The sequence below is a fragment of the Chenopodium quinoa genome, unplaced genomic scaffold (assembly GCF_001683475.1).
Source record: "Chenopodium quinoa cultivar QQ74 unplaced genomic scaffold, ASM168347v1, whole genome shotgun sequence".
NCBI classification, from domain to species: domain Eukaryota; kingdom Viridiplantae; phylum Streptophyta; class Magnoliopsida; order Caryophyllales; family Amaranthaceae; genus Chenopodium; species Chenopodium quinoa.
The window spans coordinates 2,157,750-2,271,799 of NW_018744151.1; the positions used below are offsets into that span (position 1 = coordinate 2,157,750).

The 114,050-nt window shown below is 34.1% G+C and overlaps 8 protein-coding genes and 1 pseudogene across 14 annotated transcripts; 2 read left to right on the forward strand and 7 right to left on the reverse strand.

Moving 5' to 3' along the window:
- Positions 1–10,789: 10,789 nt before the first annotated feature.
- Positions 10,790–12,604, reverse strand: LOC110693396. Its single transcript, XM_021870517.1, has 3 exons — positions 11,982–12,604; positions 11,257–11,862; positions 10,790–10,910 (listed from the first exon to the last, which is right to left on the reverse strand). Exons 1-3 carry the CDS (start codon positions 12,602–12,604, stop codon positions 10,790–10,792), a joined length of 1,350 nt encoding a protein of 449 aa, XP_021726209.1.
- A 426-nt stretch (positions 12,605–13,030) lies between these two features.
- LOC110693397 (glutathione S-transferase T3-like) lies at positions 13,031–14,014 on the reverse strand. The gene has a single exon (XM_021870518.1). The coding sequence runs from the start codon at positions 14,012–14,014 to the stop codon at positions 13,031–13,033; it is 984 nt and encodes a 327-aa protein (XP_021726210.1).
- Positions 14,015–16,802: 2,788 nt separating this feature from the next.
- Positions 16,803–24,324, reverse strand: LOC110693551 (annotated as a pseudogene).
- A 19,496-nt stretch (positions 24,325–43,820) lies between these two features.
- Positions 43,821–49,233, forward strand: LOC110693552 (PAP-specific phosphatase HAL2-like). 2 transcript variants are annotated; one of them, XM_021870676.1, is made up of 4 exons: positions 43,821–44,482; positions 46,378–47,065; positions 47,604–47,952; positions 48,209–48,979. In XM_021870676.1, the coding sequence occupies exons 1-3, from the start codon at positions 44,140–44,142 to the stop codon at positions 47,905–47,907; spliced, it is 1,335 nt and encodes a 444-aa protein (XP_021726368.1). In that variant the 5' UTR covers positions 43,821–44,139; the 3' UTR covers positions 47,908–47,952; positions 48,209–48,979. The 2 variants fall into 2 exon arrangements, with proteins under 2 accessions (XP_021726368.1, XP_021726367.1); XM_021870675.1 differs by lacking the exon at positions 48,209–48,979 and adding an exon at positions 49,011–49,233 and having other exon boundaries at positions 43,822–44,482.
- Positions 49,234–57,018: 7,785 nt separating this feature from the next.
- LOC110693553 (cold shock domain-containing protein 4-like) lies at positions 57,019–57,936 on the forward strand. The gene has a single exon (XM_021870677.1). It carries the CDS (start codon positions 57,117–57,119, stop codon positions 57,543–57,545), a length of 429 nt encoding a protein of 142 aa, XP_021726369.1. The 5' UTR covers positions 57,019–57,116; the 3' UTR covers positions 57,546–57,936.
- A 1,715-nt stretch (positions 57,937–59,651) lies between these two features.
- LOC110693554 (secretory carrier-associated membrane protein 2-like) lies at positions 59,652–66,975 on the reverse strand. Its single transcript, XM_021870678.1, has 13 exons — positions 66,715–66,975; positions 64,635–64,700; positions 62,827–62,940; positions 62,653–62,715; positions 62,298–62,331; positions 61,519–61,641; positions 61,134–61,196; positions 60,941–61,034; positions 60,805–60,850; positions 60,647–60,714; positions 60,505–60,553; positions 60,169–60,234; positions 59,652–60,053 (listed from the first exon to the last, which is right to left on the reverse strand). The coding sequence occupies exons 1-13, from the start codon at positions 66,769–66,771 to the stop codon at positions 59,967–59,969; spliced, it is 930 nt and encodes a 309-aa protein (XP_021726370.1). The 5' UTR covers positions 66,772–66,975; the 3' UTR covers positions 59,652–59,966.
- Positions 66,976–69,585: 2,610 nt separating this feature from the next.
- Positions 69,586–77,126, reverse strand: LOC110693555. 4 transcript variants are annotated; one of them, XM_021870679.1, is made up of 16 exons: positions 76,616–77,126; positions 75,151–75,248; positions 74,934–75,050; positions 74,681–74,716; positions 74,475–74,573; positions 74,044–74,127; positions 73,840–73,958; positions 73,204–73,305; positions 72,781–72,897; positions 72,630–72,695; positions 71,764–71,830; positions 71,188–71,241; positions 70,662–70,751; positions 70,400–70,426; positions 70,240–70,314; positions 69,586–70,023 (listed from the first exon to the last, which is right to left on the reverse strand). In XM_021870679.1, exons 2-16 carry the CDS (start codon positions 75,214–75,216, stop codon positions 69,868–69,870), a joined length of 1,275 nt encoding a protein of 424 aa, XP_021726371.1. In that variant the 5' UTR covers positions 75,217–75,248; positions 76,616–77,126; the 3' UTR covers positions 69,586–69,867. The 4 variants fall into 4 exon arrangements, with proteins under 4 accessions (XP_021726371.1, XP_021726374.1, XP_021726373.1 ...); XM_021870682.1 differs by having other exon boundaries at positions 70,240–70,311; positions 76,616–77,124; XM_021870681.1 differs by lacking the exon at positions 76,616–77,126 and adding an exon at positions 75,898–76,364.
- Positions 77,127–84,966: 7,840 nt separating this feature from the next.
- Positions 84,967–96,101, reverse strand: LOC110693556. Its single transcript, XM_021870683.1, has 5 exons — positions 95,304–96,101; positions 89,750–89,799; positions 88,931–89,008; positions 86,438–87,053; positions 84,967–85,736 (listed from the first exon to the last, which is right to left on the reverse strand). Exons 1-5 carry the CDS (start codon positions 95,457–95,459, stop codon positions 85,182–85,184), a joined length of 1,455 nt encoding a protein of 484 aa, XP_021726375.1. The 5' UTR covers positions 95,460–96,101; the 3' UTR covers positions 84,967–85,181.
- A 1,950-nt stretch (positions 96,102–98,051) lies between these two features.
- LOC110693557 (katanin p80 WD40 repeat-containing subunit B1 homolog) lies at positions 98,052–110,220 on the reverse strand. Of its 3 annotated transcripts, none has more exons than XM_021870686.1 (17): positions 109,518–110,220; positions 108,880–109,010; positions 107,758–107,875; positions 107,268–107,494; positions 107,065–107,167; positions 106,088–106,158; positions 105,513–105,587; positions 105,239–105,382; positions 104,929–105,112; positions 101,794–102,414; positions 101,327–101,463; positions 99,760–99,885; positions 99,510–99,584; positions 99,289–99,401; positions 98,927–99,043; positions 98,725–98,793; positions 98,052–98,497 (listed from the first exon to the last, which is right to left on the reverse strand). In XM_021870686.1, the coding sequence occupies exons 1-17, from the start codon at positions 109,540–109,542 to the stop codon at positions 98,431–98,433; spliced, it is 2,403 nt and encodes an 800-aa protein (XP_021726378.1). In that variant the 5' UTR covers positions 109,543–110,220; the 3' UTR covers positions 98,052–98,430. The 3 variants fall into 3 exon arrangements, with proteins under 3 accessions (XP_021726378.1, XP_021726377.1, XP_021726376.1); XM_021870685.1 differs by having other exon boundaries at positions 101,327–101,466; XM_021870684.1 differs by having other exon boundaries at positions 101,327–101,607.
- Positions 110,221–114,050: the final 3,830 nt, after the last annotated feature.

Consider the following 114,050-nt stretch of genomic DNA (forward strand, 5'->3'; position numbering starts at 1 on the left):
GCTTAGTTTTTTCGTTGTTACTTTGGTATGTATATTTAAACGGCCTTTTGATTGCTAATATATTGCCCATTTATGTGAGTCCTCTTTAACTTGTGTTGAAAATTGGCGTTCCTGTTATTCTTCTACGAAATTTGTCGCCCTCTAAAGGCATGTGTAATGGAACTCGCCTTATTTGTAGACGGTTCCTTCCTAATTCTATTATTTGTGAAATTGTAACGGGGCATTATAAAGGCACATTTTATTTCGTACCTCGAATCAACCTAAGTCCTTCGGTTTCTTCTAAATATCCTTCTCAGTTTGAGCGGATACAATATCCATTAAAACTAAGTTTTGCTATGACTATTAATAAGTCTCAAGGCCAGACACTTGGTCTGGTATTAGTGTACCTTCCACAACCATGTTTCTCTCATGATTAGTTATATGTTGCTCTTTCTCGTGCCAACAAATATGATAAGGTGATTGTCTATATACCTCAGCCGTTAGCAGCTATTCATAAAGGAAGTATTAGAAATACTGTGTCATATGATGTGTTACGCTTAGCTAATATAATTTATAGTGGTATTTTTTTGCATAGGCTTATATTTTTATTTAATTAAGGACATTGGATTTGACATACTGTAATTTATAATAGCTATGTTGTTTGTTTCACAAAATTGGTCATATTTTGGTACTCATCTATAATAAATTGTTTAAATAGTTTAATCTAAATGGCTACATTTCTATTTAGTATATCTATACTTTAGATTTGTTCAATCAAGGTGGATGTAAACAAATAATAACATATTTCATGTTATAATTTAAAGTTTGAGTATATCGTGTAGTTTACATTACTATATCAATGAGAAACAAATGATGCATTATATATACTAATATTAGAGAATTTAAGTAGGCAAGAGGGGAAAAAATAATAAAAAGGAAGTGTAAAACAAGTTATGATTTCTTGTTATATTTTGATTAAATTTTAAAATAAAAGGACAAAATGTTGTCCATTTAAATTTACCTAGGTCAAAAGAGTAGTCAAATCAAGTTAATCAGATATCTTAGTAAAGTAAAGTAAATCTCAGTTACTTGTATCAATGTAGAATTGAGAAATGGGAAGCTATTAATATCCAATAGAAATGAACAAAAGCTATTTTCCACTGGATATTACACATGATTGTTTTTCCAGCCAATTAAAATGGTACACCTATTAAAATAAGTTCAGCTTGTTGAAGTTTCTGTTCTATATAAGGTTATTTTATCCTACCAGCATGTACATCTAATCCTCTTTTGCGTTTGAGCTCCTTTGCAGACTATACTCTCTGATATTCTTCTGCTAAGGTAAGCACATTACGGGCTGGCCTGCGCGGGCTGGTGCAGTTTTCATTTTTTTTTTTTTTTTTTTTTTTTTTTAATGACAACATTATAAATTAATAAGTTTATAATGTATATAAGTTATAAAATTATAATTATAAGTTTTATAAGGTAACTTATAAGTTTATAACTTATAAGTTATGAATTTTATAATTATAAGTTGAATATTTATGTTTTATAATTTGTATATTCAATATTTATATTTATATATTTACTTTATACTATTACTTTAAAATTTAATGTTTATGATTTATTAGTAATTGGTATAATTTTATTTTTTTTTAATATGAATTTACAAATTGTAACAAAACGGGGAAAAAAGGCAAATTGGACTTTGGATGTGAATAATGCGTACTTTATATTATTATTACTTGAGTTGAGAAAATTGTACAATGATAACAATGATAAAAATCATACAATGATGGTATTAAACAAAAATTGGAAAATGATAAAATTGATATTTTTAAAATTGTACAATATACAATAATTGTCTATTCTTCTTCTCCTTCTTCTTGCTCGTCTTCGTCTTCGTCTTCGTCTTCGTCTTCGTCTTCGTCTTCATCTTCGCCTTCGCCTTCAAGGTCATCGGCTAGTTGCATAGATTGGGAACTAGCCGAACCCGAACCGGAAGCGGAGGTTCCTTCTTCGTTGTCGTTGTGGTCGTAAGAACGGTCTTGTGAGCGATTTTCCGCATCCAACCAATCTTTGAAACACACGCACATTTCTAGTGTTTCGGGTTTTAGACTTGTTCTTCTATCGTCTAAAACCCTTCCGGATGCGCTGAAAGCTCGTTCGGAGGCGACGGAGGAAACTTGGATAGCAAGAATGTCTCGTGCCATTGCCGCCAAAGTTGGATGCTTCGAGCTTTGTTGTTTCCACCATGCAAGGAGGTCGAGGCTGTTTTTCTCATCGTCGTCCATGCCTTTGGTGAAGTCGTAACTCAGGTACATCTGCAACTCCGAGACGTCGCTTTGCGTTCTCCTGACTGATGAATCACCTGAAAACCTTGAAATCAAGTTAGTAGCTTGTCAAAATAAATGTTTGGCCTTCTTACTTACGTTTTTGGATGGTTGGGAAGGCCCTGAGCGAGGAACGGTGACATATTTGGCTTCATAGACTCTATATAAAGCAAAAAACTGATCCTTCACATTAGTCTTATAGTTTTCTACATCATCGTCAAGAAACATGCATTGAAAGTAAATGTCAACTAACATAAATGTGTTTTCATACTTTTGCCTAGGATCTAATATGGAAGCAAAAATATAAATCAAAGGAATCTGACTATAATATTTACGCCACTTTTTTTCCATTGCTGGAAGATACTGATCATAATCACTTTGATCGCGATGATCAGCGAAAAGTTGGGCGAGTAAGCATGCATTAGAAAGAAAGTTTTGAGCACAAGGATTGTAAACAGTAGAAAAACAATACGTCATGTTATATAATAACTGTAAAAATTGCATATATCTTTCACAGTTATTCCAATCATCATCATACAAAGCATTTTGTGGAAATTTTTGGTTGTAAAATAATGTTAACGGGCCCTTGTACTCAATTGCCTTTGTTAACATGTCATAGGTGGAATTCCACCTAGTTGGGCAATCGGTTCTAATTTTTATTACCCTTATCTTTTGTTGTTTTAGAAAACTCTTCCATTCTTGGTATCTCATGTTAGAGCTATTAATAGACATAATAGCATCTCTGATTTTGCTGTAGTATGGGCCAATTGCCCGAACTCCATCCTGTACACATAAGTTAAGTACATGGCAAACACATCTAGTATGAAGAGCTTCACCGTCTAATAGTACATCGGTTAAGTTTTGTTTGATAAGATTAGCTGTGTATGTCATAGAGGTTGCATTATCAAAAGTCATAGACATCATTTTATCTCGAAGGTTGTATTCGTTTATTGCTTGCATTAAATGGTGAGCAATGTTAATGCCGGTGTGTGGGTATTCCAGCATTTTGAAATGTATTATTCTTTTTTGTAACATCCATTGATCATCTACCCAATGGCAAGTCACACATAAATAGTGATATTTATAACCACTATCCCAAGAATCGGCTGTTAAAGATACTCTACAGTTAAGGTTACTCAATTCGGCTTGTAACCGGACTTTGTACTCTAGGAAATTTTCATTGCGGCGGAACGAACGGTTTTCCTAGAGATTCTTTTATGTTGGGGTTGTAGTGCTTTGTTAATGTAGGTGTTGAATGCGTCACTTTCCGAGAAAAGAAAAGGTTGTTCGGCGTGTACTATCATTTTTCCTAGTTCATCCCTATCCCTCTCATAGTTGTATGTAAAGCCGTATGGATGGAATTGGGAAATTTTGGGCTGGGTTGGATCACTAGCTGGTTTTGCACAAGCTTTCATGTGTCTAGATAAGTGTCCCGTCCCATTTTTGGTAACTGCCGTGAATACACTATTACATGTTTTACATTTTGCCCATTGTTCACCATCTTTACTTAGGACAAAATAACGCCATACCTCACTCCTTCGGTTTTTCAAAAGTAGCATCTCAGTTTCGGTTAACCATTCATGATGTGTGTGATGGTTACTAGTGGGAGTGGCAGTAGAAGGGGTAGAACCGGAGGGAATTCGGGTACTTTCTTGGCTACCTTGGCTAGAACAATAGTTTTGTTGATTACCGATATAATTAGGTGGAAATTGGTATGGTGGTAGTGGAAATTGGTTTAGTGGTGGTGCTGGAAATCCCGACGTATTATATGGCTCATAGCCCGGGGGGAAGTAAATGGGGTCATTGGTTTGACTCGTAATTTGGGGGCTCGTTGTATTTGGTGGTTCCCTAGAACTACTACTACGGATAAGTCGGCCTTTCCCCCTAGACCTAGATGATGGGTTGTTCGATGCCATAATTAACAATTAATTTTTTAATAAAAAGTGGTTAACTATAATAATAATAATTAATAACAACAATTTTAACAATAAAAATATCAATAATATTAATTAATAACAACAACTATAACAATAACAATAACAACAAAAATAAATAATAACAAGAATTGTAACAATAATAATAATTAATAACAACAATTATAACAACAACAATAATAATTAACAACAATAATAATTAAACAAGATTATTCTAATAATAACAATAAAACAATAATAAATTTAAGATTAGTTTAGATCTTACAACCGTGCTTCAACGCTCCACTAATTACGATTACGAACTTTTTAATTTTTTCCGATATTAGGAAAATAATTAGAGAATTTAAGAGAATAATTAGAGAATTTAAGAAAATAAGGATTATTAGAGATTTAGAGAATATAAGAGATAAGAAGAAGAGATTGTGATTTTGTGATTTGGGAATGAAATGGAGGTGAGTATTTATAGAATTTTTGGCAAAAAACTAGCCGTTTTATTGCCGTTGGCCCGCGGGCCGTGCCTGCGGGTCGTGCCTGCGGGCCAGCACGGCGGGCCATGCCTGTGCTCGTGCCGGGCCGTGCCTGGGAATTCTCAACCGTGTCCGTGGCACGGCCCGTGGCACGGAAGTTGAACTTCGTGCCGTGCCGTGCTTGACTTCGGGCCGTGCCGGGCTGCGCCGAACGGCGGGCCGTGCCGGGCGGCACGCGGGCCAACCCGGCCCGTGCCCAGGTTTATTTGTATGTATAAACTTACAAAGAGTCACAAAGAATTGAGATTTATGATATGGTAAATTGTATATTTATTATAACTAAACATGGTTATGGAACGTGTCTTAATAACCTTAAAGTCAACCCAAAAGAAAGGGTCGAAATTTTGGGAACAAAGGGAATATATATGAATTTGGGTTCATTAACAATTAATAATCAAATTTATCGCTATTAAATCAGGGGGCGTAAGTAACAAAAGCTAAGTAATAATCTAATTATTGATCCAATATTAATGATGAAAAAGATGTGTTATCTTTTAATAAAGTCGTAAGCTTTATTTTATGCAATTGAAAGAAGAGGCATGCTTTGTTTGAAAGTGAAATATTTAAAATTAATTAAGCAAGTTGCATAAAAATCACGTTGTATTATAAGCGTTAAGGGTCTGCCATTAATTTAATAGATTTATTCCAAGTAGCAGCCAACTCCTGTGTATTAATAATTGAAAAGAATCAATGTTTTTCTTTTTTTCTTTTCTTTTTTTTTTTTAAACAAAATTTTCTACGTTACTTTTTTTGTTTTTTTTAGGTAGTGGAATTTAATTTTGATAATTCTGGTTGGACTAAAAAGCAAAATTTGTCATTTCGTTCTTTTATTTTTTGTTGGTGAAAGTCATGATTTACATATTTCACAGTCAAAAAGATGTAGATAGAATTGAGTTCAGATGCATGCATGGAGGCTTATTAATATTATGAGATTTTGACTACTTACTCATAGAATTATGAACAACTTTAGCCAACTTTTTTGAAAAAGAAATGATATATGAATTTTATTTTTATTTTTATTTTTGTAGCAAATTTGATGAATGAAAATGACTCTAATTGTAGAAGTTTCCTGTAGAAAGAAATTTAGAAGTTGTTGCTCATAACCACTTACAATCTTATTTTAACATGTATGCTCATGTTAAACTTATCCCAATTAGGTTCATTTTACTAGTTTAGTTGATCCCTAATCCTTATTGATTATATCTTATCTTACATACTTTCTATGTAACACTTATCAAATGTGCCCATGTTTTAATAAGTGTACACTGTTACACTATTATTATTATTATTATTATTATTATTATTATTATTATTATTATATTATTATTATTTTTTTTTAACAAAAAATTACATTTTAATATTATATTTTCTCCTTTCATAGTTTCACTCAAACTCACTACTACTTTTCTACGTAGTATTATTTTTTTCTTCTCATATTCATATAACTTTTTAATAAACAATTAACCCCTCAATTATTTTAATACTCAAATACCGTACTTATATGTGCCATGGCATACTCTATTAGCTTCGTCCCAGAATATTTGGGACGTTGGAATTTTTTCACTTTTCATGTATTAGCTTTGATCCTTTGACCATAATTTTATAAAAAAATATTTTATAACAAAATATGTTGTTAGATAGGTAACATCAAATATGTTGTTAGATAGGTATTAATACAAAGTTTCATAACATAATTTTAAAAATAATTTTCATTCATATTTAATATATAATTATAAAGGCAAACTAGCTTAATTAGTGCTTTGGTTTGTGTGCAAAATTGACTGTGTAAGATATTCTAGGACATGAAGAGTATTTTATTTAAGTCAATTAAATTGCCTAAAACTATATATATCGGGTCAACATGTAACGGTACACTTATTAAAACACGACGGAGCTATAAAGCATAGGGCTTGTTTACATTTACTACGTACTAAATTGAGTTGAACTAAACTGAACTCAACCGAACTGATTGGAGCTGAACTGAACTGAACTGATTGGAGTTGACTGAACTGAACTAATTGGAATTGAAATTAAGGTGAAGTGAACAGGCCCATAGACATTGGTCAAAATAATATATATGAATAGTGCTAAAGTTAAATTGGGACACCCAAGTTAAAACGTGGAGAGTATAATAAAACTGCATCCACATAAAATAACCCGCATCAAACCCCATACTTTGTGAAAAATTAAAACTAGTTAATCCAAATTGAATTTGAACTAAACATCATATTTGATTCATACGAAGTAGCTGCCACCTTAAAATGGTCGGTTTTGTTCGTCTATTATCATGTTAAAAAGTGAGAAAATGTTTGAAATTGAAGCATCATTAATGTTGTCACTTGCGAAAAGACTGCGATTGCTATATTCCACAATTCCGTATGCATCTAGAAAGTGACTTAAGATTGTAAAGATAGATAAACAAAAAAATCTTCACAATTCACACTAGTCACGAGAGTTGGTAAATCTTACCAAGAATTGACCTAATAAAGTACAGTACTTCTTCACATAGTTGGTAAATCTTTCCAATAATATAATTGGACAATCTATATATAGCTGGAAACTCTATTTCTATTATCCAACTTTCCAATAATAGGAAGTCCATTGAAATTTAAGTTAATCCACTTATTAGTACTTGATATTATCTTTACCAAGGTCCAGCAAATATATATTGCACTATAATGACATTATTTCATGTCGTATTCAATTTTTTAATCATATTTGTGGAATATGGAAATACTTTCAAAAATCATATATAGACGGCTACTTCATAATCTAGAATGTTTTCTGTAAAATTTTGGCTTTTGAGATACAAATTTAATCAAAATATACGTAGTACAGTCTAACAGGCTTTTTGAGAGAAAAAGAAGGATAAAAGAGTCACCAAATTTAAAATTTATGGATGAGTTTGATATGAAACAGAAGGATAAAATTTAAAATTTGAGTGCATCTAGGCACATAGGGCCTAATATGTATTTGGCAAGTACATAGGAGGACAATCTAGGATTCGGTGGTACATTTTTTCTCTTAATGGTATAGTGGTACTTTGTGTACTATTATACATGTATAATGTACCATAAAAGTATAAGTTGTCTGTGTAGTATTTTTTGTGTATTATTATGCATGTAGTGATACTTTTTACCATCATATTTTCCACCCTTAAGTTCCCATTATTTATAAAAATGTCATTCTATTTGAATGCTAAATATATAGGACCTATACGCCAATACTTCTTCATGATATTTATTTGTATTAGGGCATGTTCTGATTTAAGGTATGTTTTCATACGATTATTTTCAATTTAGTTGAGTTCAGTTCAATTCAGCTCTAATAAGTTCAATTAACTTCAGCTCTAATAAGTTAAGTTCAGCTCCTAATTTCCTTCTCTTATAAAATTTTCATTTCAGTTCAGCTCAGCGCTCAGCTCAGTAAGACTGAGCTAAACTACTAACTGAACTGGATATTTTATAAGAGAAGAAACTAAGCTGAACTGATTGGAGCTGAACTGAAAAACAGCTATCACCTATGACTGGGATACAAATGATGTTGCTCGGATTTGCTTGCTTGTGTGAACACGACCGTGTGTGTGAACACAAAATTGTCTTGTTACTCTTGGATTGTGGGGCATCAGTGCATGACCCTAATTTTCTATTGATGACCGTCAATGGTCAACAGTCACTTTCAAAAGCATTGACCTTGAATAAGTGGTTTCACATTGCTTTTGAGGTTGTTATTATTATTTCTATAATCATGTTATGGTCAGTAGCGTTTCTATAGTTTTAAATAAAAGCCGCCAAGGTTAGGTTAACTAATTATGGATTAAGCTTATCTACATGATTTATATACATAACCTTAATCAAGTACGAATACTCTGTAATCAGTGATTAAGATTCGCAATCTAATTTTTAATTCTGATCACTAGAGTCCTTATCTCAAAATATGATCTGATGATCGTGGATAAGGGTAAAAAAAAGTGCTTTAATTTTTTATTTTTTTTTGAAGCATCTTGTAGTAGATCTTCGTTTATGCAGGAATTGGAACTTTTAGAGTACCCACAGCCATTAACTATTTGGGTGGTTATTAAGAGAGAGAAAATGAAAATATTAATAAAATATTGAGGAGAGAGAAATTATTGGGGTATCAATTGAATAACCAGGTTATTCAAATAACCGGTTATGTATATGGTCATGCAATTTTTTTTTTTGCTTTTTGGTTGACATGGATGGCTAAGATTTTGACACGTAATACAAATATCAATGGTTGAGATTTGCTCTGAATTTATAACCGTTGTAATTTTTGTAACGGCCATAATTTTTAAAATACAATTCTGAAAAAAAAAAAATACACCAACGGCTCTATTTTATTTTTCTCTATAAAATGAGCCCAATATTGAAGTATTTTGAAACAACTTTTTTTTAAGTGAAAATTACTCTTCTTATTGGCAAATTGTGTTAAGATGAACATTCCAAAATCTAACAGAAAAAAAAAATCCACAAAATCTCATAACTCATCACAGCCCCAAAATAATCCAAATCCTCAACCTTACTATTCTAATCTTCCAATTGATCTCAACTCAGATTTAGATACAAATTTTCAAAATTTTCCGAATTACGGTTCACAAAATCTCAATTTCTCAAATCCAAGTACTTTCACTCCGTTTCCTTTTCAACCACCACAAAATCCTAATTATTCAAATTCTCCAAATGTTATCCCATCTTTTGAAAATATTTAAATCTCTCAAATTGATTCAACATTTCCCATGTCTCAACATTTTTCTATGTCACAAGGTGATGGTGCATTTCCGAGTTTCGATTGTTCATACACATCGAATGCATCAGATGACGAAAATGAACCAGAAGTTGAAGAAGGCGAAGGTAATGAAAGAGGTAATGAAGGAGGCAATCAAGATGGAAGGAAATTTTTTTGGTCAAAAGCTGAAGAAGTGGTTCTTGTGAAGGCTTGGCTTGAGGTTAGTCAAAATAAAAAAACTAACACTAACCAAAAGGGGGATGTTGAACATATGTGGCTCAAATTCGGTGTTCAAAGTAGGGACAATAATATGCATTAATAGATGTGTAATCGCAATATTATATCATTGTGTTTGTACTTGTTCGCGGTTCGTTATTATCTTTCAAAGACTTTTGTCATTTGATAGAATATATATGTATGATTTTTATTATTGTGGAATGTAGTAGGGTTACAATTATTGTTTGTGTCTTAATTAACGACTAATTACGTACTAATTAATATCAAAATTGCATTATTTTTAGATTTTTGAGATTTTATCTAATTAATGTATGCTAATAAATAATTATTAATTTTGAATGATTATTACCAAATGCATTATTTAATAATAATAGAATTTAAGTAATAAATTGTGTGGTGGGGTTGGGTAAAAGTAGGAGAGAGAAAATGTATAACCAAAATATTATGGTTAACTATTGGCATACATTGGTTATTAAATGGTTATAAGAGTGGTTATAAGTGAGGTGGAAGATGGATAAAATAATAAAATAATCAATAACCAAGATGGGGTTGGGCAACCATTGTGTATGCTCTTAGAAAATTAGGAGTGCGCCATCTTATCATCTGGATTCCTAAAAAATATTTAAGTTATATGTTGTTTGCCTAAAATAAGTTATTAATTTGAATATTAATAGTCAGGTTTGATCAAATTTTTAAAATTTTGATTTAGCCGTATTGTTGTATGTTAATATATGTATTAGAAAAATTATCAACCGGGTTGTACAGGTCTTGTAACCGTCTAAATGTGTATTTTTCAATTATCTATTTTCAATATATTATTGTAAAGAACTACTAATATTTTCAATATGTAAATGCAAACACGTGATATACCGTCCATGTAGATTGGTATTTGGTTTGGATTAAAACCGCTAGCAATATTAGCGGTTTTGTTTTTGTTTTTGTTTAAAAAAAAAAAAAAAAAAAAAAAAAAAAAAGCAAAGAGACCCGTTATTAATGAAATTAGGTCTCTTTGAACTTAGTCATAAGAGCATCATTAGTGTTGGGGATACTTATATCCTTTCCCAGTTTCTCTCTCCTTTCCTACACTTGACACATCACTTTCTCTTTCCTCCACATCACTTCCCACTATTTCCATCCTTTTACTCATCCTTTCCCTTCAAAATTTTTAACATCAATGAGTATCCTTTCCCACTTTCTCTCTCCTACTTACATATACCCCACAATTTATTCCTTTTTCAAATTACATATATTTATTAATATACTTAATTATTATTATTGTTGAAAATGTTGTTAATAATAATTAATAATAGATCGTTCTATTAACCGACACATTAATTAAATGAGACGAATTCAAAAACATAAAATTCATTGATTAAAAACATGAAATGCATTGATTAAACGACACGAATAAAAAAAAACATGAATTACTTTGATAAAAATAGCAAAGAAAATAACAAACATAAGTTTAAAAATAACTGAAATGTTTAATTTTCATTGGACCTCATAGACTGTGCCCTTAAATGCTCGATCAAGTCGTTCTTCAAAGCCATATGGACGTCTCTATCACGAATTTCCCCTCTCGAAGCTATCAATCTACCGAAATTATCTGGATCATACTGTCCGGGAGTTACGGTGAGTGTTGTTGCATTCCTAGTTGAGGACGACCCCGGCATATTCTCAGGCTGTTCATCGGCAAACTCGAGTGGATCCTTATAATTTAAATATGTATCACGCTCGTCTTCAACAATCATGTTGTGGATAATGATGCAAGTCATCATAATTTTCCACAACAGATCTACACTCCATGCCAAAGCAGGCTTCCTGATTATTGCGAAACGAGCTTGTAACACACCAAAAGCACGCTCAACATCCTTTCTCGCACTCTCTTGACCTTCAGTAAATAACATATCCTTAGCTGTTTGAGGGGCAGTAACCGCATCTATAAATGTCGACCACTTTGGATAAATCCCATCGGTGAGATAGTATCCTTTTGTGTAAGTGTTTCCATTAACTCCGAACAGAACTTGTGGAGCACGATTATTTATTATATCATCAAACACAGGAGAACGTTGTAGTAAATTAATATCGTTGCACGACCCAGGAGTCCTAAATAAGGCGTGCCAAATCCATAAATCCCTAGATGCAACCGCTTCCAAGATAACAGTGGCCGTTTTAGATCGGCCTTGATACATTCCTTTCCATCCAGCTGGACAATTTTTCCATACCCAATGCATGCAATCATGCCGGGGAAGTTTCTGTCCTCCCCTTCTCTTAGAAGACGCTGGATATCTTCCATTGTTGGCTTGCGGAGGTACTCAATTGCAAACTGAGCAATAACTCCATCGACAAATTGTGAAAGACATTCTCTAGCAGTACTTTCACCAAGCTTTAGATATTCATCTACTTGATCAGCTGAACAACCATAAGCTAACATACGTATAGCCGCGGTGCATTTTTGAAGGGGTGAAGCACCAAGACGCATGGTAGCATCGGGACGTTGTTGGAAATAGCGATTACTTGCACTTAATGTGTCCACAATGCGAAGGAACAGGGGTCTCCTCATACAAAACCTCCTTCGAAATACTGTATCATTGTATACCGGTTGATTACTAAAGTAATCTGCAACTAGATTGTCGTGAGCCGCTTCACGATTTCTAGGCACAGTTACCCTTCGTTCTCTCGGACGTTTTTGCTTTTCAGGTTGTAATGAATTAAGCACTGAATTTTGCATCGCAACTAAACGTTGACTCTCATTTATAAAATTCATGACCATGTGATCATAAATTTTATCAGTTATACTTGAGGAGGAAGAGCTTGAAGAACTTGAAGAGATTGAATCTAAGCTCATATTGTGCTTGGTGTTTTATTTTTGGTGTGTTTGTTTGTGACACTAGAAGATAGAAATCATGTACTTTAAATAGACAAAAATAGGATATTGTTGGTCAGAAGATAAGATTTTGTTAAAACATAATTGGCGCACATAAGATATGGATAAGATAAGGATTGTATGGTGAGAATTATGACTAATGCATGCAGAATTTTGTAAGGTCAGTTTTTTTACCAATGCATGCATGAGTCTTGTCAAAAGGTAAAAGAGACATCATAGTTTTAAAAACAAATTAAAATACACTAATATTAATTTAATACATAAACAACAATAACAACACTACATAAACATCAACATTACTAGTAGCACAAACAATTTAAAAAAAAATAACTTGCGTACCTTACAATACTTAATTAAAATACAAACATTGCAAATACTAAAATGAAATTAAAGCGAAAACCTACTACTAAATTCGTCTCTCAGTTTGTTATACATTGCTAATTCCTTGTCATCAAGAACGGAGTTCTGCATTAACCTTTCTAACATTCTGAACTTCATGGCCTCCTCCTTCTGCCTTTTCTTTTCTTCTACCCGGGCCTTTTGTTCTTCATCTCGTTCTCTCATCTGATCAAGTAGTCGCTCTCCCAATTGACCCAATTTCTCTCCCATGTCATTAAAATTTGTATTTAAAGAGTCAAGATTTACACTTGACGAAGTACTTGATGCTTTACCTTTCATCTTTGTCTGTTTTATGCCAAGAGGTCTTTTAGCCCTTCCGCCAACCTCACACTGTGAATCGGGTTGGGATCTTTTACCGCTCCCCCCACTATCTGTAGATGCTTGACCACCCGGTAACATATCGGACTGAACTTTGGACAAGGAGGGATCCCATTTGGGGTATTTCCTCATAATTGCAAAACAATGCAAATAACAAAACATCTTATTGTTAGTTGCTTTGTAATCTATGTGAGCGAATCTCTCCAAATTTTGCTCAGATTCACCACTACCCTTAGTTCGAAAATGATAACCGTAGGCGTCAACCCATTTACTTACATGTTCATTTATGTGATCCCATCGATTTTGCAAAGATTTAACGTGTCTTACCTTAATCTCATTGAGATTTTCAGCTCTAGCCTTTTCGTACTGGTTGTGAATTTCTGCCCATAATCCGCTTCTCTTGGTCTTGGTTCCCCTCTCCACATCGCCTCCTGCATTTATATAGGCTGATACAAGAGCTTTGTCTTCGGCGATACTCCATGCTTGGTTTTTCCTTTGTGCAGATGTATTGAGTTGCACTTCTGGAACAATTTCGACTTCAGCATTGTCAATCTCTTCAAGATGTTGTGCTCCCGCTAATTCTTCAACATGTTCACCACTTAACTCTATTGGAGTAGCATTGCTACTACAAACTCCACCTGGAGATTGATTCATATTTTGAGTTAAATGTTCTGATATAGGGAAAAAGGGGTATTACCAAAAGCTTGTTGATAGGATTGGGAATTATGAGGAAAATTTGGTTGTATTGGTGGAATATTATTGAAATTTGTTGGTCTTGGTTGACTACTACACCATTGAAAAAATGCAGCTTGAATTTGAGGATTACTCAACAGATTAGGGTCAACAGGAGGATTAGATTGGTTAAATTGAAAGTTTGAATTGTTAGGAAAATTCGGGTTACGAACGTAATTATAATTATTACGATCCATATAAGACTCTAAGAAATTGGAAGTGAAATGGAGAAAAATAAACTTGAAAATATGGAGATTAGAATAATTTTGTGTTTAAGAGTATTGTACAAGTGAAACTGAAATTTTGTGAAAATATAGCAAATTTATACTCATTTTATAGACAAAAAATTTTTATGACCGTTGGTGTTTTCGGATTTCAAAAATAAGTTACCGTTTGCAAATTATAGCCGTTATAATATTTTGGAGCAAAAAAAAAATAAAGAAACAAGATGTTGACAAGTGTCAACAAGTTGAGCGTTGGATGATTTCCAATATAGCCGTTGTATGCTTTTGTTTGTGATTGTTGAATTAACATGGCACTTGGGCCGAGGCGAGATTTCCTTTCTAGAGAAAGGATACTACAATATCCTTTCCCTAACAGTTATCTTTCCCAAGTAATAGCATCCATCACGATTGGGAAAGGACACCAAAAAGCCACGGAAAGGATTGTAAAAGGCCTTGATGCTGGTGCTCTAATGTGGGCATTCTCTTTCCTGTTGTTGGCTAAGACATGGTTTTAGAAAAAAGACCTCCTTTTTTTTATTGAAAGGTCTCTTTGCCTCCTTACTTTTTAAAAAAAAGGTTAAGGAAGAAAAGAGACCTGTTTATTGAAATAGGCGGTCTCTTTTCTGAAAACGTTAATAACAGTAGCGGTTTTAAAGCTATAACCGCTATTGTCATTAGCGGTTTTAAGGTGAAAAAAAAAATCACACCCAACACCGATCCTACATGGACGGTATCTAGGGAATTAGTTTCCAAATCGACGCACAAAGGGTATTTATTTTTATTCTAGCATTATTGTGGGAAATTACTCTGTATATTTTTAAAAAAAAATCGAAAATTCGGAAATGTATAAGTTGATCTTATTCAGAATTTTAAATTATAGCTATAACTAATTTTTTGCTTAAATTAGGTAATATCCACTATTGTATAAGTCAAGGATATAACATTGCAAATTGCAATCTCATGGGACATTTGATAAAGATGGTCTTTGCCTTTTAAAGCCATCATAGATTAAAAATGAACCGGAAAAAATCAAGACCTACCAAAACAAAGATAGTTGGAGAAAATCCTTTCACATGAATTTTATAAATATAATAATGTTAATTTGGTATATATCCTATTTGTCACTATATGTGGGTTAATGTAAGCCCCTCAGTTCTTTGCATGATGATAATTGATAAACAAAGTGAAATTTACTTCACTTTATTTTTACTGAATTAAACTAAAATTATTTTCACTAAATATGTTTTTATTTAAGGTAAATTGAACAAGGCCTAACAGAAGTTACGAGGCTACAATAATTTCATAAATTATTAATCAAACTCAAAACCTTGTATTTTTACTTTTATAGATCATATATGGTACTTTGTATGAACCATTATGTAACTTCCCTTAACCTAGACAAGTTAAACAAAAAGTCTCAATATAAAAATGAAATCAAGACCAATAATTTGCTGCATACTAAATTCATATCCCAAATTCCAACCTCAAGCAATTTTAATTCCTTAAAAAATAACCTAATCTATGTACATAAAAGTATCATAATAGTGAAAAAAAAATAGAGCTAGTAATAATCAGCAATTCAGCATGATTCACCGAACAATAGAGGTACGTTGATGAGATAAAGAGAAAATAGAAGCAACAGATTGAACTAATCCTTTTACAATCTCAACTTTTATTTGCCCTCTCTTTGGAATCAAACGGTCAGAATTTGACTGCCTTTTCTGTGATTGGTTGATCATCATATTACACTGTCTTTCCTCAGCCATTTGATCTCTTTTCTTGTTTTGAAGTAATGTTTTTGTGTGTGTGTGTTTTGAAGTAGATTGCTCTAAAATGGATGATGTGTTGAAGTTTATATATAGCAACTTCTTAGAGATATACAAGTTTCCAAAAAGGCTCCTTTGTTGGTAATTGACTAATTGGTATTTGGTAGTATTATAGAAGTATATTATCCCTATAAATAGAAATAATGTTGTTGACTAATGATTTTTTAGGTGCCTAATGACAATAGGCAAGAGCCATGGTGTGCTTTTATGAAATGCCCCATTATCTTTTTGCCAAATGTTATGTTAATTATTACAAGTTATTAATTGTCGCTTTCGCGTTTAAAGATAAACTTTAAACAATATTTTTTTATAATTTGGTGATAAATGTATAGATTAATAATGCATTTGTATCACTTAGAGAATAACTTTCGCATCTATGACAAATGAGCTATATTAATATATATATATATATATATATATATATATACATATATATATATATATATATATATATATATATATATATATATATATATAACACGAACAACATGGTTATTAAAAACTCCCCTTATAAAATTACATTGAAATTGATTATATTATAAACACATTGAAAAAGAATATTATACTTGTAGATGATTTTCAAAGTTCAATAAACTAATAAATCTAAAAAGTAGTAGTACTATATTATAATAGGTTGAGTAAAATCATATTGTACTCAAATCGAAATTATACTTAAAAAGATAAGACCTACTCGTACCATATTTTAAAAGAATGTGGCACAATAACATATATCTATGAGTAGTAATAAGTAATAACTAATAAGTGATTATTGGTGGTTGGAAGGTCATTAGCAAGTTGCAAATTAATCACATGTTAATGTATATTTAAGTAAGCCAAATCTATATCTATACTTAGTATTTAAAAAGACAAACCACAATCATCTATATGACACATGTCATCGTAATTCACCTATATGCCACATAACACATCCATTAATATTTCCTCTTTATACTCCCTTTCAAAGTAAAAGATAAAGTAAAATGTTATTGAATGCTAAAGTCTTTATGCATTCCGAACTTGCAAATTTGAGTAAGAAAATGGAGTGTTTTATTTTCACTATAAAAAAAGTTGTACTCCTCTCTATACCCCTTTTAACGTAAAAGTTAAAATAACAATTATTTAATGTTAAAATTTTTATGTATTCCTAACTTGTAAATTACAAGTAAGAAAATTAAGCAAATTATTACAAAAAATCACCGACACATACAACACAAATAAGCAACACATTTCAAGAAAAATAAAATGAGCTACAACCCGTTCGTTGAACGGGCCAAAAAGCTAGTTAACTTTTAAAGAAGATGGGGGTGAATATGAAGCTGCCATGTATTGGGGAAAGGTAAAAGGAGCGTTATTAGTGGCAATGGAATTCAAATTAATTTAATTGTTATATATAAAGGTCCAATTTATTTAAGCAGATACATGCATGTGGAGCAATTTATGCCTTCAAATTTATTTTTCTTGATAGGGATCTTTCATAGATAGGGATATTTCATAATTAAAGTGATTATAAACTAAACATGTAGTGGCTTAGTGATGATATTAAAATAATGGTCCTACACTCCTACTCTTTTGCAAGAATTAAAATTTTATTTGGATATTTCATTATTAGGTCGGATTTAACTTTAAGTGGTGCAACCAAAGAAAGAAACATAATATGATAGTGGCCCATTTTCTCACCGTAATTCTCAAAAATTATGCGAAAAGAAGAAAGTACTACTATCTTAAACTTTCATCTTCCCCCCAAAAAAAGAAATTTTCTAAAATTGGTAACATTAATATACATAGTACTACCTCCGTTATATATTATTTGCAAAGATTAAACATTTTTAATCCATTTTCAAATATGAATTTTTGCATATATTTTTATATATTTCGAATCTTCGAGATACACTTCTTCGTACTCATCTATAATATTCATGTAAAACTACAATTATAATGATTCAAATACGTATATGGCGTAATTGTTAAAATTAACTTGAAGTAATACTATTTTATACATTAAAACTACAATTTCAATTATTGAAATAAGTAAATGGAGTTGTTCCAAAAAAAAAAAAAGGGTAAATGGATTAATTGTTAAGAAATAAATTGAAGTAATACTATTTTATAAAGTTTTTTATTTTAAAAAAGGAAACTACCATTGCAAATTTGCAATTATTCAAATAAGTAAGTGGAGTATTTGTTTTTTTTTTTTTTTTTTTTTTTTTTTTTTTTTTTTTTACGGGAAAGTGGAGTAATTGTTAAAAAAATAAATCGAAGTAATACTATCTACTGTAATAAAGATTTCTTGAAATGGCTTTAAAAAAGAGGAAGAAAAATGGCTTAAAAAAAAGAAGTAAAATAGTTACTACAAGACATACTACGCAAAATATTGTAATTAAACTGATTTTTTTTGGGAAATGGGGCGACAGCCTTGTCCCATGCTGGCTCCGCCAGTGTCTAGTATTAGCACACTCCAAAGGGAGCTTGTCACCAAGGATCCATGGGTGTGAATCCCAGAAATCGTCATCGATTATGTTACAGTGTTCAATCACAATTTTCTTTTTAGAATCTTCAGAATAACTTACCTCCATAATTGCCTTGTTTTCCTACAAATAGAAACAGTTGCCTTAGAGAACATTCACGCCATACTAATGAGCAGAATTGATTTAAATTTCACGCAAATTGCAAAAGAAGATTATGTGCGTGAAATAGATAAAATTGTAGAAAAGATGAAAGGCTATACCATACATCACTGAAGGCAGACAACAAAAAAGGAGGAGAGCCATACCTTATCCCGAAAGATATATGAGCCTCGACGAAATATATCTGGTAACGCATTATAATCGATACCATTTTGAGCAAGCAAGTCATTCTTTTCTTGTGTTTGCGTGCCCTGCATATTACAAGAAAATGTTTTCAAATTACAAGCAACTACAAAAGAATTAAGCCAAGAGGCCCAAGATATATCGACACTCTATTATCTCATACAGAATGAAAATTGCATTAAACAAGCAAACTAAGGGAAAATCGCCTACGTTGGTTTGGGCATGTAAGATGGAGACCTGAGGGTGCACCGATACGAAGAGTGGAAGAGTGGAAAACCGAAAATGACTTGGTTGGAAGGAGTTAGGAAGGATATAAAGTATATGGATTTGCATGAGGCTGAGACATTTGATCGTAAGGGATGGAGGAGTTTGTCGGTGACTACACGGATAATCACTTTTGATTCATGTAGCCGACCCAACTCATGGGATTAAGGCTTCGATGGATTGAATAGTGCGATTAGAAGTTGTTCATATACACAGTTAATATTGTAGAAGAATTGGGAAACGCTTTCCAATCTACCACACAAGAGTACATATAAAATGGCTAGTTTAAAAGGATCTAAAATGGAATATGATTATGATTCTAAAACAAACATAAAAACCCACTAGACAAAGCTATAAGTATGAGGCTCTGGAGTCATTCACTCATTCATGCAATGTTATTTCAATGAAATGAGTTAAGAATAGTCAATAACAAAATGCCAGTAGACCACAGCTTGGTGGATTTTGAAATTTATATCAATGCAAAAAGGCTTATCCATCAAATTATAGAAACAGATAAAACATAAAATCCAGAAAACAGTAGCAGATGTGCACCTGAGTCTTGAAAAGACAAGTTCCTTGTCGTAACATTGGATGGAGAGTCTTATAATTAAAGTGAAATTCCTGGAAGAGAAGCTCATTTTTTTCCTTTTTTTGTGTTCCCTGTAGTTACAGACATGACACAACAGATACATCAAGGAGAGTTATCAGAAAAGAATATATGCAATGACTATTATAACACACATGGATCTAGTAATTTTAAAACTGTCAACCTCAGATATAGCTCTAACAATGAAAGCAAGAGACAGATTACAAATCTAGGAAAATATAGTAGTCACCTCATTATCACTCAGATTATCAGATTTTAATTTTAATATTGGCAAACAGAGATGCATAAAAGTAAGATGAAAATAATTGTAATGTATAAGTGTCAGATGTTAGGGTAAAGAAATTTATAATAACTAATGCTCTACAGCGTGGTTAACTTCTAAGATATGTAAACAGTGAAGATTAAAAAAAGGTTTTATCTCTATAATCCCATAACAGAATATGTGGCTCAGATTGCATATAGAATCCCAAACAAACGCAGCACCTTATTACCACAACCAATACCCCAGATTCCTAACTCACAAAAGAAATTACGAGTGTTACAGATGAAAGACAATACTGCTAAGGATAAATCAAAATAAATGGATGAATAGTAAACATAGTTAATATATGCGTCAAATGCACCAGAAATCCATTACCCCAGTATACAAAAACTGTATGCATACAAAAATAAACTTGGCAATACCTTGAGACGTCCATGGGCTTCAGATTCACTCTTTCCACTTTTAATCAGTGTCCAAAAACATGTATCATATAAATTGTTGAGGTGACCTATGAAACAAAGAGAATACATACATTGAGGTAAAAGCACCCATATAATAATAGTATTCATAGCTTTTGAATGAAATATCAGAGCTTCAGAGCAATTAGCCATGAGGTAAATTACTTACAATCATTCTGCCTCCATGCAAGATAATTTTGGAGAACCTCCAAAGTTGGACACCGAATAATGTGTGCATGAAATGAAGGCGCATAAAGCAATTTCTGATGTGGAAAGAATTCCTTCCATTTTAAGGTATATACAGAAGTGAAGAATGACACAAGTAGGGACAGTATCTTACTGCAAAAGATATGTTTGGAAGTTTTAAGAATTTCTATTGAGAAAGAAAGAAAAAAGAAATAGAAAACGAAAAATCTTATTTACATTACTACTGAAAATATAATGTGATATCAAGCAACAGATCAACATTTAAACCAGAAAGCACTATATCTTAAACTACTAAAAGGGGAAAATAAAGCAATATGAAACAGCAATTAAAACATCAGTATGTCAACAAGGAAATTTGTGAATCCCAGGTACTAACATCTTAATGTAGATTCAACCACAAACCTTTCACGTCTCTGGTAAAATATGGACTCCTTTTTTTATACAAAACTGCAAAGGGCAACAGCAACAACCAGTTGATAAACATCAAATTCAACTATTCAAATTGAAGCAAGCGAGTAAATGAGATTTACAAGTACCTAAATTCATCGCTATATCCATATGAAAATATTATGTCAGCGTATTTCTCCATGACAGCATTTGCACATGAAATCATCAACTCCAAGGCTTTTCTATCACGAGGCTTCTCAAATTTATGAGCTTCAGAGAACCTGTTATATCAAGTTCACAGGTAAGAGAATTTTTGTTAAGTACAAGGGACAACCAACCAGCAAAAGATAAAAGGGTGTGTGGGTGGGGGGGGGGGGGGGGGGCTGGACGCTAGGTTTTTAGAGGGGTAGTTAAAAAAATACAAGCCTCAATGTTTTCATTACATAGACAGTGTGAATATAACTTTGTGACAATCAATGTAATTTCAACCACTCGAGAAAATGTACCAAGTAAATTCTAGCAAAGAAAGCTCCATGATCAGGTTGTGAAGAAATTAATACTGCGTTCATAATGAAGGGAGTTGAAGGTTGTAGAGAGCATAAACTAGAAAGCCCTCAAATCCATTAAAGCTATGGAAATAAGCTTATCTACACTTCTTAGATGTTGCACGAGACGCTGATAAATGGAAGAAAAAAGAGTAAGTTTGGAAAATTAAATCAAATGTTGCATTGATTGTTCTATCTATATTATGAAAAAAGAGGAAAATCCCAACAACAACAATAGGCCTCCATCTCAATCATCAATGGACCTGTTGTGATTTACTGAACTAAGCTGTGGCTGAGCAGAACTGAACTGATTGGAGCTGAATTGAATTGAATATAGCTGAATTGAATTGAATATAGCTGAAATGAATTGTTTATGAGAGAAGGAAATTAAGAGCTGAAGTGAACTCAACTGAAATTAAGTTGAAGAGATCAGGCAATAGGCAACAAATACGATAACTATAGGCACTAGGTCAGTTGGGAAACTGAGGCCAGCATGCCCGTTGAAGAGGGTGTGCAAAGTGTGCAACTGCACAGGGCCTCTCATTTTTGAGGGCCCAAAAATCCGAAATTTACTTTAATCGAAGCCCAAGTGAGAAAAACACTGAACAAAGCTGTCATTTACTCATTTACTACCTCCGTTACAGGTTATGTGCAACGATTTGACATAAATCAAAAAAGGGAAATGTCTAATCGTTGCACATAACCTGTAACGGAGGTAGTATTACAGCTAATCTAATTCTCTCTCCTCTGAAACTAGGTAGTGTGAATGCGTAATATATTCTTGAAAATATAAATAAGTCATCTTCTCTCTCCTAAGCAATACTTTCATTTATTATAATTAACATAGGATAAGCCCATTTATTGATTAATTTATCTTTCTCCCCTCTAGTAAACACACTAAATACTTCATACTTTCATTTTTCATAGTAAGAAGTTGAGAATTTGTCAAACAAAAGACTCCAAATTTCTAGCAATGTACTCGTAACTAATTCCTTCAGGTTTTAAAGTCTTTTGTCCAATTCCTTGATTATTTATGATGGCAACATCAAGTACTCATTCTACTGATTTATTTTTTACTTAAGGTATTTTAATTTGTACGTGTTGTTTGCTTTTGTTGAAGAAAGTTTAAGCTCTTAGATTTCTCTTGTTGAAGATTAAAGTGTGCATTTGTGAATTTTTTGAGACTAAAACGTCAATTTTTTAAAATTAATTATGCTTTAGGCCTGATGTTATAGAATAGTGTATTTTTGAATTGACAAATTTTGTGTATCTAAGGAGTAGCTTTAAGTTTGATTTTTATAATTAGCACAGGGCCTCCAAATTCCCTAAGACGGCCCTGGAGGCCAGAGATCAGTCTTAAAGATCATACAAAACATCAAGCAGAGAGAGTATATGATAGTATGGAAGCTAACACTAATGTCGTGTGGATACTCTTGTTGAACACTATCTGTGGAATGTATATGAATCTTGGTAAAAGAAAACGGCAGACAAGATTAACAAACATTCAAGTCATTCATGATTGCCAACATTCAAACCAAAATGAGCATCAGCAATGTCAAGCTATTTAATAAACAGATTATTAAGTAGCTATTATAATCAAGCAAGCGAGGATATATACTCAAATAAGTTGCTATTATAATCAAGCAAGCGAGGATTTATACTCAAATAAGCGGCTATTATAATCAAGCAAGCGAGGATATATACTCAACTACGTGGCTATTTGTAAATTGTAATCAAGCAAACGAAGTTATATACTCAAATAAGTGGATACTGTAATCAAGCAAGCGAGGATATATAATAAAGACACCCGAATCATCTGTATAGAAGACCATCTTCAAAGGAAGTAATAAAGAGAATCACCTTCGAAAATTCCGGCCATCAATGACAACAACCATCAGAGTGGGCAGCATAATTTTGTCTTGAACTTCAAAGGACTTAACATACTCATGTTTGCTGTTTGCCATGGACTTTTCAGCTGAAATTATTTTTTTTCATATAGTTCAGTAATTCAGACATCAAAATAAAATTAAATTAATTAGTAAATTCAAAATCAATACTTGTATGTAAAATTAATCAATACTTGTATATAAATTAATTAAATTGCAGCTAAAATGAAAGCCAAGGTTAATAAACAACAATTGCAAAAACACTGAAAAAAAATTCAAGGGTTTTGCAACACATTAGCAACCAAATTTGAGTCAATTATCAAATTGTATAGATAAGAATTAAATAATAACCAAAAAACAGTGTAATTGATCAATCAATTGAAGTAAATTAAAGAAAGACTAACACTAGTCAATTGAAGTAAATTAAAGAAAGACTAACACGAGACTATGATTAAGGAAAACCATGTTACCTGTTTCAATGAGGGAGAGAAAGTTTACTCAACAGAATTCAATGAGAGAGACAGGGAAAAGGCTCCGGGCTTAAAATATTGAAAACATACGTAAACAAGGTATCGGAAAAGGCGGTTTCAAAAAAAAGAAAAATATCGGAAAAGGCTCGGATTTCCGGATATCAATATATTTAGATTTATTTTATGTTATATATTTAGAGAATATATCGGATTTATGATTATGGTTCATTGGTTCTATATCTTTTAGAAATATTGTTTCCTATAAAAGATCGATACAAGCTATTCTATTCTATTTCCTATCTAATTTGTCAAACTGACTCGTCTCAACCCGTCAAGGAGAGCCCGACCCTTTTGCAATAAGTTCCACGCTTGTTTTTTAACACCTCTCGTAATTTACTTTGACCAATGGACGAAATTTAGGGCTTGTTCTCTTCACCTGAAATAAAGACATTTGGTCTGATTTTATTAAGGTTTGATTTGAATTTTTTCTAATCTGGTCTGATATGATATAATTCAATAATTTGACTAAACTTTGACATCATTTTAATATTAATCTATACAGAAAAACATTATCAAAATAGGTTAGTTAGATTCATTTCATTATGAACTTTTCAAATATATAATTTTCATAAATTTTATTAATACGCAATTAACGATATTTAGCAATAAGTAAATGATAATTAAAAGTTTTAATCTAATTTGATCTAAATATTTCTGGTCTAATCTGATTAAAATTTATTAAATAAGGAATAAGTATCTAAAATAAGTTGAAGAGAACAAGTCCTTAAATGTAGTATTTTAATCAATTTTCTTTTTTACTTGAACCATTTTGACTTTTACACTATTTACCACTCCTCCGTTAATCGTCTTTTGTGAATAATATAAGGAAATACAAATTCATGTGGGATATTTTTAAATTCGTCTCAATAAGTACTATCATAATATATAACTTTTATAATATATAATTTATGGAGATTTAAAGTTATTGATAGTCAAAATTTTACATTGACAAGCGTGATAAAATTAACATGTCAAGTAAAAAAGAACAGAAAAAAGTATTACTCTTTCGTCTAGATTTACTCTTTCGAGTTAAGCTAACAATAAGGGATTAACATCTCTAATTTCTCACATTTTGGAACTCAATTTCCTTTCCTTTAAAAAAAAAAAAACCTTTTCAAGGGACTTTTTTTATTTTGATTTGGTGTGGTTTCAGGGGGTAAGGGTGTCCGTTCGGTTTTCGGTTTGGATTTAGTCCAAATCCGATCCAATCCGAAATATAATTCGGTTTTCAATTTTCCAATCCGATCCGATCCGAATTTCTCTCTTGATCCAATCCGATCCAATCCGAATTACAATTCGGTTATTTGGATCCGATCCGAAAATCCGAATTATAATACATTATTTTTTTAGCGCCTAATACAATTATAAAAATAAAGCTTTACTATAAATAAAAGTCTTCAAAATCATGATTAAAATACATAGTTCAACGTCAAGTCATTAATTAATTAATACAAAGTCTCTCTAATTTATTTTATGTAGTATTAAGTATTTGAGTTAAACTTCAAAATATACAGAAATCCATATTTATACAAGCTTAATTTTACAATTCGGTTTTCGGTTTGGATTGGATCCAATTAGGGTTAATCCGATCCAATCCTAAAATCCGAATTTCCAAAAAATCTCAATCCGATCCGATCCGATTTAAAGTTCGGATCCGATCCGAATTGATAATTCGGTTTGGATTGGATTGGATTTCGGTTTTTATCCGAATTATGGACACCCCTATCGGGGGGGGGGAGAAATTTGGATGAAGGTGTAATTAAGCCAACTCTACTCATCATGTAGTTATTATTTTATTAAAGGTATGTGCCTTGCGGAACACTTTGACTACTGTATTATATTATTATTAAAAATTATTAGGAACTACCTATCTAATAAGTTATTTTGTCAACAACTATTCGCTTAAAATTTTTATATAAAAAAACTATCCTCTAAATTAAAAAATTTGAGTAGCACTACCCATTTTAGTTTTCCACTAACAAAATTCGGCCAACTAACAAAATCCGGCAAGTGTGGCCGAATTTTTTTTTTTTCCTTCCAAAACTTAAGCATTATAATATCACGACTTTTGAAATTTAGAAATTTAACTGACTTATGGTAAAACAAAATACAATATATATACTTATATATTAAAAAGCGTTCTTAAAAACGTTTATGTGTCACATCACCACTCAATAATCAATGGCATCGTGCCACATCACGATTCAATATTTCATGGCAATGTTAATTAAAAAAATTGCATAGAAAGAGGTTTGAACCTATAAGATCATAAATATCACATGTCTTGCCATCTTAACTAGCAATAATTTATGCTTCATTCATCCACATAAATGTATATAAACGTAGAATACAAAAAAGCACCCAAAGTAAAAACAAATGAAACTCATATTACTCTTTCAATTCTTTTCAATATTTTAACATTATATTTCTAAATTATTAATATTGAAAAATTCAAACACTTTATTTAAAAAAAAAAAAAATCTAAGCAACATTCCAGGGCAACGCCTGGGTCAACACACTAGTTACCAATTATTTTTTGTTCACGTGGAAAAAAGAAAAGAAAAAAAAACTTGTAATCAATGAAATAACGACAATTAAATACCCAAACATTATTCAATCAATTAACATTTTTTTTTATACAACAACAAAAAACTGTCACTAATATACTCCAATACAACAACTACCTTTACAAAGTTGAAACTCTACATTATAAATCTTACAATTTCCTAAAAAAACGTGGAAAATCTAACATTTCACTAAAAGAAAAAAAAAATTGAAGTAAAAAGGTGAAAAAGCCCTAATGTGCATGATGACGAGCAACACGATGGGAGAAGATTGATGCAACGGAGTGTACCAACACCAATACGATTGCCACCTTCACTTGACCTCTTTTCGGAATTTGACGGCTACAATTTTTTTGTGTCCCTGCACTCGCACCCACTAGATCACAACTCCTTGCACTAACCATTTTTTATTTTTTTGTAGAAAAATGTTTTCAACTTGAATGAAGGAATTTACAAAATTAGAATGGTACTCGTGTGACAAAAATTGTGGATGGAGATCGAGAGTATGGTATACATATATATAGTAGTAGACATTGGTGTGAAAAAGACGAAATTACCCCTAGTTTAAATTACCAAACTAAAAGCAAAGTAAAAAGTCGTCACATATAGTAGAATGATTAGATTCAATGCAAGTGCAACATTATTTAGTTCAAAGTTTTGTTCGAGTAGCAAGTTTTTATTTATTTACATTGCACTAAATGGCTTGTGCTTAGCTTGACCTCCCACGGTTTGGTACAAAACCATCACCACTTGTGTTAATTTTTACAAGTGACCACAATTCACCTACCCTACTTCTTAGGAGGCTAGGTGAAATGCAAGACATTGGGTGATTAACTAATGTGTTCCCAATTAATATAATGTTTTTGACATTTACATGTTTCGATCGTTTATAGGCTACATACATGTAACTTTGATGTTAAAAAGAGGGTGTTGCTCACAAGTCCTACCTTCAAGTAGCGTGTAAAATATATGTTAGAATCTTTAGTGGATATTGGACATATAATTAATTTTATCATGCTTAGACTAAATTCAGTTTACTGGTGTGATATGATATGAATTTGTTTTATCTGGTTCAATTATATGATGAGTTAAATGAATTTAAAATAAACTTTTTACACATATGGAAAAAATTATGAAAAACTTTTGTATACATCCGGTTTATACTAATATTAGTGTACATTGAGCAGTATAGGGGTAACTTTAAGCCAATTTAGGGTAACTTTTTGCCTTTTTTTGGGTAACTTTGAACATAATATGATTTTTTTTAAAATCGAACAAGAAAAGTTTTATAAGGGTGATAAAATTACTTTCAATCACTAATAATTGAATGTTAGTCATTTAAAATGTGATTCTTTACCAATAAAACGTAGATTATTTTTACTTGTATTGGGTTACTTTTATACATATTAGGGTAACTTTTATTTATTTTAGGGGTAACTTTTGATCACTTTAAGTGAGATTTAAAATGAATGTACAATAATTATTGTACACCCGATTTTTTTAAAAGTTTGTGAAAAACTATATATCAAATAATATATCATCACATATCATTAGACTTGTATCAATGCATATTTTCCTAAATAACTAGCTAGATAATTAAAGAAATTTAATGGTATGACGAGAGGGTATAAATTACCATGTAGGTTAGTAAGCTACCATTAAAAAATTGTTTAGAAAAATTGGTATTTTAGTGGTGTTAGTTTCTGCCTAGGACTATCATTCATCCTATATTCCTATCGCTAGACTTTTGCCAGCAGTAAGCCCATTCATTGTTTTTGATCAAGTTCAAAGTTTTCAAATCTTGTATTCTAAATAATACTACCACTTCCATCTCATTCTTCATAGAAATCGTGGAAATCCAACATACTCTTATTGTTATGAGACTACTATTTGTGTGTTCAAATTCATCTGATTTTCCCTTATCTAAACTTACCAGAATTTGTTACTCGTACATCTTAATTATCAAAACTTATTTTAGTTGTAGTTTGTATTGAACAACCTTTAATTTATTATAACTTATGATTTTAGAATTTATTAGACGTAAAATAAGTGAAAATAAGATGAACAAAACATGTTTAACTTTAGAAGGGCCTGTTTTGTTCACATTGTTTAGAAAAATATACATCGGGTTTGTTTGGCATCATTTTTAGTTTTTAATTTCCTATTTTTTTGAAAACTAAAAACCAAAAACAGGAAACAAAAAAAAAAGTGTTTCCACTTTTTTGTCGTCGGTTTTTAAAATTATTATGATTTTAATAAGTTTAAATAATTTTTTATTCATTATGTGACATATATCATATATTTTTATACAACAAAAAACCAAAAAACCGAAAATCACAGCAATGCCAAACGGTTAGAATTTTTATTTATTTTTTTAATTTTGTTTCATATATGTTAAATTGAAATACAGTACTCATAAATAGTTAAAACGTATCATTAATGAATCTTGTTTTAAAGCATTTTTGTAAAACGAATTTTATGATGCAAAAAATACAATTTTATAAGATATACGAAGTAAAGTATATGTATTGAAAATATTAAGTAAAAATTATGTATCTGATAGATTTAAAGTTTATCAAAAATAAAACTCTAAATTAACTTTTTTTTTTCTTTATCCTAAAACAAGACATTTGATATCGCCGAGCTAACATCTAACGTGTCATGTTTATGCATAGTTATTGTCACCTATGTAGTGAAAACTTGAAATGTCAATCGTCGATGTCTCATGGCCTGGCTATAATAAGACTCGATTTTATTTTATACTTAGAGCCTGTTCTCATACGTTTATTTTCATTTCACTTCAATTCATTTCAGTTTAACTATAATATGTTCAGTTTAGGGCCTGTTCATATTTACTGAACTGAGCTGAACTGAACTGAACTGATTGGAGCTGAAATGAACTGAAATGATTGGAGCTGAACTGAACTGAACTGAATTGAAAAATTAAAATGCATAAAACTGAACTGAACTGAACTGATTGGAGTTGAACTGAACTGAACTGAACTAAAAATAAGTAAATATGAACAGGCCCTTAGTTCAGCTCCTAATTTCCTTCTCTTATAAAATATTCATTTCAGTTCAGTTCGGTTCAACTCTAATAAGTTCAGTTCAATTCAACTGAGTTCAGTCAATGAGAACAGACCGTTAGTGATATTTACACTATACTAATGGTAGGAATAGAATGAATTGTTAATGTATGTATGAACCTGGTTCACGATAATATTATTGTTTGTGGACTTGTGATCCACACACGTCATCCAATTATAACATAAACTCTCATTATAAAATATACATTAACCTTTATTTTAACATAATAACCTTTATTTTGACATAATCACCCCTTTTTGTATTAATATATTGACCGTTAATTTATTTTTGATAGAATATAAAGACCTTTATTTAAATAGCAATATTTAAACTTCATTAATAGTGGCCCATAATATATTAATGTGAACCAAGTGCCTTTAAAAGTTTATACAAATCAAGTTGAGTTTTTCTTACTTTCACATGCTCCATTATTTACCCACTTAGGGCCTGTTCTCTTCCGTTGAAATTCAGTTCAGTTCAGTTCAGCTCTTAATTTACGTCTAATGATATTGCTAATGATATAAAGTCAAATTTCATTCTTTTAAACTCTTATTACAACGACGACGACAACAACAACAACAACAACAACAATAATAATAATAATAATAATAATAATAAGTAATAAATAATAATAATAATAATAATCATCAATAAATAATAATAATAATAATAATAATTGTTTCGGGGTTTTCTGATGTCCTGCGGGAGAGTTACAATTCCGAGACTGGAACCGGACGCCTGTACCTGCAAAATAACGGAGACTCCTGAGAGCTCCGCCTCCAACGGTCAAGTTAGTACCTGATTAAGGAGTAATGATTACGGAAATTAAAGTAATAAGGTCTCTCTAGGTGAGAGTGTTTGATGTATAATCCGTGAGTGATTAGTGTTCTGTCACTTTTTCTCTCTCTGATTCTCTCTTTTCCGTCCTCCTCTTAATGAGGATTAAGAGGAGTATTTATAGTCTTGAGAAGCGTGCCACTCTCTAGGTTTAGGGTAAACCTAGGGCTGACCGGGCCTCTAGACAGGATTGGGCCTTGGTGGCCGGTTTTCCCATTTGGCATGGGCGGACACATGGCGTGTCTCAATTGGTCCACAGAGGACGTATCTGTGATCGACACGTGGCAGGCTCCTATTGGCCTACGTGAAGGACACGTGGCGGAACCTGGTTGGTCCACTTGTCAGACGGTGATTGGAGGATAAAAATCCCCTAATCATTTGCCCCTCACAGGTGGCACGTGACTGGTCACGTGTCGCCTGTGACAGGTGTCGCATGGTGACAGGCGACGGCCTGCTACAGGTGTCACCTTGCAAACGGCCGAGAGACTTTCCCGCCCATATTTTGAATTTGAAGGCGACCATTCGCCTTCTCACTTTGCCTATATAAGGAAGTGCTGACTTCGGTCATTTTCACATTTGAGAACTTTGCGAGAACATTCGGACCCCTGAACTTGCTCTGACATTTCGGACATTTTCTGCCTACCGCCTGTTCTGACAAGCCGACTGACCCGGATTTCCAGAACTTCATCGACCGTCACTCGTTCAGGTAACTCAGTTCTCTTACTCTTAATTTTTCTTTTTATTTTTTGAAATGGCACCACGGAAGCACACGACACGACCTAAGTTAGTGATCAGCCGGTCACCGGGGACGGCTGAATCTAGGACTAGGAGTGCCGCCTGCCCTTTTCTGGACCCATCTTTGCCCTTTATACGAAGTCCGACTGTATCTGTGTCTATGCAGAACGTGATGGCCAGAACGAAACAGATTGCTATGATATCAAAATCGGACGGGTCCTCCCAAAGAGTGCTCCTTAGTGAAACATCTGACCAGGCGCCAGATGTAGAATTGAAACGAGGCGACTGCCAAGCCGACAGTTCTGAGAGAGGGGCCAAGGTGGTCCCTTCCCATCTTACCGTCGACATGTCTAATTTTCCTCCTGCCCCTTCTAAGGGAGAGGAGGCGGGCCCCTCTGGGAGAGGGGAGGAGTCGTCCTCTTCGGACTCATCAGAGGACGAGTCCGAGTCCAGCTCTTCTGGCCAAAGTTCTCCAGGCTCAGAAGAAAAACATAGCCGCCTACAAGAGGCGAGACTTTCTCACGCAGTTGAGAAGGGGGACAATTGGGCGGAGCCGTCCGCCTCTTACAGAGAGGAAAACGCCCCCTACTACTGCAAGGTGCCCCGGGGCCGGATCGCAACCATGCAAGACAACGTGGCGAGCTTTATTGCCAACCACAGAATGGGCCCGGAATTTTTACTGTTCGTGCCGGATCCAGAAGACACTGTCGTCTGGCCGGCTGGTACCAGCTATGATGACGGCTGCTTTGGCTGCTATGTGGCGGCCATCAAAGCTGGACTGCGCTTCCCATTACATCCGGCTGTTCAGCGGATTTTAGATGGGTATGATTTGGGGTTATGGCAGTTAGCCCCCAACTCTTGGGTAAACGTACTCGGCTATGTGGCCGGGTGCGAAATGTACGGGGTGGAGCCAAGCTTTGAGGCTTTCGCCCACATGAACTATCTCAGCCGGACCCCTAAGTCGGGAGGTACCGGCTGGTATCAATTAACGAGCCATAGGGGTTACCTCATGACGAGAGGTAAAGCGAACAAATGGAAGGATTGGCGGAACACCTTCCTTATCATTGAGGGTTCAGACACGGAGCTGAACCAACGTTTTAACAAGTGGAATAGGGATCCGCCTCTTCTCGCAGGCGGCCGCAGCATGCCGCCTGTTCCCCCAAAGGCTAAAAAAGAGATCCTAGACAAAGGACTCTTCAAAGTAGAGACTAGGGTGAACTCTACTTCAGGGGTACGAGAGCAAGTACCCCTAAACTGCGTTCCGAGCTTCAAGTGGCTCTATGACGAGTACTTTTTGGCCGCCTGTGGCCTCAGCAGTCGGTGCTCCAGAGGTAGCCGGCCTGACAAATACTCTGTTTTTTTTTTTTTTTTTTTTCACGCCTTGTTTACTTGGGATTTTTACTAACTTTGCTGTTTATTCCTTGCAGCTGACGCCATGAGTAAAATAACATCATCCAAGACTGCGGCGGCCATGTTGCGGGCCTCGCTCATGAAACAGTATTATGCCGACTCCCCCAACAAGGGGGCACCCTTGGTAAGCTTCGAAAACTCTTCCTCTTTTAGTTGTCTTATGCATATACTAACTCTTTTTGTTTTCAGTCTGGCACTCCAAGGGCTTCTTCCTCGCAACAGCCGGACCCCAAGGCCCGGAGGACGACTGTTGCAAGCTCTCCTGGGTCTTCCAGGAAAACGGTGGCGGCTGAGAAGCAGCCGGCCACTTCTTCAAAAACCCCGGCGGGGCCGCCTAGTAGTATGGACCCTCACTTGTAAAAACTCACTCTTGCTTCCTTCTTGACTAGGTCTAACTTGTTTTTCCTTTCGCTTAATGCAGCCGGCCCTCAGGGGCTTGACTTGGTTGAGGTAGCCAAGTCCATGGTTAAAGTAGTTCCTCCATCTGACAGGGAGGCGGTCAGGGGTGCCGGCACCCTTGACCTTGATGGGATTTCAGGGATCCTTGCTGAGGTATACTTGAGTTTTTGAGTTCCAGGACGCCTGTTATCTTTTTTTTTTTTTTGCTTGGAAGCTGACGCCTGTTTTTCTTTGTACTTAGGCCCTGCTCCGAGTCAACAGCCTTCGCAAGCCGATTGATCGGAAAAACAAAGAGGTAAAGGCCGCAAAAGCTATGGCCGCCTCCAGCTGTGATAAGGCAATGTTTCAAATTGCCCAAAATGAAGTACTGACCATTGATCTTCTTTATTATCAGGCGCAGGCTACCGCCGCTGTTCGGGCTCAGTTAGAGGCGGCCCAGAAGAAGGTTGACGAGCTGGAGGCGACCGTCACAAACCTTAAGGCCGAGCTGAAGCCTCTTCGCCAAAAAATGCACTCTTACGAAGCCATGGAGAAATCTTTGGCCAACGTAAAAGAACGCCTGGTGAACCAAGAGAAGAGTCTTACCCAAGAGCTCTCGGAAAAGGCCGAGCAAGAGAAGAAAGAGCTCGTCCGGGAGATGGTGGAAGACTCCGCTCAAATCCAGCGCATGACCTGGGAACGACTGTTCCCCAGTGCCGACTTTGCCTCCTGGGAAAGAACGTACCGCCAGTGTTCGGAAACATATAATCAACAGATCCTGGCGGCTGCTGAAGAAGAGGCATTGGAAGGTGCGTTGGAGGAGGAAGAGCCGGTTGTGGCGCTTGTGCCACTTGGGGGTAAGGCATCAAAAGAGGGTGCAGCTAAAGCCGAGTCCAGCAAGAAGAGTGCTGACCAGGCGGCAGCTGCTGATACTGAACTGCCCCCTTCTTAAGCTTTAAGTATTTTTTCCACGGCCTGCGTGCCGTTTGCTTTTGTAATTACCCGGCCAGGGGGCCGGGGTTCTGAATATTTTTATCTATTAATGAAATCATTCTTTGCTTGAAATTTGTCTAAGTGTTGAATATTTGATATTGCATTGTACACTATATCGACTGTTTTTCATGGCCGATTGTAGATAAGTACGGATGGTCCGCCTATGCCCCTGGACGACTGGTTGTCTGTTTCCAAGCTGGGCGATCAGTCGGCCATTTATTTAATCGGTCTGACCAAGTAAAAAGAGTGTTAGTCGCAAAGGAATTAAGTAGGATAACAAGCGGCGTGTACCGGTTGTTTCCCTTTATTGCCAATGTTGGCTTTTAACTCGTAATTTGTTAACCCATAATTTGTTAACCCAGCAAGAGTAGTGGTTGAGAGCCCCTGTTTGTTAAAAACAGGCGGACGACTCATACCTTTTAGGCTCCATACTAAGTTTGAGTGACTATTAAGTTAACATAAGAGTTACTTAGTCTTCGTCACATTCTAGATTGAGTAGTAGAGGTACCAGGCGGCGGAAGCCGGCTGATCCCCTTGATTTGCCAATGTTTATTGGCTATTAACTCAATAGGTTACCAGGTAGGAATAGGGATTTGAGTGCCCCTGTTTGTTTAAACAGGCGGACGACTCCAACCTTTTAGGTTCCATACCAAGTTTGAAGGAGTGACTATGAGTTAACGTTGGAGTTACTCAGTCGCCGCCACTTATGTTTGAGAAGTAGAGGTACCAGGCGGCGTAGGCCGGCTAGTCCCCTTGATTCGCCAATGTTTGTTGGCTATTAACTCAATAGGTACCCCCTGCATTTATCCCAAGTAATACAGGCGGTTATCTGACTCAGATGTCAACTGCTACCACTGGTTTGGTTAGTGATAGAGTTATCCTTGTCTCAAAAACGGCTACGTGGTTGCCCTTGGGGACAGTCGTATAGGTGCCGTGTAATTAGTTTATAGAACAATGTTCCACCCAAAAGGGAGCTGCTCTCTGCGACGAATTTCATCCGGAGGGATGCCGTCGGACGCCTGCTATGATGTTGGGACAGGTCGTATTAGTTTTATAAATTGATCAGTTGGCTTGGCGCCTGGTCTGATCACTCGGCCTGTGGCCTTGGTAAGTTCTTGGTGAACGTAGGTGCTAAGTAAAAGAAGGGTAGCCGCCTGTTAGACACAGGGTCGGCCAGGCCCTAATCTTTTTAGCTAAGTATTGTGAGTAAAATACTCAATGGAGGGTAGCCGACTGTAAAGGAACAGACGGCATGCCCCTCTGAAGATAGAGTGAAAAACTCAATGGAGAGTAGCCGACTGTAAAGGTACAGACGGCATGCCCCTCGTAATACAAAATTTGAATAGTAAGTGCGAACTTTATTAAGTAGTTCTTTACTTTACATCATTCAGAAGAAATATTTTTTAAGATTATCTACATTCCAAGTTCGAGGCAACGGTTGTCCGTCTGGTGTTTCCAGACGGTAGGTACCGTCCCTGACTTCCTCATAGATTCGGTAGGGTCCTTCCCAGTTGGGAGTTAGTTTGCCAGACTCATTAGCCCTACCAACTGCTTCCATTTTTCTAAGTACAAAGTCCCCTACTTTGAGTGGACGCCTGTGCACTTTTCTGTTGTATGATCGAGTCATTCTCAGACGGTAAATCTCATGGCGTAAGACAGCATTGCCTCTCTTCTCAGGGAGTGAGTCTAACGCCAGGCGCATGGCTTCCCAGTTTGCCTCTTCGTCATATAGCATTACTCGAAGAGTCGGCTCGTAGTGTTCTATTGGAAGAACAGCCTCCGCACCGTAAGTTAGGAGGAATGGAGTTTCTCCAGTCGCCCCTTTTTCAGTCGTCCTAATGGCCCAGAGAACATGTGGTAATTCATCCGCCCATAGGCCGCCTGCTCGTTCAATCTTTTTCTTGAGACCGTCTGAGATGATTTTATTAAAGGCTTCTACCTGGCCGTTTGCTTGTGGACGGCCGACAGAAGCAAAGTAGTTTGCAATTCCTTGGTCACCCAACCAGCTTTTGAGAACAGGCGTCTCAAATTGGGGACCATTATCAAAAACCATAGACATGGGAACCCCGAACCGAGTGATGACATTTTTCCAAATGAATGAAATTACATCTTTCGTCTTGATTCCCTTTACAGCCTCCGCCTCTACCCATTTAGTGAAGTAGTCAACGGCAACAAGTATATACCTTCTGCCGCCTGTAGCAGGCGTGTATGGACCCAGAATGTCCATGCCCCACTTAGCAAACGGTAGTGGGCTTTGAATAGTAGTGAGGTCAGTAGCCGGACGGTGAATTAATTTGCCAAACCTTTGGCACTTGTCACATTTTTTCACCATCTCCATAGCATCAGCTTCTAAGGTAGGCCAGAAGTAGCCCTGGCGCCTTGCCCTTTGAGCAAGCGTTCTTCCTCCTATATGTGAAGCACAGTAACCAGAGTGGAGATCATCTAGTATCTCTCGTCCCTTTTCAGGAGTAACACACTTTAAGAAGGGTTGTAGGTACCCCCTTTTGTGAAGTTCTCCCTTTATAATTTCAAAATTGGTGGCTCGTCTTTTCAGTGCTGCCGCCTGTTGAGGATCATCCGGCAGCGTACCGTTTGTAAGATATGCCCTGATTGAATCCATCCAGGTTGAGCTTCTGTCTAAGATTCCAATAGGGTCTTCCTCGATGCTTCTCTTCTCCATTACTTCCCAAAAAACAGTTCGTGGAGTATCGGAGGAGGCGGATGATGCTAATTTTGACAGTGCATCTGCCTGGTTGTTTTCTGATCTCGGCACTTGGATTAGATGGAAATCCTCAAGGGAGCCGACTGCTTGTCGGACCGCCTGTAAATATTTGATCATGGCCGGATGAGTTGCTTCGTATTCGCCATTGTACTGACTCACTATCAATTGTGAATCAGAACAGGCGTCTATTTTTCTTGCCCCTGCCGCCTTGCACATGCGGATCCCGGCTAGTAAAGCTTCATATTCTGCCTCATTGTTTGAAGCCTGAAAACTGAAGCGTAGAGCATACTCGAACCTGTCGCCCTCTGGAGATTGACATACGACGCCTGCTCCACAACCATTTGAAGTAGAGCTTCCGTCCACATATACCTTCCAGACTTGGTCTGGAACTTGAGAGTCAGGAGGACGAGTCATCTCTACAATAAAGTCAGCAAAGGCTTGCCCCTTCACTGCTTTTCTAGGCTCGAAAGTAACTTCGAGGCTTTGAATTTCTATGGCCCATTTGATCATTCGTCCTGACGACTCCATGACGGTAAGGGGCCGCTTGATAGGTTGGTCTGTATACACGACGACTGCATGTGCCAAAAAGTAGGGCTTCAATTTTTTAACAGCCATAAAGAGTGCAAGACCAAATTTCTCCACTAGGGGATACCTCAACTCGGCATTTTTCAGTACATGACTGACAAAGTAGACCGGGAGCTGACAGCCGTCCCTTTCAGCAAGGAGCACAGCGCTTAACGCATGATCAGAGACGGCCAAATACATGTAAAGTACTTCTTTGGGCAAAGGGCTGACCAGCCTCGGCAAGGAATGCAAATGAACTTTTAATTTCTGGAAGGCGGTCTCAGCATCCGGCCCCCATTCAAACCTTGCCTTTTTCTTAATTGCCTGGAAAAAGTATAGGCATTTGTCGCCTGATCGGCTTAGGAATCTCCCCAAGGCAGCCAGACAACCTGTTAATTTCTGAACCTCTCGGACGGTACGGGGCGACTGCATGTCGATGACCGCCTGTACCTTCTCAGGGTTCGCCTCTATTCCTCTCTGATTGATAAGGAATCCGAGAAATTTCCCAGACTCAACTCCAAATACACATTTCTTGGGATTGAGCATGACATGGTGCCGCCTGAGTGTGGCGAAAGTTTCTCGGAGGTCCGACAGATGATCTGTCTGTAGTTTAGACTTGACAATCATATCATCAATATATGCTTCGACATTTCTCCCAAGTTGATCAAAGAACACAGTGTTTATCATACGTTGAAAGGTGGCTGGGGCATTTTTAAGACCAAACGGCATGACCGTGTAACAGTATAACCCTTGATCAGTGACGAAGGCCGTCTTCTCCTGATCTTTCTTCCACAAAGGAATTTGATGGAAACCAGAGTAGGCGTCCATAAAGCTCATCAACGCATGGCCGGCTGTTGAGTCGACTAGGCTATCAATTTTAGGCAGAGGGTAACTGTCTTTGGGGCACGCCTTATTCAAGTCTGTGTAGTCTACACACATTCTCCAGGTACCATTCGGCTTTTTAACAAGCACCACATTTGCAACCCAGTCTGGGAAGTAACATTGCCGAATGAATCCTGCATCAAGTAATTTTTTAACTTCGGCGGCTGCCGTCTGACTTCTTTCTTCGCCATGGTTCCGCTTCTTTTGCCGTACCGGCTTCTTTTTCGGATCCACAGCGAGTTTATGTACTGCCAGATCAGGACTAATGCCTGGCATTTCATGGACTTCAAATGCAAAGATGTCCTTGTATTCTTTTAATAAGTTGTGAAAGTCGTCACCAAGGTTTCTCAGAGCAGTCGTCCCAACTTTGACTGTTCGGTCAGGACGTGAATCGTCTAAGATCAGGTCCGCATGCTCACCAGCCGGCTGAGGGCGGAACTCATCCGGCCGCTCCTCTGCCAATGATTGCTATTTTCTTGCTTTTCTTGCGGACTCTGACTGTGACGCCTTTCTCTTTTTGTCGCCTGTTTCTTGAACAGGCGCACTCTCCTTGACATTGTCAAGGTCTGTTTTTTCTCCACTTGACCCAGTGGCCATAACAGTGGGCTTGACATCCGAGAGATAGCATTCTCGGGCCATCCTCTGATCTCCCCTTAGGGAGCCGACTGTTCCATTATCCCTCTCAAACTTAAGCAGCATAAGAGACGGGATTATAACAGCCTTGGAATTATTCAGGGTTGGTCGACCCAGGATCATGTTGTAGGCCGAGAGTTCCTCTACTACTAGGAACCGGACTACCATGTGTCGTCCTTCCCCTTTTTCGCCTAGGCGAATAGGTAAATCTACTCGTCCCAGTGGGTGGACGACTCCTCCTCCAAACCCTATTAAAGGGTGGGAGGCCGGATGTATGCAGTCCGTCTGATATTTCAGTTTTGACAGACATTTGCTGCTGAGAGATCTGAGGAGCTCCCGGTATCTATGAGGATTCGGCCAACTCTCTGGTTGGCCACTTTACATTCAATAACAAGAGGGTCATCATGCGGCCCCCTTACCCCTCCTAGATCCTCTTCAGTGATGACAATCTCAGGAAACGTATATTTGGACGGCCGTTCTTGGTGAACGGAATTTACATCTAACCGCCTTATATTATCTTTGTTGCCCCTAATAGTGGGGCCGCCTCCTGAGAAGCCGCCTGCAATAGTGTAGACGACTGCATCATCTGTATCGGAACTGTCGGCCTGTTGATTCTTTTTGGCCGACTGCTTTTTTGAGGAAGTATTCCCCGTAGATTTCTTGACATAAGTGTCAAGATCACCTTGCTCAGCCAAGCGGTCTAGGTACCGCATGAGACTGATGCAGTCATTGGTGTGATGACCAACGTCATCATGATAAGCACAGACTTTGTCTTGGTTCCGGTTGGTTGCAGAACCCTTCACGGGGAGCGGCTTCTCAATTGAAAAACGTCCCTTTATTTCTTTTAGGATAAACTGGTTATCCTTGTTAAACACATACTTTGGGGAGTATGGTTTGAATTCTTTTTTCTTCTTCTGGGCCGGCTGTTTAGAGGAATCGGCCGCCCAGACCTCTTTTCTTTTCTCCTCTTTATGAGACGACTGTTTTTGTCGTCCTTCTCTTTTGTCGAACCTTTTCCCGTCCGACTGTTTTATCGTACACAGATCAGTCGCCTGTATATAGGCTTCTGCTTCAATCAAGGCCTCTTGAAGAGTCGCCACCCTTTTTCGAACTAAGTCAAATTTGAAGGTAGACCCGTCTTTGAGACCTCTAAAAAAGTCAGTATAGGCTACCTCATCCGGTAACCCTTGAATCTGTATTCTCATCAGGTTGAACCGCCTGATGTAAGAACGAAGCCCCTCCTTCTCACCCTGCTGAATTGTTCCCAAATCAAGGGTCGTTTTCTTTGCAGGGATGTTCATGGCGAAGTTGGAGGCAAACAAGTAAGCAAGCGTCCTGAAGCTGTTTACACAACCAGTCGGCAGGTTGCCGAACCATTGCTGTGCGATTCCCTTGAGAGTCGCTGGGAAACACTTGCACCAAGTGGGATCATCCAACCCTTGAAGGTACATCAGGTTGGTGAATGCCATCAGATGGTCTTCCGGATTAGTAGTGCCGTCATAGGCGCCTACTAGTACATTTTTTACTTTGGCCGGCTGAACGGCTTCAGTAATTTCCTTGGAGAAAGCCGACGGCTGTTCACCAAGTCTAAGCAACCGTAGCTGCCAGTCCATAGGTTGGACGTTTTTTGCTGCAGGTCCACCAAATGGAGGTGGCTGCATAAAATACTGTTGTTGCGGCACAAATGGTAAGTTTGGTACCGCTTGGGCACTATGAAAGCCGGACTGACGGGAGGTACCGCCTGACTGACTCTCATGGTACGATTGTGTATGCCTCATGGAGGTATTTTGTAAACTTTCTTGAAAATTTGAAGTAGAGGCCGACTCTGACAGTCGATCACTCTTCTTCTGTTCTAACAGCAGACGAGCGTCTGTGTATGTTTTCTTCGACCCGTCCGCCTGAATGTGACGAACAGGTTTCCTATTTCCCGTAGGATAACGGAATTTTGTGAAATCAAGAGCAAGTGGCTCCCGCTTCTTGGATTTAGGATGAGGAGTCGCCTCTCGCCCTTGAACTGGCTTCCTCTTCAGTGAAGTGGAAGGTTTTTTGGCCGACTGCTCTCTGACTGAAGCAGGCGGCTGTTTGTTGATCAATTCTTGAATCTCTCCCTTGAAGCCCCTCATGAAGGTCATGAGTTCGTTCCTTGTGATGGGAGCAGACCCATCAGTCGGCTGTTGCCGAGCAGGCTGGGCGCCTGCTGGCTCGCTTCCTGTTTGAAGATGCTCCCGTTCCCCCCTTTCGGTATGACGGGTACGTCGGGCCCTTAGGGTCCCGTCTGGAGCTGTATGAGTTTCCACTTCAAATTCACTTTCGGTGTCATGGTCCGACTGAACTTGAGGGTCGTCTAGGGGACGCCTCTCTTCAGGAGTCGGTACAGACTTGGATGCCATCTCAGAAGTACTCTCCCCACAGACGGCGCCAAATGTTTCGGGGTTTTCTGATGTCCTGCGGGAGAGTTACAATTCCGAGACTGGAACCGGACGCCTGTACCTGCAAAATAACGGAGACTCCTGAGAGCTCCGCCTCCAACGGTCAAGTTAGTACCTGATTAAGGAGTAATGATTACGGAAATTAAAGTAATAAGGTCTCTCTAGGTGAGAGTGTTTGATGTATAATCCGTGAGTGATTAGTGTTCTGTCACTTTTTCTCTCTCTGATTCTCTCTTTTCCGTCCTCCTCTTAATGAGGATTAAGAGGAGTATTTATAGTCTTGAGAAGCGTGCCACTCTCTAGGTTTAGGGTAAACCTAGGGCTGACCGGGCCTCTAGACAGGATTGGGCCTTGGTGGCCGGTTTTCCCATTTGGCATGGGCGGACACATGGCGTGTCTCAATTGGTCCACAGAGGACGTATCTGTGATCGACACGTGGCAGGCTCCTATTGGCCTACGTGAAGGACACGTGGCGGAACCTGGTTGGTCCACTTGTCAGACGGTGATTGGAGGATAAAAATCCCCTAATCAATAATAATCATCAATAAATAATAATAATAATAATAATAACAATAATAATTGAAATAATAATACTAATAATAATAATCAATAAATAATAATAATAATCATCAATAAATAATAATAATAATAATAATAATAATAATAACAATAATAATAATAATAATCAATAAATAATAATAATAATCATCAATAATTAATAATAATAATAATAATATTGTTAATAATAATATGTACATTTGTATATACACATATGTATAGTAATAAATAATCAATAAATAATCAAAGATCATTAATCCGTAGTTAAAAATCACTAATTAATAAGTTCAGTTCAATTCAGTTCAGCTGAGTTCAGTCAATCGGAACAGGCCCTTAATCCATCAGAAGAACAATATCATTAATAAATAGCTATGCGTAGTATCGACAATAATAATAAAAAAGATTTCTAAACCAAAGATTTAAAGATAATAACATAAATTTTACAACCATAACTATTATATTTGGCAAACTCACACTCCACCGCTTCAATCTTGACGGTAGCAGATTCACATCTTTTCAAGTGAGAGGCCTTTGCAATCTGCATGCTAATGATAAACCGTAAACCTATAAGAATCCAAATCATCGTTCCAATTATTATTAGAATTCCTAAAATAACATTTTCCATCCATAAACGAGAATCAAAATCCCAGAAATTTGAGTCAGACTCTCACAAATAAAGAAAACAAACAAAATCAAAGCAACAAACAAAATTAAATTACCGGGAAGACTAAAACCCTAGTGAAGAGAAAAGAGCAAATCTATATTTATACCAATGTGTGGTTCCTACAGACATGGGGGGTACCTTGTATCGTACCATCGTTTCACAAAAAGAACATATTATACAAATGTAAAGAACATACAACTGCAAAGAAAAGAAAATACTATTGCAATGTAAAGAACATATACCTAAAGTAAAAAAGAACATGTTTGCACCAAACAAGAGTGAAAAGAACATATTTTTATTCGTGATATATTGTTCATTTCTTATTGTGAAATGTTCATTGAATTTTTTCTTAAAATTACGGTAGATATATATAAATACTGTTCATTACATAATATTTTCATGTTCTTTATTAATATTACAGGTGTTCTTTATATATACAAAAATAAATAAAATTAGATGTTCCTTAGAGCATTCACATCAGTGAGCATTTTTTTGCTCATGAGCAAAAATGGTGAGCATATTTGGTAGAAATGGTACTACATCAATGAGGAAAATGAAAAATGCTCATGAGCATTTTAGAATTTGCTCATAGGATGAGAAAATTTCATGATGAATAGTAATCTCGTGGGCCCCAACATTCATCCAAAATTGATGAGCAAAAATGGTATAAATGTTACTACATCAATGAGCAAAATAAAATATGCTCATGAGCAATTCAATTATTTTTTGATCACTAGTGGGATAAAATTTCCTCACCAAAAATGCTAATGAGCAAATTGGTTGGGAAGAGAGAGAAAGTAGCTAGAGAGAGATTGAGCAAATAAAATTTTTGCTCACTAATATGAGTGCTCTTACAAAACTGATATATGTTCTTTAAAAAAGAGCAGTAAGTTCTTTACAAAACAACTACATGTTCTTTCCGCGCTTTTTGTTTGTACCAAGCATGGTACAGGCTGATGTATCTTAAAATTTTCATATACATACTAGTATCTATTTTTATACAACCTAAACCATTAAGTCAATAATTTCCATCTTTATAGAAAATTCTTAGGGTTTATTCACATTTACTTAGCTTCAGTTCAGTTCATCTCTAATCAGTTCAGTTCAGTTCAGTTCAGCTCTAATCAGTTAGTTCAGTTCAATTCAACTTCTAATTTCCCTCTCTCATAGCTCAGTTCAGTTCAGCTTTAATCAGTTCAGTTCAATTCAGTTCCGCTCTAATTAGTTCAGCTCAGTTCAAGTAATGTGAACAGACCCTTATTTCCTATTAATGTAGCATATTATAGGATTAATGATTTTTTGTTATTTTTTTAGAGTGATGAATAGTCGTGGTTAAAAATTTTCAATCAACAATTTATTTGAGAGTAAGGAATAATTTAAGTGGTTAAAGCTGCAATCAACCATATGTTTTTTTTTGGAGAGGATTCCTAACTCCCTATATACGAAGTAGGTTATATTGCATCCCCACGTAGCAGATAATATAAAACATCTTGTTTCAAAATCAAAGCACATATCAAACTCATCACCATCATCAGTTCATCATCGTCTTTGCAAAAGGTGTAACCGTGGGAAATCGCCAACCATAAAAATGCCTGTAATATATCGATCAACTCTTTCTTCTCAACTACCATTTTCTTTGACTAGTAAACAATTTTCCCAATTCACCTTTAATCATACCAAAATCACCTTCTCTTCTCACTCCAATTTTTCCAGAATTTGCTGCTTAAAACCCTCAATTATGGAGAAAAATGCTCTATTAAACCCCACAATTTTAGATTCAACGGAGGATAAATATTCTGCGGAATTGGATGTTGCTGTTAAAGCTGTTCAATTGGCTTGTTCTTTATGCCAAAGGGTACAAGAGGGTTTGATTTCTAAGGCTAACTCTCTTGTTCAATCCAAAGATGATAAATCCCTTGTCACAATTGCAGGTAAATTTTATAATTTTGTTTGAAATTTTCAATTTTATAAGATGGGTTCGTAATTTTTTTGCAATTTTATCTATTGAATTATAATGGGTTGATTGTAAATGTTTGAATTTTGAGTTTATAGAATCATTGTTGGATTTTGAATTTAAATAAGGAATTTGGTGACTGATTGGTTTAGTGACTTTAGTCAGCTTGAAGTTTTTAGACTAGTTTGGAAAGTTAGGTGAATTTTTGGGAGAAGTAAAATGTACAATTGAGGAGAATTGTATTATAACGTATTGACATGGATATCATTTGTCTTTCTCTCTTATGTCAATATACAATGGATGGTTTTGTTAAATGAAGTTTGTAGTATGCTAAACTTAGCGGTAAGGACTATGCATTAATAACACCAATTGACGCATGATTTTGTCATGATTTGAATTTGTTATTGATTTAGGAAATGTATTTGATGCTAGTGCATTGCCCTTAGGGCTACATAGTATTGCAAAACTTGTAAAAAGAAAAAAAAAAAAAAAGGTGAAAGACGGGTTCTTGAATGAAGATAGTTTTATTTACTATAGAAACTTTTAGTCAATAAACCAAGGAGGGTAAGAGAGTGTAGAAAGTGGGAATTGGGAATGTAGGGTATGCATAAGAAAAAGGAGAAGATAGAATATTTTAAGAGGGGTTTATGTAAGAAATAAGAAAGAGAATGTTGGTGTAACAAAAAGTTTTGCTAGTATGGAAAAAACATAAGTGTGACTAACGTAAAGGAACTAAGGGTAGTACAAAAATCTAACAGGCAATTCTTGCAATAAAGTGGATAAGAGAAGTGGTAAAAAATAGCAGTGAAAAAATTTAGGACAAAGAGTATGTGAATAGAGAAAGTCCTTATTTTGGGACTAAGGCTTTGTTGTTGTAGAAATCCTTATTTTTAAGTAGTAAACTCATTATTATCTAATGTATTAGAATACAGTTCTCATATGTTTACAGTGTTTGACATCGTTCTTTGAGGAGCTAAAAACCAGTCTGTTTCTCCGTAGACCATACTAGCTAAGAAAATAAGTGACATAATGCCTTTGAAAGAGGGGGCATATGTGGTAGGGATCCCTCTATCCCTTTCATCTTATGTCTTACCAATAAAGTATTGATTTTTAGTTGGTGACATACCAGAATTCTTATGAATTGGGATACAAGATTGTACCTGAAATGCACTTATGAATATATGATCCCATCATCCCATCTCGTCCATACGGGATAATTACTTTCAAAAGCAACAAACCTTGTAAAAATAATTAGGAGTTTTATATAACATTTTTGGTGGGAATTCATTTTTTTTTTTCCATTCAGTATGACTGTAGTTGTTTAGATAAGTAAAAGTTATTACCACTCCAACTTAGTTATGACTGTGTAGTTGTTTAGATAAGTAAAAGTTATTACCACTCCAACTTAGTTAAAATTTTACTTGGAAAAAAAAATGTTGGGGTAGCAAGAAGTTAGTATGGTGGACTGGCGGAGATTCTTGAATAGACTGCAGGGACCCAATGATCTATTTTCGGTTACTTGGCTTATGTTTCGATAATTCATGTGGAAGAGGATTTATACTTGGCAGGGTTGCCAGAACTATTAGTATGTTCTGGTTGTTGAGTTTTATTTACCACCCAAATTGATTATCTTGAATTTTGTCACTGAAACAAACATTTGGATTATAACATCTCCAACTTCTAAATTTTTTACTAAAGTTATTCTTATAGGGAGTATGAGAAGTTGAGAACCCACTTAAGGCTTTAAGCTGTGGATCATCCAACACATCATGAATTGAATTTTTCTGAGTCAATTGAATTCTAACAAGTCTTTTTTTTTTTCCCCCTATAACTGGCTCTTGTGTAATCTAGTTCATTGTATTATGTAATCAGATTGGAGTGTCCAAGCCACTATCAGCTGGGTACTGTCTGAATCTTTTGGCATTAAAAATGTCTCGATTGTAGCTGAGGAAGATGTTGAAGCTCTTTCAAAACCTGAGGCAACTGTCCTCTTAGATTCTGTAGTACAGACTGTCAACGAGTGTTTAGCTGAAGCACCTCAATTTGGAATTAAAGGTCCGATAAGACCCCTAAAGAAAACAGAAGTTTTAGAGGCAATAAGGCAGTGCAATTCCATTGGTGGTCCTAGTGGTAGATTTTGGGTTCTGGATCCCGTTGACGGCACATTAGGTTTTGTGCGTGGGGATCAATATGCAGTTGCTCTAGCACTGATTGAGGATGGAGAAGTTGTGCTTGGAATTTTAGGATGCCCTAATTACCCACTAAGGAAGGAGTGGCTATCATATCATCAACGTTACTATAGGATCATATCCAAGCTTACCCCACCAAGGTCAGAGTCTTGGGATAAAGGTTTTGTATTATATGCTAGAAAAGGTAGTGGTAAATCTTGGATGCAGCCATTACTTCCACAATCTATGAACTTGGTTGAGTTAAAATCTCCCAGACCTGTCTATGTGTCTCTCGCTGAAGATCCTTCCTTGGCTACCTTCTGTGAGCCTGTTGAAAGGGCGAATTCTAGCCATTCTTTCACTGCTGGACTTGCTCACAGTGTCGGAGTTAGGTGCATCTCTCTTTTCATACAAAGTTCTGAAAGCTTGTTCTTATCCCAACTTCGGTTTCTGTTACTTTCTTGTTTTATTTGATTTTAATTATAGGAGATGTTAGTCATTTAAACTGCTTATTCAAAGTTCACTTGTCCAAACCAAGCAGAAAACCTCTATTCAGATTACTTATGGAGTTATTTCTCTTTAGTGTGTGAGAGCAGGCCTTACTTGGACCATTTGGTGGTGCTATACCTCTGTCCTGAAAAGATGGTTGAAATAATATCAATGAGAAGAAACATTAGACCTACGCCACTCACCAGCACCACCCCCCTCCCCCTCTTTCCCAGTTTGCGCTTAGGACCAATCCTAGTGGATATTACGTCCTAAAACCTAGCAATACACTTCTAATTCTGAAAATTTTAGGGTTCATATTTCCCTGTATGATTGATTCATTATAGTGTCATAATATAAAATGGGAAATGCCACTCTCTTCTTCTTCCTAACAATGTATCACCAATTGTTTGCTGATATATTCTTTATATTCTTCTGCTGCAGTAAGGAACCTTTGCGTGTATACAGCATGGTCAAATATGCTGCTGTTGCTCGTGGTGATGCAGAGATATTCATGAAGTTTGCAAAGTCTGGTTACAAGGAGAAGATATGGGATCATGCAGCTGGTACTGTTATCATACAAGAGGCTGGCGGTGTGGTAACGGACGCAGGAGGGCACCCCTTGAACTTCTCAACTGGTATATATTTGGAAGGTCTTGACCGTGGTATTATTGCTTGTGCTGGAGTTCAGCTACATCAAAAAATTATCCAAGCTGTGGATGCTAGCTGGGATTCCTCCTGCTTGTGACTTACTGAACAAAGGAGACCAAAAGGAATCCAGATTTTTTTCCTGGTAAGCAGTTATTTTTTACAAGGTAGCCATAGAATGACTACTATGACTGTAGGAGATACGAGTAGAAAAGACTGATAAACATATTTCTTAGCATTACAATAATGAATACAAAATAAAAAGCATTGAGAAGGATTTTGTATGCCTTGTAATTAAGATAGAACTTGAACCTTAATTTTGGTTTTGCCTGTTTGTGTACTATTCAGCAAAGAGGCCTCTTATTTCAATAAATTCTGAATTTATGTGTTATCATATGCAGCTAACTGAGGAATTGCTACAAGCTTTGTTGAAAATGAGAGTTGGCTAGTAGAGGTGGGAATATGAGTTTAAACTAGATAGTAGAGGCCAACATGATTGATTAAATGTTTAGGATAGCTGCAATATTATTCCATATCACCCAAGTACTCCTGACAAGAGTCCTTCGTAGGGCACCTTAAGGGAGGGGTTAGATCACTCAGATGATTCCCAGCTCATACACATGCAACTCAGTCACAACGCAAAGGGTGTTTCTTCTAGACCCCAGATTTATAAACCATTGACTTGCTGACTCATATGTAAAAAGAAGAAGAGTTCACCCTCTTTCTTAAATACATTCATGATTCTCAAGATCAAGTGAGCAATGCTTATTAGTTATTAGTTTATTACTGCTATATCTTACTGTGTAATTATTTAACTTAAGCATCTGGTGTGCTTAGGAAAATAGTACGAGTAATCTTGATTCTTAGCATGTCGATGATTTTCTTAATACTTGTACATTGGCTGTTAATCTTGTTAAGTCATTTCACTGTACATATTAACAAGAAACAGTATACAAATATACGTTTGTTATGAGCAAACAAACTCTTGATGTTTACTGTGATTTGTAGTACCCATCTTCTGATTATTACCCTTTTAAGCATGATAACTCTAGTATTTTAAAGGAGACATCAACCGTACTTCTTATGCATATGCCTTGTGATGCCCTGGAATCTTAGTGACATTTAGGTGCTATGAAATTACTCTGTTATAGCTGAAGTACACTGTGATATTTGCTGTTGCTGACATGAAAGTTGGCCTTACAGGGTAATAAGACCAGCAACAATTCTGGGATCATCTTTGACGAGCATAATGACTTGAGATTTGGCAATTTGGCATGTTCACTAGTTGCAGTTGCATCAGGTCTTCACCTCTCCTATATAACTCTGTAATTCAAAATTTATGCTGTATTGTTTACTGCTGTGTACAGATACAACATATGGAATGCAGTTTTGCAGTTTGTAATTATGCATTTCGAGATCCTTTCTACGTTGTGGCTTTGACATATTGATCGATCATTTTTGGTCATTATTCAGTAAAAAAAAATCAATAATTTAAATGACAAGAACAATGCTGGATCGAAATATACTTTAATCAAGGTTTATATTAGATACTTAAGTTTGAATCAACAAAAATCAATTCAATCATTTGTGCTCCCTTTGTGTAGTCTGCTTATATGTTGAAAGTTTTACACAAGAGATTGAATTTAACAAAAACAAGAGATGCATTCCCATCGTCACTAGAATTTTTGACAATGGATAATGGTGCAAAAACATGGATTATAGCCTTTATTTTTGGAGAATCTTTGAATATTTCAAATTTGAAAAGAAAAGAGACCAAGGAGCTTCACCCAAAAGCCACCCGAGTGGTTTGAATAGTCTAATTTACCTCTTAAAAACACATGTCTAGTTATAGACATGCCTCTCGTCATAGAAATGGTGCAAATGTAATGCCTTGGGGAATCTTCGATATTTTGGACCTAAATAGAAAAGGGGCTGGGGTGGTTCCTATGGACTACATTACCCACTTTAATGGTTGAAACTTGAAACCGTTCCCTTTCCCTATAATCGATATTTTTTGTTGGTTAAGAATATGTCTCTCGTCATTAAATGATTGTTACCATGATCTTTTATTTGACTAATTAATGTTCAGATGTTTCCAATTAACATTTTTATGAATTTAGGATGAATCCCCAATCATCACTCGAGTTTTCATCATTAGTCTTGAAATCTTCGAAAATAATCCGATCTAACAATGTATTTTTAATGAAAATAACAACAAAAATGTAATTATAATATTATATTAAAATTGTTTTTTTCCCCCAAAACTAAAGAACCCATATTTTTGTAAAACAAATGAGAAGCGGAAGTGGAACAAGTTGCTCCGATCCTCTTTCTATCATATTGCACCACCTAGCACTTAATCTGTATGCATGATATGTATAAAATCAATTATATTGAATATATAAAATTATTTACACTATGTTTGGATAGAGAGAATTGAAGAAAAAGAAAGAGAAGAGAAAAGGAGAAGTGTATCATCCTTTGTTTGAATATTCAATACAAGAACGCTCCCCTTATAATAATTAAATCTCTACATTGTTGAAGAGATTTAAAAGTAAACTAGACGCTCACCTTCTCCCTCACCTCACCTCACCTCCCTTTCCCTTCTCTTTTTTGCTTCGAAAATGGGGAAAATATCTCCTTAACAATGAGCCAATATAGACATATAGTATTTTTATTTATTGAGAGGTAGGCCATTTATTGTGTGTTATTTGCATAGTGATCATGTAAGTCTTGAACATTTGGACTTGTATTAAAATTGGATCCACAAATATGTTATTTCCTAGGCCCCACAAAAGAAGAAAGTGGAAAATTATTGAAAAGTTGGATATAAGTATTACGTAGTCCATTAGTAGACATATCCCAAAACAATAGGCCAATAACGTATTAGGATTGAGGGTTATCACATGGTAAAGCTATATGGCCCAATTATCTTATAATGATGCTTTGACAAAATTGTTCAAACCTAAAGTTCTCACTCATGGCCATGTTACCAATTGCCCATATGTCGGCCTAGGGCTTCCTACTAATGTTCCTTTACAAAGTATGATATCGATAAGGGATCAATACGTTTTTCTGGTGCCACAAAGACATGTAATGAGAATTGATCCTACGATTACATTACCTGAAATTGGGAGGGGAGCTATAACCACTTAAGTTATTCCTCATTCTATCTCATAATGGTATCAATATGTGAATGTCATTAGTTTGTTAGTAAAGATTTGAAAGTGTTATTTAAGATTGGTGTTTGATCAACTAATGTTTATATCAATGTCCATTTATTCTTTATAGAACATATAGTACTAAATTATTTGAAATTAAAGCTTAGATCCTACAAATATATTGAAAAAAAATATACGTCGTCAAACATATTTTTTCAAATTGAGACAGGGAGGAAATAATTTGCACCTTTCAATTTTTTAGCATATCCTTATTTTGACAACAACATTTCTTTTTGGTTATGCATGCCTACATGTTACATTTTATTATGCCGTTTATGTACTCATGTTAACGTTACATGTGATTTGCATATAGATGTTAAGATGAAAATCTATATACTACCTCTGTTAGATATTATATGCAACTTTGAAATATTTTATACTTAATAAATAATACCTAAAAGTTGCACAACATATTTAACGAAGGTACTATGAGCTGTTACGTTACAATCGGTATCATTCATGAGATACGATGAGTAACAACTACGGAGTGACGAGTATTGCCATCTCAGCTGATCTGATTGCAGGTAGTTCATAGGAAGAATGAAAAGAATTAAAAGTGATAGATGAAATAGCATTCAACAATTTCTCTTTTGTTTTGATGATTTAAATTAAATACGGAGTATAAGTGTATAACATATAAAGTGTTATGTTCATTCTCTTTATTTTCAATATATATACTTAAACTGTATCAAACTATTGACTATCCTATAATTGTTCTTGCAATCTTTATTTATCACGCAACAAAAATGACGATATAGGTGTACAATTTTTTGGTGAAGTATATAGGTGTACTATTGTTGTACGGCATTCTCGTTATTTATGAGGGTCTTTCGTATATTAGGAGAAACGCTAATAAATGATATAGGATAAATTAAAATTTGGAAGCGATATATTCATATACTTGGACCAATTGGATGTTGTTGCTGTAATGAATGAGACTAGATTTGGTTGGGAGGACCACATTTTTTATCCCCCGCAATAACAATAATTGGCAAGGGATCGGACTATTACCTGACCATTCAGAATTGATTCTCGAATTCAGATTAGCTAAAGGGTGAAACGGATGGAATACCAAAAAAATATACTTGTATATATACTTGGAAAATATTTTATAAAGCTTTGATAAGATTAGCATGTGGACATAACCCTACAAGCATTTATAAGGATCATAGACTAGAGATTTGTATCATACAACATGTACATGGGGTGGGTGCAACTTAACGCGGTATTGTAGAGTTTTGTAAGTAATGTGGAAATAAATGCTAGCAATTCATTTCAAATATAACTCTGTCACTACACATGCTCTTAATTTTAGTACATCAATAGTGTATAAGGTTCGCAGAGTTGGGTTGAGAGTCTTGAAACTAATTGTTTCACGTTGAAAAAAAAAGGAGGATCGGAGATTATATGCTTAGATATTAACGTACGTATTATATTAGTTTAATATCTATTGGTTTCAAGATGGAACCTTGTTGGACTTGTATGTGATTAGACTTTTCTTGGATGGGACATATATACACAAAATTGGGATATATGATTTTGAACTTTGGTTCATCTTTGATCCATCAATGCAACTAGTTTAAACCGTATGATAGCACAACTAGGTTCATATATGGGTGGGGGACCTTAGCTTAGCTTGGGACTGAACATAAGTATTAAATTTTATGGTTTGAAGAAGTTCAAAATAGATTTGGAATAGGATGGATGATGCACGCTTGCTCTTAACAAAACTAGTAATAAACCAATTGCTAAAGTCTACTAGGTTAAGATAATCAATCGCCACTCTAGTATCTTGAGGTCATTGTTTTTTAAAATTATACTCAGAGAGTCAGAGCGTCTTTACAAAATTACAATCATGTAAAATAGAAATAAAAACTTTATTATTTGAGGATAAAGAGAATACATATGACAAATAATTGTACTTTAATCAATTATTTTTTATTTTTTAATTATTACAGAGTATAAATTAACGGTTATAATTTGATTTCAAATGAAAATAATGGCTCCATTTTAGAAAGAGGCTATGCGAGTTATTTTGTTCGTTGGAATCTTCTAACCACTGTAAAATTCTTTTGATTAGAGGTAATTGTCAAAATCATGTCCAAATTTTCAACAAGTAGTTGAAATTTTTTCATAAAAATCGTCAATAATTACAATAATTTTATAATATAAGCATAGGAGTACATCTTAAAAAGGAGATATTTAAGCAGGAAATTGAGGGTGCCTACTGCCTACCCACATTAATCAATCGCTCAAGAATGTTGTGTATATACAGAAAATTTGACAAATAATCAAAATAAGATCTCAAGATATTGACTTTTTAAAAACGTCATAAATTAAATTATTATGATAATGAATTGACAAATGAAAAGAGGGCCATTTGGGAATTTTCTTAGCTTAGGATGGCCAGATTACGAAGTAATTGCTTCTCATCACCCAACATGTATCTTGCTATCTACCCTTGTTTTGCATTTAATGTTATTATTGATATTCATGTAGCTAGCTTAGCTCAATCCATCTCTTATCAATCCTTTTTAACACTTGGCTTACACCGTGACGATTAATTGATTAGCATGTTTGTGTAAGTAATTTTGGTAGTTGAATAAAGAAATATATGTGCCAAAAAACCTTACCTAGGACATAAGGACGACAGACAACTTAGACAATAACATGTGTTTTAGTTTTAGCTATCAACTTCTTGACCAAATTAAATTAAATTGATCGAACTACAGTTGAGTTTGGGGAGATGGTTTAGGGTTTAGGGTATCATAGAAACAATCATAATTTTTTTTTTTTTTTTCATATATATGTATTAAAAAAAAAATCATATATAGTAAACTATGCTCTTATGTTCGTTTCCTTTTGTTAGTTACTATTTGACTATTTTTCTCTCACAAAAAGATCAAACATAACCAATAAATAAAAACGAAGGGAATTGCTACTAATATCGAATTAACACGTACAAATATTCAATTACACAAGACACAACTATTCACATACAAAACTTTCACATCAATATCTGGACCAATTAAGAAAGCTCTTGGATCACCTCATAACAAATTTGTCTTACAAGTTTGACTTCAGTTGTACGATTGGCTTAAGATTGTGAGAGTAGATTACGGTGAATGATAATTTAAATAAAGCAGCGATTATTGTTAATAGAGATGTTTTCGAGTGTGGTGCCATCTGCTATATAAGGAGCATTCGCGGACACATATTTGGTTCGATCATTATCTATGCTAGCTAGAGGTGTAACCGTGTAATAACGCCACACATGGTTAAAACTCGAAGGGGCTATCTAGGCCATGGCTCGCCCTATACGTTTAAAAATCGTGCAACGAACTAGTTTATTAGTATAAATCATTATTAAGTACACAAGAGTACAAAATTATATACTGGAGCTTTAGTTGGCCTACCATGTATACCCTCTTGCGCTCTATATCGAAAATTTCCCTTTTGTTCCCTTCTAATTCTTTCTATTATTGTCAAGTTCCTTTGTTTTTTTCCTTTCCTTCATTGCATTCTACTGTTGTCTTTTACTATTCTAAATATTGTCTTCTCCTTAATGCTTTTATGGATTATCGATTTGTAAAGCTAAAATTATTTGATTGGAAAAAAAAATTAAAAAAAATAAATCAATCTTACTCCACTAGGGAAATATTTTTATCAGATTAATTCAGTTATAAAGAACAGAGTTTAAGAGTTGTGAATTAAAATGATACAGAGTAATGGATACCATAGAGAATATTATTCAATGATGAACATTGAACATATATATTTGTACAATAATGACATAGAAATCAAAACTCATAAGGCATAATTAATATAAGTATATGTCTAAATAATTCTACATTACCATACTTATTCTTCTTTTCCGTAATATTGCAAACAACTAAAGTTTGAACTCGACTCCAATTAGCATATATGAAGCATATCAATACATCATCTACACCATTGAATGCGTGCGTGCGTTGCACACACTAGCACGTGACATCATTTGTGCACATGAAATAGATCGCGTGGTTGTCATGCTATGCACTCACTCTTTCACTTGTACACTCTTTAAGTCCTTAGTCTTCCATAATTTAAGACTATTGGTATATTTATTATCTATATGGTATGTCATAATGTCATACTTAGGGCCTGTTCTGATTGAATGAAATAAGCTGAATTGAATTAAACTGAACTGAACTGAATATTTTAAGAAAGAAGGAAATTAAGAAAAGAACTAAAATGAACTAATTGGAACTGAATTGAACTGAAAATAAGCCGAAAAGAACAGATAATTAAACTTCTTATCTTTTCTTAAACTTCTTATCTACGAAGTATTTCACTACCAGTATATGAATTTAAAACCATAAAAGAGCTAGCACTCCAAACAACACGGAAAGACTACATGCCAATTGCATAAAAATGAAAAATGAAAAATGAAAAAAAAAAAAAAAAAGTTCATGTATTGTGATAGCCATTAATAAAAACCACCAACTTTATAAACTATTTTGACCAAAGAAGTTGAACCTTCCAAGTGTATAATGTACCACAAAGTTCGTTCAATTGGATTTGGCTTTCCACCAATTTCCTATTTCGGATTATAGATAGTGAGCTCAATCAATTTTGCACCTTTTTTATGCACCATGTGGGTCCCACCCCTAAAATTAAAAATGAAGGATTATTTTTGTGCACCTCTAAAAATTTCCACGCCTACATGCAATCAAAGCAACCCTGTCTGCTCAGATTACCACAATTGCAAGTGCTCTTTATAACCATGATTAATGTCATCCAACCTACTCCTTTGTTTTTAATTAATTTTATTTAAATCCATCTTACACCCCCATACCTAAGTTGCCCATGTGTTCTACATATGTTAATCAACTAGCTAGCACTAATTGCCTCTTTTGAAATTTATATGGTGACTTAACTAATATTTCTATAATTCTATCTATAATAACCTCTCAGTAATGACGACTTTAAATTAATCCCTACATCATTTAATTCAATTCAATTATGATTATTGCCACTTTATTGTTTGAAATTGATTTTTTTTTTTTAAATACTAGTAGTTAACATCTCGTGAAAATTGTAGGTGGATTCGTAATAATAAAACACCTGCTTCATTTTTTATGGATTATTCTTCATACATCGTTTTAAATTTCGTTTTTAATTTTTTTTTTTTAAAGTTTTGTTGCGGCCACTCAAAAACTAAAGTATTAATAATGGTTATTTTTTTTCAAAATGGATAAATTTATAACATAAGCACGTCAAAAAATATGTTCAATATCATTATATATCGATGAGTACTTATAATAAAAAAAATTTAAGCACTTTGATTTTGATTGAGATATCAATCAATCAATACTATATACTAAAGTAATCACCAGCTTTATCACTAAAGTACACGTGTCGCGTTTATATTAAAAAAATTTCCCTCCAAAAACTTTACTTCATTTTTTTTTGGTTAAAAAAATTAAGATAATCTATCTTTTAAGAAAAAATTCTACCGCCTAAGCAATAACCCAAACAATAGAACAATTACAACTACTTTAAATAAATATTTTTTTTTACATTATATATAATAAAGAAAAGTGAGATAGCGGATTAAAAAAGATTATAAACAACGTAGAGTCATAGTAATTTATAAAAATAAATTAGTGAACATATGAGCGTTGCTCGGGCAAAGAACTAGTTCCAACCAATAGAGAAAGATCTAATTTATCATCCTGATATATATAAACAAATATCAAATGACAAAATCGCAAATAACTCAACAAATATATCCAGTCAACATGTCGTTTGCATAATTATATGTTTTATATCAATACATATTGGGCCTATTTCTAATAATTACGCTTTTGCCAATTGATAAACAAAAGATCAAAGAAAGTGATATTCTATAATGCGTACACATTTTGATATTTTTATTTTTCCCGCACACACACTCAAGTGACCCAACTGCCCCTCACTTGCTCTCTTAAATGCTTTCTCTTTCTTTATAAATACACATCTTCACACCCATCTCACTTTAGTCCATATCCTTACACATCTAATCACATAACAACAAACAAATCTTCAAACCCAAAAAAAAAAAACTATGAACATCATCAAACCAACAAAAGCAAGTCTCTTCCTTACTCTCCTCATCATCACAACCCTCACTTCCCTAACCCGGGCCACCCGGCCCGACCCGACTTCCAAGGGGGCCAAGCCCAAGGGGCACAACAACGGCGGCGACTTCTTTGGGCCGGGTGGCGGGTTTGGCATACCCGGGTTCAACGACCCGGGTATGTTCGGAGGCGGGTATGGATACGGATACGGGTCCCCGAGCGGGGGCCACGGAAAGAGTGGGACCGTAAGGCCTAGTGTGGTGTGCAAGGAAAAGGGTCCATGTTACATGAAGAAACTAACGTGCCCTGCTAAGTGTTTTTACTCCTTTAGTAGGTCTGGCAAGGGTTATGGTGGTGGTGGTGGAGGTGGTGGTTGCACCATGGATTGCAAGAAAAAATGTAGTGCTTATTGTTAAGCTTTTATTTTATTTTATGAGTGGGAAAATTAATTAAGTGGTTGATTATATCTTTGATGATACAACAACTACTACTATAAATATATATATAATATATATGTGGACAATATAGTATGTGGTATGTGATCTTATTTAAGGCTTTTGTTATATGGTGTTACTAATTAGTTCCTATTATGTTACTTTTATATGAGTAAATAGTAGGACTTTTATGATTTATATGTAGCTATATATACTTATGATGTTATTTATGGTTTTGTTATTAGTATTAGTGATTTGTGAGGGTTTTTTTTTCTCTTGCCTTTTGTGTTTGCTTTGCTTTGATGTTGTGGGATGTAATATATATGGTACTGGACTACTGGTGGAATAAAGAGAGGCTATATCCTCTTGCATTTGGATTTTGTTTGGTTTGATCGAGGCTCGAACCGGTGTGCCCGGCACCGGGGCTGCGGTGTGAGGCAAAGCAATGTATAGGTGGTGGGTGGAGGTTCTACTTGATATTAGAAATTTATAATACTATGGAGAACTATTTAATGCTATATATAAAGCACATTTACGGGTTTAGTAATAACGTGTCAAACATAAACTATAAAGTCACAGAGATAGGTTTTTTTTTTTTTTTTTTTTTTTTTTTAAAAAAAAAAAGGTTAAGGACCCTATTGAATCAGCACCTCTCACATATCAACACTTAATAAGAGCTCACGAATTCCCACCGGGGAGAGTGGGAGACGAGTTTTACTAGATCTTTAAGGAGTTGAAGTACATTATTGAAACGTGTTTATAAATTAGTTATTAGAAATTAGAATACGTAACATTGATTGGTGTGCAATTCATCATCCGTACAAATGCAAAATATGTTACTGCCGCCTTAATGTTTCCTTGAGCTTGTATACATCCTTTTTCTATATAATTTCGTTCTTTTCATTATTATTACTTGTATTGTTTTCTTAAGGTGGGTCCATCATTTTGTGTTGAACACTTTCTTTGTTAATTAATACGATGATGGTTGCACGATGGACTGCAAGAATAAATGTATTGGCTAAATTGTTAAAACTTTTGTGAGAGTAAATAGGTTGATGATAAATCTTTGCCTCTTTGATGATTGCATGTACCTCTCCTTTTTATACGAAAAATACAAATACAATATCTAATCTGGAGTATTCAATTTAGATACTGTAACTTTATACAAATACAATAAACTTAAATAACCGTCATAGTTATAAGATCGAAGTGATAATCTTCAAAGAGGTAAGTTTCATATAGAGATGATGACTCGAATGCATCAAAGACCATGAGAGTGTATATGCATGACATATGATCAATTAAATTTTAATGCCGCGTTCTTATTAAAGAGTCCAGGGTCTAATCGGTTTTTGTCAAAGTGTTCCGGTTTAATTGATACACTTACTTCCCAGTCATGATACAGGCAACCCTCTAATACCACCAACATATTGTTCTCAAACAGTTGCAGACCTGTATAATTGATTAAATTCAATTTAGGTCATTTTTGATAGTTTTTACTTATTAAGGCCCTGTTTGGTTTGATGTAAAATGTTTTCATGGAAAATGAATTTTCCATTTTTTCCCATTTTCCTTTAATGATGGAAAACATTTTCCTTCCAAAAACAAGGGAAGCCACATTTTCCTCTCTCCTCCTTACCTCTTTTTTTACTTCCCTCTCATTCATCCTTCCATTTCCACTCTTATTTTTTATTTTTCTTGGACTTTTTTTGTATGCAACCAAACAAAGGAAAACTAATTTGCAATTGTGTGTTTTCCTTGAAAATATGTTTTCCATTGAAAATGTTTTACATTAAACCAAACGGGGCCTAAGTTATTAGTCATGCAATTTGGATAGGGTCACATTCAGATCTAATGTCAACCAATTCAAATAATAAGCTAATAATGGCGGTCACAATTTCTTTGGGGCCTTGTCTCATCAAGTAGGATCATTTTTCAGTTTAGGTCCCAATCAGGTCATGTGATTTAAGTACAATTTGGATTCGGCTGGAACAAGCTCAAGTTCAAGTCATATATTATACAGAACGATGGTAATTTCACTACCAAAAACGCGCAAATATTCTTGTTGCAATAGCAAAGAATAGCAAATATATGTAAACATACGGAGTACATTGTAGCCAGTACCATAAATTAAACAAAATTACTGTACACATTGCAGTTAAATACGCGATAACTTTGAAAATTCATCTATAGAATATGCAAATCAGAATTAATGTACCTACAACCTTTATGAAAAAAAACAACCCTCTCACAATCCACTAATATGAAAAATGTGAAAAGCAAATAAAGGAACAATGATATATATAACACGTATGGAATGTGCAGCTGAAAGATGGTTTTCGTTCTCTACCATACACAAGGGGTTACTATCCTGAATCAGCACTCAGCAGTCATTGGATGGAATCAAAATGCGGCTCTCATGGCACCTCTAGCAGCCTCCTGCCTCATCTGTGCTGCCTTGCCACTGCCTCGGAAATACATGTATACTTGCTGCAATATCCATATTATTTTGACTGTTAGTGCTCCATGCAATTCGAAAATTACTTTAAAAAACCTTTAGAATTTAGAAATGAGAAGGAAGAAATAGGGGAGTGAAGAGGTAGACCTGAAGAACCCCTACGCTGATTACCGACTCAAGGCAGAATAGTCCAAATCCAATGAAGTAGAAAATCTGCAAACATAAGTTGATAGAAATTTATCACCTCTAATATTAAGAGCATTCACAATTGACCATACTAACACCACTCTTGAAATGGAACTTTTAAAAGGATCCTTGGAGAGAACAAAGTGGTAAGGGGAAGGCAGTAATAGAATAATGCCTGAATAATATCATACCATACCTTAAACTAACGATATTTTTTTTTAACAAACTAAATTTTGGATCAAGTGATCCATTTTAAAGGAAAATGTAATACGAAAACAATAAGGATTTAAAACTTACCCCAACCAAGGCATTCTGGCTAATAAGATCTATGGCTGGAAGGATTCCTCTGTTTATAAGGAAAACAAGGGTTAGTCAAATATTCTGACCACCCCCCCCCCCCCCCCAAAAAAAAAAAGGTAATAATTTATACAACACTCACGCGAGGGATTTTCCTTTAAAGACAATAGGAGGAGCTACAGCAGAAAAAATACAGAAGCCAACGTGAATCTGCAAAAGGAAAGAATGAAAAAGAGGTGAATATATGTTTACTCCAACAGAAATCATAGCAAGCCTTACAACAGTCTTAAGAGCCTTTACCAGATAAAACAAGAAGAACCATCCGAAGTTCATGGCACTTTCAGTCCTGCTCAAATAAGGAGGTATGAAAGTTAAAAGGAAAACAAAAAAAACAATAAACAAGCACTTGAATTGTGAATAATTAAGTACCAAGTACCTGAAGGCCCGGTAAAGTGGACGATACCACAACACATAAGCACCAGGGACACCCGATATAAAGTAGATAATAGCAAGGAACCATATAGTTGCATCTGGAACAAGTCATGTATTAGATCGACTAGAAAGCCCAATATATCACAGGGTCACAGCCACAATAGTATATTTTGTATACAGCAAAAGTAGCAACTCACCACCACCCTTAATCCAAGCTGTAGTAACAGCTACAATGTTCCAGGTGAGACACAGTGTCAAACCTGCAACATTCAAACACTGACAATGTCAGAACAAGCAATCTGAAGAAGTATCAATTCGAAGACATTGTGTCTCATCAAATAGGCCAATATGAATATATCCATCAACTTATTAAAAAATATTACAAGAAAATGAGAGAAATTATGGGACAAACTATAAGAGGTGACAATCATCTACTCTTTAAAGGGATCAGTACATGTTAAAGAAGTGCGAAATTACCAGAGTATCCTTTGGATCTTTAATATGACCTACTGCGATTTAAAAACACTTTCTTATAATACACATCAACATACAAGTAAATAAAGGGCAAAAAAAGGAACAGACCTATCAGAGTTGCAAAAGCTGTGTACTGTAACTTCTGCAGATGAATTGGTATCTCATTTCCAATGTCGTGATGGATAATTGGGAAAAATGGAGGCCAATTCTTGTCCTCGATAAAAATTCCAGCTGCAAAGGGAAAGTATGAATCAGCTAAAAATTGTAAATGTGGCCATCAACTATTGAACCAAAAAACACATACAATACATCAAGTCTAGCCAGGTCATATATTAGAAGGAAACTAGTAAGAAAAATCTAGTGTAAGTAGAATTAGGCAGGAAAAAAAAAGAAAAAAAAAACACTAATGGTTAACATGCAAAGCAATTTAGTGTAAGCAGAATTAGGAAGAAGTAAAGCAAAAGCAACTTAGGGTCTCTCTGTTCAGTAGGCGGTTATAAATGATGGTAAACTAGCAATTTAGTGTAATGATGAATTGATGATAAACTAGCATGTAGTAATATAATTGAATGTATTTACATATACTCATTACAATTACATATACTTATTACAATTACCAGTATTTATTACCATCTAGATATCTACCAATGTAGAAACTCCAACAAATTGATAAATGAACGGCTATATAAATTTATTTTTTTTAAAAAAAAAAGAACGTATTTACATACTCTACAGTCTACATACAGTAAAAATCCAGGAAAACAATGTCAAGCACAAAAAATAAAAGCAGCCTGGTTCCAAAGTGTCACTCTTACTACTGCATAGCAGCTTTAAATAAACAACAGAAAGAACAGCGAGGATGACTTTCAGCTAAACAATAAGCCTACCTCGTTGTGCAGCATCTTCCTTCCGTTTCAGCACCTGTATCATTGAACAAGACTTATAAAGTAACCACAAAGACAATAGAAACTAAAATCTACAAAAGAGGCCTAAATTCACTACAAAATTTACAAATGCACATTAGGCCACTGCATTCATGAATGTGTGGTACAACATGAATATGGAAACTTATGGAATTTTGTAATATTCAAAGGATTAAACAAGAAGAACAGCAAAAATTCTTAACAAGCACTAAACAAGTAAATGATTACAATAAAAAGATGAATGCATGTTGATCAAGCAAGCAAGCAACAAGGATGAAAAAAAGCCATTGTGTCGGCAAAGATTAACACAAGAACTTACCTCTTCTCTCTTTCTCAATTCAGCCTCTTTTGCCTGAAGTTCTTTCTCTTTCTTCTTCAAATCCTATATGAAAAGTCTAAGGCCATTAATATATAACTCATAAGTAGTACCCACAACAAATATTGAAGTGACAAGATAGCAAACAACATTCAACATGGAATTTTTTGCAGCTACCTTTCCAGAATCAAGGGGAATATCAACTGTTGCAGTAGGATTGTAAAAGTCAGCAGGCTCAGGTGGAAGAGGTGAAAGCCTTGAATTTGAGGCTGGAGGAACACTTCCAGGATTCTACACATCAAGGAGAATGTTTGTGAATCAAACAGACCATCATAGCTAACACTTGAAAACAAAGCCATGATGATCATCAATGAAAGGACTAAATTGAACAGTTCAGCTACTTGAGATAAGACAATCAACAATCACACAACTCTAAAGGCCATACTAATTTTTCAAAAAATAAAATAATTATAATAATCAAGGTAGCAAATTCATTTCTAAAAGATGATTGTGCCTAATGCTCAAACACCTACGAGTCTTTGGTACATGGAAGACAATATGCTCTGTAACCATTAAACAACAACATTGAAGCCTCAATACCAATGATGGGGTCAGCTACATGAACAAATTATCATACAAATTGCCTTTTTTGCGTTCATATGATTTCATATATGTCCTTAGAAATTTCCAAGCCACACAGCAGATAACATATATTAATCAATCATAAATAAATAAAGCTTGCATCAGTCATTTGAAGTTATAAGGGCTCTTAGCAACTAATTTATACAACAGTACAAAATCATCTCAAGGTAACATTATTCAGCACATCCACTTAATGTCATCGCCTGCTACTCCAGAAGTATGTGACGTACAATTAGGGGTGATAATTGTGTTAACGAGGTAAACGAGCCGAGCCTGCTCGATGCCCAGCTCGGTCAAAACTAAGTCAAAGCTTGGCTCGAGCAGTCTCATCTTGAGTTTGAGTTCCGCCTCAGATCTTAACAAGCCAAGCCCAAGCTATCCTTAGCATGGCTCAAAAGCTCATGAACAAGCTTGATCTTTTTTAACATTCATATCATTTTTAAATAAAATGATTTAAAATCCAAATTTATCTATTTACAATTGGGGTTATTATCATATATGGGGCTTTATTTGAGAAAATTCCATTGTCAATTATAAAAACTTGATACAAACAAGTAAATTTGAGATTAGATCGAATATTTAATCGAACCCCGGGACGAGCTCGAGTTGAGCCTCGAGCCGAGCAATGTCTAAGGGGTTTTGAGCTCAAATCGAGCTCAATTTCTCAAGCTCAATGAGCTTTGATTTCGTCTCACCCCAATGTACAATAATTGTGTGGCCATTTGCACAAGATTATGATACACTTAGTTTAAACTTGCATCAGATACATCTCAAGAGTAAAACTTAAATAATATGCACCCACATGAAAATGCTCAAAGAAAATATACCCACACAAAAAAAGGTAGTCACCAACCATACTTTATTATGGTTTAAAATTGAAAAAAGTGTGTATATTTCAGTTTATAAAATTTCTGTTTTTGGCAAAATCAAATTAATTGTAAAACCCTAGAGAAGGTTATTTTTAATCTGGCTGCAAGAAAAGCTTGAACAATCAAAGGCTAACCTGACATGATAATACAGCTAAAATTAAACATATAAAATTGATAGCAATTTAAACCGTTTTGAATAAAATGGGGTCTCATCTTAGGTATCAATTTAGTGATTCCTACTTTGATAATGATTGAAGAAACATCCTAGGAACTTTTCCATCCCATTTAAAACAGCAAAAGAACATCATCATTCCAGTAATCAACTAACCATACCCTCATTGCCTCATATAAGTCCTCGAGGGACCACATATACTGAAATCACCCCCACAATATGCCTTAAAGCCAAAGTAATAACGGTAAACGTATAAGCCATTATGGAGAAATGCTGATTTGAAAAGATAGAACGGTACTTACAGGCATATAAAAGGCTCCTCCAGAAAAGTTTGATTGACCTGAAGCTTTGGCCTTCCTTTCTTGTTCCTAGAGATGATTAAAACATTAGTCTTTCAATCATTTCTTATATAGGAACACAGATATACAGTTAAGTAAAAGAAATAATAAAAATTTACTCCATTTTTGAAAAAAAAATAACATTTAACACACATTTTTTTGTCTGTTTAAATACTCTTTTGTGCAGGTGCCTTCTCTGACTCTTTCCATATACATGGCACCCACTAAAATGAATAAGGAGGAAGCATTGTATTTGAAAGGAAAAAGTAAAAAAGAACTTCACTGATTGACGAAGGAACAGCTATAGTTATCATGAGCCAGTATAGATTGACTAGATAACACTCCCCAACTAAATTCGTTCAACCAAAACTTATGGGTGAAAGTATGAAGCAATGAAGCTAGTTATAAAATAAACACTAATACCCTTTATTTAATGACACCATGTCAAATTTACTCTATAACAAAAAGAAAGAAAAGAAGAAAATGAAAAGGAAAAAAAAAACCATATAAAAGATAATGAAGCAGTTAAATAAAATTTAATGGATTGCTACAATGCTATCTGTCACAGCTTTATAATAGACAGAAAAAAATGAGGCAAATAGCCTTATTTACGGCTTAATAAAATGTCTTCACAATACTCTCCTTGGATTCAACCAGCTTTCCTCTATTGCCACCCACCATGTTCGCTGCGTCATTTAATTACAAGCATGCAACCAAATAATGCTACCAGGAGAAAGCGAGCAGCAACTACTTTCAATACCAGTGACCACATTAACTAACCATTACAAGATTTACTTGATCTATTATACCAATGTAATCAACAAAGCATTATGAAAAACACTAAATAAGCCCCCCTCTAACCAATAAAAGAAGAATAAAGCTAAACTGTATTAAAAATATAATCAATCAACATATACATTAGCTTACTAAATCATGAATCACAGTAAATTAACACTTCTATTAATGGCAACTAGAACGATCGAAGGGGAAAGATAGAGAGGGGGGAAGATGGAACTCCAATTTCCATCCAAATCTCCCCGAAGTTGAATCCCTCCCTCTGCCCCCCCCCCAACCCCACGCACACAAACACACCTTGTCCCAAGCTCTTATATAGAAAAGGGAGCTTGTTTCCCTTCTTTTCCCTTCTCTCTCATTTCAATCATTTCCTCTTATCAAACAAAGTGTAGCAGCAAAGCTTGTTTCCAACATCAGCGGACGGTTCAATTTATAAAAAGATAATTTTTTTATAGTAACCATTAAAGTCAAATTAAACTTTACCTTTCCTATACCAACATTATTAGTCATATCACTAATTTACTATAATCGTAGAAATTTTAACTAGGCATCCTATGCTCAAAACAAATCATAACGTACCCCTACATTTTTTTTTAAATGCCTGAGAAACCAGACCAAATACAACCACACGATAATAATCACACCCATTTCAAAGTAGCCACATTTCCCCAAATCACCATAAACAGTTCCAGGAGCCTAAACGACCACCAAAGTCATCCGAACACAAGACACGAGAATCAATCATCCGTGTGGAATGCCGACATGGATCCGAAGATAGGCCGGCTAAAATACCATAAACTACCATCAATCCATGGTCCAACCAACACTTCTACAGCGTGGTTGCATATTGCATCAAAATGTTCAATGATTGTTTTGAGATCGATCACTAATCAACATATTACAAACAATAACGATACCCCATCCAAACATCAAAAATTCACATACATTACCTAATTGTGAACATAAAGTTCACATTTTTAAGGGAATCAACGCGAATTACTCACTTCACCGATTTCAACTGAAGTAAGAACAACAAAAAGCTGACCCTAGATCTAATAAATCTCGATACCCAAGAACCAAAAAAAAAACCCCAAAATCAAATATTACCTAAAAATTCAATCAATCAAAAGAGAAACTACCCTTTTAGCGGCAATCAAACTAAACCCAAATTAAAAATCAAACAAATGCGAAAATTAAAAAGGCAAAAACGAAGATAAGGGTTTGTTATTTGTGAGTGATAAAAACTTACAGAGAAGGGATTGACTTCTTCTTCTTCAAAAGGGTTTGGATCGTAACGACCGGCCATTTTTGAGATCTTCAAAATGAAAGCAAAATCTGAGGAATAAAAACCCCAATCTCAAATAATCAACAGAATTTTAGAGAGAGAATGAATTGAAGAGAAAGCAAAGGAAAAAATAAAGGGTGGTTTTGTTGAACAAGGAAATTTAACCAAATTTTGACGAGAGGAGGTATATTGTATATTTGGTCAGCGTTATATTTTTAACAGGACTTTTCTGATACGACTCATACGATTGTGAATTTGTGATTTGTAAGTGTTTCTATTTTATTTTTTTGAAGAAATATTATACTCTCCCCGTTTTTAAATACGGAGTACTTGCTTCATTTCTCTATGTACGGATTTTTAGAAGAAATTGGAGAAAGTAAAAAATACTGCGTATCTAATATATAATTGCAGAGTCGTTTTCACCACAACCCTTCAAATCCCCAATCCTCAAATCTCATGCATTTGAGGTTTTTTTTTTTTTTTTAAATAACTATCATTCCATTACTTTATTTGTTTGTTTTTTAAACAAAAAAAAAATTGTATTTTTTTAAGGGATTGCAATAACTAATAATAACAATTCATTTTTTTCTTAAACACTATTAACATTTCACTTTGTGTTATTTTCTTTTGTGTATAATATGTGTCATGTATTAGCACGGATGCACGGATTTACAGTTCATTTATCAACAATTCACTATAGAACTCAAAATCCCCAACCGTTCAATTCAAACAACTTCCACTTCTCTAATAATCAAAATAAAAATATGTACAACACGCTTTTTGCGTAATTGGCCTCATCAAATAGTTGCTTGCAAAAGAACAAAGTAACCCCTCCTATAGCACTGATGGAATAACCCCTATGACACTAACCGAATAACCCATATGACACTAACCGAATAACCCCTATAACACTGAACGAGTAACTCTACAGCTTTGAAAAAGTAACCCCCATAATAGCTTGACACATTTGCATGGCCACCTACATATAAGAGTTAGGTTTTGTTCTTTCGAGTTTATGAGCAGAATAGAGCACATCAGATTGCAAAAGAGTAGAGCATGTGACAATAGAGTAGAGCAGAGCTCAACAAAGTATGATTTTAGCAGAGTAGAGCAAGAGCAGACCATAAATAGTTCAAAATAACAGGTCATAAGTTACTACATCTAAATCAACCCCGTATTTGAAATATATTTTTTCTTATATTATAAAATTAAAATCTTTCTAATCTAATATATATCCCGTGCATTTTGCACGGGTGTACACTCTAGTGGTAATAATGGGATAGTTGAAAGGATTAAAAATTGTAAAAAAAACAAAAGTAGTTGAGAGAATTGGAAGAGAGAAAATATATAATTACTCGTGATAAAATATGATTTATGTTGTATCCCGTAGTTGAGAGAAATGAATTAGATAATGTAAAAGTTTTCCAATTAAAGAAATGGAACAAGCATTTAAAAACGGTTGAAAAATGAAAAGTGGAGCAAGAACAAATGAAAATTGAAAATTTACCAAAATTTATACAGTAAGAAATTTTATGTTACCAACAAAACTAGTTTATTTTGCTTTTCTCGTGTCTTTGTGAATTGCTATGTTGTCACACTTTCTCCTCTTTGTTATGTTATGTTATTTACTTTTTTCCAAAAAAATTTCATAATATCCAGATTCAATTTCACGTTATATGATTATACCGAGTATGATTTTTTAGGGATAAAAATCAGTCTAAATGGTTTGTGAACTTTTGTAGTTAGCTCGAAATTTTCAAGAGTTAAGCAAAACAAACAGCTCATGTATAAGCTCGAAATTTTCAAAAGTTAAGCAAAACAAACAACTCATGTATAAGCTTAAAATTTGCCCTTTTGTAATGTTAAAATAGTGTAATTCGTCATACATATATTGCGCAAATAAATCATAGTTTATAAAATATTTGTAGTATATAAATTGCATTATTTGAAAGAAAATGGTAGTGCTTGTGAACAACTTTGATTTTAAAGCGGTGCAGCCCAAAAAGTAAAAATAGGAGGCGTACGAAGATTTGCTTTGGCCTTTAATAGTTTGATGCGCTTCTAGAATACTCTAGAAATAGAAACCGCTTTCAAAGAAACTTATTTATTTCTATTAAGGAACTATTTTTCATTTCCACATTCCACCTTTTGTCTAAAAATAAGCAACCATTATCACCTTTTATTAATTAGTACTTCCTCCGTTTTGTTAATATTGCAACAAAGAGGAAATTACGCATCCCAAAACACATTTTATATGCTAAATATGTATAATTGTGTAACAGTAAAAATTGTAAAAAGTTGATATTGTGAAAGTATTATATGAAACGAATCCAACAAGATCTCACTTGACTATATTTTGCTTAACGTATAACTCATATTACATGGTCAAACAAGAGTAATGAATAATGTAAAAAGTCCATTGTTACAATATTAATAGAACGGAGGAAGTATAACCGGTATTCGGATACGAACTATAGGCACATCTTGCCAAGGATAGTGATCTAGTGATGGTTGTTAGTTTGTTACAAGTCTTACTACTTATAGGTAGCAGCAGGTGTAACAAATTCAACAATAGCAAGGTATTAGTGTCAGCAACAGCTTTAGCATGTCAGCAACTAGCTATAAAACTTGTACTAATAATAGTTAGAATCAGTCGCTTGTTTGTTTAGTATGATAGCTTCATTCAATTCGGTAATACACAACAGCTTTATGAATACTCAATCTATAATTTTATACAACAAGAATCGATAAAATTCCCTGAGCTGACAAAAGATCAGCAAGGAATTCAGAATCAGATAATTCAAACACCGATGACCGATCTTCCAGCTCCTCGCGTACATTAAAATATAGCAACCATTTTCCATATATCAAAAGAACCAAGGTAAGGAGTGAAATGAATGTTCAGTCTATCATATACAAACAGGCAAGTAAAAAAATGAATTAATTGATGTGGTCCTGTAAATAGACAGCACCAGCATTACAAGAAAGAAATATGTAAGCTATAACAAAATAAGCGATTCTAAGAGCACATGAACCTCTAAGTTCCTAGGTGAATTCCCGGAAACATCTATAGCACTATGTTGAAAATTGTTATTCACAGTCGATATAAACATCTCGTTACCAACTTCTTTTCCCTCGTGTTTTTCTAGTTCTAGAGAACAAATTAAACCAGCTATTTGTTGAATATGGATCCACCCAACTACTATCCTTCTTGACAGCTCTCTCCCATCGTTCTTTAAATACTTTAAGCTCAGAAGTTGATTGCCTGCGAATCTGCTCCATTCACAAAATGTAAGAATGTTATTCTCTAGTGCATCCCAGTTACCACATTTGTTACTTTATAGAGAGATAGCTGAGCCTTTAAGAGTGCTCCAATTCACTCGAAATCTGAAGCCCGCATCATTCCCCTACCCCAAACTCCCATATAAATAGGCTAAAGAACTCAAAAACAAAATCAAGTATATGTTTCCGTAAAGTAATAACAATTACCTCCACACGAGAATCAACGCCTGAATGTTTCTGCTTTATCACCTCCACATGACTATCAACGCCCAAGTGTTTCTGCTTCATAAGGAACAAAAGAAAGATTATTTAGCTATTACAAGCATAAATGACAAGCAGCGAGTTGGACAGCCAGAAAGTTAATTACCTTTGTGGTGTCTAATGACTTTGAAACCTGCGTGAAGATTGTCAAATGTCAATACAACCAAGAAAAATGTATGGACCATGTATTCAAGAAAAGACCAGCCAATCTCAAATACGAGTTCTCACAAAAAGCATGAGAAAAAATTTGAGGAGTTTGTTTTGTTGGCCCAACCATAATGGTGATACATGTGGAGCTAGCCTTATTGTAGAACTCCAATTCATAACACACAGGTCATTCATAGAGCACAATATAAATTTGAGCAAACCTTTTTAGCCGATGAACCACCGAGAGTTTGTATGCCTTGATGAACAACATATTCACTATCAATTATGCCCACCCTCTTTGTCCTATCACCCTGTCAATTGTGAACGAATTTAAAGAATAAGGGTTGTAGAACAATAGAAAAGATGATGAGCAGAGAATTAGAACTTGAGGTATGAGGATATAACTATATCAAGTTAAATTTTAAAAAAAAAAAAATTCACCAACATTAACATTAACAGGGATAACTTGAAAGCAGGGTTTCAGACTGAAAGCTAAATAACTTCAATGACATCAACAATCATGTAGCATGGATTCTGCCGAAGTGGGGTAAAAATGTATTATGTATGCAAGCCTTTTAAGTAAGACTCGCTGATAGGCTGTTTCTAAAAGAAGACAACATAATTATTTTCCAGAAAAGGGATCGTGTAGAAATAAAAAGTCTCATTTGCAGTAGCAGTAAAATGGAGAGAGGGGCGTAACAGTTTAGGCAAAAATATAGAGGTCCATAAGCAGGATCAGTTCCTCACCTGTGCACAATAACCAAGCTTCATGTCCAATCCCCAGCCATGAACAAGATCATTCTGAAACAAGGCAGAAAACCATTTGTCATGATATGCATCAGCTTGAACTTATTGAGGGGGTCATAACAATAGAACTTGGGTCAACCTTTATCGAGGGCAATAAGATAAGAGTTAACGTTAAATTTGTGATTCCCCTCTATAGGTACCTTCTGCAATTTATGATAGATTGGTGAAAGGCAATCAACTAAACAATTACTACCTCTGAGTTTGCACAGACTCCAATGCAAAATTTGTTTACGGGCGTTAAATGCATAGAGAGAAAGATAGCAATCCATGTGATGGATGAGGAGAGAGAGAGAGAAATGACACCTTAAAAAGGAAAGAAAACATTCTTTGCACATAATGTGTAGCAGCTGTTTTTAGTAAATTTTGCACATAATATGAAATGGAGGTAGTATTATCTACTCAAAATCATAGATTAGATATACACTAGAGTTTCAGTTTCACCACAGCACTAATTCAAGTTAGCATGTAGTACAAGTAGACAATTCTTATACCCTTCAAGTTGCAATATATGTATACCTGTATAAGATGCCAAGTACAACGCCAAGCTGACCTCGAAAATACAGGGGCCATGCCTTCCACCCACCTACAGACCAGATAATAATCGAAAAGATGAGGTTGCTAAACCACACAAGAAAATTGACACTGAACTATAAGCAACAGACTACTACTGTCAACAGTAAGAAACCACAATTACTGTCAACATTTATTTGAACCACATGAATAAAAAATGGTAATCACTTTAGTCATGACTCATGAACTCATGGTACACAATGAACAGCAACATTTCAGCCATAGCAATGATCAACCCAAAATCTTCAACATTTCACCAATTGCCTCAGTCCACCCCCAAAAAGTTCTCTTTAAAAAGCCCTGGCATTACACAAAAGCAAATCTGTATGTTCCCTACCCCCTAGGCCTCTACCCCTACACAATTCATGTCATTGTTATCTGCACTGTATTTCTTAATACAGTTGATATATCACCACTAACTGACAACTTCACAAGCATATGATTAAGTCCCTAAACTCCCTACAGCATCATTTCATACATTATTTTTCTTCCAACCAAAAAGTATTAATCTAAATATCATTAAAGCTTGGCTAATACTATGATGGTAGCCCAGCAAAATATATAACAATGCCTCCTACATGGCTTTGAAAGTTCATGAAAACCTCAACATCCAATTTTTCCCAAATTAAAAATTTTGCACACCATGTTAAATTCTTTCCATCCATTTTCCTGTTCAAATTAAAAAGGTAAACAAGCTATTCCAAATTTTACAAGGTGGCAAGGAAACAAGCAGAAAATATAAATTTAAAGCATAGCAAACCCAAAGATTGAACTAGGTGTGTATAGTATTCTTGAAATTTGCATACACTTACCCAGTGCAAGGTGGCCCCATGCTAGAACTTGTACATTTTGTAAAACCCCTATAATCATAAATTCTCCTGCATAAAGAGGCAGAGGAATTCAACAAAAAGCTAACCTACTCTAATAGATCAGAGAAATGGAAACATAGATCAGCCCAGTTACCTATGGAACCTCTTTGTTTTTTTACGAATCGTAATACGATGATGTATTTCAGTCGAGTTGGGGTCCAAAGCTGGCTGAGATATCTCGAACCTCTCAGCTTTCACAATATTCAAGTACCTATGGCAAAATAGGAAAAAGGTTTTACAACTTTTACAGAGTAGCAAAGGGATAGTATACCTTTCAATTACAAGCAAATACATCCCCTTCTCCCCAGGTCAAGCTTCCAAAAATATGGCGCGAAGAGCATATTAAAAGAAACCCAATGCATTATAGCTAGGATTTCTTATAACATTACAAGTATAATGCAAAAACATCAAAATTCCTTCTGCTTTTTGGATTACAATCAGAAATAGTTTGTCTTATAGAAACTAGTTGCCAAAAGAAGTCCTAAGTACTACTGGTGTCATAAGTAAATTAGCATACCTTCCAGGATGAAAGTGTCGCACTCCTAGGTCTTCATCCCAGAGAAATATGTAGTCATAGATAGAAACAATGTCTGGATGTAGAAAGCGTTTGGCAAACCACCTAAATACAACCATTGAACAATAATTATACAAAGTAAGGACCATTACCCCCACACAAAATCTAAGAAAAGGAGAGCAATATTAGTAGAAAATGTGACAGGAGTAAAATTAATCTGTAGCATATGAAGCCCACATCTGAATACCATTTTTAAAAAACCAAACGATATATTGACTATAGCGTTCATCACCACGACTATAACTGACTTCCTTCCACCAACCATCTTGGCACAAAAAATACAATAACATTCAACATAATCTCATATGAAGTTTTTTAAATCATTAACACCATCACTGACCCCTTCTAAGCTCATGTAATAAACAAGATTAACTACCCACCTCTCTGCCAGTCTAATTAAAAAACAAGGAAGCGGAACTCAACTCAAAATTGCAATACCAAGCAGAATCACAGCACATGTAAAATGACAGGATACCAAATCAAAATCATGCTACATCTGGCAAAAAGTAATAAATACACAGTAGTGATATCTGAAAGCAAGGTATGGAGTTTGAGGAAGACAGATATTGGAGCCCTTACCACTTTGTTTGATTCTGTGCAGCCACGTGAATAGCCTTGTTACTCCAATCTAAATCCCACCAGCTGTTCATGTTGCCATCGTAATGAAATAGCATAATTGTAAAATTTTCTGCAAGAAACTGAAGTAAAAAAGGTAAGCCTGGACAAAAGTAAAAGAAATATAATATGTCTATTGATTTTAATCAATGGTAGATGACTATTTACCTTCTGAACTATAGAGTCAACATTATGCTTTTGTTTAATACCAGCAGCAATTGCTAGCAAGTTATGAGAGCTGGAATCATCAACCTAGAAAAACAAACATCAATCAGATGAGCAAAATTTATGTTGGTAGAATACTTCTGCTCTTTATTGATGCCACATTCAAAAGAAGGAACTGCAGTTCCAGATTGTTAAAAAGAGGTCAAACTTTGCTAGCTAGCAACTTAGCTTCCAGGAAAAATAGGGGGAGGGGGGGGGGGGGAGGAAGAGAACAAAGAGCAAAGAGCATAAGAAACATGAAGAAAACACAGGCTGGTAAAAGTTAATACTACGTAGTAGCTCAATGAAATGTAGTTTTTTTTTTTCTTTTTTCTTTGGTAATATACACAAAGCCAGCTGTCTCATTGAGAGGTGCACAAGAAACTAATTCTGACCTTTTCCCTTGAATGAGACCACAAAGGCTTCAACTCCAGATCTGATCTTGCTTGAACAATGCCTTTAGGCAAATTATCCAACTCTAATGTCCTTAAATTCTACAATAACCAAAATATTATATATATAAAAATATGTATTTACACAATAGAAAAAGAAAAACAACAGCTCAAAATCATTCTAGAGATGCAAAAACCCATCAAATTACCTCTGTGTTACCAAATGGATGCCTTTCAGCATCAATCTGAAAAGACAAAAACAAAGAAAGAGATCAAATTTAGCATACAGCAGGCATAGTTCCAAATCCCTTCCATTATCAAGAAAATTTGTAGAAAACCCAATGGCAATAGGTACTAAATGATGATAGCCAAATGCTTCAAGATAATTTAACAACGAACAAAATCTACAAGAGATGAGAACAGATTATTTAAAGTAAAACAAGGAAATTTGTAACATTGCACCTCTGTCTGGTGATACTGGTAACTTGTAGTTCTGTACACAATGAACATCATCGCTATACATACAAATGCCATGAAAGCTAGTTGTCCCATCCTGAATCCATGTGCTCCATGTGGTCCCTACAGGAGCAAAGTTCAAGTTAAAATTCTAAGATCTGAATTTCAAAGTTTACAGCTACTCTGAAAAAAAAAAAAAAAGAGTTCATGGTGCAAACTTTACCCCATCAGACAGGGCAGACTTCTTTCTAGGTAACCATCTCCATGATTTAAATGTCTTCATAGACATTCAAGTTTACCCTAGCTTCTTCTCATAACAAACTGCAGCGAAGAATGAATAAGAAATTATTGTCCTAAGATATTCACAGCATGCACCTGAATGGCTGAAACTACCACTTCTTCCATCCCTTATTTTTCTAATTAAGAGTGAGGAAAGGAGGTTGCAACAAACTTGTAATATCTAATTCCATTTGTTTACTTCACATAAAAGATTACTAATCAAGGAAAACTTCGTGAAAATACGAAAACAAAAATAAATACATGTAAACAAAATACAACCATTTTTAATATTCTTGACTGATTAGGGAGAAGGATGTGACTTCTGAACATCTCAAGGTGCCAATAACGCAAGATACATAACTGTTATAATCAATTTGTCACGCCTTGAAATCACAAGTTTACAGAAGGTAAACAGCTAAGTTGAAGGCGAAACGACTTAGATCGAAAACATGAATATCAGCAGCAAGAGCAAAGTAAACAGAATTCACATTTATTTTTGCAGAAATCACACAACACTTGTGACAAACTCCAGTGATTAAAAAGCCAATAAATTTGAAGGGTAAATCTAATGAGAAAGCAACATAGATTTCTACTGAATTGGCAAATATCTTAAACCCTCAAGAAACCACCAATCTAAAAACAGCAAACACCTACTACACGAATCATAGGATAAACACATGCATAGCATTACACTTTAATTAGTAGCAGTTACATCTACAGCTCAAAACTGCAGACGCCACCTAAATTAATTAGTTAGCGTGTTTCGTATCCCAGATCAAATCCCGTCTACATCACTCCCTTCGCCAAGACTCCTATAACCCGTAAACTAAAAATATGTTATGTTTCTTAATTCGGTGAAAACTTAAGAGAGTGATAATCCTACCAAAAACCCCAAAAAATGCAAAATAATATTCAAAACCCACCAAATACGTTAACCTACAAATCCAATTAATTTCAATTTTCACCAAATTATAACCAACTCAATAGTAAATTGATAATGATAATTCTATTTCTATACACCTCACCACCTACTTATTAATCAAATTAGTTGCCCACTAACACGAAATAAATCTTAATTGCTATAATTACGAACCATACTCTTGTCCACTTTTTTTAATAATAAAATCCCACTTTAAGTTAGGTAAACTAATTTTATTTAATTCCAAAAAATAATTTATATGTTCCGCCGCATTATTATATTTCAAATTACGAAATATGAATTACAATTAATCACACGAAAATACAAAAATTAATGCGAAGAATCATTAATTACATTAAATCAACAAAACTCAGAAACATGGATCTTTTAGATTTAATGCATGGAATAAAATCAAGCTTTAAAAAAAAATCGAGATCAAAATCAGAAACAAATCACACAAAAATTGAAATAACAATGACAATTGAAATACCTGAAGATTCTTCTAGAAGAACAATAACAACAAACAATGACGACAACAATAACAACAATTGGTTAGATTTGAAAATTGGATTGAAGTGCAACAACCGACTGAACGAATGAAGTAACGAGTCGACTCAGTGAGTGACGAAACGATTCAAGCGAGTGAGTTGGAAAAGAGAGACTGAATTTGAGGAGAGAAGAAGAAGAAGAAGAAGAAGTGGTGAAAAAATTCAAGATGTTTTTTTTTTTTTTTTTTTTTGTGAGTGAATATTTTTGTAATTAGTCACTCTAGAAAGGAATGAATAGCATGAAATAAGCTGTTTATGTTGTGGTTTTCTCTCTCTTCCAGATTGTTAGCTTTGTTAATTTTGCTATTTTTGGATTTGTTTAAGTGGCCTTTATAGGGATTTTTTTAAAACATTTTCTGAGGAAAATAGACTAATGTTGTTGTTGGGCTTGTTGTTTAAGGGGGAAATTCGGGTAATTGGGTCTGGTTCAATAAGGTCAAATCTAATCTAATTTTATCTACTACCTCCGGTCCAAATTACTCGCAACTTTGGAATATTTTATATTTCACAAATAATATCCTAAAGTTGCGAGTAATTTGGACCGGAGGTAGTAATTTATACTCCCTACGTCCCCGAAAGAATGACCCATTTGGATTGATTTCGCGGGTATTAAGAAAGTTAAATAAAAAGAAGTAAAAGTATATTGGAAAGATAAATTTACATGGGATTTGTAAAAAAGTAGAGAGAAAAAGTAATAAAAGTACATAGAGAAACAAAATTTTATATGTGGAAGCTAATTTTACACAAATATTATTGCAAATTGGTGGGGATTTTAATGCAAATGGGTCATTCTTTTTGGGACTAAAATTAGGCTAAATGGGTCGTTCTTTCGGGGACGGAGGGAGTAAGAGTTTTTAATAAATTTTCATTTTATTAATTTCCTAAATTTTAGTGGTAACAAATTAAATATGATATTATTAATTTCTGTTAGAATTAAATATTCTAAATGATACATAGGCAAAATTGGCGAATGAGAATTCTCATTTTAAATTAATTAAACATAAAATATTATCTTTTGATATCACGAATTTTATCTAAATATATAACAAATTTTATTATATATATATATATATTAAAAAAAATTATTTTAAAATTTCAAACAAACCGTGCATCACACCGGCTTCATCTAGTATGATTTTAAACTTAAGACGTGTTAAATGATTTTGTTCATACAAATTGGAATTTGAATTAGGTTAATTTGGCTCGGTTTTGAATTGTGTTGCCTTTTTTCAACTCTATTAGTTTAACTTGTCTTGGTTTGTAGACTTTGTACTGATGGAGTTAATGTTGAGTTTGGGTGCGGGTTATTTTTGAATTGTGTGATTTTGGCTTGAATATGATTACTACGGAGTAATTTTTTTAATTGCTTTAATAGTTCATATGATGTATGAAAATTTATGAACCAGTGTATGCATACTTACTTGTTTGGTAAACAATTACTTTTGGTTAACATTCTAAAAATTCTATAATGGCTTTACCGACAGGTTGATCTGAAAAGCTAGCTTTTACGACTAAATGCTATTTGGAACAGTTTTTTTTTTTTTTTTTTTTGGTATGCACTTATAAGTTGTTAATAACATCCAACAAACATTTTTATATCAGACGTGTTTTAACAAACTAGAAAGTCAAAACGATACAATGTAAAAGTCAATACATGTAAGTATACAACTGATCAAATCAACCGACAACCAACAACTAATTACCAAATTAGACCTCACTGGAGCTATACCAAAATTAGTCACTTATTTTTGAATTTAACCAAATAATGATTTTAAGGTCAAAAAAGAAAGCCATGTAAAATCCAAAAAAATTATAATTGAAGGGTTTGTTTGTATTGTAAAAGTTCTAAAAATCTTGTCTTATTCCACTTCATTGAGAAATCCAAATGTTTTTTGGATTGATTGAGTTAAAAAAATTCTGAATTATCCAGGTTTGAAAAAAGGTGGCAATACCCATTTACAAAGTAATATGCTCGGTGGTGTTGGATAAATTATAAAGTACTTCGTATTTATCAATGGTAGTATGAAACAAATTTGCTACAAGAGTCCTTGAAAATTAGTCTTGAATGAATATAAGGAAAATTGAGGTTAATTATGAAAGTGATTTTTAACTAATACTCCGTTTTACTTTTGTATTATTATCTTTAAGTAATCAAGAGAATTAGTGAAGAGGGACAAAATGAGTTAGAGAAATATTCAAATATGATTAATGTGAGTTGTGACTAATTGTCAGGATAACTAAGAAAAATTATGTATGTAGGATATGTAATATAAGTATACTGTATAAAAAAAGTATACTGTATATGATTAAGCTATCTACTCCAACTATAATCAAACTTAAAATGCAACTTTTTATAACTAGTATGGATATCAAACTAGATGTGAATTGTGTTTATAAAGTTATAAATTTCAGAATTGCAACAACAGAAAGAAATGATAAGATTAAAGTTGACAAGCATATCACCAACAACCATATACTTCTATGTCAAATTTTGTAACATCAATTTTATTGCTTTATTTTATTTGTCTTTTATATTTGCTTCATGTAAATTCATATTATCGTTGAGAGTAAAGGCGTAAAGTATAGCTCAAGTGGCTCTCTAAATCTGAATATTCATAGTATCAATATACTTCGTATGAGTGGAGTACATGAATAATGTGTGTAGCATTATACGACTCTAAATATTACGTAGTATTAAAATTGATTATATACTTAATTATTGATTAACAATGACTACTTTTGTACCTAGTACTTTTGCAATATTTTATTAATGGGTTCAGAACATACTTTTATAGTTTAATACTTGTTAAAGTAAGATTACATAAATTAATCAAGGTTGGTGATAATATAATTAAATAAACAATGGGAAGATCAGCAAATAAGAAACTGCCATTTGATGTCCACCTTGAAATCTTTCCAAGCACCGCATGTGTCTCATATCGGTTACATAGTCTAATGACATTATATAATATGCTTTTTATACATTCTATATTCCCCTTAATTTGTGGAAGATAGTATAATATAATTAATCTAAATATATATTATAGTTATAATATTTAAGGCAAAAGCTAATGAGCGCCCTCGGGGCGTTAGATAAGAGAATTAAAGTACAAATATAAAAGTAAAATTAACATTAATTACACCGAACGACGCGTGATTTTGTCATGAATTCCTAACTTAATACCATTTCAACCAATATAATTTATCCTTATTTAACGCCCTGGGGCGCTCGTTAGCAATATCGTAATTATAATTGCTATTAAAACATAATGCTTGTATATTGATTGATGTAAATAAGGTCAATGTTGTTTGTACACAAAGATAACAGGTGTCGATTTGGCTAGTAAAAAAACAGCACATTTCATTGTAAAAGTAAGCTAAAAAACAAATTAAACTTCCTTTTTTTTGTCCAAAACTTGAAGAAACATACACATCTAGAGGAAATTTGTAATCTCAATAATCTAGAGTCTTAGACTTGAAATTTTGGTCAACAAGACTTTGCAATTCAATCCTCTACTCAAAATTAAATTAAATTTACCGTGTCACATAGCGAGTATAATTGTAGGTTATGTCGTAGTCATTGGGGTGTCAATTTGAATCATTTATAGGGTTTGTGTTGTGTCTAATTTACAGCCTGATTATTTTAGATTTGAGTCATATTAGACTATTATGTCCATATATGCATGTTAAATTCAATATTATTTTGGATTTTTTTTTTTCGAAGTTTTGCTAGATCTAGTTACATTTTGCTTAATAATTTCCAGCTTAATAAAACCTGTTATGCTTGGTTGAAATTGTTCCTACAAGTGGTGTATGTATGCTTGTAAGTTGTAATAATCCTTCGTTTTCGTTGTTAAAGTAAAACAACTTAATAAAAAGTGAGAGTAATTGTCCATTATGACGTTATTAATTAGTGGTTATAAAGTTGGAGTGTAGTTGTGTAATTGTCCTTTTAATGTATATTAAAGTTGTCATGAAAGTTTTTTTTTTTTTTTTTTCTCCAAAGTTGTGTAAAATTTCAAATCATTACTGTTTGGGTCCAATTTATCTAATTGGGCCTAGTCATGTATTTGGGTCCAATTATCTTATTGGGCTTGGTCACTAAATGACTTCATATTCCAAGGTCAAGGCCCGAGCCTCCAATCAAGCCAAGTCAACCAAGAGTCCTTTGGTCCGAATTGTCATGGTCAGCCCATGACTATTTAAAGGCCCAATTACTCTCCTCTCATCATGCGCAAAGGTATAAAAGCCTTCAATTCATTCATTCAAAAAAACAACACAACAAAGCCTCAAGCATTAAATCTCTTGCATAACTTTCTCTCTCTAAACACTGTTTGACTTCGGCATCGGAGGGGTCTTCCTCGGATCCACCCTGAGGTCAGTTTACGTGTTTTAGTTGTGCAGGAAACCTTTGGCCCAGCATCAATTGGACCGGACCAGTCTTCAGCCACTTCAGCGGGCCTTCGGCAAGGCCCCATTGTTTTCATCCGAAATAATTACTCGTAGCAAATTTTAGATTGAATTTCAGCTTCAGAATGTGCCAACAATTTCGGTATTTAATAAATCTCATGACTTGTATGCAGTGGCATGTAGAAATTTTAGTTTGAAGGGGCACTAAGAAAAAAAAAATTAATAAGAAAAATGCTTGTTTTAAGGATTGAACCTAAGGCAAGTGCATTACCAGTGAGACAAAGCTAGTTTAATATCATGTATTTCGTTGAAAACTGTATTTAACCTATTAAATTGCGCTTTATATAGATTAAAAATCTGATTTTGGTGGGGGTGTGACTCCGCCTTTGCTTGTGTGGTTATTTAACATACATATATCAATAATAATGAGAGTGAAGGATAGCTCAAGTGGTTAGAGCTCCCTTCTCGATTCCAGAAGATCATGGGATCGATTCACACCCCTGCCCTTGTGGCTACTGGGCAATTTCTTGTAAAAAAAAATAAAAATATAATGGGCAATTTGATATTTAAGGTCATTTATTTTAGATTTTATACAAACTAAAAGTCATAATTTAATTAAAATAAGTTTTTTTAGTAATTAAAATAAGTTTTTTTAGTAAGTGGTTTTGGAGGGAAAACTTTTTATAATATTTTGCCAAGTGTTCTCTAAGTTTAATTCGTCTTTAGTATAATGTAATTGATAAGTTTTAAGATACTCGCGCTGACAAGTAATAACTATATAAGTATATATTTTGTTTTTTTGAGGAAACGTTAGTGCTTTTATTAATCAAGATTTAAAACAACTTTGTCCGAAAGGACATACGGGGAAATCTCCCGAGGACAGTGATTTTCCCATATTTGTTTGACACTATTACCCCGTGCAAAATAGTATATATTTATTGAATAAGCATAATATGTAAAATATAAAAAAAATCCACTCGATTATTACACATATACACGAAAAAAGTTAGGGAGGGAAAGTGGGAGACAAATACGAAGTAGAAAGAATGGTGGATATGGGATTGATCCATCAACCAACGGAATGGCGAGGAGGAACATACTTCCTCCGTTTATTTTTAGTTGACACGTTTCTTTAGTCATGTTTGCCAATGCACAAATTAAATCATTAATATCTTTAATTACCGACAAACAAAAATTATAAAAAGTTGATACTTTGAAAATAAACATTGTGACGAATCTAACAAGATCCCACTCGACTATATTTTTCCTTACACATAAATCACAAAAACATGGTCAAAGGGAGGTATGTGAATAATGCTAAAGTCAAAATGTGTCAACTAATAAAAAACGGAGGTAATATTACATAAGATTATAAAGAAATAATTGGATCTTATATTCTTGTGTGCTAAGAATTGCATCAAGTACGAGTAATTGACATTACAACAAAGGTGTTTACTCAATAGTTAATACGGCCACTAAATTAATAAAATTATCGTCCTTCACTCCGAATCCTACTCCTACTCACCACCTTCCAACCACCAGCCATTAGACACACTATGTGTACACTAAACACCACTCCATTACTCCAATAAACAATAACCATCAATTAACACATAAAAATAATCAGAGCATTCACTCCCAAATTCACGTACAACGTTAGATGCATTCCTAATTAGATGCGTTCCTAATCAAGCATACATGTCATGTATCACCCCACTTTTCAATTATAAAGTTGTCATGTCATTCAATGAGAAATACTTCCTTTGTTCTCTAGAGACAGTCATGTTTTGTGGTTTTACATAGTTAATAATAAGGAAAATAAGATAGTGAAAATCAATGATTACATGTCACATACTCCTTCAGTCTCCAATTGTTTGCCCCAAACCATAAATCCATTTTATTAAGGCTTTGGGCAAAAAAGAGTGCACATGGGTTGGCACAAATATCAACGAGGAGAGAGATAGAGAGAGTGTATGTGGGAAAACACGCCAAAAGTAGTATGAGACAATCTTTTGGGGACACCCTAAAAAGAAAAGTGGAGCAAACAATTAGGGACAGAGGGAGTATATATCAAGTAGTCTTTTACTTGTAATCTTGAAAAAGTAATTAAAGTATTAAAATAGTGTGTGGCATCTGGCATGATTGATGTTTTATATTGTTACTTTAATTTCATAGTGTATTAGTTTACTAGTTCCAAAATATAAACTATATAATGGAAATTAACAGATATTAGAAACAATTTTTTTTTTTTAAAAAAAAATAGACACAAATGCGAACGCACAAAATGAACACCCCCAATCCAAGTTACTAGTAGATAGCTCAAACGATACAAGTTCAAATTTTTTTCTTGTTGGTCTCAAATTCAAAGTTGCATTCTTAGAACAATGACCCAAAACCTAATGATTTACTACCTCCATTACAGGTTATGTGCAACGATTAGACATTTTTCCTCTCTGTTTTATGTTAAATCGTTGCACATAGCCTGTAACGGAGGTAGTAATTCAAATCAACACTCCATATCATTCAAGTGCAAAATTATACCGTAACAAGTACGAAATAATCCATAATAATGTACTCCCTCCATCCCTTAATTAGATAGCTAATTCTCTTTAATATTATGTGTGCAATAAATGCTAGAAATAAGCATCTAATAAAAGGATGGAGAAAGGGCTCAAGGCCTCCGAGTAACCGTGTAAATGTACTCCGTATTAGTTTAGCAATTTAAGGCATTAAAATCGTGGTACATCATATTAATTTGCTGAATCCCAATAAAACACCCCAAAATTTGCAATACCCAATAAGCAATACATACATTCCCCATAAGCAATTTAAGCTACTCTAACAATCAAACAGAACATTGAATTTCATTACATTAAATTTTTATATCAGAACACAAAATAGTTTATTTCTTTATTTTATTTTTTTAGGAAAATTTGTTATTATTAATCCCAACTCTAAACGATTTATTTTCATTAATCCCAACTTTGGGGGCATTTTCTTTCATCAGGCCCAAACCGGTCAACAACAGTCAATAACCTGTTATACCAAGTTATTGGACACGTGTCAACATGGAGCCCTTAAAAAAAAAGTTACCTTTTTATCAGGTCACCGATTATTTAGGAATAATCGATAGTTGGGATTAATAAAAATAAATGGTCCAAAGTTGGGATTAATATAACAAAATTTCCTTTTTTTTTTTTTTTTTTTTTTTAAGTTTAGACTGTGGTAAAACAATTGGAATTTCCAACGTTCAAGAACCATTAGTTAAAACGAAGCTATGCTTTGATATTAGTAGTACATTGCTTCTACGCACTTCTCATGCTGCTGACTGATGTTGTGCATTGGGCGTTGGACTACGTAGTCCATGGTACGTATGTAAGAATTTTTCGTGTTTAGTAATTTCAACGACTGTAACAAACAATGATCTAAATGTCTCATTTTCTTGTCAACGATGTTTTTAGACATTAAATTTGTTATCACATTTTTAAAAACATTGTTTTTAAATATCGTGTTGTATTGTTTAAATAATTATATATATGATCGTAAAGAAAACCAAAAAGATTTTTAAACTAGAGTTGATTGTAAGATATGTATTCATAGTCATATTTACACAATTTTCTTATACTTTTGTCAAATTTGGTAGACCAAAAGATTAGAAAATTTATATGGAACCCCATTTTAATGTGTCTTCAAAGGTGAAATGATAATCTAAATCCTGCACATATGAATAGGTAGAAATTTTGAATTATATTTCACCAGTTTTCCTTTATTTTCTTCATCATAAGGCTATGTAACCCGAACTGTTTCCTTGCAGTAAATTCATTCGTTGTATGTTAAGGATGTACTCTATGACGGACTGCATGTCTCACAATCCCTGTACCAGTAAAAGGAGAAACACAATGAATCTACCATAACTATTGCTCTTATCATAAGGCTGTACATCTTTTGGTTAGTTAGTCGTTTACAACTACAAAAGGAGGGATCGTTTGCAACAAAAGTTGAGTTAAGGTGAGAACTAACACTGAGCACAGAGGATAGGGGAAGTTAGGAGGGCGAGAAGAAAAAAAAAGCTATGTTCCTACATACTTTCTAGCCCGTCTACTTGACTCTAGCTCTCTTTCTCACCTTCATGGGAGTTTCAGCTTGTATACCAGCATTACCCCGTCTAACACGCCCAACTTTCCCTCGCTTTCCCTGAATTTTCTTTGTTAAAGCAGCTGATTCTGCAGAGGATGGTGAACCCACAATGCCAGGAGGTTGACCAGACACTTTGCGAGCAACAACAATAGACGTACCCTGAGCATTATTTACCGCAATCACTGGCTGGTTCAAAATCTTGCTGTTGAAGGGCCGAGCACTTCTTGGTTTTGCTGTTGGTTTGTGCATTGGTGTATTCGGAGTTTCTGCAGCACCAAACTTGTTGCCGGTCACTTTATAATGTTGATGTAACGTCTTAGTAACTAGGTCTCTAAATACTAATGCACATTTGTATTCTCTTGTACACTTGGAGTAGAAAACTAGAGCGTTGTTGGCAAGAAGCAACAAGTCCCGCAGAAGTTCAATTATTGATGTGATGCTTTTGTTGGCGATTCTTGATCTGATTGTGTCAAGATCCATGTGCTGTCGTATGATCCTCTTATATCTAGCTCTCTTCTGCAACGACAAAACAGATTAACAATTGCAGAATCAGCAACATGGCTCAAAACTTCAGAAGTAGTCATTTAAAGAAAAAAAAAATGGACTAAAAAATAATCCTAGCTCTTAGAAGCAGAAGTCTGATGCAATAGTGATGCGACTCCATCCCTAATTATCTGTTAATATTTAGTAAACTTGAATCATCAGCTACTTCGTATAAGATACTAGCAATGAAAATTTGCATAGTACATATTGGGAGTTGGGTTACACTACCATGGAAGTTGTTATGGAACTTGCAAAATTACACAAATGCATTACCATTATCCTCTTATATTATTACTTATCATATGAGCTGAGTGCAAGGTGAATAACAAACAAAAAGCAGCATGGAGTAAAAAAGCAACATGAATTTCAGTTAACAGCTATGGCATAATTAATTAGCATGGTCAACAATAGAAATAACAGTGAGGAAGATTATAAACATCAGTATTTGGTAGAGTTGAACTAACTAATCATTTCACTTCATTTCCCATTGTAATAATACCCTAAAATTATGATCAGAAATGTCCAAGTTTAATGTCCTCCCTAATGAGCCAAGTCTCTAATACTCAATGCTCAGTAGTCGCTCCCTCTGATTACCATGCATCTGGGACAAAGGGTTGAAGGAAGGCGGAAGAGAAGGGGAGGGGGGGATTATTAAAGAATCTAACTGTTCATACCTGGCTATCTAGTCGGCGCCTGAACACAGAGGCATGTTCATTCTCCATTATAGAATCTAAGATCTTTACAAATTCATCCATTCCCTGCTCACTCGTACATGGATTCTGAACATTTGCATCGGGAGCTATTACAGGCTGGACATTGCCTTTTGTCACTTTTTCGTTAGCTACAGTTATCATTATATCAGGTGAACACCTCAAGTTATTTTCTCCAACACTTCCACCCTTTCCGTCCTTGTTCATCTCCTTTCTTCTCCTCTTCCCTCTTTTCTTCTTGATGTGTACTCCATGCTCCAAGAGCATGGTTTCCGCTATTTTGTCTATACCAGGAAACTTCTCTAACCTTATACATGGCTCCAAAACCACAGGCTTTCTCTCTCTCTTCTCTACTGATGCTTCAGTAGCAGCAGCTTGGCACTGTGGTATCGAATTTTCCCGGGTTTCCTGAGTGAAACTACCAGCAGATGACCCATCCCGGGATACGTCTTTACCAGATGATTCATTTTCTCCTGATTTGACTAAAGGTTCCAAAGACTCAGCTGCACTACAGCCAAGATCAGCATAACTACACACTGCTTTCTCAGATTTCAAAGTTTCAAGTTTTGTTTCTAAAGAGCTGCAAGAAAATTTATTTGACATAAATTAGTGTTAATAGACTTGTGACTGCAGTATAGAGTTATACGCTGGTCAAGGACTAATTAAGAATAAAAGAAGGGAACTAAGTACTATCATTGAACAAATCTAATAAGAAATCTATCTAAAAAAAAAAAAACAAAAGGTGATCATAGTGTGTCTTACAACTTTACCGAGGTCTATCAACAATGTTGCTCTACAGGTTCATTAATGTTGCTAGAATCTTGTGTTATTCTATGTTTACAGTGCTTCTATACAACTCCTTGCATCCCATATTTAACTTCCCAAAACTAAAGAAGTATGAAGAGGTTCCATATAGATTGTTAAAATAGAAGTTTAAGAATTGATAAAAGGAAAAAGGTTTTTATGTAATGGAAAGAAAAATTAACCTTCACCTAAATAGAAAAATTGAGAAAGAAAAATGTTTTTATTTTTGAAAACTAAAAAGGAAGCACCTCTGAATTAAGTAGAGCTAAAGAGAACAAAAAAAAAAAAAAAAAAAAAAAACTGTATCCACCACCAAAGCTCTGTTTGTTTTGACGGAATACATTATCCAAAAAAATGATTATTCATTTTCCATTGCTTGGTTAGTAAGGATGGAAAACAATTTTATTAAAGGTGGAAAATAGTTCTCTCAAAGGTGGAAAATGTTTCCTTTTGAAAAGAAGATATGCCAAAATTTCTTCCCTATTCCTTACATTCCTAATCTCTACTCTCATCAATCTCTTCCCTTCCACTTTTATTTTTCCCTTTCTCTATAATTTTTGTTGCAAGGAAACAAACAAAAGAAAACTATTTTTACAATTGTGCTTTCCCTTGAAATGATATTCCATTGAGAATCATTTTCCAAAAACAATTTTTTCGTTAAAACAAACAAAGCCTAAGTGTTAATTGGTAATTCTTGACAATAATATATAAAAATCAAACTAAAGAAGAAGGGAAGGAAAATTCAGAGGTTTCTTCCACAAAAAAAAAAAAAAAAAAAAAAAAGAGAAATTAGCACTTACTAACACAAAAATTCCTGTATGAAAAAAAATATAGAACACATACATGAAATGCAGCAAGGGTACTAAACAACTTTATAAAAAGAACCCATTCTACAGTGCAACCAACTTCAAAGTACGGATTAGGTCTTCAGCAAGCACTTTCTGTGCAAAGTTTTATCTATCTCATGACTCACCTCAATGCTTGAATGCATTTCTTCTATTACATAGAATATTCTAAGCTATTGTCTAACACTTATTGATTGGGAGTTTTGGGGCGATTGTTTGCTTGTCTCAATTCCTATACATACATAGAATATCCTAAAGCTATTGTCCAACACTTATCGACTGAGGGGGTCTTGGGACAATTGACTGCTTGTCTCTATTCCTATACATACATAGAATATCCTAAAGCTATTACACTTATCGATTGGAAGTTTTGGGACAATGGTCCGCTTGTCTCTATTCCTATACATACATAGAATATCCTAAAGGCAAGAATAAGTGAATTAATAAAACTTTTAAAAAATAAAAAAAGAAAAGAAAAAAAAGGCAAACTTGACTTAAGAAATAAATCAGGCAACTATCGCATTTGGACTGTTGTACTTGTATTGGTCAAGATAATAATCTGCAAACAAATATTAAAACCTCAAAAGCACATTTTCGTGACTTGTAGAATCTGTTTAACCACCCCTCCAACTCCCACAATTTCGGCAACAACAGTCAAATACTCAGACAAATTGGAATAAACTTTAGCCAGGTTAGAGGCCAAACAAAGGGTCGAGGACAAGGATTTGATAAGGTGGCATGAATGCATTAAAAAAGTCAGCTGCACCACAAACACCATGATTGTCACATGTCAATTAATATTACTTACCCAATTGATTCCTCTGATTTCTCCAACTCTCTACGTAATTCATTTACACGCTTTTTCCGCAACTCTTCAAACCAAGCACTAGGATAAACCAAAATACAAACAGCAAGTTAATTACTGGCAATTTTAGAGGTTGAGATTGAGAAAGATATTATTTCAGAGCAAAATGGGTTATATAACACAAGAAAAAAAACGCCTTACTAGTTATTACAACCCAACAAAGCATATATAAAGACTATAATTATTTGCAATCCCATCTTATGACATGCATAGATCTGTACTCGGCATATAAAATTGGACTTTCTCTCACATTTTTCAGATACTACAGTCTTCACAGTAAGGATTTTATTTTATTTATTTATTAACTTATTTTCATTTAGGTGGAAAAAGGGGTAGACGAAGATTAAAACTATTATACTACATTACTGCTAGAGTCAGTAAACATGGGAATCTAATGTTTCTGCCAGAATCCATTAGTCGGTTAGTCCTCTCTAACAGACATTATTATCATAACTCATACTTTGTATTTCAAGTTTACTCCTCACTTTTAAACATTAATAGTAATTCGTAAATGTAATCTCATTTTGGGTCAACTCTTCAGCCAGACAACAGACAGTAGATGCAAATGCCAATGAGAAGAGTTTGACATGGCACATAAATCAACAAAACAAGTTTTGGATCATATTGTAAAGTGCTATAGTGCAAAACTGCAAACAGATGATGATGATTGTTTAGTTTGTTAAACATTTAGAACATAATCAAATAGTCTGAACTGAACCAACTTAAAACAGTGGCAGCAATTCAGCAAAGCACTATACTTACGAACAGTCAGAATAACACTCTTGCAGCACCTTAAATTTAGCTTTGCACACCTGCAGTTATTTAATCATCATATTAGATATTAGTTAAATTATCATGGTATATAAAAGGAAAGCAAGAAACTAATACAGGAGGCATCAACAGATGAAGGGAAAATGTCAAATCCCTTGGTCCAAACCAATCATGAAAGATCACAAGCGACAAATTATCTTAGTAACTATGTAAAACATTTAACTAAACCAGGGACCTAAACCAGGGACCATCAAGGTAGTGCAAACAATGAAATACATATCCACGAATTACCATCATGCATATATAATATCCATACCAAAATGTATGGCCCAGATGCAAAAAGCTCACAAGAACAAACTTTCCAATAACATGCACAGAAAATTTCTCAAATTAGTGTTCTAAAGTTCCAATGTTATAACCAGATCATTCTCAGAATAAGTAATATATACTTCATACTAAAGACAAACTTGCTTTCTTGTGTACCCAAATCTGATTTCTAAGTAGTATATAAAGTTTTAAGCAAAGATTGACAGCAAAATATGCACCACTTAGTATGTGAAGTAGTAATTCACATTCTATGAGGATTGCTTAACATAAAAGTTCAAAGTAGTATAGAAACTATTTTAAGCTTCAAGCACCTAACTACAGTCCAAAATGTGAATTCAAGAGGTGTATAACAGAGCCCTCTTCTTACCAGGCATTACAGCCCCATGAAACAGTAACATCGGCAGACTACTACAAACCCATAGTTCTAGTCCATCCAGCGCTAATATCAAAGTACTAACACAGCAAATGATTAACACCCAGCTCCATCCAACAATCAATAATTAATGACCAAATACTGCCCATAATCAGTAATAACTCATAACCTTGAAAATAGAGGCAAAACTCCATAGTACACAAGAATATAAGACCTTGACTAATGCTGTACAAATTGCAGATTTCAGAATTTCAATTTCCTATTTAAGAAGCTATCATAGTAATAGACATTAGACAATATGTAAGTCCTCTTGATAGCAAGCAAATTGGGGAAAGGATATCTTGCTCAATATCATCATAGTGCAGTCAGCTGTATTCTGTATGAGGTTTAATTTATAAATTGAAAATCACAGCGAAAGCCAAAAAGAGTGCAACCAACTTCTGTAAGTGCACAACAGGAAGGAAAATAAGACATGTCCAAAACACACAATAGACAGCATCGTCCTGTCAATCATATAATCAAAAGTTACCTGTCACATTAGCCCTACGTTTCTGTTATTTTCACATTAAGGTTATTTAAACACTTAAGAGTCCAGAAAAAGCTAACAGCAACCAAGATTTGATTCACTAAAAAACACTGGAGTGCACAGATTGCTTGCCCTCAAAAAGATAAGAGCTCCAGTGAGCTATCCAGCACAAACATGCTAATAGTTACCCGGGGGAAAGGACAAGATATGAAATAGAATTAAGGATCTCTTATGAACTCTAATAACCTAGAACTTTAGGTTCCAGTATAACAGTATTCCATGATCCTGCTAACCAATTCATCGAGGCGGTAAAGATATAAGACATCTTCAAAGACCAATTAGTAGCAACAACAGTTACAACACATATTCACAGATAAATGAAATAAAACTCCAAATAACTGTTAGGAAATAAAATTCAGGATATTTTTAACCTGCAGTTGAAGAGCAGTGGGCATGCGTTGGTGTCAACAAGTGTTAAATTGGCGATCTCAACAAGAACTCGGCAGCTCAGCTTATGGTATATGTTTGGATAATTTATTTAAGGATTTTTTTTCTCGTGAACTACCTAATAAAACCTAGATTTTGTGATAAACAACATATTAAAAACAATGTTATAAAAAACTACCTGATAAAAGGTAAATGTTATAAGAAACAACCTAATAAAAGGTAAAATATCGTAAAATACTTCCTCTAACGAATTTCCACCTTTGACCCACCTCAAAATACCCCCGCAACCACCGCTTTCATCCCCAACCAAAACAACTAGCTTAGAATTGCCTCCACCACTCTGAAACCACTTGCCAACCCCAAAACTACCACATCTAACCTCAAAAACCACCACCCCAAACAGCCCAAAGCACAAAACTACCCTCACAAACTCGAAATATCCCCCAACCACCCCAAATATAACCTTATCATCTTGAAAAACAACCCCGCAGGGATTTCTGGGGGTGTTTTGAAGTGAGTTAGCGCCGTAAAATTAAGTCATAGTGGAATTTTGGTCAAATGTAGTATCTTACAACATTTTACCTTTTATTAGTAGTTTCTTACAATATTTTTTAATTAGGTAGTTTCTCATAAAATTTCACTGATAAAAAATCAATTTTTTTTTTAAATGAGAATATATTGTGCTATATTTATTCCAGATTTTAGTGTTGTAGTTAAGGATAAATTGTATGAAACTAGGAAAGAAAATTTCTTGGTTAAGTTGGTTTCTTCTTAATTGTATCCTAGTAGTATTGTGTTAGAGGGACTGATTGGGTATATAAATAGCCAAACTAAAGATTCATATGCCATTGTTATTGATATGTGTGAGAAATACAACTTTAAGGTATGGGATTGTATTGCTGATAACAATTTTGATTAATAATACAAGTTGGGACATGGGTTTACCAAGTTAAACTATGGTGTGTGTGCTTTGCCAATATGATTATTCTCTTACTATTTCTAACCAAGTTACCGATTGTATCAAAAGCCAAGGGTTGAGATGCATAAAGGATAAAGGTGGATGGAAAATCAAGATTAAATGAAAGAATTTTAGGAAATTTGTTGAAATGCAAATGGAATGAGATTACGTGCCGTATCGACTATGTGGTTGGCCCATGCAACAAAAATCAAGTACTACCTCCGTTACATATTAGTTGCAACTTTGAAATATTTTATGTCTCACAAATAATACCCCAAAGTTGCAACTAATATGTAACGGAGGTAATATGATGTTCTAAGGAAACGAACCTTAGAAAATAGACAAAATCTTTGGCTAACAAGATATTTCACAAGGTATGACTGGACTCGAGATGGAAGACAATAGAGAGTTAAATCATGTAAATCACTTAAATAGCTTGAATACTTCTACTAGTGACCTTGCCAAATAATACAATAGTGTAATTTCTTCTTTAATGGTAGGGAAAACGGAGTTGGCTTTAGAAGGGACGATTGTTCTTCTAAGATGATTATCGGTGTTTCAATGATGATTATCTATTTTTGAGACCAAGTAGACTTAAGGAGATGATTGTTAGGAAACAAACCCAACATGGTAATGGTGATGGGTTCCGAATAATATGAAACAATACAGTTCATTATTGGACTTGCAAAGTAGCAATTGAGGAGCAATGGGCACACATCATGATAAGTACTCCCTCCGTCCACTTTAATAGGTCACATTTGGTTACTTAATGATTATGTAATTGACCTTAGATATGATAATTTATAAAATCATAATTACCTTTGATGATTTATACAGTTGTTAAAATCAAACAATCAAGCTCATTATAATTTAAATTTATTTATAACTACAGTTAAAAATAAAATAAAAGAAAAATTTGTCAGAATGGTCCTCTTATAATGTAGCACAAAAGGTTCTTTTATCACACTTAGGTGTTGAGAGGGTTTTATGACCGGATTTCGACCATTAACTTTTTTTCGGCTAAAAAAAGTCACGTGTGTTGTATATGACCAATCCTTTTTTTTCCCCTTTCCCCACTTTTCCCCTTCACCTGGTTCGATTTGTCTTCAATTGCATTCAATTTTAATGTGATAGACTAGAATCGGCATTTGATGATTTTTTTTCACAAAATAAGGTTCGTGTTGAGGTTGACGATGAAGAAATTAGGGTTTAATAAAGGAGAAAAGGTGAAAAGGGGAAAAAATGGATTTTTGTGCAAGGGCATGTGAATTTTTTTGGTTGGTAAAAAAAAAAGTCAATTGCCGAAATTCGGTCAAAGGACCCTCGTCACAACCTAAGTGCGATAAAAGGACCTTTTGTGCCACCTTTTTTGTAAAAAAAAAACTTTACAACAAAAAGACCTACTTAAAAGGACCTTTCTGACAATACTTCAAAAATTTTGACATGCAAAAATTGCCAATTGATGGTAGAAAGCTACTATTAAATCAAATCAAATCCCTTGTTCCTTCTCTCTCTCCACTGTCCACGCTCTGACTTTACAACCTTCACATTTACGGCAACAACTATAGATGTGCCACCATCTCCACAACTTTGGCACAACAACAAGAACGAAGAAGCTGCCAATGACATAGTCTTGGCCTGTGGACAGACAATTACCAACACGGGACAAAAAATGGCAATGAGGTATGAAGAGGTGCATCTAAAATAATGTTGGTGACATATGAAAAAGACTTGCTGAAAGTCAATTTCATTTTTGAATTCTTGATGAAAGACAATTTGTTATAAATATGAGATCAAATCAATATAAAAAAATATGTGTAATATATATATTTAATCTCATATCTCTAATACAATTTCTGTACTATTTTGGAGAGAATTAGGAATGAAATTCCTTAATTTAATATAGAGTATTTGATATCAACTACGAGTATTGTCTATTGAGATATTGATATTAGGAATGAACAAGTTTATATCAGATATTTAAGTGTTGATATCATATACAAGTATTAAATAGTTGATATCCATATCAGATATGGAAATGCTGTTAGATGTTTAAAGACTTAAAGTTGATATCATACATTAAAATGTTGATATCATACATTAAAGAGTTGATATTACATATTGAAATATTGATATCATATATTAAAATGTTGATATCATTAATTATTTTCACTTTTATCTCCTTATATGTAGGCAGTGCAGCCTTGTAAGCCTTTACAAAAATTTATAGGTACACCGAAAGAAAGGTGAATGTGAACCAAAGGGTTTTTTCTAAAAAAAACTACTCTTGGGTGCACCTACCACTAAGCTCTAAGTGCACCCGGATGTTTACTAGATGGAATAGCTTAAAACTTTATGTGATAGAAATGTGGCTTATTAAATTGGAAATAACAGAGTAAGCAACATTCTATATTTAGTAAGCTCCTACAAACTTTCAAGTTAGCCACATTATCCTCGATCTATATGTAAGCTTCAATAAAGCCCATCTATATTAAGTTTTAGCTCAACAATAAACTTATTTAACCTAGATAGATCACTCATCTACGGCGAATATTAGGATACATAATCCAACCCGACCACGCATAAAATTCATTTTATAAAAAAAAATTAAATACATATGGGTAGATTATCCATTGAGTAAACGTAACAATATTCCAAAACCATCACAACGCCATAAAATAATGACAAAAGGCAAAAACCAAATTTGATTTTTAGAGAATTCCACCAATCATAAAATAATCCTGATACGCTACACCAATCATAAAATAATACAATAACAAAGATATTCATGAAATAATCAAACCTCATACATTATGACAAAATAAATAAATAAATTAAAAAGCATATATTATAAAATCAAAATAAAATGAAATAAAATAAAATAAAAAAGAGAGGAGAGAGAAAATGGATATACCCTAGGAGTAAAAAAGTAAGGGTAAAGAGAACGGGTTTGGAGCTCCGAAGCAACAGCATCCCAATTGTGAGAACCATGTCTAAGAACAGCCCCACCTAAGATCAATTCTTCCCATGTACCCCATCTCACCTTATCATCCCCTCTTTCCTCCACCATTTAACCTTAGCATCCACTACTTTCTAGAATTTTCTAGAAACCCCAGATCAAAATAACTCTAAATTATCAAACAGATTACGCAGAAACCCAGAAAATGGTTTCAAATTGTAAAGGGATTCCGTTTTCTGGGTAGAAAAGCGGTTTTCAGGCTCAATGAGAGCGGTTTTCCGGTAGAATTTCCGGTTTTGCTTTTAAAAAAAAAGTAATGGTTTTTTTTTTTTCAAATTTCCTATTTTTGGAATTTGATGATTTTAATACAGTAAAATTTTTAGGAAGGATAAGTGAGCGTAAGACATGGGGTTGATAGATTCTATTTGAGAAAATGAATAATTTTTACTTTTTGATTTTTTATATTTTTATGAGAAACTTTGAAAATTGAATGAAAGAGCGAAAATTGTAGAGAGAGAAATTAGAGAGAGATTGTCAGGGGAATATGGATGATGGAGAGACATAAATGGAGAGAGAAAGAGTGGAATTTATTACTCCGTATTTTTTTAATGACTGTAATATATTATTTTATTTTTTTTTGTCACTATTTTGTATACACAAAGTACTACTCCGTAGTTTTAATTAAAAAAAAAAAAAGAATCATAGATTATTACAAGCACTCATTTTTCTACGTATAAAAGTTGTTAGATGCTATAGTCATGTGTCAATTAGAAATTAACCAATTATGTTAACCAATTTTAGAGTCAATCAAATAATTAAAGTATGAGGGTTTCAAAAAAAAAAAAAACGTAGTAATTAAAATATGATACTTAGTTTTTGACTTTACCAATGACCCATTATTAAGCATAAAAGATTAAAAGGAAATCATTGTGTCATTTGTGGATGTTGGTTTAATGCCTTAGAAAATGTATATAATGCCAAGTTATTTTTAGTGGTTGACACTCGTAAGTTATTCAAGAAATAATTTGATTATATCTAATCAGATCAAATCAGATTTTATCTTTAAAGTGGGATAAACCAATAAAGGGAAGAAATCAATGGTTTTTAATGTCTAAATCTGATTTGATGTGAAATCTAGAAAATAAGATTTACAGATATAATGACTTGTCTAGCCAAAATCAATCCTAAATTGTAAATAAGTTTTGTATAAGAATTTTCGTATTTTATCGAAGAGTTGTCTAGATAATAAGATTATTTTGTATTTGGGATTTCATTCACAATTCTAGCAAAAATTGTTATTGCAATGTAAGCTACAAAGCCTACAATCTCATTTAGACTTAATTTTGATTTGAGTAAATAATTCAGTCAAAAACAATGTGTCAAAATTGTTGATTTTTGTTTTATGACAAGAAAATAGTTGCCATTTCTAATAACCAGACAAGTTGATCACCAAAAAGTTTTGTTGCTAGTTATTCTGGTATAAGTCTTTCAAGTAATTAGCACCACTATAAAGTTGGCAAATTGCCTACATTCATTTCCTGGTACTAAAGAAACCACCTTTTCTGGATGGTCTTGGTACCTTTGTTAAGGTTTTTTTTACTTTTTAGTTATTATTATTGAGTTGTATCTATTCTCAATTTGGATTTTAAAATTAGGCATTTTTATTGAGAACATGTATAAATAAGAATCATAGAGAAGAGAAAAACAGTATTAATTTGCTCGGAGTACATGTAAAAATATGTAGGCTAATCGGTCAGTTTTTAGGGTAATATCAACATAAGAATAATCATTCAAACATGTAAATAATGCGCATTGAGATGAAGGCAAAAAATAATTTACAGATTGAGGGACCCATCCAAATTCTTAAAGGGACAAGGAATAAAAATTAAACTTCTCAAATGAGGTTGATGAGGTTTGATCTTTATCACAGTGAAGTGTAAGCAATATTCAAGAAAGGCAACTAGACCAAATTCAATCCAAAGGCAGCCATTAGTGTTTTCTACTTCGGGTTTGTTTAAGAAAAAACCCCTCAATATCTCTGGATATACCCTCGTAACAATCCCTCCCTCCCTCCTTCCGCCTTCCACGAGTCATGAGAAGCCAACGCGCTCTTGCTACACGCCTTAGCCATAAGTAGTTAAGATTAACCCTGCAACAAATACTCCATAATGTTTAGTTGATGTTACTAAACCTTAGAAGTCCTTGTAAAACATCTCAACTCTCTTTTTCTCACCAAGAAAGACATTCCATCACCCAAAAACATGGACCAACTGACTAGTGACTACTATTGCACATTTGCACTTTGTCCAAAATGCTTACCTCTAAAACTAAATAGCTAAGTGGGTCACAGTTGAAAACTACTCTACCCTCCTTAATCTCAATAAATTTGGACCAACATAAAAACAAAGAATGCATAAGCATATGGCATTGTCCCACTGAACCATACCACTAATTTTAGTGGCTATTAAGGGCCCCTAACTAGTGTATAAAGTAATTAAGGAAATTAAAGTATGTCCACAGATCACTATATCAATCTGTGCAACAAATATTGTAGTAATTGTAGTATGTGCTATCTTCTGAAACACAGACAAGCCCATCCAACCAGTATCCAAGAAGTAAAACTATATGAAACACATGCTTTCTTCTATATGTACGGCTGTACGCGTTGGTGTTCTCGGAATTTGTATGAAGGAATCTCACAAATCTTAAGAATGGCCCAGCATGAATAACCTGGGCGTTTTTTTCATTGAATATGAAGTATAGGACACATACATCAGATGCACAGATAGTTACATGACAATGATTAGCGCCTAGAGCTACAGGGGCAGCGCCCATCTAGAAAAGAATGGCATTGAATGAAAAGCTTGCGCATCCTTTTGATGGACTGAGAATGATACAAGGGTACAACTAATGGATTATTTATGGCACTGATTCTTGATGATTGGCCACCCCGAGATATTAACAGGCGATGGAAGAAAAGCAAAAATCAGGACTTTAGAGTTTAGAATCGTCAAAATCTCTGGCTCATCGCGACAAGGAAACATAATCCTTCCTCACTGTTCCAAAAAAGTCATCGCATGAATTATATGCTGTGATCTTGAAGAACTAGATTCAATTCCAAAGCTGATCTGGCAAGTGATTCACTCTTCCTGCATACAGAAACAGCTGACCTTAGCTGTGGTCAAGTAGCCACAAAAAAGGATGAAATAATTTGGGCTTTCAATTATCCATTTAAGGTTATGGGAAAAGTAGTATAAATGCACAAAAAAAATCTTCCAATTTATATAGCACAAGCAATAATAACATTAAATGACGAAACAGCAAAGATAGCTCAGCATTGATCCTTTTCACAACATAAACCTAGTATGCAAGTTACCTGGACAGTGCAGGAAGAAGGCCTTGTATCTGCTGCAGCTGGACAAAACACTGTTTGCAGCACGCAATCCTGTTGATTTTGAAGAATAAGCGATATTCAATATGCATGAAATAGCTATACGGATAAGAGTGATGGCCTATTCCTAGCCAGCCTCCCTTTTAAAAAAGAAAGGGAAAGCAAATTTGGAGATTGGAGAGTATACCTTTCTTCTTGATGAAGATCAACGCCCACAGAAGGAGGTGCTGAGATGGTTGAGCGAATTGTAGGTCCCAAAAAGGCAACAAGTTTGAGCAACAATTCCAGAGACATTTTTGCATGCCTGTAAAATATGGAAGTGAAATCACGATTTGAAAGATCAACCTAATGCCCCTTACCCAGGTTTAAGCAACTAGCTAAGAAGAGTAAATGAACTACGCTCTCATATACTGCCAGCTATTGATGTAGGAGTCCAAGATCACTCTTAAGCCTCCCAAAGAACTGCAAACTCAATTTTGCTTACTGACCCTCCATACGCCAAAAATTTTATTAAATACATGCACAAGCCAGAAAGTATGTTTAAATTACCTTTCCAACTTGCTGTCCAGGAGACCCACCAATATAGGTAGCATACAAAAGAACAAGTCCATGGTAACAATTTCCATTCTCTCCATGAAAACACTAATCACATCAGCCTGGACCTGAGCCACAAGGAGGAAAATATGCAATTTTGAGATTATTTCACCATAGGAGTATAAGCAAGATCAAATATCAAGCTCAAACAAAGATTAAAAGATAAAAGTACTCACCGAATGATCGGGTAACTTCTTCAATGATGTAATGGCACCTTTTATGTCATTTCGTTCCCACAAATGCCGCACCATCTGAATATCAATCGAATTATTAAAAAATATGGTTTTGAAAAAATCATATCCAGATTTTTATGAAAATTATGTAAACTAAGACCAAATCACAGTTATGATGTCGATTGGAGAATCGTTTCTTTATGCCATGCTGTCAATTGAGATAATACTTCATAGAACATAGCCAGAAAATTACCTGTAACTTTTTGAGGCGAGAACGAAGACCATTCAGAAGAGCATCATGATTCTGCATAAGATCTTCAATAAAATATGCATCACTTTCTGAGGCTGATTCTCTACCAGAAACTTGCGGTTCTTCTTTCTGATAAAGTGATAACCAAGCAAAGTAATAAAATATAAGATCCAGGATTCCAGATAAACTATAACTAAACAACGAAGTTTCAACTATACCCAAAATTTGCAAATCATATTTCAATACAAGGTCGCAGTTAAGGAAATTCTAGTTCTCACAGACCACAACTATGCATTGATTTCTACATAATCCTCTCAGCCATAAGCTTAAAACAATCCTAAATTTTATACCATTTCACATGGCTGTCTTAGTTGACACCCAAATAAAAATTAAAAAAAAAAATCTCAAAATATCTTATTTCAAAAATAATAATACTTCTAATAATAATAATAATAATAAATTTAGATAAGCTCATCAGATCAAATAGGTTCCGAAACACTAATATCAAATAAAATCAATTGAGATTCAAACAAAACAAATGCAGAAAAGAAAATAAGTTCAGAAATTCAAAGAAAACAAGTTCAAACAAAACAAAATAAGTTAAGGTAAAATAAATTAAGTTAAGATGAAAAGAAGTCCTGACAAAAAAACTTGGGCCCTATTCTCTTAAACTAATTTTTGCTAAACTGAAATTATTCTTACTGAATTGAAATTATTTGTGCTAAACATAAATTATTTTTACTAATTAAAGTGACATTTATTTTAATGGCTCTCTATAATATTTCTTCTATACAGTTACTAATTTAAATCTATTTGTACTGAATAGAAATTATTTTTACTAAACTGAACTTAATTTTACTAAATATTATTCTTTTTAAGGTGAAGAGAACAAAGCCTTGGTTCATGTAGTAACCAAATAAGTACAGATAAGATAAAATAAATCCAGACAAAATTAGATGAGCCATATAGAGCCTAAGGAGTGCTAAAGTTGACTATTTTCAGTACATTTTAGTACAATAGTGTATATCACATAAGGTGACTAAAGGCATTTGAATAGGTAAATCAGAAATATTATGACTCATATTTAAAAAATAATAATAAAAAAAAAAAGTTCAAGTGAAATGAGGTATGCTACTTCTATTGAACTATCTAGCCTCAAATATAGTAACAAATTTGATGAAAAAAAGGGAAAAAAAAATACAAGTACTATATAAAACTCAGCACAAGCAATAAGCAGCCTTAGAAATCTTAGAAGGCATTTCAGTATTTGAGTCGTCCAAAAACTTAACCGGTCCCATTTACAATAAATTCAAGGACAAGCGAGCACAATACACGTATAACAGGATTATTATTCTATTTGTAAGAAAATCGGGAAGCACTAAACAGCAGTTATCAAAACTATCTTAGTTCAAAGACCATAAAGAAAAATTGCTTTCTGTTTGAGGACGGTCTTTTGTTTCTGTGGCAAATAAGGATTATAAGTTGTTTCCATGAGTTGGGAGAGGTTTACTTAAAAGAATGTGAAAAGTAACTTCTCAGAAATTTCATCACATGGAGAGTATAAACATACTAGCATGGCAGAGCTGTTCATCCTATCAGAAATGACCTCAGGGGATACACTGATCGTTTGATCTTCACCACCGCAATATTTTCCCCTTTTTTCAAATTTCTCAACAAGAGAACGTGTCCTTCCAAGAGAAACTGTCACTGCTAAATGAGAACAAAGACTTGAGTTAGGTTTCCCATAATTAAAAGTCGTTTGCAATTCGCAACTTCCAGGATAAGATTTCCCATCTCCATCTGCAACTTTTATATTTTGTATCTCTTTATGGTCAAATGAATCACCAGATACTGTGAACAAAACAAGAGAAAATTACTGAGAATCAGCAAGAAAATAAAAGAAGTGAACCAGGAAGCATCTAAAGTGCTTTTACAAAGACAACTGCGAATGGCCAAACAAGATAGGTCTGCTGGCTGTCAAAACACGCACGCACGTACAAATAACATCCATCTTTATGGAAAGAGGTGAGATCTTACCACTCTGCAAGTTATTATCTATTGGAGTAGATGGATTTTCTTCAAACTGCTCTTCAAAATTTTCAGGAGTGGGATTTCTGTCTTCACATAAATCCCTAGCTCCCACTCCCAGTACGGGCCTATCAAGAAAAGTTGGATCTGCATTATCAATATCATATTTGCTACTGGATGACTTCTTTATGTGCGTAGCCTGTCCAGGCTTTGCAGGTGTCATTGACTCTCTTCTAGAATTGGCAAAACTTCTTCCACCAGAGCTGTCTCTAGCACCCATGTCCAGAACATGCCTATCTAGAAAATTTGGATCTCCAGCATCAACATCAAATTTGCTCCTAGATGACTTTCTTACGTGCAGAGCCTTAATTGACCCCCCACTACCAGGCTTTGCAGGTGTAATTGACTCTCTTCTAGAATTGGAAAAACTTTTTCCACCTGAACTGTCTCTAGGAACAAAGGTTGGGGTAACAAAAGATCTACCACCAGCTTGAACATTAGATTTTCCTGATGTGGCACTAGGTGTACTTTGCTTTTTAGATGATAACTTGGTGGTTTCCTTCACGTCAGACGACATGGCTTTTGATGTATTACGTAAGCGTGTTTTGCGAGAACTGACTGGCTTCTCATCTGCAGTTACAAGGATACATAGACAGTCACTTACACGAGAAACTTGCATTACAAATTGCTCATTAATTGTTGGAAGATTAGGCGTACAGAAAAAAATGAACAGGCATGTAATATGGGTCAATAAGTCTGACTATACTCCTAGTATCCCCAAAAGGCAAAAGATGCATACTAAAGACATCAGCACCATGCCATTTTGCCATAGCATAGTATAAACCATAGACTCACATACAAGTGATACCAATAAAATGAATCTGATTACCTTTTATTCCAAGCAATTCTTGTTGCAAGGAAATCCACATATTGGCATGTGAACCAAGATCAGAATGGTCATTGGTATCAATCTACTATTGTTTAGGACTTTAGGGTGGATTGGATAACACTATAATCCTCAGGTTAGATTTCTCTAATTAGCACCCACCCTATCTCACATCTTGCTTAGTCTATACTTGGACAGTGACATAATACTCGATAGAGGATTGTAATGTTGCTAATTCCAAACAAATGAATAAGAAAAACCCTCGTGAGACCATCATGTGATGAATTAAGTCTCAAAGTAATACTTCTTCTGTTTTTTTTTTTTTTTTTTTTTGACACTGTTTGACTTTTACACTATTCATTAACTACACTATGACTAGCTTTTGTGATTTATAGCTACAATAAAACATAGTCAAGTGGGATCTTGTTTAAAACAACTCCATGTATATTTTATTAATAATTTAATATCCACTTTTTATAATTTTACAATGTCGAGATTAGAGATATTAGTCGTTAAAAGAGTGCGTTGGCAAGCGTGATTATAGAATGGTGTCAACTAAATAAAAACAGAGGTAGTATGAGGCTAACATCTGAGAGAATATGGAACATATGATACTCCGAAATCTATACAGTATACACAACAATCAAGATGCAGGCTGACATATGTTTATCCAGGGGGTTGAAACATCGAAAAAAAAAAATATCAGAAAGGAAATTTCTAAATATACCAAAACTTGGCCCAAGCATAGCCTACCCCACATGTCTAGCAGGCTAGATTATTGTATTGCCCCATGTGATATACATGCTGTTGGGTTTTCTAAAAATTATTATTAAAAAATACCCTAATGGCCTAATCATTTGAACTAAGCAACATCGCTGCAGCCAGCAGTTTTCTTTTTTCCTAGTATTATAGGAAGTAAGTTACAGGTAAATGAAACAGAGTCTGTTAGATTGAATTCAAGTTATCAGTAAACATTTATGTTAACAAAGGCCCAGGCTATGCCTTGTGCCAAGCCCGAGGGATCTTCCAATTTCCAACCACCATATTTTGCCATAACCTTGGCAGGCACAATCCAATTCCCATGCATGTGTACCTTGAGCCCAACCATTCCTAGTTCACACTCCCACCCTAGGCTAGAAGCTGTGGGATCCAAGGCTTTGTTCATTTCACCTTTTAAAATAACATTCCAACTAATGTTCAAATAAGGTGAAGGAATTCAAAGGAGAAGAAAGCCTTAGCACTTGGCATTTTTAGTTTCACATATGCAACTAAAGGAAGACAAAACCTTTGTTGATGACAAAACAAAATAGACCCCACCTCCCCCCCCCCCCCCCCCCCCCCAAAAAAAAAAAAAAAAAAAAAAAACCACCACCAAACTCCAAATTCAGTAAAGTCCTTATGTTATTGGCACAATCTAAGAGGATGCAAGTAAGTGTTAGCTGTTATAGTGATTGATAGTTCTTTTACTAATTCAGCTACTTGTCAAAGTTAAAAGTAGTTATTTTCTTTAAGTACTTGCACTGCTCTAACCCTACCATTAAAGTAATATATAAATAGAAATAAATAGATAAAGTGATAAACAGTTAAACACAAGATTGCCTTACCAGCTAATTTTGGTAGCTTTTTGCAAAACACTACACTAGATAGCTAAATAACACCTTAACGGTGGCCTTTGGAGAACACTACTTTGAGAAAAGCTAATTTTGGCCGCTTTTGCACAAACACTACTATTAAAGCTAATTTTGGTAGCTTTTGCAGAACAATACCCCAAGCTTAAAAGGCTAGCGCTCACCACTACAGCACCAAACACTGATATTTGGTAGTGCTTTGACCCTACATTAAATGCTACTCCATAAACTAGTGCTGACTGCTGAAGTCTGAACATACCCACAAGCAAATCTCGTTAATTCTAATAGCAATTCCCATTCATTATTTAAATGTAATGAGCATCTAACTTTTCCAATTTAGTTATCCACTTATCCTAGTTTGCAGAAAAAAAGGACATACAAAGAAAAGTCAAAATTCCAAAACATAGCAATAATACTCAAGTATTGTTGTCAATTTTCAAAAAGGGCTTCAACATCATTATCATTTGAAAAAAAACAAAAATATCATCTTTAAGCTAGAGCTTCCAAGTGACAAGGAGTTGTAAATGCAAAAAATTGCAGTCATATACTGGCCAGAAAAGGAGTGATGGTAACTAGATGAACCACAAAATATTTCCAGCTTCAATAATCTTTAAAGACAATATGACTTACAGTCCACATATATATTCTTAATATCTTTAGCGTCAATATCTGGGGACGTGGAACGAGAGCTGAAAGAGGACCCAACAGCTGACATTACTTCGGGAGACTGACTTTCTCGCATATCAGCCTTAAACTCAACAGGGTTTCTCTCATGAGGTGCGCCAGAATCAGCAATCCCATATGGCTGAACACGCTTCAAGCATTAAATAAAAGAAAGTTAAAGTTGCACTTTAAATTAAGGTACGAGTGTGTGACACTGTTGATACATGCATGCTATAGTGTTAAGTAGCTTAAACAAAGATAACAGTAAATCACATACTGAGAGATCAGCCACCCAAACACCAACGGAGTTCCGATAGTAAGAGCAACCTATGACCTTTCCTTCATGAATACAGAGATCACCAAGGGTCGACCATCCCATATCAACAGAATCATGACAGATTACAGGCTCCCATGAATAAACCTATTGAATTATAGATGAGTATAATAGCATATAATTGTATTTTACTCAAATAGATAAATAAAAAAATAAGAAGAAGAAAAAAAAAAAAAAACCACACACATAAACAAAAGAATTTTGTTAGTATTCTGACCTTCAGGTTATTGTCATATCCAGAAAAGAGAGTCCTCCCATCAGGATGAAAGGTTAAAGCAAGCACTCCTGCAGCCTGGATGATACAAAAATGACAATTGAAGCTTTGAGGCAAAATCTTGAATTGAGCATCATGTGATGAATAAAGACATAAGGTCCTCAGGCAGCATATAATGGGGTATGATGACACCTATTTTTTCACAAACATTATGAATTATGATGACTAGCCAAGTAGCCATCCTAAGTGAAGAAACTATAATTAACCACCCTGAAAATCTTATTTCAACTTCTCATAACAACTCAATGTACTAAAAATTGGTAAAGGGTGGCTATGAGACAAAGAAATGGACTTGATGATGATCAGTTATAAATTTGAAAATTTTCATTTTGGGGTTGACTGAGAATAATGCCTCCAACAAAAAAAAAATTGTGGCTCAGCCAAGAGGAAGAAATTCATTAATAGCTACGAATGCCTCCACCAGAACCTGTCTAGCACTTGCACTTACCACAAACCATAGCCTAGAATTCAACAGTGATACGACAACGATATTTCAAGTCAATAAGAAAATTTATTACCTCAGCCCTGGCAGATCCAATCATTTCAAAAGTTTCCAAATCCCAGAATTTGACAGTTCTATCCGCTGAACCTGAAAAATGCTATACATAATTAGAGTACAGAAAATAACATCAGCCACTGAAAGGGAACAGCTTAGCACCATTACATTAGCACTAACTCTAAGGGCATAAGGTCTGAGAGGTGCTCAAGTATAGGTTCAGGCAAAGAAGAGCAAAAACAAAAGGAGATTAGACCTTGAAGAAGGATCCATGCTATAATGGACATTTGTGATAAATGATGACGTAACAGCAAAGCACTTCATGACTAGACTGATAATGCTAAATTCATGAGAAAGAAATGGGGCCTCAAACCAAGGAAAGAAACAAAGGCAGCACTTTTTGTGAACCCGACATATTATATTGCTGAAAAGTAAGGACAGCATCAGCATATATGTGAGTGGTGGCTGCTCTGGTAAATGAAGAGCTATTGTTGAAGATACACTTTAATATGGGTAAAAGTGTAAATAACTAAATAGCATAAAACTAAAGACTTCAAAAATGGACTAGTTGGAGTCTTCAAAATCAATTGAAAATCTCAGTTGAGTTCGAGCTTATCACAAATATGTATATACACATTTATTGAAACACTTAACCGAGATGCAAGGATCCTGTGGCGGAAAGATATCCTCCAGCAAGCCTTCCACATGAAAATGCACTTGACTCTGAAATCTGAAAAAGGAAAAATGCATGGGCTCTCCTTTCTACTTGTGCTCAACTGACATAAGCTTTTTAAGCAGGAGCTATAATGAAACTTCAAAAAGATTAAGTTGTTCGACAGTTAAGGAAAATTCTATCTACACTATGACAAAGATAAGTATCAATCTTAATACTAATTGCCACCTTGGGAAATGGTCACTAAGCGAAATAGAGTAATAAATGTAGAGAGAATGTGACATGCAACTTTATAAGCGATCAGTTCTAACCAAATGGATAAGTACCTGTGGCAAGAAGAAACTCAAGTGGGTGGAAGTCTAAGGATGTGATGGAACCATCATGAAACTTGAAATCATGCAACAACTTTCCAGCAGTCAAATCCCAGACCTGTGCAGAAAAGATATATTCTACTTAAGGAAAGCCATCAAGAATCTGCAAATACCTAAGCTATCAAGACGCAAGTGCTTATATTATGTTCTCATCTTACCTTTACAACATTATCGGATCCACCAGAAACAACCCATCGACCATCAGGTGTGAACTTTATAGCATTGATCCCGAGATTGTGGCCCTTATATGTGTGAATACATCCTTTCTTTCTTATATCCCAGATCTTTAGGTCGGTGTCTGCTGAACCAGATGCAAAAAATTCTCCAAAAGGGTGGAATTCAACAGAAGTGCAATTGGATCTATGACCAGTAAGAGTTCGAACCACTACACTTCGAAAAAGCAGTGTTAAAATAAAGATGTACATTTAAAAAAAATTATCAAAAAAAATTCTCCGATAAACCAGAACGTAGAGCTATATAATGAAGTCAATACACAAATGACCAGAAAAGGTGTAAATAACTATACTTCGTATCAATAAAGTAATTATTATCCTAGATTAGATAAATCATCAATGCATTAATTCTACACTACCAAGGGCTACACTGTCCAAAAATTTAAGACAGGAGGTGAGACATTGACAAACTCACTCTTTGCCTCTTCTAGATCCCATAACTTCACTGTACCAGAAGAAGCTCCACCAAGCACCAACACTTCTGTTGAATCGAAGGACAAGCTTTCTACTGGAGTGGTATGACCACATAGGCTCTGCAAAACCCAAGAGCAATAGCTAAGAATAAATTCTAACATAACACCTCAAACATCATAAAGCAGTGTTGCAATCAGCAGGATATGAACAACATCACCCTTCAGCATCATGAATAAATACATCAACCTTCAGCATCATGAATAAATACATCACCCTTCATAACGAAAGAGGCAATTGTACACTCCTCGTTCCTCAATATAACATATCTCAATCAAATTGTTGCTGCTATGAAATACAAGCATTACTCGATATCACTACATTGAGTTCAATGGTGATTTTATAATATCTAATTCGTTATAAAAGAAAAAAAAAATCCATCCATTCTTAAACAAGCAACAAGATCGCAATCTACAAGTGCATTTAATAGGGATAGTAGGATACCTAGGGTATTATTGTAAATACGCATTATATTTACCAACGTATATGAGTATCAGAGCTTTCTAGAGGGTAAGCTGAATTATCACAGACTAAGACCTTAGATTTACCCATTAATTCTTTAAAAAGTTTTCATTTTCCCATTATGATTAAGAAAAAAGGAAAACCCAAAACTTACAATTATCTACAAATCTTCCTTCTAACTTGCACCTATATAAAGGTATCATAGCACATTACTACTATATACAAAATTAATGACCCTAAATCAAAAGTCCCAAAAGCAGCAAAACAGAACGGTTCAATCAAATAAGTGATCAACCCCAACTCGAGTCCAAAGTAGTCAAAACAGCTTAATTGGAATTCTTTTCTGTAAACCTTGCTACTAGCTAGTTGCTACCAACTAATCCCTAACTACATTTACTAAATACAGAAATTTTCCATGAAACTGAACCTAGTTAGACAAACAACCAAAACCCGGCAAAACGACACATCTATAAGACTATAACATCATCATTCACATTAAACTCCAATGTCTAACCACTAAAATGCACTTAATTAACATATTTAAATTTAAATAAAATAATCTCTTCAAAAAAAAAAAAAGTAAATTGATTTAAAAGAAATGTACCATCAAAGAAGTTGGTTTGCCAATTGACCACAAGTTAACTTTGTGATCATCTCCACCCGTCAGAAGAAGGCGACATGCTTTCTTCCCAATCCTAAGACAATTCACATTTGCTGAGTGTGCCGCAAATTCCTCTTTACATTTTATTTTTGGTCAAGAAATTTTCCAAATAATTAATCAACAAATTACACATTCATTCAAAGTTTCACCCAAAAAAAAAAAAAATTAACTTTAAAAAAAAATAAATCAAAGGCCAACCCATTATCCCAATTCAACTAAAAAATTAACCCAAAACAAATACAGAACATGGGAAGTCGGTGGAAAGAGCAGAAAACGCCAAAAAAAAATACAAAAATTACTACTTATTATTTAAATTTCAAAGAACACAAAAACAGATAAATAAACTAATCAATTAATCATGAACCAAACAAGTAAATGGTATAATCAAACTAACATTCCAAGCAATTTCCAGCTTAGATCAGATGAATAACAAAATGAAAAATTGAAGTACATTTAATTTGATAAAAAGAAAAAACCAATTAATTTTTAATTTTTTTCGGATAAAAACTAAAAAGCAGCAATTTAAACTAAATAATTTAAACTAAATAAAGTGAAAATACAAAGGGAGAATTTAAGGATACGGAGCTTGTAAGCACGTTTCGCCATTAAAAGCCAAAAATGAGAATTTAGGAGTTAGATTTTTGGTTAGAGAAGAAAAGGGTACTTTGTGTGCAAGATTAGAAAGCAGAATAATTCTGGGTTTTTTGGGGGATTGAGAATTTAGTGAATAATTTGAAGGATTCGAAGAATGAACAGCAGTGAAGAAGAAAGTTTCAGAGAGAGAAAGTGGAGGAGAGAGAAAGAAGGGATTGTTTGGATTTTGGAAGGACTGAAATAAGACGCGGTAATACAAAATGATTAATTATATCTATGCACGGCTTATGATTTAGTGGAAGTTGGGAGTATTGTATTTTTAGTGTGATCAAGGTTTTTTTTTTTTTGGTTGTATTTCTTATAAATATTTTTTAGTTTATGTCTATTTCTTACCATTTTGGGATATATTACACTATATTACAAAGATTTTTATTTCATGTATAAAATTTGTTTTTCTGTTTTGGTTTTTTTTTTTTTTTTGAACTTAAATCTACTTGAATATTTACTAAAGATCGAGAAAGATATAAGAGTCATAGTATTTGGATTTTGGCATGTGCAAGGATAAGACATGTAAATTCCTTGCCAAAAATTGGTAGAAAATTGGAGTCTAGGGAATAAAAGGTGACTATATATTGGCTTTATACTAATTCAATTACATTTTTTATTGTTGGATATTGGTCTATTTTAAATAAGAACAATGTAATATTCTCATCTTTAATAAGAAGTGAAGTTTCTTTAAAGGAAGTGATGAGGTACATGGTTGGAGATCACACTAGACTAGAGTTCCATTTTTAAATCATTCATACCATTTCTTACCTTATAAATGACTTTACACGAAACTTAGTATGAAATGGATAATGGTAAAAGGGTGAAATTTAAAGACACTAGCACTGAAGGGCTATTTAAAAATCTATTTCAATGCTTGAGAATGACATTATATGTGACAGACTGACAGGCGAGAATGTGAGATCAAACTACAAATTAATTGTATATAAACCTTTAAATTGGAATCAATTGCTAATGTTATGCATATACACACACATGTTTAATGGATGGCTCTTGGCATGTGGAAAATTAAGAAGGTTTATTCACTTGTTGTCTAATTACTATTTTGATCACATAATCAATCTTTATTAGTTAATGAATTACATGTGCAGGTGGGTTATTGATAAATTTTCTCTTAGACGAACTAAGAGCATGTTCTCATAGCTTAGACTGAATTGAACTGAACTGGGCTGAACTGAACTCAACTGAAATGAATATTTTATAAGAGAAGGAAATTAGGAGTTGAACTAAACTGAACTGAACTGAATTGAGCTGAACTGAACTTAACTGAACTGAACTAAAGTTAAAATAAACGTATGAGAATAGGCCCTAAATAGTTATATTTTTTGTCACTAGATTGATCTCACCATGCGGACGATAAGTTTATTGTTTGGATATGATGCTTTAATAATTGACATTTCTCCAAAAGTAAGAGAAAGAACGGCAATTGTACAATATCCTAAATCTATATGCTTACTATGTCAAGAGTCATTTGATATACATAAAATAATTTATTGACTTTAACTTGACAAAAATTTTATAAATAAAAATTCAAAGGTTTAAATCATAATTTATACTAATATATCATTGTGTATGAATAGACATTGTTAAAGACTACAATTTTCTATTATAATATAAATTTTATGTGTGAATGTGTCAAATAAATTTCATCAAAGCGAATAACTAGATAACATGCAAATAACACGTGTATGTTTTCTGAAAATTCAACTCACTTATTATTCACATCATCAAAATAATATAACTTTTACATTTTCACTTATAAGAAGTTAAATATAGTAATAATTATATATGCGCATTAAAAACATACAAATGTCAAATGAGGTAATTTTCATAATAAACATGGAGAAAAACAAATTTGAAATTTCAAGTCTGTAACAAAAAAATAAACACTATAGATACATTGATGTCTCAACAAATATTATACTCCATAATTCATAACCAAACTTGATAAATTCTTGGATCACTAAAATTGCTTCATTTTAAAACCATTGAGAAAAATAATGTAAGTTAGTTAAATTGTCATTGTTAATTAATTGTCGAAGGTACAAACCAAAAAGTGTGGACAAGAGGGCTAGAAAGCGAAGCTCAACTTTAAACATATACTCGTAATTTGGTTAGGCCAAACGGCTCAAACGTAACCATTCAACCCAATACTCTAATTAGTGGTAGTAGGCCTTAGTAGTAGGTCCTTTAGAATCTTACAAATAAATATACCAAGTAATTAATATTAATAATATTTTCCATACAAATATATAATAATTTAGTGGTTTGCATCTTTTAATTATTTGCCTCCCCATATTTGAAACATGAAAAGTACACAATTGTTTTTTTTAGTTTATTGAAGATAATTTTGTTTGTGGAATTGCGTTACTTTTATCTTCTCTCTCTTAACCTTCATCATTAGATGAAAATGCCAAACATAAGCAACGTAGACATTGCTCGTATAGTCATTTTAGCCTTTAAGGTGAGTTATGAAACTCTCAAACATACATTAATTAAATTAGCAAGTGTATAAACCAAGCGATGATGCTCGAAAGATGCATACGAATGATGTTCCAAAGAGGCATACGGCTGTATATGCTATTACTTTAATAGTAGTGTATAATAAAGCATGTATATGTTATTCTGTCATGACTTATAATAGTGTATAAATGAGTACTTGTCTTAATTTGGATGTGTGTTTATTCTTGAAAAACTAATTACCTTGAAAATCTTTATATATTTTAGTTCGGTTTATTTTGTGTTTGTATTACTTTTAAAATATATTGTAATTTGTATTAGTATTGCTCTTTTTAATTGAATATATGTTTTTTTTTTTGAAACAATATATGTTGTTCTTTTATATCCCCTCAAAAAAGTTTTTTTACAAAGACATAATTGTTTAAACCATAATGTTATTGAAATTATTTTGCGATAATATTTAAATTAAATTATTTTGTGGTTAAGCTAGCTAGTTAGTTGAAACTATCAACTAATAGAGCAAGAGGCAAATGGGATAAAATATATAGTTCCCCCTTTTCTTTGTATTTTCTATATGGAGTAATTATATACGAGTACATTTTATATGATATAATCTTCTAAACTACGTACTCAAAACTATATGAAATATTTGAGTGACGAAAAAGGCACTGAATAATTGAATAATTTTACTAATATACAGTTATAAACATTATAATAATTAAATATATTGACAATTTATAAAGTCAAAACAAAACTATATGAAATATTTGAGTGACCAAAAAGGCACACCAGTACACCACAACAAGCTTTTGTGGTAGGGGTTTGTGTTTGTTTCTATGACCAATTTTATTCTTCGAAGATATCCCCGAAAACCTACAATTTTTGTAACCCATTCCATATACAAGTATTATATACTTTTTTATTTTATTTGTTTGGACATACATTCAAATATTCAATATATACTTATTGTCGACTAGGACTTACAAATTACAATAGGAGGGGTCCTTGAATATTTGATCATTGTTGACATGTAATACTTGTTTGTATTATTTTGAATTACATGAATTTTTGTAATTAGTTGACTACCGATCTCTCATATATAACCCTTCTTACTTGTTCTTTGTTACATTTATGCTACATGCATAACCTTGAAATTAAGGTACATTAAATTATACCTTGAATTAGTTAGTTGCCTTCACATAAATATTATGAGAATCTCGTTATAAACTTATAATCCGATCAACATTTTATGTATGTTATGCGAGTTAGAGTACAAATGTTTTTTTGAGTTTATATTGGCTTATTTCATTTAGATTTGGGAATACTATATATATAAACTCCATGGTTTCACTAACCCCTATTTAGAATTATTGAAATTTTTTTTTTTTTTTTGACATTTTTGATACTAAATAGAGAAAGATTATTTTAGGCGAATAAAATACTAGAAACATAAAATGCATTTATGGAAGCAAACCTCTTACAAGTAAAATCATGTGTACTCTTATGATGAGTCATAATCTACTCAAAAATAAGCAAATATGAGTTGAAACAATTGGCATACAACCTCAAATAAAAAGGCTTGTTGATCAAATTAAAATAAAACAAGTCACTATCATTCATGGTAAGGTGATTCAATCTTCAATAATACGTTTCGGTAGCTCTCATACCCGATTTTGTTTTTGCTTTATTGGTTAATTAAGTTTTTAATTGTTCGATCACTTAATTTTTTTTTAATTGTTTTTTAATGTGCAACCAAAATGGCCTAATTTGTATTGAGAGTAGAAACATCGCTTTCTTCAACGGATTAATATTTGATTCTTTCTCTTTTGCCTCTTCAATCATCGTAGTACTACTTTTGGATTATTAAAGTTACAAACTAACTGTTATGGATTATAATGGCTCTAATACTTCTTTCATCATAAAATAATTGACAATCATTATACCCTCTAATTTTAGAAATTTCAACTCTTTTTACCATCTTAGATGTTACTTCA

Bases quoted from the DNA above. Each gene is read 5' to 3' on its own strand.
- LOC110693396 (XM_021870517.1), bottom strand. From the start codon at position 12,604: ATGAGCTTAGATTCAATCTCTTCAAGTTCTTCAAGCTCTTCCTCCTCA. The intron at 11,863-11,981 runs GTATGGAAAAAT...CGCCTTATTTAG, and splicing joins GGCATGATTGCATGCATTGG to GACTCCTGGGTCGTGCAACG. The intron at 10,911-11,256 runs GTCCAATGAAAA...AAAATTTTGAAG, and splicing joins TTAAGGGCACAGTCTATGAG to GGAAAGGATGAGTAAAAGGA.
- LOC110693397 (XM_021870518.1), bottom strand. From the start codon at position 14,014: ATGAATCAATCTCCAGGTGGAGTTTGTAGTAGCAATGCTACTCCAATA.
- LOC110693555 (XM_021870679.1), bottom strand. From the start codon at position 75,216: ATGTCTATGAAGACATTTAAATCATGGAGATGGTTACCTAGAAAGAAG. The intron at 75,051-75,150 runs GTAAAGTTTGCA...TTGCTCCTGTAG, and splicing joins AGTCTGCCCTGTCTGATGGG to GGACCACATGGAGCACATGG. The intron at 74,717-74,933 runs GTGCAATGTTAC...TTGTCTTTTCAG, and splicing joins ACCAGTATCACCAGACAGAG to ATTGATGCTGAAAGGCATCC.
- LOC110693553 (XM_021870677.1), top strand. From the start codon at position 57,117: ATGAACATCATCAAACCAACAAAAGCAAGTCTCTTCCTTACTCTCCTC.
- LOC110693556 (XM_021870683.1), bottom strand. From the start codon at position 95,459: ATGGTGGAGGAAAGAGGGGATGATAAGGTGAGATGGGGTACATGGGAA. The intron at 89,800-95,303 runs GTATATCCATTT...AAATAACTGCAG, and splicing joins CTTACTTTTTTACTCCTAGG to GTGTGCAAAGCTAAATTTAA. The intron at 89,009-89,749 runs GTAAGTATAGTG...GGTTTATCCTAG, and splicing joins GAGTGTTATTCTGACTGTTC to TGCTTGGTTTGAAGAGTTGC.
- LOC110693552 (XM_021870676.1), top strand. From the start codon at position 44,140: ATGCCTGTAATATATCGATCAACTCTTTCTTCTCAACTACCATTTTCT. The intron at 44,483-46,377 runs GTAAATTTTATA...TTATGTAATCAG, and splicing joins ATCCCTTGTCACAATTGCAG to ATTGGAGTGTCCAAGCCACT. The intron at 47,066-47,603 runs GTGCATCTCTCT...CTTCTGCTGCAG, and splicing joins GCTCACAGTGTCGGAGTTAG to TAAGGAACCTTTGCGTGTAT.
- LOC110693554 (XM_021870678.1), bottom strand. From the start codon at position 66,771: ATGGCCGGTCGTTACGATCCAAACCCTTTTGAAGAAGAAGAAGTCAAT. The intron at 64,701-66,714 runs GTAAGTTTTTAT...AATCATCTCTAG, and splicing joins AAGAAGTCAATCCCTTCTCT to GAACAAGAAAGGAAGGCCAA. The intron at 61,642-62,297 runs GTAGGCTTATTG...TTCCCTTTGCAG, and splicing joins GGAAGATGCTGCACAACGAG to CTGGAATTTTTATCGAGGAC.
- LOC110693557 (XM_021870684.1), bottom strand. From the start codon at position 109,542: ATGGCGAAACGTGCTTACAAGCTCC. The intron at 107,876-108,879 runs GTACATTTCTTT...TGGGTTTTGCAG, and splicing joins GCAAACCAACTTCTTTGATG to AGCCTATGTGGTCATACCAC. The intron at 99,402-99,509 runs GTGAGTACTTTT...CTTGTGGCTCAG, and splicing joins AGAAGTTACCCGATCATTCG to GTCCAGGCTGATGTGATTAG.